This window comes from Pleurodeles waltl, chromosome 2_2 (assembly GCF_031143425.1).
Source record: "Pleurodeles waltl isolate 20211129_DDA chromosome 2_2, aPleWal1.hap1.20221129, whole genome shotgun sequence".
NCBI classification, from domain to species: Eukaryota; Metazoa; Chordata; class Amphibia; order Caudata; family Salamandridae; genus Pleurodeles; species Pleurodeles waltl.
The window spans coordinates 807,642,753-807,786,931 of record NC_090439.1 but is presented as its reverse complement, the minus strand read 5'-3'; the positions used below and the strand labels follow the sequence as shown (position 1 = coordinate 807,786,931).

At 46.6% G+C, this 144,179-nt stretch overlaps 1 protein-coding gene across 1 annotated transcript; it reads left to right on the top strand.

Moving 5' to 3' along the window:
* The first annotated feature begins 46,351 nt into the window (after positions 1 to 46,351).
* Positions 46,352 to 118,555, top strand: PSKH2 (protein serine kinase H2). The gene is made up of 3 exons (XM_069218931.1): positions 46,352 to 46,744; positions 63,147 to 63,813; positions 117,407 to 118,555. Exons 1-3 carry the CDS (start codon positions 46,446 to 46,448, stop codon positions 117,716 to 117,718), a joined length of 1,278 nt encoding a protein of 425 aa, XP_069075032.1. The 5' UTR covers positions 46,352 to 46,445; the 3' UTR covers positions 117,719 to 118,555.
* The last annotated feature ends 25,624 nt before the right edge of the window (positions 118,556 to 144,179 follow it).

Sequence of the window (144,179 nt, the reverse complement as noted above, 5' to 3'; positions counted from 1 at the left end):
TTTATGGTCAGGTGTCTGATGAATTGTCCCTGGTTGATGGCATTCTAACCAGACATGATCTGTTATTTCCACCTGCAAACCTTTGAAAGTATTTATTTGACATATCACATGAAGGAGATTTAGTGTTTTAGCCACCTCACGTAATTTGAAACCGTTTTATTGGTGACCAGGTTTAGATGCTCAAGGTAATAAATGCTTGGTCTTGAATAAACATTGGAAGACTGTAGAATCTAAGATGCATTCCGTACCCTTACCTGATGGTCCTTCAGAGAAGATTTCCTTGGACTTTGCAGGGCCTTTTGAGTAACTACCTAGTAACATGAAATATATGATTATGCTTGTTGACTTCAAAATGCAATATTGTATTATTATGACTTTGTATCTTCACCTGATACCAAAGCTGTTATCTCTTTTCTTACGGAAATATTTGAAATTGAGGGACTCCCCAGAGAAATTGTTACTGACAATGGAACTCAATTCAAATCAATACAAATGAAATCATTCACTGCGAGTTTCCAAATCAAACATTTGCAGGTAGCATTATATTTCCCAATATCTAATGGCCTGGTTAAATGTGTTAACAAGTTCTTAAAAGAGGAGGTACAAACTGCAATTTCAGTTAATACAAAAAAAGTTTGAAGATCAAGACTTAGAACTATTTGGTAATGCCACATACTGTTAAGGGAATGTCCCTTTTTAATCTGTTACATAATCGCCTACCAAGATACGATCTATTTCTAGATTTAGATGAAAGATGTTTTTACGCCTAATAATACACATAATGAAAGTGTCCCGTAGGCTCTCATTATTCTAATGAGACTACTGGATTTGGGCAGCAGAATCACTTGCACTGTGGGGGACTGAGTCTGAACCCACTACAAGTGACACCTGTCGGCCGAATCCGGGTTTTGCTCCGGCTAACTAGCAGTGCCTCATCTCTACCCAAGAGCAGGGCAGCTGAGTGCATGACACAATTGATTCCTCAGGGAAATCGTGGTCACTCAGATTGCATCCGTTTCTCTCAGTTACATTAGTCTCACATATACAAGGACAATCAGAGGCAGTATATATTTCAATAAGGTTTTATTGAAGCAACTGCATCTTAGATAATAAAGCATGTACTGCAATAACTAGGACGATGAAGCATGACAGGATTAAAATAGTGACGAGGAGAGTAAAGCATAAAAATAACACTACCATATTGTCACTAAAATCATTAAAATAATTCCTACCTAGGCTAGCAAGAGGCCTGTAGTCTACATAAGCAGCTGTAGCGAAGCACCCAGCAATCAGCATACAGTCGTGTTCATCTGGCTGGAATCTCCCTCTAACGTACATGGGTCAAAGTAGTGCTTTTTTAATAAAACAGCTGATGTTCTGAGAAAATGTCCCTACGTAAGGATGTCTATGTTTCTATGAACACTAGAGACAAAGCGTTACCGCATTTTCCAGGCAACCTATCTTACTGCAGCCTTGAGAAAAGCACAGAGTGAAAGTAATGTCTTGCTTAAGAACGCAGTGCTGATCTAGGCAAAGAACAGCTAGATACAGAGAAATAAAACAAGACTGCAAATGTGGCTATTGTTAAAATAATAAACAAAGCTGAATAAAATATGTCTAGGTTAAAGTGCACACCTGTAGGCCTAGTTCGCTAAACTAACATTTATGAAGCTATAACAAAAAATGGCTACACAACAAAAGCATCAAGGAAATTGTTCAAAAGAAACAAAATAATATGGGCTGTTACTTCAATAGTAAGCATAATGTAAAACATGTTGATTTCAAAATTGGAGACTGGGTGTTAGTTAAAAAAAACTTTAGAGTTAGAAAAGGAGAATCCAGGTTTAGAAATCCAACTAGGATTGTAACAGAGTCCAAAGGGGCAATTTTATTAGCTAACAAAGATCTGTGCAGTAGAAGGAGTCTTGTTAAAGCGTCATCTTAACAAGCAAAGAAAATTGTTGAAACTGAACACAAAGGATTGGAAAAAACTAATGTTCAGAATGACAATTCAATTTAGTTTGATACTGTTACAGAAAGGTCACCTATAAATACTAGAAATGTTAATAATGGACCACTAAGTAAAGCAGTTGATTGTAATGAGAGTAACATTGTTGTGAGAAGTGGTAATGACAATTGTAGTCAACATGTTGTTACATGGATACCAACACTCCCAGCACTGATGAATGTTCTATGTCAAATACCAATAATCTGGCCATGCCAGTTGATAACAGTACTATAGTAACATGTGGAAGAAGGTTATGCCGCAATGTTTCTGCACCAGTTAGGTTTAAGGATTATTATACGCACTACCCGAATATTATTGATAGCTGTGTCAGTCACTAGTCAACTTGCTAGTTCATTTTTGTATAAGGGAAAGGGTGATGTAGTATGTATTGTACGGTGTGTCTGTGCTGCATCACGAGACACACACAACCCCTTTCAGCATGTTTAGATTAAATGCTGAGCTGGCGTTCCAGGTTCAGGTACGTGGCTGTTAGTCAGGAGTGGCTGGAGTGGCTGGAGGCTGGAGGACTGGTGCTGTGGACGGGTGCGAACCTGGTTGTGGGCTCTTATTCTTCTAAGAACATAAGTAAAGCCCTGGAAACAACTACCCGTTTGTGTCTTCAGTAGACCCGCACTGCCCTGCGAGTTCATTTCCAACAGCATGGGTGTGTTGGAGGCAGAGGGTGTGACATTAGCTGCCATTTTCCTTAAGTGAAATGTCCATTCTTGCAGCTACACACAAGAGAGCCGAGGCCAGTGCTAGGTCTCAAACATGTTGAAAATACTGCACTAAAAGAAAGAATGCATGTATGTGTTGCGTCATTAACAACAACATGTACGGTGCATACTGTCTGTTGCCTTTTTTTTTACTTGCCTCTCCTGGGAAAGAAACCGGGATTAAACTCCTACAGATGTGTGTGTGTTTTGGAACAATCACCAGTATACAGGGTAGCAGGATTAATACTTATCTTTTACTTAAGGCACACACCAAACTGACTAGTCTCTTATTACCTAATAATGGGAAAGTTTAGATCTGTTCTTAAAAAGCCTTCGGCGTGAAGAGCAGATAAAATGCATGATATCATGTCAATTATATGTAATTTTCCTAAGACAGTATCTACCAAAAGTATTTTACTTTATTACAGTTGCTTGATTCAAGACTTTTGCAGATGATCAGGTCTGTTAGTATTTATCACTCAAACCAATGGTACTCATTATATCAACATCTGACGTATGAAAGAGAGGGACTGGAACTGGACCTGAAACCCATGGCTGGACTCAGATTTTTCATTACATTGGCGTGTGATACTACTCCAAAATAATGGCTTCTGCAGGGACGTTCATGCAGAACAACCAAGCCAGAGCTTGACTACTGCTGGACGATGCCAAAAGGTAACATCTTTCATTACAATAGTTGCGTGGCTATTGTTTGCTTTTCAAAAGTGGAAAAATATCCATATAAAATATTGTAATATTCTTTAGCTTTAGGAGTCCAATCCACGGAAGACGAATGATAGTAACAGAAAAATCTTTTTTTTCTAAATATCTACTTAAACCTTCTGAAGCAGCCCATCTTTTTCCACATACACAAGCCACAGTCTCACCCTGTACATGTGTCACTAAGATCCTGCTCTCAACTCTCCAGGGCAGTAGGTTACACAAAGACATGGCTATCTACCATCTATCCTACTCACCAAGGCTACTTTATTAAATGGATCAAAAAAGACGGAGTGCTTAGAGGCGTTTAGATTCAGTCTGTGCTCCTGAACCCTATAATAAAACATACAATTCTGCATAATGGAGACCACGCTGTTTACGTTTCCACTGATTTAGAAGCATGCTCTCCATTTTAGCTTCAGGTTTCTACTCGTAAAATCTCTCTGTAAGAGACTATTGTATGCAGAATTATTTTCGAAATTAAATGGCTGTCGCAATCAAGAAGGAACTTGTCCTTACTCTGTAATGTAGTGAGGTTTTTAAATTGCTTTTTCCAAGAGCTCAATATTAGAAAATGTTATAAATACCTCATGCAGTCGCGAGATAGGGGCGGACATGTTGCACATGGTGTGATCCTGTCCTAGCCTAAGCACTTATTGGAGGGTGGTAATCGACAATCTATCTAACTGCATAACACAACAAATACCCTTCACATGGGAGGCATGCATCATGGGACTGTTCCCTAGAAATAAACAACATTGAGCAGAGGCGCGCTTCACAGACCTAGGACTTATTGTCGCGAAATGACTAGTGACCCGAAGGTGGAAATCACCCGACCCCCCGCCGATACAGGCCTGGAGGCGCTCGCTTCAGGTGTGGGCGGGAGCGAAGGGCTTAGCACTAAGACGAGAAGAAACCATGGGGCTGCGACAATTTCCGATCTCCACCTGCTGGGAGGGGTTCTTACTACAACTGCATAGCATGGAGGCACGCCCGACAGGGGACGGATCGGACTAAAGCGAACTAGTATCTATGGGGGAGGAGGTCACACCATACAAGGGGATAGAATGCAGAAACTGTCTGGACACACTATGACATTGAGAGGTGGGAAAACTGCATGCACCAGACCTGCTAAACGACCCAACCCCTTCGCCTGCAAATTGATCTGTTACAATTGATCCCCAACCCGGTATGAAAATAATCATGTCAAAAATAATCAAATAGGTATCTGACCCCGGCAAATGTTACTGATGTTCTTTTTTCCCTTTCTTTTCACTTAAAGGTTAACCTATATAAAATTCATATTATCTGCATTCTAGTCAAAAGCGCAATAACTGGATACTTGTGACTGAAACAATGTTATACCAATAAGCGCTGCAACTGTGATGAACACTTGAAAAATTGCAAAACACGATGTAGCATATGCCGTATAACTGTGTTGCCAATGCACTAAACGCTACTTAACACTGTGAGCATTGCGCACCAGAATATGTTAAACTGAAACCAATGCCAGACTATGACAGAATGTAAAGTTTAATAAAGTTAATAAACAGATTTATGAGAAAAATAAATACCCCATGCAGTCACATCTATCTCTGTCTATCAGACTGTCTGTGTGGCTACCTGCCTAACTGTATAGGTCACCGACTGTCTATTAATCCTTCACTTCGAATAGCATTTCTATCTTCCAGTCAGTCTTTGTATCTGTCACAATCTATCCTTCTGCTTGCCTCTACATATATCGATCTATTCATCTATTTGCCTGTTCAGCCAGCCTTTTTCGCTTCTGTTTGTTCACATGTTTTTCTTCTGCCAGTCTATCAATAAGTATGTTTATTTGTCTCCCTATTTCTAGATACCTGTTTTCCTATATGATGCTTTATCTCTCCTTCTGTCTGTCTCCAGTCTTTTTGTAGTTTTTGTGTCTGTCTATTCTTCATCCATCCACCCAGTCACACATCTACCAAACTCCATCCACCCATCCATTTATGGATTCATCCATCTACCCATCAACCGATTTACCCGTTTCTTTCTCTCTGTCACCCTCGAAATCTTTTTATGCCTCTAAATCTCACTTTAAGCCTGATTCATAGAGCAGTTGTGTCTTACGCCAGACTTAGCGGTGTTTTAGTCTTGAAATCACAGTTGTAAGGCATGCTTTATTGTGGAAAAAACGCTGTGCATCTGGTCTACGTCTCTCTATGGCTATCAGTCCGTCTCCCTTTCTCACGCCTGCATGTCATTTTGTGCCAATCTTTCTCTGTCACTCTGCTTATCTTTTTCTCTCTAAGTCTTGTTCCCTTTCTAACCCCCTCTTTTCACTCTTTGTTTCTCATTCACTGTCTCTTTGTCTGTTTCTCTATTACTTTCTGTCTCCCCCTTTGATGACCCAGTGTATTTCTGTATTTCATAGTTTCTCCATTTCTCTTGTGTCTTTTCCGCACTGTCATTAGTTGAGTAGGTAATCTCTCCTGTAATGCCATATATTTTGGTGGGTATCATCAGTGGCATCATTAGCAACTGGAGAGATAAATGGTTTTTTCTACGGATTCACTGTTCAGACAACCTCCAATTCCAATTGTATTTTAAACACATTATTGTTACGTTGTATGATGTTGGATTATAATGTTGAGTGACTTTTAGTAAAAGTTAATGACTACTAAGTTCCTATTCTGAAACATTTACAAAGGAAGGATGACTTGATCACGGTAAATTAGAAAAAGCAATAACAAACATTGCTAAAGACAATTGGTCTGGATTATAAATGAAAGTGCCATCTCAAGGGAGTGTTTGTGTAGTATTGCGGATAGGCAAGTTGGTGATTGCACAAATAAATCTGTGGGTTAACCAATGTGAATTGCAATCCATGTAATCCTTCATTATCCACATACTTGGTTACTAATACTTGAATTAATTCAACCATCTATTGACTAATTATTGCGTTCTTCTGCTCACCCCTCTTCAATATCACAGACACAAATTCGTCAGTCAATGAAGAGGGCCTTTCAATTGAAGGTCAGACATATTGGCTTTGCCAAAGCCTGTTAGGAAAGGGATCATAAAAGCCAAATGTGTGGAGTAGGTGTGATGTACCCCCATGATGGATATTTTAAAATGGAAGCAATGCATGTTGTTGGACTTAGCCCTCACTGCAGGGTCAACCCCCAACCCTAAAAAATTGTTTTCCTTCTCCCCTCCTATTTTTGCTGAATTAGTGTTTGTTGGCAGTAGGACTATGCACAATATACCACTGCTACCCAGTGCTAAAGTGCTCGTGCTCACTCCCTATAACATGGTAACATTGGCTTACTCCTGATTGACATATTTAATATACACCGAGGGGCATATTTATACTCCGTTTGCCGAATTTGCGTAGTTTTTTTCTACGCAAATTTGACGCAAATCTAACTCCATATTTATACTTTGGCGTTAGACGCGTCTAGCGTCAAAGTTCATGGAGTTTGCGTCATTTTTTAGCGTGGACACCTTCCTTGCGTTAATGATATGCAAGGTAGGCGTTCCCGTCTAAAAAAATGACTCCGAGGCATGTGCGTCGTATTTATACTCCCGGGCAAAAATGACGCCCGGGAGTGGGCGGGTAAAAAAAAACTACGTCTACCCGCGTTAGGTTCATTTTTTAACGCATGCTCAGGGCAGGCGTTAAGGGACCTGTGGGCTCGGAATGAGCCCAGAGGTGCCCTCCCATGCCCCCAGGGACACCCCCTGCCACCCTTGCCCACCCCAGGAGGACGCCCAAGGATGGAGGGACCCACCCCAGGGACATTAAGGTAAGTTCAGGTAAGTATATATATATTTTTTTTTTGTGGCATAGGGGGGCCTGATTTGTGCCCCCCTACATGCCACTATGCCCAATGACCATGCCCAGGGGACATAAGTCCCCTGGGCATGGCCATTGGGCAAGGGGGCATGACTCCTGTCTTTGCTAAGACAGGAGTCATTTCAATGGGGGTTGGGAGTCGAAAAAAATGACGCAAATCGGGTTGAGGCGAAAAATTTGCCTCAGCCTGACTTGCCTCATTTTTTGACGCCCAATCTCCATATTCCCCTACGCCGGCGCTGCCTGGTGTACGTCATTTTTGTTAACGCCGGCTAACGTCATTGAATAAATACGACGCCCACATGGCGCTTCAGAATGGCGTTAGCCGGCGCTAATTTTTTTGACGCAAAACTGCGTTAGCGCAGTTTTGCGTCAAAAAGTATAAATATGGCCCCAAGTCCTTTATAGAGTAGTATTCTGTTAGAAATGGGGTCTTTGGTTGACAGTCAGGTTACCCCCTGTTCAAGCAAGGACCCTCACTCTAGTCAGGGTAAAAGAGAATCACCCTCAGCTAACCCCTGCTTACCCCCTTGGTAGCTTGGCAGAGCAGTAGGCTTAACTTCAGAGCGGTAGGTGTAAAGTATTTGTACCAACACACACAGTAACTTAATGAAAACACTACAAAATGACACAACACCGGTTTAGAACAATAGGGAATATTTATCTAAACAAAACAAGACCAAAACGACAAAAATCCGACATACACAAGTCAAGTTATGAATTTTTAGAGATTAAGCTCAAAAATAGCGCTTAGAAACAAAAATGCTTTGATGAGATGTTAACACGGCATTGTGACGGAGTCGTTCCCAACAAGCCGACACCAGCGGCGCCGGACACGGAGTCGTGTAGACCCCCAAGTACAGTACCTTTGGTGAAGAGTGAAAACAAGCCGATGCACGAAGTCGGGGATCGCGGCGTCTGTGCGAAACGTTGAATCCGTGCACTTCGAGCGTAGTCGGTCACAACGTGGTGCGGGGACTTCCACGGAGTCCCGGACTTCAGCGGGGCTGCAGCTGCATCAGGCCTGAGAAGAGCGTCGCGTTCCAGCGAAGTTCACGGCGTCAGGTGCAGGCGGCGTTACTGGATTCAGCAGCGGCGTTGGTCCGGAGTCGTCCGAAGTCGATTTCCTTGGATTCCACCAGCTTTCCTTTTAAGGGCCCAGGGACTGGATAGGGCACCACTTGTTGGGGCAGGAGTCTCTCCAGAGACTCCAGGTGCTGGCAGAGAGAAGTCTTTGCTGTCCCTGAGACTTCAAACAACAGGAGGCAAGCTCTAAATCAAGCCCTTGGAGATTTCTTCACAAGATGGAAGACACACAAAGTCCAGTCTTTGCCCTCTTACTCTGGCAGAAGCAGCACTGCAGGAAAGCTCCACAAAGCACAGTCACAGGCAGGGCAGCACTTCTTCCTCAGCTATCAGCTCTTCTCCAGGCAGAGGTCCCTCTTGGTTCCAGAAGTGTTTCTAAAGTCTGTAGATTTGGGTGCCCTTCTTATACCCATTTTAGTCTTTGAAGTCACCTTTCTTCAAAGGGGACTCACACCTACTTGTGAAATCCTGCCTTGCCCAGGCAAGGCATCAGACACACAGCAGGGGGTTGGAGCCGGCATTGTCAGAGGCAGGCACAGTCCTTTCAGATGAGAGTGACCACTCCACCCCTCCCTCCTAGCAGAGATGGCTAATCAGGAAATGCAGGTTACACCCCAGCCCCCTTTGTGTCACTGTCTAGTGTGAGGTGAAAAACAACCCAACTGTCAAATTGACCCAGACAGGGAATCCACAAACACGGCAGAGTCACAGAATGGTTTAAGCAAGAAAATGCTCACTTTCTAAAAGTGGCATTTTCAAACGCACAATCTTAAAATCAACTTTACGAAAAGATGTATTTTTAAATTGTGAGTTCAGGGACCCGAAACTCCACATGTCCATCTACTCTCTAGGGGAATCTACACTTTAATCATATTTAAAGGTAGCCCCCATATTATCCTATGAGAGAGACAGGCCTTGCAACAGTGAAAAACGAAGTTGGCAGTATTTCACTGTCAGGACATATAAATCACATTACTATGTGTCCTACCTTATCCATACACTGCACCCTGCCCTTGGGCTACCTAGGGCCTACCTTAGGGGTGCCTTACATGCAAGAAAAGGGAAAGTTTAGGCCTGGCAAGTGGGTACTCTTGCCAAGTCGAATTTACAGTGTAAAAATACACACACAGACACTGCAGTGGCAGGTCTGAGACATGATTGCAGAGCTACTTATGTGGGTGGCACAACCAGTGCTGCAGGCCCACTAGTAGCATTTGATTTACAGGCCCTGTCACCTCTAGTGCACCTTACTAGGGACTTACTAGTAAATCAAATAGGCCAATCATGGATAAACCAATTACATACAATTTACACGGAGAGCATATGCACTTTAGCACTGGTTAGCAGTGGGAAAGTGCTCAGAGTTCAAAAGCCAACAGCGACAGGTCAGAAAAAAATAGGAGGCAGGAGGCAAAAAGACTGGGGATGACCCTGCATAAGCAAAAGTCCAACATATTCCATATACCCAGGGGCTCTAAATTAAATACTGCTAGTGGACCTGCAACACATTTTGTGCCAGCCCTTAAAACATGTCCCAGCCCTGTCATTATAACGTGAAGACAGTTTTAAATTGCTAGGTTGACCTGGCAATATAACACCATTGCCAAGCCTTAAACGTCCCTTTTTGCATACATGTCAGCCCAAAAGTAGGCCCTAGGGGTGTCCACAGGGCAGGGTGCATTGTAATGAAAAGTCTGGACATTTCCTTTTAAGTTTTATATGTGCTGGTAGTGAAACACTTCTAAATTTGTTTTTAACTACTGTGAGGCCTACCTGTCCTATAGGATAACATTGGGTTGCTTTATTACATTTAATAAGTGATATCTTTTTATTGGGAACATTCATGTTTGGTGTCTCGGAAATTGTAATTAAATATCCTATTTAATGGTAAAGTTGGATTTTAAGTAAAAATTTTGAAAATGCTACTTTTAGAAAGTTACTGTTTTTTTGCCCTTGCTATTTGGTGCCTGCAGCCTGTCCTATGTCAAATTACTGGGTGTAGTTAGCAGCTGGACTTTGTGAATTCCTCCCAGTCAAATATATTTTATTATCATGTTTTGGAACTCCTAAGAGATCCACATGAGTAGAAATACAAAATCATGTTAGTTCAACATAAAATAATACACATTTCTAAGAAGGGGCAAAACATATAAATACATAATAAAATAGTACACATTTTAAAACATGAAGTTTCAAAATATCTGCAAAAATGATTGACAAAATTTAAAAATCCTATAACAAAATCTTTCATGGGGGGTATAACATAAATCTAGCGCGTCTCTATGAGATCTAATATTAATCCGCAAAAAAAGGGGTTTCAACCATAATTTCCTTGGTGCGGCTAAAGCAGGACAGACAAACAACACATGTGTAAGAGTCTGTACTCCACCTTGACACAAATCACAAGTGTTAGTAGAGTCATCCCATATAGAAGTAAGATCTCTCAGGGGTATCCTATTAAGTCTAAGCAGGATACTCAATCGCCTTATCCCATGGTGTAGATTTCAGGTCAAATAGGGTTGTATCACTTTCATAGTTACAGAGTTAGTTAACTTCTCTAGACCTTTTCTTTGGCAACACGCATCCAGGTCCAACAAAAAGCCTTTGGGCCATGTTGCTCCCTTCAAAGTTTTTTTTAAGAATACATAGGGAATTGAAGGACAGAGGTCCAAGTCTAGCTCTAAAAGCCAAGTAGCTTTGATGTAGATTGTAAAAAAACTGGATTTTTCTCTCAGATTGTTAAAGATCTCCCTATAGGCCAGGTTTCTCAGTGTAGATTTCTCGCTATGCCTGAGGTTATGCGCCTGTCTTATCACTGCTGCAAGGCCTTGCGCAAAGATGTTCTTAATGCCAAATTCAGGTCGTAATACTGCCCCTAAGACTGCATGATTGCAGGAGACCATGCGTCACAGAATTTCGGCCTTCTGTCTTGTCAAGAAAATCCCATTTGGTTATATCAATATATTCTATTGCGAATAAGAAAGTCGCTGGAATCTTGTCCTAATAGGCAGATAATAAGTGTAGGAAGTGGCGTTTACCATTTGCCTTATAAAAAGCCGACAGACCTTGGGCAAGTGAAAAAGCCTTATTAGTATTATGAAAAATGTGGTCTTGTTCTTTTGTTGAAGCCAAAAAGATCTTGCCCAAAAACTGGTATGAATCTTGCTGTTCCAGCTTGTATTGACCCCGAACCCAAGGGGAAAACCAATCAATCAATCAATCACGTAATTTATATAAAGTGCGCTACTCACCTGTTAGGGTCTCAAGGCGCGGGGGGACTACTGGTCAAATAGCCATGTTTTGAGTCGTTTCCTGAAAGTCAGGAGGTCCTGGGTCTGGCGTAGGTGGAGCGGTAGGGAGTTCCAAGTCTTGGCGGTGAGGTTAGAGAAGGATTTTCCTCTGGTGGTGGTGCGGTGAATGCGGGGGATGGAGGGGGACGGAGGCGAGGGCGAGGCTGGCGGAGCGGAGCTGGCGGACGGGAGTGTGGAAGGTGAGTCTGTTGGTGAGGTAGTCGGGGCCTGTGTTGTGGAGGGCTTTGTGTTCATGGGTGAGTAGTTTGAAGGTAATCCTCTTCGATACGGGTAGCCAGTGTAGGTCTCTTAGGTAGGCAGAGATGTGGTTGCGGCGTGGGACGTTGAGGATAAGTCGGTGGAGGCGTTTTGGATACGTTGCATTTTCGTTTGTAGTTTGCCCGTGGTTCCTGCATAGAGTGCGTTGCCGTTGTCCAGTCAGCTGCGGACCAGGGCGGGGGTGACAGTCTTTCTGGTTTCGATAGGAATCCACTTGAAAATCTTGCAGAGCATGCGAAGGGTGTTGTAGCAGGAAGAGGAGACTGCGTTGACCTGCTGAGTCATGCTGAGGTCTGAGCCCAAGATGATTCCCAGGTTTCGCCCTTGGGTGGTGGGTGTCGGTGCGGCTCCTAGGGAGGTAGGCCACCAGGAATCGTTCCAAGCGGAGGGGTTGCTGCCGAAGATGAGGATCTCTGTTTTGTCTGTGTTTAACTTGAGGCGGCTTGATTCCATCCAGATGGCGATGACGTGTAGTCCATTGTGGAGGTTGTTGCTTGCTGTTGTAGGGTCTTTCGTGAGGAAGATGATCAGCTGGGTGTCGTCTGCATAGGATACTATGTTGATGTGGTGGGATCTTGCGATGTTGGCGAGAGAAGCCATGTAAACGTTGAAAAGTGTTGGACTGAGGGAGGATCCCTGGGAGACGCCACAGATGGTTTTGGAGGATTCGGACAGGTAAGGCAGAAGGCAGACTCTCTGGGTTCTGCCGGAGAGGAATGAGGAGATCCATTCGAGGACCTTGTCGCGGATCCGGGCGTTGCAGAGGCGTGTTCGAAAGGTGTGGTGACAAACGGTGTCGAAGGCTGCGGAGAGGTCCAGGAGGATGAGCGCTGCGGTTTCGCCTTTGTCGAGCACGGTCCTGATGTCATCTGTAGCAGCAATAAGTGCGGTCTCAGTCCTGTGGTTCTTGCAAAATCCGGATTGGGAGGTATTGAGCGCTTTGCTGTCTTCCAGGAAGCGGGATAGTGGGCTGTTCACGATTTTCTCAATGACCTTCGCTGGGAGGGGAAGGAGTTAGATGGGCCGGTAGTTTTTGGGGTCATCTGGGTCCGCCTTGGGTTTCTTCAACAGCGTGTTGACGTTGACGTGTTTCCAGCTCTCCGGGAAGGTGGCTGTCTCGAAGGAGCTGTTGATGATGTTGTGGAGATGGGGGACGATGATGTTGCTGGCTTTGTTGAAGATCTGGTGTGGGCAGTGGTCCGAGGGGGAGCCGGAGTGGATGGAGGCCATGGTGTTGATGGTGTCTTTATTGTTGATGTGGGTCCAGGCGCATAGAGGGTTAAAGTTGCTTGGTGCGTTGGGTTTGTGGCTGTCTGTGGTTGGCTGATGGGTCTGGGGTTGGAAGCTGTTGTGGATGTCTTCGATCTTCTGATGGAAGTAAGTGGCGAGGGAGTTGCAGAGCTCCTGTGACGGCGTGGGTTTGTAGGAGCAGGGCCTGGGGTTGGAGAGTTCTTTGATGATGCCAAAGAGCTCTCTGCTGTTGTGAGTGTTGGTATCTATGAGGCTTTTGTATTAGGTTCTTTTGGTGGTGCGGATCAGCTGTTGATGCGTGCGGATGGCAGTCTTGAGGGCAATGTGGTTGGATTTGGTAGGTACAAGGCGCCAGGTCTTCTCCATTTTTCGGCATTACCGTTTTGGGGCCTGTAGGTCAGGGATGAACCAGCTGCCCATGGATCTTTGGTGGATGTCCAAGGGTTGTTTGAGTGGCGCGAGGGTGTTGGCGCAGTCGTCTATCCATTGATGCATGTTGTTGGCGGCTGAGTTGGAGAGATCTTACTTCTAGATGGGATTACTCTACTAACACCAAAGGTGCCTGGGCGAGGGTGGAGATCAGCTGTTCTGTCGAGATTCTGTTCCAATAGCGGCAGGGGGTTGAGTGGTGAGGTGGTGAGTGACCGGCTTCTGAAAGGAGAAATAGATGAAACGATGGTCGGTCCAGTGGAGTTTGGTGGTGTGGCTGAAGGAGACGTGGTTGCTGGCTGAGAAGATGGGGTTGAGTGTGTGTCCTGCGGTGGGGGTGGGCGACGTGGCGATTTGCTTGAGGCCAAGGTTGGCGAGGTTGTCAAGTAGGTTGGTGGTGTTGATATCATCGTTGTTTTCTAGGTGGAAGTTCAGGTCGCCGAGGAGGATGTAGTCAGTTGAGGTGAGGGCTTGGGTGCTGATGATGTCGGCGATGTCGTCGCAGAAGTGAGGTCGGGGGCCCGGCAGTCTGTAGACCAGTGTTCCTCTGAGGGTGGTGTTGGCGTTGACATGGATTTTGAAATGGAGGTGCTCGGCTGAGTTGATGGTGTCGTGGGAGCTGGTGGAGACTCTGATGGTGCTTTTGTGGACTATGGCGATTCCTCCTCCTGGTTTGTTGGTGCGGTCTCTTCTAGTGATCTTGTAGCCTTCAGGTATGGCTATGGCTATGTCTGGTTCCGAGGCCGGATTCATCCAGGTTTCAGTGAGAAATGCGACGTCGGGTGATGATGAGGTCAGTAGGTCCCATAGTTCGATTGCATGCTTGTGGACGGAGCGGGCATTGAGAAGAATGCAGCTGAGGTGGTTGTCTGCAGCTCTGTGTCAGAGCTTGGTGGTTAGGGTGCTAGTGAAGTTGCAGGCTCTGCAGGAGAAGGGTCCTTTGGTGTGCTTTGGAGTGGACTGGAAGCAGATGGAGGAGCGTCCTGGATTGAGGGCATGGAGGTTATTGGCTGTGTAACGGTGATTGGTGATGCGGGGCGCGTGGACCAGGGGGACTGGCGCTGGGCGTGGTCTGGGCGCTGTCTAGGCGTGGACGAGTGCAGACGGGCTTGCCTTAGGCGCGCCTTTGCCGCGCCAGTGGTGTGCCCGCTACGCGCGTCAGCGCCGCGGTTGCCATATGATGGGAGGTGGGAGGGAGTGGCAGCAGGGAGGAGGGAGAGGAGACAGCGAATGGGAGAGCAGGGGGTGGGGCCGCAGGGACGCAGCTGCGGGAAAAGGAAAAACTGAAGTGGAGGGAGGGAGGCGGGGCCGCAGGGATGCAGCAGCAAGGGCTGGGTGAGCGGGAACAAAAAAGAAAGTAATTAAAACCAAAACCTGGGCTCCTGGAGCAGAGGCAGCGGTGAAAGAGGAGCGACCTGCCTGAAGCAGGGTCAAGGGTCCCTCTCCTTACCGTGCCGCGGCTGCCATATGAGGGAAACTGGGAGGGAGTGGCAGCAGGGAGGAGGGAGGAGAGACAGCAAATGGGAGATCGGGGGGCGGGGCCACAGGGAAGCAGCGGCGGGCAAAGGAAAAACTGAAGTGGAGGGAGGGGGGCAGGGCCACGGGGACGAAGCGGCAAGGGCCGGGGGAGCGGAAATGTAAGGAAATGGCTCCCTGTTGCAGATACCCCCCACTTTTTGCCTGATACTGATTCTGACTTAACTGAGAAGTGTGCTGGGACCCTTCTAACCAGGCCCCAGCACCAGTGTTCTTTCACCTAAAATGTACCATTGTTTCCAAAATTGGCACACTTCTGGCACACAGATAAGTCCCTTGTATAAGGTACCAGTGGTACCAATGGCCCTGTGACCAGGGAAGGTCCTCAAGGGCTGCAGCATATGTTGTGCCACCCTAAGGGACCCCTCACCTAACACATGCACACTGCCATTGCAGATTGTGTGTGTTGGTGGGGAGAAAAAGGCAAAGTCGACATGGCATCCCCCTCAGGGTGCCATGCACACAAAATACTGCCTGTGGCATAGGTAAGTCACCCCTCTAGCAGGCCTTACATCCCTAAGGCAGGGTACACTATGCCACAGGTGAGGGCATAGCTGCATGAGCACTATGCCCCTACAGTGTCTAAGTCAATTCTTAGACATTGTAAGTACAGTGTGGCCATATTAAGTATATGGTCTGGGAGTTTGTCAAAAAAATGAACTCCACAGCTGGATTTATTAAAAAATGCACACAGAGGGCATCTTAGAGATGCCCCCTGTATTTTACCCAATTGTTCAGTGCAGGACTGACTGGTCTGTGCCAGCCTGCTGCTGAGAGACGAGTTTCTGACCCCATGTGGTGAGGGCCTTTGTCCTCTCTGAGGACAGAAACAAAAGCCTGCTCTGGTTGGAGGTGCTTCACACCTCCCGCCCTGCAGGAACTGTAACACCTAGCAGTGAGCCTCAAAGGCTCAGGCTTCGTGTTACAATGCCCCAGGGCACTCCAGCTAGTGGAGATGCCCGCCCTCTGGACACAGCCCCCACTTTTGGCGGCAAGTCCAGGGGAGATAATGAGAAAAACAAGGAGGAGTCGCCAACCAGTCAGGACAGCCCCTAAGGTGTCCTGAGCTGAGGTGACCCCTGCCTTTAGAAATCCTCCCTTGATTTTGGAGGATTCCCCCAGTAGGAATAGGGATGTGCCCCCCTCCCCTCAGGTAGGAGGCACAAAGAGGGTGTAGCCACCCTCAAGGACAGTAGCCATTGGCTACTGCCCTCCCAGACCTAAACACACCCCTAAATTCAGTATTTAGGGGCTCCCCAGAACCTAGGAAACTAGACTCCTGCAATCTGAAGTCGAAGAAGGACTGCTGACCTGAAGCCCTGCAGAGAAGACGGAGACACCAACTGCTTTGGCCCCAGCCCTACCGGCCTGTCTCCCCACTTCAAGAAAAACTGCAACAGCGACGCGCCCCCTAGGGTCCAGCGACCTCTGAAGCCTCAGAGGATTACCCTGCAACTAAAAGGACCAAGAACTCCCGAGGACAGCGGCCCTGTTCCAAAGAAATTGCAACTTTGCAACAAAAAAGCAACTTTTAAAGACCACACGTTTCTCGCCGGAAGCGTGAGACTTTCCACTCTGTATCCGACGCCCCCGGCTCGACCTGCAGAAAACTAACTCTACAGGGAGGACTCCCCGGCGACTGCGAGCCCGTGAGTAGCCAGAGTTGACCCCCCTGAACCCCCACAGCGACGCCTGCAGAGGGAATCCAGAGGCTCCCCCTGACCGTGACTGCCTGCTTTAAAGAACCTGACGCCTGGTAAAGACACTGCACCCGCAGCCCCCAGGACCTGAAAGATCCGACCTCCAGTGCAGAAGTGACCCCAGGTGGCCCTCTCCCTTGCCCAGGTGGTGGCTACCCCGAGGAGCCCCCCCCCCTTGCCTGCCTGCTTCACTGAAGAGACCCCTGGGTCTCCCATTGAAACCAATTGCAAACCCGACGCCTCTTTGCACTCTGCACCCGGCCGCCCCTGTGCCGCTGAGGGTGTACTTTATGTGCTGAATTGTCTCCCCCCGGTGCCCTACAAAACCCCCTTGGTCTGCCCTCCGAAGTCACGGGTACTTACCTGCTGGCAGACTGGAACCAGGGCACCCCCTTCTCCATTGAAGCCTGTGCGTTTTGGGCACCACTTTGACCTCTGCACCTGACCGGCCCTGAGCTGCTGGTGTGGTAACTTTGGGGTTGCCCTGAACCCCTAACGGTGGGCTACCTTGGACCCAACTATGAACACTGTAGGTGTTTTACTTACCTACAAAACTAACCAATACTTACCTCTCCCAGGAACTGTTGAAATTTGCACTGTCTAGTTTTAAAATAGCTTATTGCCATTTTTGCCAAAGCTGTACATGCTATTTTGCTAATTCAAAGTTCCTATGATACCTGAGTGAAGTACCTTTCATTTGAAGTATTGATTGTAAATCTTGAACCTGTGGCTCTTAAAATAAACTAAGAAAATATATTTTTCTATGTAAACACCTATTGGCCTGGAATTGTCTTTGAGTGTGTGTTCCTCATTTATTGCTTGTGTGTGTACAACAAATGCTTAACACTACCCTCTGGTAAGCCTACTGCTCGACCACACTACCACAAAATAGAGCATTAGAATTATCTCTTTTTGCCACTATCTTACCTCTAAGGGGAACCCTTGGACTCTGTGCAAGCTATTTCTTACTTTGAAATAGTACATGCAGAGCCAACTTCCTACAGGGAACAAAAAAGAAAGTAATTAAAACCAAAACCTGGGCACCTGGAGCAGAGGCAGCGGTGAAAGGGGAGCGACCTGCCTGAAGCAGGGTCAAGGGTCGCTCTCCTTACCGCGCCGCGGTTGCCATATGAGGGGAGGTGGGAGGGAGTGGCAGCAGGGAGGAGGGCGTGGAGACAGCGAATGGGAGAGCAGGGTGCGGGGCCGCAGGGACGCAGCAGCAGGAAAAGGAAAAACTGAAGTGGAGGGAGTGGGGCGGGGCTGCAGGGACACAGCGGCAAGGGCCTGGGGAGCGGGAACAAAAAAGAAAGTAATTAAAACCAAAACCTGGGCACCTGGAGCAGAGGCAGCGGTGAAAGGGGAGCGACCTGCCTGAAGCAGGGTCAAGGGTCGCTCTTTTTACCGCGCCGCGGCTGCCATATGAGGGGAGGTGGGAGGGAGAGGCAGCAGGGAGGAGAGAGGGGAGACAGCGAATGGGAGAGCAAGGGGGCGGGACCGCAGGGACGCAGCGGTGGGAAAAGGAAAAACTGAAGTGGAGGGAGGTGGGCGGGGACGCAGCGGCAAGGGCCGGGGGAGCGGGGAAAACAAAGAAAGCAATTAAAACCAAAACGTGGGCACCTGGAGCAGAGGCAGCGGTGAAAGGGGAGCGACCTGCCTGAAGCAGGGTCAAGGGTTGCTCTCCTTACCGCGCTGTGGCTGCCATATGAGGGGAGGTGGGAGGGAGTGGCAGCAGGGAGGAGGGAGGGGAGACAGCGAATGGGAGAGCAGGGGGGCAGGGACGCAGAGGCGGGAAAAGGAAAAACTGAAGTGGACGGGGGGAGGCAGGGACGTGGGGGCACGGGGACGCAGCAGCAAGGGCCGGGGGAGTGGGAACAAAAAAGAAAGTAATTAGAACCAAAACCTGGGCACCTGGAACCTGGAGAGGGTTTCCTTCTGTTTTTGTTCCCGGAGAAGCAAACCAAGTAAGACTTTGCTGTGTAGATTCTCAATTAGTGCTTCTCAGAATAGGTTTTTAAGGCGGCCAAGCGTCGATTTAGGCCTTTTGGGGTAAGATCGTACATTACTATGTCATCCATGTACATTAAGCACACAATTGGTCGGCCCCTCACCACAGGAGCATCGCCAAAAGAGTTTTTCGAGACTTATGGGTAGGTCATGGATATAAAGGGGGAAAAAAAGCAATGGGCCAATAAGCAACCCTGTTTCAGGCCGTTCTTTGTTAAAACCTTTGAAGACAATTCCAGTTCTCCACCCATTAAGATTTTGCACCAGGTCGATGAGTGTAGGGCAGTCACCAATCGCAGGAGACCAGGTGGGACCCCTAAATCTTTGAGTTTCTTCCACAGTATTCCCCTATCCTCTCTGTCAAATGCTGTAGAGTAATCGATAAATGCCGCATACAGTACACCTCCCCTAGTCTGGACATACTTATCAATTATAATTTGTATAATCAGGATATTATCTAAGGTATTATGGGCCTTTCTGAAGCCTGCCTGTTCTAGTGGTAGAATACCATTTTCCTCTACCCAATCAGTCAATTGCCATAAAATGCTTTTTGCAAATATCTTTCCAGTTGCATCTAATAATGCGATTTCTCTGTAATTTGATGGTATTGTTCTGTCTCCCTTTTTATGCAAAGGAAGAACTATACTACCAGTCCATGATTCCGGGATATTGCCTTGGGCATAACAGGAGCCAAATACTGGTTGGAGTAGTTTTGCCCAAAGCAAAGGCTCCCTTTTAATTAGGGTCATTGGAACCTCATCGGGGCCCATAGCACCTGAAGAGTGCATTGATGTTATGATCCCCTCTAATTCCGCCACTGTTGGAGCACCCGTATTATCCATTTCTCTCCCTCTGATTGATGCTAACACCTTTTTCCCTGGGTCAACGCCCTGGTTTTCAGCGTAAAGATCTTGAATATAAAATTTCAAATCTTCCTCTGCTATCGGGGGGCGGCTAAGATTTTACAGTTTCTGCACCCCTCTGAGACAATAGCCCAAACTTTTTTGGGTTTCTCTTTACGGACGCTTCCCTCCATGCAATCCATTTATGGTCCTCTTCTTTTTTCGGATTGCCAGTTTCAGCCGCAATCTTTTTCTCTTAAGTTTTGTTATTTCCCTATTCATTTCCTTCGAATTGAGTTCCAATTGTCACTGTACTAGCTTATTTCTTACTCTGTTCAGCTCCAGAATAGAAAGATGATTTTTTTTCACTCTAGTTATATTGCGTTCATGCTGCTTACGCTGTGTAATGTGTTTTATTATGTTGCAAAAATGTATTAGAACATCTTTCCCCCACACCTCCATATTTCACACAATGTTTTCCAGTAATGGCTTAATTGATATCATTTTAACTGTCGTCCAAGACATTCTCCTATTTTTTCCATTGATTCTATGGTTTGCGCCTTTTATAGACTATGAGTCCCTAACTTCAAATTCAAAGTAAGCCTTAAGATTTCATGATCACTGTATAAGGTGTCTAATACAGTTATGTCCTCAACTTTTTGAGATACATTGTACGAAGCACAGATGTAGTCTATAATGGAGTTATTCTTAACTGACTTATGGGTGGAGGCTGCAGGTGAATCCATACTGAAGCGCCCATTCAAAATAATACAACTGCAGGACCTCAAACCATTCAAAAAGATTAATCCTCTTTTATCTGTCCTAATTCTTGGAGGGAACATGATAAAAGGGATGTTCAACGCTTTTTCCTCTATCTAGGTCACTGAAGGAATAAAGTGTAGTGTTAGAAACTTTACAGTGTAGGTCCCCCATTAAAATTAAATTAACAGGATTTTTTATGGCACAAATTCTTGAAAAATGTTTTCGTAAAGTAATGCCCAATTTCTTTTTGGGGGGGATGTATGTGTTTACAATCATTAGGGGTAATTTCCCACCCTTCTCCCCCCAAACTTGTACTCGTACTATTTGACAAAAATGTGAAGAGTCGGGGAGGCAGTCATATTCTCAATTATATCTGTCACATAAAAGCAGCATGGCAATTCCCCCTTTAGCACACCCTTTTTTTGAAGGGAGTGTTTTTTTTGCTTAAAACCGTGTAACCTGGACATGATAACTCAATTGAACACCAGGTCTCTTGAATGCAAATCAAATTGATCATCAGTAAACAAAAAACATGTAATTTACATTGATCTTTCCCTAGACCTGTGACATTCCAGGAGACCAAGGAAAGGCCAGTGCTAGTAACATGGCTGAGTTAGCTTATCCCTAGGCTTAGGTCTGTTCAGAGCCCCCGCTAACCAATTCTAGTTTTCTTGATTGGGATCATAGACCTGAGATTTAGGTCCTTCCAAGACATTCACTACCCTTATACATTGATATAAAGAAACTTTCACACTTTCTCCTGAGGTGGGAGAAAATGTTTCCCCCTAATTTACGAGTGAGTTTTAAAAATCTAATCCATGAGTAGTAGACAGCCCACCAGAGTACATTGACTTCTCCCGGACTGGGATAACATCTATACCCCTGCGTTAGAATTGGGCACAATTAACCAAGATTAATTTCACAATAGTTTTGGAAGAGAACCAAAGCTTTGCCTTGCTCCTACCCATGCTGAGGTATACTAAGACCCTCACAATATCCAGACTTTCAATTAAATTGAGCTCATCTATTTCCCGAAAGCACGAGAGGAAGAACAAATGATTTAAGCATACATTTAAGTCAAATATAGTCAAGAACTCAAGATAGTCCGGTAACTCCGTCTGTTCATCAAGGGCATTAACCCATCTAAGTTTTTCTCCCACTTTCTGAGTGCTTAATCTGGAGTGAATCTCCTTGGCCACAGGATGGACGGGATCAGGCGGAAACACAATGGTGGAGTCCAATCTAGCACATGGAATCTCTAGTTGGTCCGTCTGATCATGGACTTGTGATGGTACAACTACAGATGCCCCCTACATCCTGTTCTGAGAGTTCTTAAATGAGAAGACCTGTTCCTAGATGTATAAATTCCACCTGCTCTCTCTCCTCAAACTTAACCTTCCTTTCTTTTTTTTTTTGTAAATCTCCGGTTCCTTTTCTTTCCAGTCTTTTTCCCACTTATTTGAGATATTTTAGATATTTTGCTAACCTGGCCCATGTCATTTACATTTTGTTCCACCTGCTTTATAGATGTATGATCTTTGGGAAGAAAGATTGGAAATGGTACTGCTCTAGGATTTAGGGCAACTTCCTTTGGCTGGCCAACATGAACCAGTGGGGTAGTATTGAGCAGTGAGTTCGTATTAGAGAACAGGTTGTCCAGAGAGTATATCTCATTCTATTCAAAGGCCCAAATTGCTGTTGTAGTGGCTACTTCATCCAACTGTGGTTTTCCTGCTTCAGTTCCTCTATCGAAGTGAGAGAGCTTATCACCTGTGATCGTCAAGTCCTCAATAATTGGGAACTGCAGGCTAATGCCCTTTGTATTTAGACCTAAACTCTTACACACTTCTTTTTTAGTTGTCGAAGTCAACTCTGCAGGGGAGTGGCTCATGCTTTGATTTGTTAGTAAGACTTTTAGAATGGAAACAAGGATGTCTTGAGTGTGGTCTGAGTTTTTTATAGATTTCTCCAAAAGTTCCAAAATGAATGATAAAATTCTTTCAAGGCACTTGAGAGATTCAGAAAGGATGGACTTATGTCAGAGAGAAAGTGATCCGAGGGGGTGCTGCTGAATAGCTTTAGCATGGGGGAATCGATAATAGATTGTGCTACTACGGGCGTTGTTGGTATAGATGAAGGAGCTATTCTGCTGCTAAGCACCTCATCTGGATCTATATCAGGGAGGGTAAATTCTCTAACTTTGACTTGATTCGACCCCCTCACGGGGGAGGCAACAAAACCAGTAGGCCCCACCGAAACAGTAGTGCCCTCGCCCACCAAAGCATTCAAGTCATTACCCTGAATGGGCCTTGAAGAGAATTATTATTGACACCAGATGTATTTCCTGCCTTAACCATTATTTTCTCACACGGATCCTTCTAAAGAAATGGGAGGATAGAGTTCAAACTTTTTATATTTAATTGCTGCACCCCCTTGTTTCTTAGGGGGTTTGCAGGCTCGGCTAAGGAAAGACCTACTCCTTCTCGTACGTTTAGAAGTCATTCTATTTGCTCCTATTCTTTTATTCACACCCTCCAAGACCCTGGACCCTCTTCCGTCAACCAATCAATTATCCTGCCGGAGGGTTAGTGATCTCCCAAGGCCTAATAGCTTATTATAAGTTTGATGTGTTTCTAATATATGGACTCCTCTTTATCCTTTACTTATAATGTCTTTGTCCTTATCAAGAAGATGTCCATATCGTGCTGGGTGAAGGGCAAGGGCAAGGGGCAACACTACCCCTGTAACTTTCCCCAAGCAGAACGCAGTCTCTTGTAGGGAAGGAATGGAAGGTCGTAAGTAAAATGCCACTGGAACACAGCAGGGTCACACCAGGGGCAGAAGCAAGAAACAGCAGGGATGAAAAGGAAGACGGGAGCGGGAGGGAAGTGGAAGGATTAACACAACTTCCAGCCCTCCTGACTCTCAAAACTACTGATCCACTCTCCTCTGCCGCGGACTTCAGGGTCAAAGCTACAAGGCTGCAGGGCCCTTGGCTAGAGGGAGCCGCCTGGCAATAGTCACGGCAGCAGTCACGGCAGCTGTGGCGCCAACAATCACATCAGCTCTTGCGTCTTCTGCATCTTCTGCGTAACAGTGGAAGAAGGTGGGAGACGGTGTAAGGCGGAGGCAAGCAGATGGGGCGAGTTGGAAAAGCCGGCAGCCGGTAACAGAGGCAGAAGCGAAAGGACGAAGCAGCAAAAGCAAAAAAAAAAAAAAAAAAAAGGGGGGTGAGGGTGAAGCTGCCCCTCTCCCCCTTACCTTAGTCCAAGGACCGGCTACCTGCTGCCTGCCGTCGTGCTCTGCTCCCCTCTCTCCTCTTCCGATCCTCTTCCTGCACTGGCGCGTCTGCTCTCGCGCTCTCCTTATGCGCCGGTGTCTCCCCTACGCCGGCGTCTCAACGGCCGGGCTCGCGGTCCATCTTGCCAGGGGGACTCCGGCTCTCTGATACCGTCCTCTGTCCACTGACCAATGCACCCTGGCACCCCCAGGGCCGGCGGGTGCCGTCCACTCACTGGGGGCTCGAGGGTAGGCTTGTGCCCCTTCCATAGGGTCCTCCAGTGCTCCTCCGCACGGCCCTCCAGCGGGTCTCGCTCACAGTGCTCACAGCGTCCGGGCAACAGCACATCACAGAAGCACGTACCCGAAGCGGAAACCAGGCTTACGTCTGTGGTCCTCCCAAACAATCACAGAATAGAGGGACTAAGGATGCGTAAATGAGCCATCCGCTGGGGGGATGAGGTGCGGAGTTGGACACAGTTGCACTTGCACCTGATGTATAAAGAAAATAGCGGAGCACCCATATTCTACATCTTCTATAGTTAACACATCATGGTCCAGGAAAAACCCTCCAGCACAATTCTTAAAATAAACCGTAGTAACTATTGTAAATCTTCAACTTTTTGAAGAACAGAAAAACCTCCAAATATTTCAGTAAAATGATTTACTGTGTCCTGGTTCTTTTTACATATAAATCATGACTATGTCAACATGAGACATGACTAGTATGATGATGTTCTTGTTCGATGGAGGATTTCAGCTGACATGTGCTTCGTCCCCTGCCTGGGGACTTCTTCAAGGCAGATGATAAATAAACAATTCACTTTACCATAACCAAAAAATGTTAGATCTCTCATTTTATTAATACTAAACTATTAAAAAAACAAGACACTCAAAACATGAGTGCAAATATAAACTAAAATCGAACCTTGAATTTATTACTGAACTCCAGATATTTACCACAGCCTGGTGATGGTATGATTGAAGATTAAAACCACTAAGTATACACAGGAAGGTACGCCCTGTGGAGCAGGAAAAGGTGAAGTGACCACCACCTGGACCTTAAACCGAGGTGAGTAGTATTTGTGAAGAGATTGAACTCCTGGTGATGCCAGAATATCCGATATAAAAAGATACGAAAAGAACATAGTGAAACATATTAAAGATGTGCTAAACCACATGCCCCATTTTGGAAGTATAGTTAATAATCAATCAATCCATAAGTACAGAACACGTAGATCTTGAAGCCAAGAAAAGGGAGAGATTCAGCATATTACCTATCAACAAGTCAAGTAGTCCTGAGAACCCATCCTTGTGCAGACCATATATCAAACATGATGCCAAATGCAATGTAATTCCAAATAAAACTGAACTAACTGAAAAAACATGTCATATACAGTCAAGATCCTCCAAGCACAGTCAAAGTCTCATAAACTTACTACTCCAAATTGGATATGTAATATCTTCACCACGACCCACTCAGCAAAAATTTCCAGAGTACAATACCTGTATGTCCTGTAAGGAACTCAAAAATAGTCACTTCCAAATTATTCAATGGTCCATGTAGGCTCTGAGTTCAGAATCACCATGACGTCTCAAAAGAACATTACGGTTGCCAAAAAAATTCACTTGTTGCCGCAGTAAGAAGTAATATGTGGACATCTATGAACCTTGATACATCCATGTAAATAATCTGTAAACAACAGTGTGTTATAGTAAAATTAAATAACCTAAATTCATCAAAATATGTAATAAACAAATCCTTTATACGGATTTACATGGCCAAGTCGACTGCAACTTTAATACAATCATAAAAACATGCTCAGATAGTCCTGCAACAAGAATTGTTGTTCCAGTAAAAAACGAATTCCTAAATATGATAACTCTGGGAAAACAGATGTAAATGTTCTTAAAGGAAATGCGGGTAGAAAACAAGTACCTGATACATAATCCAATCATAACTGCCCTTTATGTGATTTGGCTTGAAGGCATCCCCTTAGGGGTTTCCAAAAACATGGCTTCCCCTAATTTTAACGTCCTACTCAAGTGATCTTTACAACTATTGTCAAGGTCCAAATGCAATCGCCAAGGTATCAACAAGAAAGTGAAGCTAATGATCGTATCATACATCTTCACTCCCTCTGAAGGCAAGATCATGTATTATAGATAATCTCATGATATATAAAATCTTTCCAAACCTCCCATCAAATGAACAGCATACAGTGTTGCCAACACATAAGTGACGGAACAAACAGGCTGATGTGAAGCCACCCCCCCTTATATAGCGTCATGTTTGCCTGTCCATACGATACCAAACACGAAAGTGGGATGGACCAAACAGGAACAAAAATTAAAGAAATACTTCAATGTTCCTGTCCCCAGTTACCAAAAGAATGGCAACATAGCCACCCGCACCATTCTTGTCATGTCTTGAGCGGTCCAAAAACAAAGTTGACTGAAATACCCAGAGCTACCATGCCCTTAACTTTTCTCTCATCCCATAAGGTGCGTCATTTTAATACACAACTTGCAAAAGATCTTTAAGTTATAAGCATGATAAAAAGCCACAGTTGCAACTGAATAGGATGTGTCCTTCTTTTACACAAAGGACTTTTCACCACTGCATTGTGCATGCAGGCAGCTGGACGCCAGGACATGGGATTCAGGAAACTTCTAGGACTTCAAAGCAGACTACAAAGAGAATCTCTAGAACCTTCTCCTACTTCAAAGAAGGCACCATGAATAAAAAAAAAAAGGGGGCCCTCAAACCCACTCTTCATTTCACTTGCTGGACATGCAGATGGGCTCTAAGAGAACTGCTAGCTGCTGTGTCCGGCTGTGCACTTCAGAAGACTGCTTTGCTCCACCTGGAAGGACCTCTTTGTTGTCTGGAGCCTGCCGTCAACCCTCAAAAGCCTGCACTGCTGCTTGAGCTCAGCTTCATCACATAAACCCAGGAGGACCAGAGTGACTCCAAGGGCTACTTTGCTGGCTTCCTGTTCATAGCCCTGGGGACATAACAGGTTCCCACCATCTTGACTGCACTTTAATCCAGCCTGAGTGAGGCCTAACCTCCCAGATAGTGCTCCTCCAGTCCTGGACCCTTGGTATTAAAGATGCCAAGATAGCCAAAATCTAAACTTGGGACTTTGAAAATGTTCTGCTAAAAACTACTCTGAAACGTAAGAGAAGACCTGGGCCAACCTGCTCCTCTATTGGCTCAAGGTACATTGCCTGCTGGCCTGACTTTGTGTCAGCTTGTGCTACATTCTTCTGTGAAGCAGCAAATCCTGCTCCGGGATCCTTCAACAAAAGTGTCCTGCCTCCTGGAACTTTTGTCAGCTACAGCCTCCTGCCTTGCCTCACTGGAGATTTTCAACTTTCTAAACAGTGACCAAGTCCGAACATAGAAATCATCACCGTAACTTCCTCCAGGGGCTCCCTTACAACAATGCTCCCTCCTCAGACACTGCCTGCAGTCTTGCTTCGTTGGACGTTACGTTCTCAGAATATTTTTCTTCAAAATGTCTTCTAGCACTGAATGGGCCCAACCTACTTTTTGTATCCGACCCATGCTTCAACGCGGTAGGGCATGTTTTTCGACAACCGGGTCTCGCGCAACTAGATGTCCACTGGTCTCCCGCAACTAGATGTCCACGGTTGATGCTTTTATCTTTTAGGTACTAGCTTTTTACAGGAAAGCCTGTGACCCGAGAAGAGAGACAGGAAAGTCCAAACATGTCTATGGGGAGAGAACTCCAGAAGTTTCTCCCACTTTAAAACCAGCACCAGGTATAATTGTACAACCCTCAGACCCACTTTTGAATTGACTTCTGGACCTGTGGAACGACTTTCAGAGTTCTTCCCTGCTGCCTGTGGCCTGCTCTATACTTCAGAGGACTGCCCTGCTACACCAAGAGGACTGCCTTGCTCCCTGCTGGTGCCCTCAGAGAACTGCTTTGCTGCCTGAGACCTGCTTTCCTAATTGAACCTAAGAATTCCAGATTGACTCCAATGGCTACTTGGCTGGCCTCTTAATCAGAGGTTCAGAGACAGAAAAGGCTCCACCTAGCTTGAACTCATAATTGGACCCAGCCTGAGTACCCCAGACCCTGCGAGTGGTGCCCGTCAAGTACTGGACCCTTAGAAGTGGTGCTAAAGATGCCCAGATAGCCCAAAAACCAAAAGTGCTTGGAGAACTGAGAGGAGATCAGTACATACCTGCTCCCAGATCTGTCTAAGGTGCATCAATAGTCAACCTGACTTTGCGGTAGCTCCCTCTACGTTCTTCTCTGCAGCAGCAAAACTTGCTCACAGCTCCTCTAAGAAGAGGTATCTGGCCTTGTGGAGCCCTCATTGGCTACAGCCTGCAGCTTTGCTCTGCTGGAGATTTTTGACTTCCAAAAAAGGCCGAACTCAGAACTTTTCACAGTAACCTCATCCTGCAGCTCCTTGATGATGACGCCTCCTCCTTAGACACCGCTGGCTGCTCTCCCCCTCTGAGATTCAATTTCTCAGATTTTTCTTCAAAATTTCTTCAAAGTCCGAAGGTAAGCAGGGACCTGGTTCAATCTTCTTTAATCCGACCAGCTCTTAATCTTGGTTGGACATAACTTTTGAATTTGCCTCAGTCTGGTAGTCTGGTGTGTCTAGATAGCCCACATGACACTATTTTTCACTTAAAACTTTAAGAATTCATAACTTTAGTTCTACTAATTGGATTTTTGTTGTTTTGGTGTCAAATAAATTACATTTTGCTCTATTTGTTTTAAATTGGTGTGGGATTTTTCTTGTGTTGTGTTTATTGTTTGTGTGCTGCATAAATGCTTTACACATTGACTCTAAGTTAAGCCTGGCTGTTTTTTGTGCCAAGCTACCCAGGGTTAGCCACATGATAATTTAGTGAATGTTATGATTCACCCCTACATGAATTGTGGCTGTTGCTTGAAAAGGGGTCACCCCCATTCAATCAACAATCCAACTTCTCACATTGGTGTTCAGTGGCGTTGCTCAGGATTTGTGTTTGTGCGTTGACATGCAATGATTTGTATAATACAAAGCTCCCATATAAATAATTTAATATCAGAGCTGACATTTTTTTAACTCTTCTTTTAACTCTTCTTAGTTTTCCATTGGCTGTTTTCACTTTTTTCTAAATGTAAGTCCCCTGCCTCTTTGTCTTAAACCATGGAGACAGAGATGCTCATTGTGTGCAGCCTCAGAAGGGCTGAGCTGCACAAACTCTGCAAGGAGAGGGCCCTGCCTGCAGGAAAAAATGCCACAAAGCTGGACCTTCAGATACCCCTCTGTGCCTATGAGAAGGTCACAAGAATGCAATCCTTTCCTGAGGAGCTGAGGGGGGAACTTGATTTAGGAGTGGGGGAGGGCCAGGTTGGGGACCCTGAGCAGGAACCCCCATAGGATGGAGACCCGATGCAGACTGAAAGAGAGCCCAATGTGAGGGCAGGCAGCAGTGTGTCTTCAAGGAGTTTGTCTCCAGAGGAGCTGGTGGACAGTGTGAGAAAGTAGCCTTCTTCTAGCATGGTTACCCCCACTTTGGCTTGTCTGTGAGTGTGTGTCAGTGTGTTTTTACTGTGTCACTGGGATCCTGCTAGCCAGGACCCCAGTGCTCATAGATAAAGATAAAAACCTATATGTCAGTATGTTTTGCCTGTCTCACTGGGATCCTGCTAACCAGGAGCCCAGTGCTCATACTTTATGGCCTAATGGTGTATACCTGTGTAGTGCCTAACTGTGTCAATGAGGCTCTGCTAACCAGAACCTCAGTGCTTATGCTCTCTCTGCTTTTAAATTTGTCACTGTAGGTCAGCGACTTAATTTACCAATTTCAATTGTCATACTGGACCCCCCTTATAAGTCCCTAGTATATAGTACCTAGGTACCCAGGGCATTGGGTTCCCAGGAGATCCATATGGTATGCAGCATTTCTTTTGTGACCCGTAGGGAGCTCAGACAAACCCTTACACAGGACTTCCATTGCAGCCTGCGTGAAATAGTGCACACACTATTTCACAGCCATTTTCACTGCACTTAAGTAACTTATGAGTCACCTATGCAAAGTTACTAAGTGTGAGGGTACCCTTGCACTAGCAAAGGTGCCCCCACATAGTTCAGGGCCATTTCCCTGGACTTTGTGAGTGCGGGGACGCCATTACACATGTGCACTACATATAGGTCAATACCTATATGTGGCTGCACAATGGTAACTCCGAATATGGCCATGTAACTTGTCTAAGATCATGGATTTGTCCCCCCATTCCAAATCTGGTATTCGGGAGCCAATTCCATGCATCCTGGGGGCTCCACCATGGACCCCCAGTACTGTCAAACCAGCTCTCTGAGGCTTGCACTGCAGCTACAGCTGCTGCCACCTCGCAGACAGGGTTCTGCCCTCCTGGGGTCTGGGCAGCCCAGACCCAGGAAGGCAGAACAAAGCATTTACTCTGAGAGCAGGGTGATACACCCTCTCCCTTTGGAAATTGGTGTTACAGGCTGGGGAGGGGTAGCCTTTCCCAGCCTCTGGAAATGCTTTGAAGGGCACATATGGTGCCCTCCTTGCATAAACCAGTCTACACCGGTTCAGGGACCCCTTCTCCCCTGCTCTGGTGGGAAACTGGACAAAGGAAAGGGGAGTGACCATTCCCCTGTCCATCACCACCCCAGGAGTGGTGCCACGAGCTCCTCCAGTGTGTCCCAGACTTCAGCCATCTTGCTTTGCAACACAGCAACCCTGTTCTCTCTTACAGCCATATAGACAACGTTTTTGCCCAGCTATGGCTTTATTGAGACAACATCCCTGTCTAGCATTTCCTGCATTTGACCTAGGCCCAGGGGACCAATCCCACTGCCCAACCTTAAAACATACTAATAGGAACTCCAGAGAATCTACACTCACACTGTTGGTTAGGTAAAAATCTCCAAACAGGGTGGTTTACATCCCCACAGGGAAGTAACCATATAGTGGATGATAAAGGGAGTAACCACTCTATTGCAGATCTACTCTCCACTTATCACCACTTAGACAATAAAGTCTCAACTGGCCAAGGTTAGCCTTATTGTCCTTCATTTAGGGGGGGGGAGTTGTGTGAGAAAGTAGCCTCTTTCTAGCATGGTTACCCCCCCTTTTGGCCTGTTTGTGAATGTGTGTCAGTGTGTTTTTACTGTGTCACTAGGATCCTGCTAGCCAGGACCCCAGTGCTCATAGATAAAAACCTCTGTCAGTATGTTTTGCCTGTCTCACTGGGATCCTGCTAGCCAGGATCCCAGTGCTCATAATTTATGGCCTAATAAGTATGCCTGTGTAGTGCCTAACTGTGTCACTGAGGCTCTGCAAACCAGAACCTCAGTGCTTATTCTCTCTCTGCTTTTATGCTTTTAAATTTGTCACTGTAGGCCAGTAACTTCATTTACCAATTTCAATTGGCATACTGGACCCCCTTTATAAGTCCCTAGTTTATATTACCTAGGTACCCAGGGTATTGGGGTCCCAGGAGATCCATATGGGCTGCAGCATTTTTTTGCCACCCATAGGGAGCTCAGACAAACCCTTACACAGGACTTCCATTGCAGCCTGCGTGAAATAGTGCATACACTATTTCACAGCCATTTTCACTGCACTTAAGTAACTTATAAGTCACCTATATGCCTAACCTTCACTTGCTGAAGGTTATGTGCAAAATTACTAAGTGTAAGGGCACCCTTGCACTAGCAAAGGTGCCCCCACATAGTTCAGGGCCGGACTTTGTGAGTGCAGGGACACCATTACACGTGTGCACTACATATAGGTATAGCTATAAGTAGCTTCACAATGGTAACTCCAAATATGGCTGTGTAACATGTCTAAGATCATGGAATTGTCCCCCCATTCCAAATCTGGTATTGGGAAGCCAATTCCATGCATCCTGGGGGCTCCACCATGGACCCCCAGTACTGCCAAACTAGCTCTCTGAGGCTCGCACTGCAGCTACAGCTGCTGCCACCTCACAGACAGGGTTCTGCCCTCCTGGGATTGGGAAGCCCAGTCCTAGGAAGGCAGAAAAAAGCATTTCCTCTGAGAGCAGGGTGTTATACCCTCCCCCTTTGGAAATAGGTGTTACAGGCTGGGGAGGGGTAGCCTCCCCCAGCCTCTGTAAATGCTTTGAAGGGCACAGATGGTGCCCTCCTTGCATAAACCAGTCTATACGGGTTCAGGGACCCCGTCTCCCCTGCTCTGGTGGGAAATTGGACAAAGGAAACGGGAGTGACACCTACCCTGTCCATCACTACCCCACGGGTGGTGCCCAGAGCTCCTCCAGTGTGTCCCAGACTTCAGCCATCTTGCTTTGCAAGGTGTGGGGGCACTCTGGAGGGCTCTGAGTGGACAGTGCCAGCAGGTGACGTCAGAGACCCCTCCTGATAGGTCCATACCTGATAAGGTAGCCAATCCCCCTCTCAGGGCTATTTAGGGTCTCTCCTGTGGGTTCTCTCTCTGATTTTGCTTGCAAGTTTCCTTCAGGAATCCTCTGCAACAACTTTAGACTCTTCTGACCTCAGATCAACCGCAGCCTGCTCCAAGAAATGCTGTAACTGCAAAAAAGTGTCTACAAGAGACACTTTTCTTCAGCAACCTCAGCTCCAAGTCAGCAACTGCAACAGTTACCATGGTGTGTACGCTCTGGGGACTCCCTGTCTTCATTCTGCACCAGAAGGACCGACAAAATCTCCCGTGGAGTGACAGAGTCACTCCCCTGCTCCAAGCAGTCACCTTCCAAGACGATGACCGGTAAGCTGGGACTCCTCTCACAATGACAAGCATGCTCCTAAGGACACAGAGGGGGTCATTCTGACCCTGGCGGCCGGTGACCGCCAGGGTCACCGACCACGGGAGCACCGCCAACAGGCTGGCGGTGCTCCCGAGGGCATTCTGACCGCGGCGGTTCAGCCGCGGCCAGAAAGGGTAAACCGGCGGTCTCCCGCCGGTTTACCACTGCCCTTGTGAATCCTCCATGGCTGCGGAGCGCGCTCCGCAGCCATGGGGATTCTGACACCCCCTACCGCCATCCTGTTCCTGGCGGGTCTCCCGCCAGGAACAGGATGGCGGTAGGGGGTGCCGCGGGGCCCCCGTAAGAGGGCCCCGCAAAGTATTTCAGTGTCTGCTAAGCAGACACTGAAATACGCGACGGGTGCAACTGCACCCGTCGCACCCCTGCAACTACACCGGCTCAATTCTGAGCCGGCGTCCTCGTTGCAGGGGCATTTCCTCTGGGCCGGCGGGCGCTCTTTTGGAGAGCGCCCGCCGGTCCAGAGGAAATGTCTGAATGGCCGCCGCGGTCTTTTGACCGCGGTGCGGTCATTCAGCGGCGGTACCTTGGCGGACGGCCTCCGCCGTCCGCCAAGGTCAAAATGACCCCCAGAGTGTGGCATCATCGACATAGACTGTCCTGAGGTCCTGCTGATGCAATTTGGAGGAGGTAAGACCTTGTCTTCCCAGAGAACCATAGTACACCTGTGTACTGTGTCTTCTTCACCTCCCGAGTCCTCTGTGCACTCTTTGCAACATTCCTTTGTGTACAGACTGGCCCATGTCCCCAGCATTACACCCTGTGACACTCATCTCGCTGAGTTGTTCTCCGGTGACGTGGGACCTTCTTTTGTTGTGCTGCATCAACTGCGTTTTGCACCTCCTTTGAACCCGAATCCTGCAGTTTCTGGGGGTGCTGGCTGGCATCTTGAGGGCTTTCTAAAGTGCTGAGAACCCCCCTCTTCCTCCTCACACAGAGTTGAGGCCCCCTGGTCCCTCCTGGGTCCATCCAGTGCCATTTTGATGAAAAACGCACTTTTGTTGTAGCCAAGGCTTGTTGGTGCTTTCCAACACGAAATCTCATCTGCAACGATCTTCACGCCATGGGACATCTTTTGCGTCATGCAGAAACCCACTGGCATCTTCCTAGGGTGCATTTCTGCAGTCTTCGACTAACCAGGGACTCTTCTTTTGCACCCTCTTCTGGGATGGCAAGGGCTCCTGTCCTTCCTGGAACTTCTTTTGACTTCTGGAGTTGGTCCTCTTCCTTTGCAGGTCTTCAGGTCAGTTGTTCTTTGCAGACTTCGTTGGCGTTAGAAATGGGGTCTTTGGTTGACAGTCAGGTTACCCCTGTTCAAAAAAGGACCCTCACTAGGTCAGGGTAAAAGAGAATCACCCTCAGCTAACCCCTGCTTACCTCCTTGGTAGCTTGGCAGAGCAGTAGGCTTAACTTCAGAGTGCTAGGTGTAAAGAATTTGTACCAACACACACAGTAACTTAACGAAAACACTACAAAATGACACAACATAGGTTTAGAAAAATAGGAAATATTTTTCTAAACAAAACAAGACCAAAACGACAAAAATCCACAATACACAAGTCAAGTTATCAATTAAAAACTCAAAAAGAGTCTTTAAGAAATTTTAAACACACACTAACACTGTTAGCGTGAAAATGTACCTTGGGTGCGTCTAAAATAACCCTGCACGGGCGAGTGTGCATCAAAAAGGCTGGCAATGCGTCGATTGTACTCACGAGCGAAACCTTGCGTCGTTTCTCCTTTTGTTGGGTCACGGTGCGTCATTTCTTCTCTCCGCAGGAGAGCGATCCGTCGATCCGGTCAGCACTCTCGGATCCGGGCAAGCCTTGCGTTGTTTTTACACACCCAGCGGTACGTGCTTCAGAAATCCAGCCTCATGATGATTCAAAAACCACACAGTGCGGGTTTCGATATCCGAGTCTCCATCAGCGATGCTGCACGTCGTTTCTCCAGCACCATGCGTCGATTCTTCGGTCACGTTTCCAGCGAGCGGCGATTTCAGCCACGGAGCCGGCGGTGCGTTGTTTCTTCAGCCGCAGATCAGAGTTACATCAATCTTTTCCCCGCAGGGCGCTCTGTGCGTTGATTTCCTCCTCTTATGCTGCCAGCTTCTCCTTTCAGGGTCCCAGGAACTGGATGGCTGCCACGGGGCAGTGTAGGAGTCTCTCCAGAGACCCCAGGTGCTGGCAGAGAGAAGTCCTTGCTTTCCCTGAGACTTCAAACAACAGGAGGCAAGCTCTAAATCAAGCCCTTGGAGATTTCTTCTCAAGATGGAAGACACACAAAGTCCAGTCTTTGCCCTCTTACTCTGGCAGAAGCAGCAACTGCAGGATAGCTCCACAAAGCACAGTCACAGGCAGGGCAGCTCTTCTTCCTCAGCTCTTCACCTCTTCTCCAGGCAGAGGTTCCTCTTGTTTCCAGACAAGTTCTAAAGTCTGTGGTTTTGGGTGCCCTTCTTATACCCAATTTCTCCTTTGAAGTAGGCCTACTTCAAAGCAAAGTCTCTCTTGAATGTGAAATCCTGCATTGCCCAGGCCAGGCCCCAGGCACTCACCAGGGGGTTGGAGACTGCATTGTTTGAGGGCAGGCACAGCCCTTTCAGGTATGAGTGACCACTCCCCTCCCCCCCAGCACAGAAGGCTCATCAGAAAATGCAGACTACACCCCAGCTCCCTTTGTGTCACTGTCTAGTGTGAGGTGCAACCAGCCCAACTGTCAAACTGACCCAAACAGGGAATCCACAAACAGGCAGAGTCACAGAAATGGTAAAAGCAAGAAAATGCTCAAAATCAACTTTACTAAAAGATGCATTTTTAAATTGTGAGCTCAGAGACCCCAATCTCCACATGTCCATCCGCTCCCAAAGGGAATCTACACTTTAATCAGATTTAAAGGTAGCCCCCATGTTAACCTATGAGAGGGACAGGCCTTGCAACAGTGAAAACGAATTTAGCAATATTTCACTTTCAGGACATATAAAGCACATTAATATATGTCCTACCTTAGCTATACACTGCACCCTGCCCTTGGGGCTACCTAGGGCCTACCTTAGGGGTATCTGACATGTAAGAAAAGAGAAGGTTTAGGCCTGGCAAGTGGGTACACTTGGCAAGTTGAATTTACAGTTAAAACTGCACACACAGACACTGCAGTGGCAGGTCTGAGACATGATTACAGAGCTACGTATGTGGGTGGCACAACCAGTGCTGCAGGCCCACTAGTAGTATTTGACTTACAGGCCCTGGCACCTCTAGTGCACTGTACTAGGGACTTACTAATAAATCAAATATGCCAATCATGGATAAGCCAATTACATACACATTTTTGTAAAGGAGCACTTGCACTTTAGCGCTAGTTAGCAGTGGTAAAGTGCCCAGAGTAACAAAAACAGCAAAATCAGAGTCCAGCACACATAAACAACCTGGGGACCAGAGGCAAAAAGTTAAGGGGAACCAAGCCAAGGATGAAAAGTCTAACACATGTCCCCCCCAGCTGAAAGTGGGGAGCAACTACCCAAGCTCATGGGAGTTCTCATCACTAAGGTGGAAGAACCTGGACAGACGATCAGCATTGGCGTGCTCTGTACCAGGACGGTGCTCCACCGTAAAGTCCATCCCCTGTAGGGAAATGGACCACCTCAACAGTTTTGGATTTTTAACCCTCATCTGCATTAACCATCTGAGGGGCCTGTGGTCGGTCTGAACTCGGAAGTGAGTTCAAAACAAGTAGGGTCTTAGCTTTGTAAGTGCCCAGACCACAGCAAACGCTTCACGTTCTATGGTACTCCACCTACGTTCCCTGGGTAGTAACCTCCTGCTAATGAAGGCTACAGGTTGATCTAGGCCCTCTTCATTAAGCTGTGAGAGTAATGCTCCAATACCATGCCCTGATGCATCTGTTTGCACAACAAACTCCTTGGAGTAGTCAGGTGCCTTCAGCACAGGTGCTGTGCACATGGAAGCCTTCAGGGCATCAAAATCGTTCTGGCAAGCCTCTATCAAGATCACTTTCCTGGGTTGCTTCTTAGAAGTCAACTCAGTTAAGCAGGTAACAATGGTACCATATCCCTTAACAAACCGCCTGTAGTATCCTGTGAGACCTAAAAAGGCTCTCACTTCAATCTGGGTCTTGGGATGCTCCCAAGCCAGAATTGTGTCAATCATAGGCTGTAGGGGTGCCACCTGGCCACTCCCCACCTGGTATCCTAAGTACACCACAGAACCCTTCCCTATTTGGCACTTGATCTCCTTAATAGTGAGGCCTGCCTTCTGCAGGGCATCTAACACTGTCCAGAGGTGTTGCAGGTGTTCCTCCCATGTGGAACTAAACACAGCAATGTCATGTAGGTGGCACTGCACTCATCCAGCCCAGCCAAAACCTGGTTGACCAACCTCGGAAAGGTGGCAGGGGCATTCTTCATCCCAAATGGCATCACTTTAAATTGAAAGTGTCCATCTGGGGTAGAGAATGCTGACCTCTCTTTGACCCCCTCAGTTAAGGCAATCTGCCAGTACCCGGATGTTAAATCAAACATACTGAGGTACTTGGCAGCTCCCAACCGGTCAATGACCTCATCAGCTCGGGGGATAGGGTGTGTGTCAGTCTTGCTGACTGCATTGAGCCCCCAGTAGTCCACACAGAACCTGAGTTCTGGAGTGGCACCAGATGCAGCATCCTTTGGGACCAATACCACTGGGCTGGCCCAAGGACTGCTGGAGTGCTCGAACTCCCCTAGGGCAAGCATTTTGGATACCTCATCCTTAATGCATGCCCTGGTCCTCTCAGTCATTCTGTAAACCTTCAGTTTAATAGGTGTACTGTCCCCAGTGTCCACATCATGTGTGCACAAGTGTGTGACTCCTGGGATCAGGGAAAACAGTGAGGAAAACTGTCCCAACATGTGGCGACAGTCACCTTGCTGCTCCTCAGTCAGGGAGGGGGAGAGGATCACTCCCTCCACTGACCCATCTTTTTCTCCTGCAGACAGTAGGTCAGTAAGAGGCTCGATTTCTTCCTCTACCCCATCATCTGTTGCAAGGAGCATCAACAGCTCAGTCCGCTCAAAGTGTGGCTTGAGGCAGTTGACATGCAGGACCCTTAGAGGGTTCCTTGGAGACCGCAAGTCCTCCAGGTAGGTGACTTCACTCTTGCGCTCCACCACCTCAAATGGCCCAGTCCACTTATCCTGGAGCGCTCTAGGCTTCACTGGTGCCATCACCCACACTTTTTGCCAGGTTGAAACTCGACCAGCGTGGCATTCTGGTCATACCAGCATTTCATGTCCTCCTGGCTTACTTCCAGGTTCTCCTGAGCGAGACTCCTGAAGCGGGCAGTCTGGTTTCTCAAAGCCAGCCTGTAACTGAATACATCCTGGGGGAGTTTACTAGGAGCTTTCTTCAAAGCTTCCTTAACCAGACTCAACGGTCCCCTCACAGGGAGCCATAAATCAGCTCAAAGGGACTAAACCCAAGTCCCATTTGATGCACCTCCCTGTAGGCGAACAGAAGTCATGGCAAGAGGACATCCAACTTCTGCCTCAAGGGCTCTGACAGGCCCATGATCATGCCTTTTAAGGTGCGGTTGAATCTCTCAACCAGACCACTACTTGGAGGGTGGCAAGGGGTGGTGAACTTGTAAGTTATCCCACACTCCTTCCACAGAGACTTCATATACGTGGATATGAAGTTGGTACCCCTATCAGATACCACTTCCTTGGGGAACCCCGTGCGGGTAAAACCCCCCATCAAAGCACGACCCACCACAGGGGAAGTGATTGATCTCAAAGGAATGCCTTCTGGGTACGGTCTACCAAGACCAGGATAAACCTGTTGCCCATGGCTGTCTTGGGATCCAGAGGCCCCACAATGTTAATGCCTACCCACTCGAAGGGAGTACTGACAACAGGCAAAGGTTGGATGGGAGCCTTACATTTCCTCCCACTCTTACCACTTGCCTGGCAAGTCTGACAAGACCTGCAATGTACATCTGAGTGCCTGGGCATTAGGGGCCAGTAAAAGTGGGTGACAAGCCTATCAAAGGTCTTGTCCTGCCCCAAATGTCCAGCTAAAGGCACATCATGAGCCAACCCCAGTAGGAAGGCCCTGAAGCACTGGGGTACCACCAGCACCCAGGCTGACCCAGGCTCAGGAACCTGAGGCTCACTATACAGGAGGTCATCCTCCCAATAAATCAGGTGTTATCCTGGCTCCTTGCCAGCCACCTGGTCTGCAGCCTGCTCTCGCAAACCCTCCAAAGTAGGGCATGTCTTCTGTGCTGCAAAGAATGCTTCCCTGGTAGTCCCTCCTTCCTGCTGCCACTGCGACAGCTCAGGGACCTCCCCCAGTTCAGCCATCTGTTCCCCTGTAGGCTCCAAGGCGTCACCCTCAGCCTCCTCTCAGACCGTGGGAACTTCTGGGGCCGGTTTCCCACACCCCTTGCCCTTCCTCTTCTTGGCAGTCCAAGTTTCAGGCTCCATGGGCTCTTGATTACCCTGATGGGCTGCCATTGACCAGGTGGATCTGCATACCCACCCAGGCAGACCCAACATCTCCAAGTGAGACCTGTGTTCCTCCTCCTTCCAACAGGAATTGTCCAGGTCATTGCCTAGCAAACAATCAACAGGCATGGTTGGACTCACAGCAACCTTCAAGGAACCTGAGACCCCCCCCATTCAAAGGGAACCTGCGCCACTCTGCACAGGTGCTCTGAGTTGTCCACTGCAACTACTTGGTGAAGTACCCGGGGATCAATCTGCTCTTCAGACAGCAGCTGACTCCTCACTGTAGTCACACTGGCTCCTGTGGCTCTCAGAGCCTCCACCCTCTGTCCATTGATGGTCACCCACTGCCTGTACTTCTTAGTGTTTTCAGGCACTAGGGTTCTCTGGACGATCTCACTGTCCCCTAGTGAGACAAGGGTCATCTCAGCTGGTTCCCACCCACCAGAAACCAACTCCTTCCCAAGCGCTACACTGGCCAAACCCTGGGATGGCACACCAGTGGGTGCTGGTGTACTTTTGAGGCATTTGGGGTCCCCCCTCACATGACCCAGCACATACGTGGGGGGCCACCTGCCACTTGCTTCCCTTTGGAGAACCATGGCTTCTTATCACTGGGGGGTTGGGAACTCTCCCTGTTTACCCTTAACCCCACCTTGCTTTTGAGAGGGACCCTGCCCACCCTTGGTGTGGTCTCCCCATACCTCTTCTGGACCCTGGTGCTCTCCCAGCGGTCCGCTTCTGCGCAAGCTTCCTGGGGTCAGTCAGCATGCTGTCAATCAGGTGCTGGCGCAGCTCTGGAAAACATAAACTGTACAAGTGCTCCCAAGCAATCAGATTGTAAGGCCCCTCATACATATTTACCTTACTGCCCTTCACCCAACCATCCAGTGACATGCAATAAGAATCAACACATTCCAACCATGTTTGGGATTCCTTCTTCTTGTAGGAACTAAACTTATCCTTGCACTGCTCAGGGATGAGACCATACCTTGTGAGTAGGGCATCCTTCATTCTAGAGTAGGTGAGATTCTGAGCACCCTCTAGGGCTGTCAGTGTATCCCTCCCCTCTACCTCAAAGTGCTTCCACAGACACGCCCCCCAATGAGCTTCAGGGACCAGATTCATATGGAGAGCAGACTCATACTCCTTGAACCACAAGTATATGTCATCATCCCTCTTGTAATCCTTCACAAGATCTTTAGGAATGTGCACCCTCCTTTCAGGCTGCACTGTGATGTGGCTGCCACCATCCCTACTAGACTGGCTCCTCTGATCCAGCTCCCTCAAGCTGAGCTCCTGAGCCAACAACAACGTTTTCTCTTCAATGGCCATCCTCATTTTCTCCAACTCCCTCTGGTGCTCCCTTTCTGCCTGCCTGTCCTACATTTCCTCAGGGGTCAGACCCTTAGATGAGACACTGCTACTTGCCCTAGAGACCCTCTCCCTGGACATAACAGGCCCACCCACAATACCTTTGTGTATGGAACACTCTTCCTCCTCATCTCTCTCATCCTCTGTGTGCCCTTCAGTGCTCTTGGCTGTCACCCAAGCCCTCAGCGCCTTTTGCAGCTCATCCTTCTTGGATGAGCTCTTAATGGGACAGTCAAAACTTTTACAGAATTGCTTTAGCTGAGCCTTGGTACAGCTATCCAATTTCTTCTGGTCAAAAGCAGCTCCAACTGATGCATCTCCAGATTGGGACATGATGAAAAGTCAACAAAAGTGCAAAGTTCCAAAAAGCAGAAAAGTTCCCAAATGAAGTTCAGAAGTCAATCAAAGATTACAACAAAAAGGGATGTAGGGAAAAATCCAAGCAAAAGAGAAAAATCAAAGATCACCAAACAAGTAGTATGTGGTAACGTAGTGGTCTGCACTCAAAACAGTAGTGTACACTTAATTACTGTATGTCAAGTACCAATATAAGTCCAAATCCCACCGCTGCCACCAATAATAGAAACGGGGTCTTTGGTTGACAGTCAGGTTACCCCCTGTTCAAGCAAGGACCCTCACTCTAGTCAGGGTAAAAGAGAATCACCCTCAGTTAACCCCTGCTTACCCCCTTGGTAGCATGGCAGAGCAGTAAGCTTAACTTCAGAGTGCTAGGTGTAAAGTATTTGTACCAACACACATTGGCGGTCATTACGACCCTGGCGGTCTCCGACCGCCAGTGGTAATGTAGCGTCCCTACCGCCAACAGGCTGGCGGTAGGGAGGCCAGCATTACGACCGCGGCGGTAGCGCCATGGTCGCACCGTCGGGGCCGGCGGTTTCCCGCCGTTTTAGCCCCGGCGGTTATAATCCGCCAGGGCAGCGCTGCAAGCAGCGCTGCCCTGGGGATTATGACACCCCTACCGCCAGCCTGTTTCTGGCGGTTTGCACCGCCAGGAAAAGGCTGGTGGTAAGGAGTGTCCTGGGGCCCCTGGGGGCCCCTGCACTGCCCATGCCATTGGCATGGGCAGTGCAGGGGCCCCCTAACAGGGCCCCGGCCAGCTTTTCACTGTCTGCCTAGCAGACAGTGAAAAGCGCGACGGGTGCAACTGCACCCGTCGCACGGCCGGCTGCTATGTTGCGGCCTCATCCCCGCTGGGCCGGCGGCGCAAACTTGGTTTGCGCCCGCCGGCCCAGCGGGAATGTCATTATGGGGGCTGCGGGAGTCGTAATGACCCCCATAGTACCTTAATGAAAACACTACAAAATGACAAAACACAGGTTTAGAAAAATAGGAAATATTTATCTAAACAAAATAAGATCAAAACGACATAAAATCACAATACACAAGTCAAGTTATCAACTAAAAATCAAAAAGAGTCTTTAAGTAGTTTTAAACACACACTAACACTGTTAGCGTGAAAATGTACCTTGGGTGAGTCCAAAATAACCCCGCACAGGCGATTGTGTGTCAAAAAGGCTTGCGATGCGTCGATTTCACTCACGAGCGAGACCTTGCGTCATTTCTGCAGGAGAGCAATGCGTTGATCCGGTCAGCACCCTTGGTTCCGGGAAGGCCTTGCGTTGTTTTTACACACCCAGTGGTACTTGCATCGGAAATCCAGCCGCACGATGATTCAAAAACAACTCAGCGTGGGTTTCGATCTCCAAGTGCGGCGATTCTTCGTCGCGTTTACGGCGAGTGTCGATTTTCAGCCGCGGAGCCGGCGGCGCGTCGTTTCTTCAGCCGCAGAGCGGAGTCGCGTTGATCTTTTCCCTGCACGGCGCTCTGTGCGTGGATTTCCTCCTCTTAGGCTGCCAGCTTCTCCTTTCAGGGTCCCAGGAACTGGATGGGCGCCACAGGAGTAGGAGTCTCTCCAGAGACTCCAGGTGCTGGCAGAGAGAAGTCCTTGCTGTCCCTGAGAGTTCAAACAACAGGAGGCAAGCTCTAAATCAAGCCCTTGGTGATTTCTTCTCAAGATGGAAGGCACACAAAGCCCAGTCTTTGCCCTCTTACTCTGGCAGAAGCAGCAACTGCAGGATAGCTCCACAAAGCACAGACTCAGGCCTGGCAGCTCTTCTTCCTCAGCTCTTCAGCTCTTCTCCAGGCAGAGGTTCCTCTTGTTTCCAGAAATGTCCTAAAGTCTATGGTTTTGGGTGCCCTTCTTATACCCAATTTCTCCTTTGAAGTAGGCCTACTTCAAAGCACTGTCTCTCTTGAATGTGAAATCTTGCCTTGCCCAGGCCAGGCCCCAGACACTCACCAGGGGGTTGGAGACTACATTGTGTGAGGGCAGGCACAGCCCTTTCAGGTGTGAGTGACCACTCCTCCCCTCTCTCCTAACATAGAAGGCTCATCAGGAAATGCAGACTACACCCCAGCTCCCTTTGTGTCACTGTCTAGTGTGAGGTGCAACCAGCCCAACTGTCAAACTGATCCAGACAGGGAATTCACAAAGAGGCAGAGTCGCAGAAATGGTTTAAGCAAGAAAATGCTCACTTTCTAAAAGTGGTATTTTCAAACACACAAAATCAACTTTACTAAAAGATATATTTTTAAATTGTAAGCTCAGAGACCCCAAACACCACATGTCTATCCGCTCCCAAAAGGAATCTACACTTTAATCAGATTTAAAGGTAGCCCCCCATGTTAACCTATGAGAGGGACAGGCCTTGTAACAGTGAAAAACGAATTTAGCAACAGTTCGCTGTCAGGACATATAAAACACATTAATATATGTCCTACCTTAACCATACACTGCACCCTGCCCTTTGGGCTACCTAGGGCCTACCTTAGGGGTGTCTGACATGTATGAAAAGGGAAGGTTTAGGCCTGGCAAGTGGGTACACCTGCCAAGTCAAATTTACAGTTAAAACTGCACACACAGACACTGCAGTGGCAGGTCTGAGACATGATTACATAGCTAATTATGTGGGTGGCACAACCAGTGCTGCAGGCCCACTAGTAGCATTTGATTTACATGCCCTGGCACCTCTAGTGCACTGTACTAGGGACTTACTAATACATCAAATATGCCAATCATGGATAAGCCAATTACATACACATTTTTGTAAAGGAGCACTTGCACTTTAGCACTGGTAAGCAGTGGTAAAGTTCCCAGAGTAACAAACACAGCAAAATCAGAGTCCAACACACATCAACAACCTGGGGAACAGAGGCAAAAAGTTAAGGGAGACCACGCCAAGGATGAAAAGTCTAACAGTTGGCTGCTGCAAAATCCCCAAAATGAGGTGTAGTGTGCCCTAAGGAAACTTGCAGTACTTTACTCCTGCTTCTCTGGGCTCTGGGGTTGGGTAATTTACTTACCTTTACTGCATTCTTACTCTCCCAGCGATTCTGCACACACCACACTTGTCTAGGGGGGAATTTGTGATTCACATTCTACTTTCTTAGTATATGGTTTGTGTTGCCCCTAGACCTATTTTCTCCCATTGCATTCTATAGGATTTCCTACTGTTTGCATTGTTCTATGACTATTTACTTGTCTAATTTTGGTGTCTAGTGTATATATTGTGTATAATACTTACCTCCAGAAGGAGTATTGTCTGTAAAATATTTTTGTACTGTGTCACCCAAATAAATAACTTCATTTTTGGTAACACTGCTTGTGTATAGGTACTGTGTAACTATAGGTGGTATTGCATGAGCTTTGCATGTCTCCTAGTTCAGCCTAAGCTGCTCTGCTACAGCTACCTCTATCAGTCTAAGCTGCTAGAACGTTACTACTTCACTAATAAGGGATAACGGGACCTGATATAAGGTGTAAGTACCCAAGGTATCCACTACAAACCAGGCCAGCCTCCTACAGACAGGAAGGCAGAGAGGGACTTTAGGCTGCAAAAGTCCAAATTTAAATGAAGGCCTTAGGGCTGTGTAGGCCTGCCATAGTGGTGACTTACACATATTGCACAGAGAGGTTTGACTTAAATGGCAATTTTGGCTAGCAGTTTAAAATTGCTCTTCCAGTCTGCAGTAGTGGACCAGGAGACTCATTTTACCCGGGTGACAACCAGGGCGGCACAACCAGTGCTACAGTCCTTGGGGTGAATATCTTACATTCCCTGGGCACCACATACCAGGAATTTATAGGTAGGTTAGCATCTGACAATTGGGTAACACCAATGTAACACACATTTTGGGGTCAGGGCAGTGGCACTGAGGTGTGGTTAGCAGGCCTCAGTGTACCCTCAGAGTAAATAAAACAGCAGCACCAGTCCAAACACTTTGAGGTGACCATTTGAGTGGCATTTTCTTACAACTTTTGATTAAGAGCAGGTAGGAAAGTCAAGTTTAGTATTTGAGGAATTGCAATTGAAAATCCTCTTTAATGATCATGTTGGATTTGAAGTCACAATTCTGAAAATTACACTTTTAGAAAGTTGGTATTTGCTTGTCCTAACCATTTGGTGCCTGTGGCCTGTTCCTGGGCCACATGACTAGGTGTATTTGGCTTTTGTATACTCCTCCGAGACAGCACCACAATAGAGGATCTGGGTGTAGGCAGGATGGACCATCTCTGACTTGATGGGGACAGAGCTGTCACTTACCACAGCTATCTATCTTATATGTCACCTATCACTCTTGCACTTCAAAAGCACTGGCTCAGCTCACACACAAGGGACTTCACACTAGCCCAGTGGGCTCCAAGAAAGACTGTGCCCAGGGCAGGGAGGAAAGAAACTCCAGACACCTCTGTAGAAGGAAACTCCACAAGGTTATCCCACTTCAAAGTAGGTACCAGGTATAAATATAGACCTGCAACTTGGAACATGCAGGAAGAAGGACTGGACCTGCACCTTGAGCCCAGGACCACTGAGCCTCAGGGACAGAAAAGGCTCCAACAATCTTAAACCCACACCTGGACTCTGCCTGTTGGAAGTCCTAACCTCCCAAATGGTGCCTCCCTAGTCCTGGACCCTGGGAAGTTGGGTTAAATGTGCTCTGCCAGCTCTGAACTGATGAAATGTGGAGCAACTCAACGTGGACCTCGCATTGCGGCCCTCTCAGCTCTTCATCGGAACCGACGCAGTGAGTTGCAACTTGACATGAACCTCGCATTGCAGCCCTTACAGCTCCTGATTTGAATTGATGCAGCATGATGCAACTCGATACAGGGCAATGCATCGCTCTTCGGAACAGCAGTTGCTCAGAGTGGTGGCATATATGTCAGGACAGGCTGCATGCGGGCAGTTGTGTAGCAAGGGCAACACAGACCCTGATGTAAACAGGGATATTGCTCCTTTATCCCCCGGTTTTATGGTTTAAAAAGCAGACACTGATTTAGGTGACTTGGGACTTCATACCCCTGGGCCCTAGTGTCACTGCGCCTGCTGCACTATTGTTAGCTATGCCCCTGCAGGTAAGCATGTAGCTGAAGCTTAGTGGGATGAGTTAAATGGAGAGCACTATCCACGTAAGAGATCGTAGGTCACAAAGACAAGTACATCATAAATGAGACGAGAGATCTCCTGGCTCATGATTGGTAGGGTGCCTGCCTTGCGTCACTATTTATTGCTCACGGAGAAAGTGAAACAGCTATGTTTAGGAGCAAGGGACATATTGGCTAGTCAATGTAAGTTGACCTGATCGAACCAGAACACCAGTCCGGAAAATGCAACTCCACTCAAAATAATTTAGGTTTAAGAGGCTGGTTTGTGAAGCGCACGGTTCACAGGATGCGTTCCACATCGACAGAAGCCTCCTCTCTGATAAAAGAGTGAACTAAAAGAGCCTCTCCGGGGAGTGGAGGGGGTCGGTGAGAGTGGGAGAAGAACCTGTCGGAGCGGAAGCCCCCTAGGGGAAGGAGGGGCTGCGAGGCTGGTCTGGACACTGCTCGGTGGAGCGCGCCTCTTCTTGTCCTGTGCCCACCGGAGCAGGAGCTAGCACTGCGCACCCTGCGCCCTTCTGCTTCCCGGCCATGGGCTGCGGAGCGGGGAAGGTGCTGCCGGAGCCCCCACCCAAGGCGGCTAAGTCCTGCGCGGACCTGGTGAAGACCATGGTGTGGTGCAGCCGAGCTCCCCGCATCTGCGGCTGGGAGGATGAGCCGCCGCTGAAGAAGCAGCAGGGGCCACTGGGCTTCCTGCGCGGGGATTTCTGGGGCCTCGGAGGAGACTGCGAGCCACCGAAGCCGGCCGCGCCCATCCCGGGTCCAGAGCACGTGAACAGGCTCAAGGTGGCCCGGTACCGAGCCAAGTTCGACCCCCGGGTCATAGCCAGGTACAGAGCCTAGGGCAGGGATCTTCCTCTGGGGGCATCGGGACAGAGCAAAGAGCGCAAGTAGATGTACTGATGATGCCCGTAAAATATAAGGCGCTCATCGTAGACTTCAGTACTGTGTATAAAGTACAGGGAGTCAGTGTATGATGAGACAGCGGGGGTCCTAAACTGTAGCTCGAGGTCCATAACTCATTCAGGAGAAATGTGGCGCCTAAAGAGCAGGGGTCCAAGCTACACTAAAGCAGTTGGTTTTAAACTGTTTTATGAAGAATTTGAAAAACAAGCTTCTGCGAAACCATTAGGTCGCGCATTGGCTTTGCCAATGGCTTTTAGCAATGCTGTGCTGCATGGCTAAAAAGGAAACAAAAAAGGTACTATACTGCAGTGGCTAAGTCATTTTGCAAGTAAAACTTTGGTTGAGTATGCAAATACAGAAGTATTTTAGCGCTAAAGGCGTAACCCCAGAAACAACTACAAAAACAAAAAAAACATACAGCCTAGCTTACTTCACCTGCAGGACAAATCTCAAAGTTTTTAGCCATATTTTAGCAATTTCCTAAAGAGGGGCAGGCTTGATTGAAATCTTAATGACAATGGGGTAGGGTGACCACCTGGCTAACGAGGGCCATTTCCATGCACGGCGTTAGGAATAACAAAAAGAAAATCTGACCCTCTACACTACTGATAACCAATGAAGATCCTGTAATTCTTTGGTGATGGAACAAAATTGTGGCACTTTCAAGAGCAACAGGGCTGCAACGTTTTGCAGAGACTAGTTTGGCAAGGGAACCTTTAGTTATTCCTAGGTACATAGAGCTGCTATCACCTCAGTTTTCTCAGTGTTTAGTTGTAGAAAATTATTCTGCGTCCAGATGGACACTTGGGACAATCAGTGGTTGAAATTTAAGTCTATTGCACTGCCATCTACTGGGATCCAAACAATAATTTGAGTGTCATCGGCATACAAAATAGCTGATAAGCTGAAGGGCGTATGCACCATGCATGCAGGGGATTTTTTCCTTTCTATTTACTGAGCCAAGTGGGATTGGTAAATAAAAAAAGGTAGTGGTAGTTAGGGTGTTGGTGGTACTTAGGGTGGTTAGAGTGGCTTGGGTGGTTGTGGTTAGGGTGGTGGTACGCTGTGGTAATAGGGTGGTGGTGGTAGTGTGGTCTGTGGTGGTAGGGTTGTGAGTGGTGGTAGGGTGTGCGATGATGGTGGTATGGTGGTAATGGTAGAGTAGTAGAGTGGTGGTGCTAGGGTGCTGGTGGTCTGTGAATAACTCAAGTAAACTGCAACCGTGGTTCCTCTTAATGGGTTGAGTAGCGTTGCCCCGCCTGCAACGAGTGCCGCAGACAAACATACAGAATAATAAAATGGTGATTGCCATTTTTATTATTCTGTGTGCTGCAGCGCCGGCCAGTGCTGCTGTTACAGAGCATATGTGAGGGTGGGGGGCTGCGATAGCAGGATGATGACTGCTGCCACTGCCCATGTCGGATAGGCTGGCTGTCTACATTGGCCTAACAGACATGCGCACCGTAGGCCAAGCAATCCCAGGGCAGGCCCCAAGCCTCAAAATGAGTGCTGGGCTAGCCTGCTCCAACTAATCCTGGAGCTGCACTCATGCTGAACACAGCATGAGAGCAGATCCAGGATTATTTGTTTTTTGGCATGACAAGATGTTATGAACCACCTTCCTGCCCATCACCTGGGACTAGTCGTTGGAGGAGAGGCACTCAGCATGGGTGAATCTTTTCGGCATTGCGCTGCAATCTGCCCCACCATTTTAAAGGAATACCAGTCGCTACTGTTAAACCGGTATTTATTTGAGGTGGGAAGGGCTCGGGCACATATAACTCCATGTTATGGATGCCTTGATGCGTCACTTAAACAGCCCTGTAAAGTGGCACACATCCATCTCTTGTCAGCCTCATGTATATTAGTAACATCTCCAAACTCTTGCAAGGACTGGAAGTTATGACACCTAAGATAAAGCAAAGTTGAGCGTGCGCATCAGCTTTCCTGTTTGCACAAAACTGACTTGCGAGGACTTTTTAATCATAGTGCAGTGTCATGCAGGCCTGTCTCCCTCTGCCCTGATTGACCCACATTGTTCCTGGAGGCTGGGCCAGAGGCTCTCTCCTTTATTGTGTAATGGAGTGATTATTGTTAAAGGTGGGTCAGTAGAGAGTCGAGTGGAGACCCTTCGTCCTCCACAAACCTGTGGGTCAGTCACCCGGTGTCAGACAAAGGATATTCAAGTTCCCAGCTCGGGTAGCATTAAAAATAGTCAATTCAAAATATGGCGCTGTTTCAAAGCACAGCAGACTAATTCCTTTTCTAGCAGCATTAACTTCTCAGGGCTTCGTGCAAAACCAGCAGAGATCCGCAACAGGCATTAAGTGACTGACACCTGCCAACGGCACTCATAAGCCTCTGTACTGTAACTCTTAAATACAGAGTAAGGGGAGATGAGCAGGTGTTCTATTGAGAAAGGTAGTCATGGGGCACAGGGCGGCTTGAAGCTTTGTTTGATGAATGCTTGATATTGCTTGGAGGCTGGATTGATTAATGCTCAGTACTGCCTGGGACCACATAGATGATGTCAACAAGACCTTTCACATTTCCCAGGTCCATACATATGTTTGTCGGACAGGCTAGGTGTTTGCTTTGCATTCTGGGACCTGTATTCTTGTTTACCCCATTATGAAATTAGGACCACACATCCCAGAATGGAAACTAAGTCCTAGACTAACTGGCATGGATACGAGAAACTTGAGAGTGCTGCTGTGTGGACTGCCCTGGGCCACCAACCCAATCCATAGGTAGGGTCATAGATTTAAGAGCTTCTTGAAGTGCACAAGAGAGGATCAAAAGACTGTGCATATTTTATAGAGTACAGAGGCGTTTTATTTCATTTATTTCACTTTAATGTTTTTCAGTACTCTTAATAATTTACAAAAAATAGGACTCAAGGGTAAAAATGAATTACATGGCCTGGTGTGATTTTTAAATGGAGGGACAATGGAAATGTAAACGCTTGAAAACACCCCAAACACTCACGACCCAGGACTAGGAGCGGGCACATGATTTGTATCAAGTGCCCACAAAACCGCACAGTTCAGGGTTCATGGTAGGATAGGCAGCTACTGTTCACCTTGTTTGTTTCTGCGGTATGCATGAGAGTCGGAGTAACCTCACTGCATTATGTCGCAATCCGCATCCCTATATCGCGGAATGCAAACACTATCACCCAGCCTCATCAGGACACTCAGGCTTGTTCATCTCCTGGCATAAAGTCTTAGCTTTCTACTACCCGGCACAAACCAGGCATGCCGGAGCAAATCAGTGTGGTCAAAAGTTTCAGCCTGTGTGAAATTCATCCAAAAGGTGTTGTGTTTTCCGGTCTGTTTAATTCAAGTTAGCAGGACAGGCAGCATATTCTAAGTTCGTGACTGTTCCCCTATTGATCTGTCTAACAATGAATGAATTTACAAACATGTTCAGCACTGCCTGTGTTTTAAGGCTGGTTCTCAAACCATCACACTGCACAGAAAGAGCCATCTTAGAAATATAACGAATTACTTGCAACGAAGTGACACTCATTGAGTCATATGTAATGGGCTAGAATGTTACACGTAAGGACACTGAAAACACGGAAATGTCACCCATAAGCAAACTTTAAAACTTAGGGGCATATTTATACTCCGTTTGCGCCGAATTAGCGTCGTTTTTTTCGACGCAAATTCGGCGCAAAACTAACGCCATATTTATACTTTGGCGTTAGACGCGTCTAGCGCCAAAGTATGGGCAAATAGCGTCATTTTTTTGCGTGAACGCCTTCCTTGCGTTAATGAGATGCAAGGAAGGCGTTCCCGTCTAAAAAAATGACGGCGACGTATTTATACTCCCGGGCAAAAATCACACCCGGGAGTGGTCGGGTCAAAAAACCCCGCATTTGCGCCACTTTTTAACGCCTGGGTCAGGGCAGGCGTTAAGGGAACTGTGGGCTCAAAATGAGCCCACAGCTGCCCTCCCATGCCCCCAGGGACCCCCCCTGCCACCCTTGCCCACCCCAGGAGGACACCCAAGGATGGAGGGACCCACCCCAGGGACATTCAGGTAAGTATACATTTTTTTTTTTTTTTTTTTGGGGTGGCATAGGGGGGCCTTATTTGTGCCCCCCTACATGCCACAATGCCCAATGACCATGCCCAGGGGACAGAAGTCCCCTGGGCATGGCCATTGGGCAAGGGGGCATGACTCCTGTCTTTACTAAGACAGGAGTCATGTAAATGGCGTCTGGGCGTCATTTAAAATGGCGCAAATCGGGTTAAGACGATTTTTTTGCGTCAACCTGACTTGCGCCATTTTTAAGACGCCCTAACGCCATTTTTCCCTACGCCGGCGCTGCCTGGTGTACGTGGTTTTTTTCCACGCACACCAGGCAGCGCCGGTCTGCTTGCGCCGGCTAACGCCATTCAATAAATACGGCGCCCGCATGGCGCTTCAGAATGGCGTTAGCCGGCGCAAAATTTTTTGACGCTAAACTGCGTTAGCGCAGTTTAGCGTCAAAAAGTATAAATACGGGCCTTAATACCTAAGCTCAACACCCCCATTCTTTTACAATTAAGTTGGTGGATATGCAATGCCTGTTGGGATTCAGTTAGGCATGGCATGGGATCGCCTGTGCTGTCACGACAGCTTTGAGACAAGGGCTTGTCAGAAGTTTGGCATGTGTCCCCCTTGCCTCAGCCCACCTCCGCACTTGGGATTGTGTAGTATTTATGGTCTGGCACTGTGTAAGCACCAAAGTACGTGTTTAGCCCCCACATTCAGCTCTTCACCTGATGACTCCCATCACAGCATCCAGACGTTCTCCACCCCCTAGTACTTATTGAGCTTGGAATGGAACATAACAAATACAAATCTTAACTGTTGTGCTCAGAAAACACTGCTTCCCATTGACCTGCCATGGCACCGGAGGATGCTCTGATTTGCAGAGTACTTTATACTGCAACACGTGTGGGTGCATGTAGAACATAGGCAGGGTCGCTAGAAGTATGCGGCAACATATGGGCACATTATGCAGCGATTAAATTATGCTGCACCAGAAAGTAAATAATGAAACTAATAGGCGATATAAGATTCAGATATCAGACATTACAAAGAGAAATCAAAAGTTTGAGGTTTTCCTACACACTGAGGCCCTCATTCTGACCTTGGCGGGCGGCGGAGGCCGCCCGCCAAAGTCCCGCCGTCAGGTTACCGTTCCGCGGTCGAAAGACCGCGGCGGTAATTCTGACTTTCCCGCTGGGCTGGCGGGCGGTCTCCTTCAGACCGCCAGCCAGCCCAGCGGGAAAGAGGCTTCCACGATGAAGCCGGCTCGGAATCGAGCCGGCGGAGTGGAAGCTGTGCGACGGGTGCAGTTGCACCCGTCGCGTATTTCACTGTCTGCGCAGCAGACAGTGAAATACATTTAGGGGCCCTCTTACGGGGGCCCCTGCAATGCCCATGCCAGTGGCATGGGCACTGCAGGGGCCCCCAGGGGCCCCGCGACCCCCCCTACCGCCATCCGGATCTCGGCGGTCCGACCGCCGGGATCTGGATGGCGGTAGGGGGGGTCAGAATCCCCGCGGCGGTGCAGCAAGCTGCGCCGCCGCGGAGGATTCAATGGGGCCGCGGTACACTGGCGGGAGCCCGCCAGTGGTGCCGGTCCGACCGCGGCTTTACCGCCGCGGTCGGAATCCCCATTGAAGCACCGCCGGCTTGTCGGCGGTGCTCCCGCGGTCCTCCGCCCTGGCGGTCAAACACCGCCAGGGTCAGAATGAGGGCCTGAGTGTCCTGTATAAATAAATGCTGCTTGGGACAGTGCGGCGCAGCATGATTTTTCACGAGTGAAATAGAATATTTTCATGATAACGGAGGAATCGTTTTGTTTCACTCTCCTTGAATGACATTTAAATATGAAATTATTCGTTTTCTTTTGGGAGCACTGGCGCTATTTGGAGAGCATTTTCATCCCTTTTCTACTTTTTAAACTTCTGAAAACAGCAATCGACAGAAGAAACATTACTAGCTGAGTTTTGAAAAGTGTCTGCCACTGTTGCCCCACCTGTGCCACGTTTATTTCATACTTGATTAGTTTCAACGTTAAACTCAAATGTATTGTGTGGAGTTTGCAAATTATGCAGCAGGCGTGGCAAAGATAACCATGCGGAGAGCCCTGCGGTCAAGTGACAATGAGTTTAGGACAGGAATGTTTTCTGAATCACAGGGGCAGATAGTGTTCAGAAGAGTAGTCTCTACTTTACCATTTGTGCAAAAAGAGTTTAGAGTAAAGATCTGTATGGAGCTACAAGATAACATTGGCAACAACTGGAGTCTAGGTTTTAGGATGCAATCTGTCTGTACCTCTGTACTTTAACGGGTATATCACTTATTCATTGTTGTTCCTGAGAAGTTTTAGAACGTCTGGGAGCATCTATTAGGACCTGTTTGAGTCTGTGGAGTGAAACTGAGCACCATTTACCACTATATTGTATGGATATAAGTGAGCAGTCAAGAATGCAGAAAACGCAGGTCAATTTATTTACCGTGATATCCCTAGCTGTAGATTGTAGGGAATAAATCACTGTATCATTGATTATCACACGTAAGAACAGTTTGTATTCTATCAATATTATCCATAGTGTTTAGAGGAGAAGTCTACATTGCCTCACTAATGGGGGTGGGGCGTGGTTGATCTGTACAACACGACTATAGTTAGTAGAGAGTAAAGAGGCAGGACCATATTTATAAAACATTCATGCAGCGTAACGCAGGAAGCCGAATTGCTGCACTGCATGAAAGGGCAGAAATCCATCCTATTTGTCATTATATGGTGCATTCCTGTTCTTTTCTAGTATCGGTGCACTTTGGGTTGCCTAGTGCCGAAGTAGGCACCCTTGCGCCAAGTTACAAGGCTGCCTGTGTTGCAGGCAGGATTGATTTTGTGCAGGAAGGTATACCTTTCTACATAAAAACAACTCTCAGAGGCATTTCCCTCTTTCTAAGTATGCTGCAGAATGCAGCACACTTAGAGGAAAACAATGACGAGAAATAAAGATATTTCTCCTTGTCGCACCTCGGGTGGGAAGGCATGCAATGCTGATGCATTCCCAGGTCTACCAATGTTGGTAAATCTGGGAATGCATCGGGTTCGATTAAGTGAATGCGTGCGAACACCCACGCTCCACCCATGGAACGCCTCCCTGTTACACAGTAACGCAAGACAGTAATTTGGGTTGCCTTGCGTTACTTTACATTTATCAGGCCATGCTGAGCCATACAAGGTGGCCTTGCGTGGCTTGATAAATATCATTTAGGTTTTGTGTCACCCTTGCATCCCCTTGCATTGTGCAAGGGTAATGCAAAACCTTAACAAATATGGAGAGCAAGGTACAATGCACCATTAACATCTGAAGTGCATGGGGGTATAATCTACTCCATCACTAACATATGTAGCAAGTAGAGGATCAATGCAGAGTGCAGATGTAATAGTTATTGAAAGTAAAGAAGCATTGTGCACTATTCAGACTATCAACTGCAAGAGAACAATCTTTACTGTACAGCCACAATTTAGTAGGGGGCATGGACTCAAGCTGTACTTTATTAGTAATGACCATACCATTTAGGGTTCAATATATAATGCATCTTTTATTGCAAAAGAATGTTGGTAAACTGCATGTACAGTATCACTGGTGTGTTTAGCATGTAGGAGCACAAGAACAGGCTTCCTTCTTTCACTGAAACCAATTTCGTGTAGCTGGGTTTCTTCAAGCCCAAAAAGTGATTATACATTATGAGGAAACAGTCTGTTTTACTAGCGGTTGTTTAAAACATGTAAAGGAAGAACATATTCTACAGCACTGGCTCTTTATAATGTATTCTATATGTGCACTGGATTCCAAAGCATATGTTACAATCTGTATTGGATCAGTGAAGTCAAGATCAGTTCCATATGACCAGTGTTTATATCATGCGGAAACATTAGTTATAATGTATGATGTGGGTGCACCCTTATGGTGAGCACTATTTAATGTTTATTGGCTATTCATAGAATAAAGCAAAGCAATCACTTGATAGTATAGCATGCAGTTGAAGCATACCTCAGTGGATTTTAAAGAAAGTGTAGGGGAACAACTTGTATCTCTGTATGTCACGTGTATGCAGGAGAGAAATACATGGTCTTATCACCGTGTGCACAGCATATGGGATAACTATACTGCAGCATGTAAGCCTGTATGTATAATGCAGAGTACCAGTCTATACTGTACTCAGGGTCACTGAAATCATGCTACAGGAGAGAACAAAATTATGCAGTATGGTTGACTAAATTATGCACCAAGAAAAGCCAACATATGCGGCATAATGAAGCATATATTATGATAGTAATGCTTTATTATTTAGCCAGTCTTAGGTTTCACCTGAGACAGTGCATACCTTTTCTCTTGTGAAACATTTTCTTTACTTAAAGGTGGTTTTAGGCCCGACCATTTCTTATCATTGTCTGGCTTCATTGTCGCTCTCATTTTCATGCTTCTTTGTGGTTAGCACATGCCCCCTTCACTTACTCTTTGTGTATTTTTCCCTCTCCTGGAGAATGCTTCCTTGCCCAGTGTGTGTCCTTCCACTGGCTGCACCTTTAGAGGTACCTTTGTAGGTCGCAGCCTAACAGGCAGCACAGCTGTCTGGTTTGTTAAAGACATCTTGGGGACTTTTGGAAAGTTGACCTACGGATGAATTCCACCCATTGATTACCATTGGCTTTGTGGTATGCAACCCACATTTTCTGGCTTTTTATTTTCTGGCTTTATTTGCTTTAGGCTCTCCAGTTTCAGTTTGCCCCTCCCATAGCCTAAAATGTATTTACTGTATTCTTCCACAAAGTTGCTTTCTGTAACCAGGCCTTTAAATCTTGCTGTTATCTGGTCACATTTGCTGTGCATTCAAAGACTGAAGTCAAGTGTGAGGTGCTATCTTTCCAAGGGTGCTTGTTTAGTTTTCTTTCTCTGACTTCAAAGTGAGAGGATTTATGTGTCAATCTTGCCTGTTATTGGGGGTAGGAAATAGGTTTTCTCTAGTGCACAACAATATTTAAATGAATTGTGTGAGTATTTCAGAATATATCAGAATAAGGAGCACAAATGAAGCAAAGTTTTGTTATTTCTGAAGTGGGTTGGAAACAAATAGTTTAATATGATAAAAACAAATCAGTTCACCGGGTGATGCAGTTTCCACACATTTCTATCTGTGCACTGGATAGTTTTATTTGTAAAACTGTATGTCTGTGTGTTGGAGGGTGGGTCATTAGTTGTGTGGCCTGCACAAGTAATGGGTCTGCACTCAACCACCTCTGGGTACCAAATACTACATTGCTGCGCTTGACTCTCATAGGGTAGTGCTGCAGAACAGTCCAAGGCTTACTCGAGGTGGTGTGGGCTAGAAATCGCCATTCACAAGCACACAAGAATAATACTCAGTGAATGATTGTCCATTCTGTGCTTTTTTTTTTCGATAAAGTAAAAGCACATTTATTACACACACACACTACTCAATACTATGCAACAAGTTACAAATATACACAAGCTGATGGAATTAATTTTGGATGTCATTGTGTAACCATTCTTGTCTCTCCCAAAGGGAGATATAAACCAACAACCCACATGGCAAACCACTCACTTGTATTCCAATGCAAAATTTGACTGTAACTTGGAATGAGAGCACATAATGCTGGCAATAAAATACATCTACTTTGATCTCTAGTGGCTGTCATCCTCATTACTCAAGTAGGCATCAACAAGAAACGTGTATAGGCACGTTAGAATGATTTATGCTGTTACAGTTACTCTCTGCATGATCCACACAGCCTAACCACACCCCTAAAGGGTGTGGGCAAGGGTTCATCATATTCCACATTGAATCACGAATCATAAAAATGATGCACAGTTGACACAGTCCCTGAAGGACATCACTTGGTTGTTAAACATTGTGTAATACCATCTTTTGCCCCTATGCGGTGTCTTTTGTATATGACCACACATGACACATCATTGGCCACACTTTTGTGGCCTTCCATTTTGAATCACATTTAGCATAAAATGCCACCAATTTAACCATAGTCCCTAAAGGACTTGGGCAGATTTATGGAAAGTGGCGCTGCACCGAGTGCAGCTCCACTTTCCCTGTGCCCTTTAGCACCCCCCTACCACCACCATGTGTGCGCCATATTTAAAATACGGTGCACCGTGGTGCAGGGTAGGGGGTAATAGCATGAGTTTTCATGTCGCTATCAATGTATTCTGCAGGAGTAGCTCCAAAATGCTGGTGCTACTCCTGCAGAGAACATAGGGACCCATTCTAAATAATGTAAACACCCTTTTAACGCCCACTCTGAGCAGGTGTTAAAAGTGTTGTAGAAAATGGCGCAAGGAAATCTCATAGACTTCTTTGCACCATTTTTTCTATTCCCCACCGTAACCGGGGAACGTCCCTTTTGCATTCATTATGGCTCTGGTCCCATCCACAAGTTCACGAGGAGGGCGACAGCGCTCCCTGGCTTTTCTTCTGATGCAAGAGGACCCAGTATGGGGTCCGGAGCCGCTTCACCATTGTGGCAGGCATGTGCAATGGTGCCCCCCTCCGACAAGCTGACTGGTCTCCCCAGGACCCTGGGATGGGGTCTGGGTCCCCTTCTCCATAACACAGGGAGTGTGACAGCACTCCCCCACGCTCTTCTTTTTGGTGGGGGGAGTGGGATGGCATTCCCCCACATTCTTTGCAATCTGGGGGCAGCTTCCAGGCCCTGGCCCACCCCGGAGGCAAGTTGGAGGTCAGCCACTGAGCCCTACGCTCTTTGCAGCTGGCCAAAGAAAGGTCACCAAACTTTGAATTAAGATATCTCCGGCCTCCAGGTGCCAATTTCGATGATCCTAGGCTCATTTTGATCCTGGTAGTGACCCCTTGCGACCTGGAGCTCTTTCTGTAGACCTCTTGGCCTAGAAGGTTCCCAACTTGGTAGGGAGCTGGTCCCATTGACTCCCTGCACCAGCTTTTCATGTGAGTGCCTTCATTTCTTCTGGGCATCTCTTTCTCCATGCGCCAGAGCCCAATCTTTCCCCCATTTGGTCCTCAGGGGGAGTAAAGGGACCAGCTTACCTGGTCCTGGAGTGTGCCCCATTGGGTCTGGGGTCATTCAGGAGCAGAGTCTTTGCCTGAGTGAGTAGTCAAGGGGTTCTTCTTTCCAGTTGTCCATGACACTTGTCTTCAGTCCCAGTTGTCTGCAGAGAAGCATAGCCAAGAAAGAGCTCTCTCCTCTGTACAAGGCCTTTTAAGTGGGGACAGAATTGTCCAGCAGGGTTGCGCCTCTGGCCTATCCTGGTGTGCCACTTCACTTCTCCGCCCCTGTCCCAACCTTCCTGCACAGTCTTCTGGGATAGCTCAAAATGGTGTTGTCCAGGAGTCAGTTGCCACATATGGTCTGAGAGACTCAGCCCTCCCTCCATGACATTCCTGCCAGGGCCTCTCCCAGCAATTTCCCCAAAAAGCCCCTCCTCGCTGAGGGGCCTGGGGCAGACCCAGTTCCCGGCACAAAATTACAGCTGACTGATTGATGCAAGGCCCTGCTCCTGCAGCTGGACACAGCAATAATTGTCCCTAATCCTCAGCTGAGTCAGACAAAGATGACATTCTTGGCAACCCATAAACTTTACAAATATGCTTTTGTAACCTACTGCATTATTGTTCTCATACAGGTTACAGTGGACATTGGTGCGACTCTGGAGTCTGTGGCCCCTATGGAACTAGAGTTGCGCCTAGGCCAGCCTTTCTCATTGACATATAATGGAGTATCACTACAATCAAGACAGAAAGCACATTGACTATCCCTCACATGTGTACACCCATCGCATAAGGCCTCCTCCAGGTCACCACCCACTCCGCATTGTCCCTTCTGCGCCAGGCTATCTAAGCACAATACTTCGGCTGCATACACCAGGAATGCTCCCTGCGCAGCCCTCACACGGATGCACACGTGTGTGCACACATGATCGCATGTAACCATCCTTGGGCCTCCTACACTTGCTGCTTCACAGCAGCCTTTGCTTAACAAGGCGGCACCAGGAGTAAACACGCACAGCCCATTTTACCATGAGTTTACTGTGGGTGAGTCCCCAAACTTTGAGGCTCCCTCACAGTAATCCAAAGGCAAAAATTCAGGGCGGACCCGATAGTCAGAACCGTCCTCTCACACTGTGCAAATGTAATGGTCATTTCAATTGAAAACGTGTTCTCTGTAATGGCAGTGTGCTACCACACCTGAATACTTCACTCTGTACCACTCCACTCTACTCTGCATCATTCTCACTCCACACCACTGGACTTCCACTTTACACCACCCTACACCACTGCACTCTGCACCACTCCACTCTACGCAATTGCACTGTACGCCCCTTCACACTATGCCTCTCTACCCTGTACCACTCTACTCTACACCAATGCATTCTTCACCACTCTACACCACTGCACTCTTTGCCAATGCACTCCAGTCAAGAGCACACCAATCTACTCTGCACAACTCCCCTCTATACCACTGTACTCTGCGCTGCTCTGCAACACTGCACTCTATGCCACTGCATTCTGTGCCAATACACTTGACTGTATGCCCCTGCACTTTTACGGCAATCCACTGTACGCCACTCTTGTCTACTGTGCACCACTGCACTCTATGCCACTGAACTCTACACCACTTTACTCAATGCCATTACACTATGCCAGTCTACGCAACTGCTCTCTACCCTGCACCACTCCACTCTACACCACTTCACTCTTCTCTGAAACAGTCTACTCATCTACTCCATGCCACTACACTCTACGCCACTACACTCTGCACTACTCTACTCTTAACCACTGTACTCTATGCCAATGCACTCTACCCCAACTTCACTCTGTCACTGCACTCCATGCCACTGCACTCTACTCTGCATCACTGTACTCCATGCCACAGCTCTCTACGCCTCTCTACACCACTGCACTCTGACACTCTGCAACACTGCGCTCTCTGCCACTGAACTCTACATCACTCTACTCTGTACTATTCCACTTTATGCACATCCACTTTGCACCAGTGCACTGTATGCCACTGCACTCTACTGCACCATACTCTACTCTGGACCACCCTATGCTACTCTACGCTGCACCACTTTATGCCACACAACTCCACTCTGCACTCTATGCTACTCGACTCAGCTTTGCACCACCGCCCTCTGCATCAGTGAACTCTGTGCCATTCCACTTTGCACCACTCTATGCCACTATACTCTATGCTACTGCACTCTCACCATTCTACTCTGTGCCACTCTACTCTGCTCCACTCTGCTGTGTGCCACTGCACTCCACAACACTCCACTCTGCGCCACTCTACTTTGTGCCCGCTCTGTGCATCATTTCACTCTACTATGCACTACTCTAATCTACACCACTGCATTCTACAATGCTGCATTTTATGCCACTGCAATCAATGCCACTGCACTTTAAGCCACTATACTCTACAACACTCTACACCAATGCTATCTACACCAGTCCATTCTACTCTATGCCACTCCAGTGTATGCCACTCTACACGACTCCACACTATGCCACTCCAATACACAACACTCTCTGCCACTCCACTCAATAACACTCTACTCCACTATTCACCTTTCCACTTTACAACACTCCACACCACTCTCCTCTACACCACTAACCTTTAGCCATGCTGAGCAGCAATCACGCTGATGTACAACATGACTAAACACATTGGCAAAGCCAATTGCTCTTCAGTAGGTGAGACTTATTGGCTTTGCCACTGCTTGTTCTTTTTTAGGGTCGAGCCTGTGTTGCATGCGCTCGCGCATGCGTATCGCAGCGAGACGCTTTTGTATTTAGAAAAGGGCTCAGAGCCCTGTCAACTTCACGTCAGTGTTTTTTATTGGTTCGTGGGCTTGCCTAATAAAATCTGCTTGCTTTCATTAGTCGAAGGCAAGCATATGTCATGCCTTTTCTGGTGGCTAGCCCTCCTCGAGCGCAGCGACCAAGTACAGAAAACATGCGAGGCTCGCTGTTTTCCATCGGGCTCGTGGACTTCTTTTTCTCTAATTTACGGGCGCGATCTCGCTTGGCAGAAGTCAAGCGCTTTACATAATTAATTTCACTTCTTCGGGTTGTGTACACAAATGCAATTTTGCCCGATAGGTGAATAGTCGGGTTAGGAGTTTACAACGCGATCAACTCTAACATGAGCAAACGCGAGACCCGTTGCATTGTAAATGCTTGTTTTACTTGGAACCTCCCCTCCGACGTTGTTGCTTGCTCCATCCCTCCTGCCCCTTCCTTTGTCTTTTGCCTGTCTCTCTCACCCCCTCCCATGTTGGTCCTTCCCACCCTCTCCCACTCTACTCCCACCTTTTGCTTGCCCTCCCTCCTTGTTGCTTGCCCTGTCACTTGTCCTCTCCCATGTTGTTGCTTGGCCCATTCCCACCTCCCCTGTTGTTGCTTGCCACGTTCCCCTCCAGCGTTGTTGAGCACAGTGAATGTGTGTACAGCACAAAGTAAAGGTACAACACAGAATATACAACACACAGAAGTAAACATAGAGCACATGGCAAACGTAGATTTCTATGTTGTAAAGTATATGTACTACAGAGTTCACGTAGGGCCCAGATGTTGCAATGTGTATGTAGAACTTGTAGCATGCACTGCGCGGTGTAGACAGTGGTGCAACAAAGGCTCCCACAGCGTCTGTGGTGCGGGGGTCCAAGCTCCAGGGCACTCCCTCAGCACAGTGCCATGGCCTGAGAACTCCTGGGTGAGTCCAGAGGCGGCCCCTTTATGTATTTTGCAGGGGAGTGCCCTCAAGTTGGGTGTAGAATACAGAGTGCATGTAAAGGAGAGTAAATGTAAGCCCCAGACTGCATGTAGAGCACCAAGCCCACAGAGTACGGCAGACCACGGAATGGATGGAAAACGCAGGGCACAGAAAACATGGCAAACTCAAAGCATGCATATGGGACTGCCAGGACGTGCAGCACAGAGTTCACATACAGCAGAGTCAGCCTGAATGTCGTTCATGGTGCTTTAGCATGCTTTAACAAGCATTTGCGATGCAATAGGTCTTGCATATTTATAACAAGTTGTCATCTTTTGACAACAGTGCCCACGAGCAAAAACAAAAAAACGCTTGAGTGGAAACAGAGAAAAGACGACTTAACAAAATAAAAGAAAGTTTGTTTTAAAAAACAAAACTTTGCAATTTTGTCCTGCTGGGCATGTTTTTGCAAGTCATAAGTCTTCTGTTTGTGGGGCACTGGAAGTTAAAATGAACAAAATAGTACCTCGATCACTGCTGGAGCAGCGGACGGGCACTAATTAAGTTGAAATTAATTAGTGCTTGATCCCTGCTGTACACAGAGGAACGGGAATGATACTAGACGTGCCTTGGCGAATCATGAGCCTGCAAAGAAGAGTGATGTGCAAACCAACAAATGGTGAGCAACGGACGGGCTCAAAGCCCTGTACTGAATACAAGAGTGTCTCACAATCGAGAAACATTCTCTAGTGCATGCACTTCCAGACTCGACCCTAAAAATGGTTAAAGAACATACAAACAGCCGAGTATGTGTAAATCACACTACCGGTAGAAGAGAGTACAAGTAACAAACATTGGCAAAGCCACTTGGTCTCCCCTATGTGAGATCTACCAGCTTTGCCAAAGTCCTTTAGCTATGCTAAACAGCAGCGCCACCAATTTGAAACAGGGCCTACCACCCAACCCTAAGGTTTTTTCTGTGTATTTTCCTTTCAAATTCGGATCTAGTCACACAGAGTTGCTATCGCAGACTCTGTAATTTATATCTTTATGTAGCATATGGGATTCAACATGAATAAAAGCAATATGTTGACATTGTTCAGTGTCATATCTTGTGCAGCACATTACCAATGTCGTAACTGATGTTTCTTGAAAATATCAGAAGTGTTAGTCATAATAAATATGTTGCAAGCATACGGGATTAAAGGACAAATCCTACCTTGTCTAGCGATCCTCATTGTATGTGTCTTGTAATCCAAACTAGCTACGCTGGGGAGAGAAAGGGAGAAAAAGAGGAGAAGTTCTTTTGTGAGGAGTTACACATTTCACAGGAAAAGTAAAACAATGGCTATATGTCTGCAAAAAAAAGCATACATTATCCCACTGAACACACCCGTTTGTTCTCAGAAAGATACACCCATTAGGCTGGTGGCTTAAAATAATTGCTTTTGAGCACCATGTTCTATTGGATATGTACTGGCTAACTATTGTGTTAACTGATCCATTTATTTTTACAGGTATGACATTAAAGCGCTTATCGGAAGAGGCAGCTTCAGCAGGGTGGTGAGAGTGGAGCACAGAGCTACCAGACAGCCGTTTGCCATAAAAATGATCGAGACGAGAGCAAAGGAAGGCAAAGAAGTGTGTGAATCGGAGCTAAACATTCTCCGGAGAGTTAGCCATCACAATATCATCCAGCTCATTGAGGTCTTTGAGGCAGAGGACAGAGTGTACATGGTGATGGAACTAGCTACAGGAGGAGAGCTTTTTGACCGAATAATTGCTAAAGGATCATTCACAGAAAGGGATGCCACCAAAGTCCTCCACATGGTTTTAGACGGGGTAAGGTATTTGCACGGGCTTGGCATAACACACCGAGACCTGAAACCAGAAAATCTCCTGTATTACCACCCTGGTGCAGACTCAAAGATACTGGTCACTGATTTTGGACTAGCCAGTTCTGGAAAAAAGGGTGAAGACTGGTCGATGAGGACCATTTGTGGGACTCCAGAGTACATTGCTCCAGAGATACTTCTTAGAAGACCTTACAGCAATGCAGTGGACATGTGGGCTCTTGGAGTAATAACATATATTTTGCTGAGTGGATCCATGCCATTTGAAGATGAAAATCGCACACGACTATATAGAATGATCCTGAAAGGCAAATACAGCTACGTTGGTGATGTAAGTATTGTATATCAATTACAAAGCACATTTGACTAAAAGTGGATTAATGTTTGGGACGGCTGTGAAACATGTTATTATTCCCCAGCCCAGCCGCATAATGAAGTAATGAAAACCATTCATCACATACTGTAACTATTTTAAGTGAGAAATACAAATCCTATGCTGAAGAGCCGTCAGGCAGATCATTCTGACCCTACCTGACTCCTGTTCAGCTAAAGGCAAAGGGAGAAATGTCGCCTACTTCAATGCAGCATAGTGAAGGCAAAGGGAGAAATGTTGCCTACTTCAATGCAGCATAGTGATTGGATGTCAGCGTTCCTGTTTGTGGAATGTTCTGCTCTCAGTATGCCATCAGTGGGAATTATTGTCAGGCTAGTCTTATGTATTAATCTAATAATGCTCAGTATTTAGAAGTACCTATAAGAAGATGATTTTCGCCACGTTTATTTGTGTTAAGTGACTTTCCATGTGTATATCCAAATATCTCATTGGTGCTCCAACACAAACACCCTTCTGTGTCCGCTTTTTAAATGGGCATGTGAATACCTTTAGCAAATAATGAAATTGAGGCTCAGCGAGGTGAAGTGATCATTCAAGGTTCAATTGATTTAGACAAAAGGATGAATCAGTAAATATTGCAGGCACGCCAAAGAAGCAAGATGCATCACGTGATTAATTACTAGCTCTTCATTCACCTGCAATTATGCTCGGAAGTCTGAAACAGTGTGTGAATAGAGACGGTGGATTTGATAAGATATGTTCTGAAATGACTAGGAAACGTCCACAGTGTTACTCCTTCTGAGCCATAACAGACTGGCTCTCACTAGTTCATTTACACACCCAGTGAACCAGAACATCCTATAAATCTGAAGCCTAATCCCTCACGGGATGAATCGGCCATGCTCCTTGATCAGTTATCAGGTTAAAAAGATAACAACATTTAAAAGTTTGAAGAGTGCTTAGAAATTCAAATCACCCTGGCAAGAATTTTAGTTCCATCATTTCACAATGGTAAATAGCAAAATATTTCCCTTGTGAAGATACAATTGGCATCGGGGCTGCTAGCGATCTCAGCTCACATGTAAACAACTCAGAGCACTTGCTTGCCAAGCAAGTGCACCAGGATACTTGGAACAAGGCACCTTTATTAGAGCATTAAATCAGAAATGGGAATTCATTTCCACAGTGGAGTGTAATCTTTGCTCCAATTGATAAAAAGTTGACATAATTTTGTCAAACACGTTTCTCCCTATGCTGACATTTTAAGCGTTCAATCTGAAATTGTGTGCTCATTATAGTGAGAAATTTAGAGTAATGTTTCACTTTCAAGTTGTGTGGGAAAACTGGGCTGATTGCAGAAGCCCATCACTTTTTGCCCCCATTTGTCATTGATATTGGTGTTTTTCTGACCCTGATGGTGTCTTGGGCCCTGCTAAACAGTCCCAGGTCCTGTGCCCTGATTAGAATGGTATATGAAAATGTAGCTAATTATAACTGGCTGTACCAAACTACCTATAAATCCCTAGTATATGATAGGGCATGTAGGCTTAGGGACCCTAGCATAGGTAGTACACACGTTGGTGCACTGCTGTGGTGCCCAGTGTCATTTGGGAAGCAGGTCTGCCTTGCTGGCTGCTTTTAAATTCGAGGTAACCCTAAATTCGACTTTGAAATTAAAAGTATGTCCAAAGTCCTAAGCTACCTTATTTTTACAAAAACGTCACCACTAAGGTATGCCCTAAGTACTCCAATGGATGGGTGCAGTGTAACTATAAGTAGGGACTTTATAAAATATGTTTTATAAGCCCTGTAGTGAATGCGCTCCATTGGCTAACATGGAGAAACTTTATTTTAAAATAATATAGGCCCTCATTCCGACCCTGGCGGTCGGTGTTAATGAGGCGGCCAACCCGCCAACAGGCTGGCGGTCCAAAAAATGGAATTCCGACCCTGGCGTGAACCGCCAACAGAGCCCGCCACTTTAACACTCCGACCGCCACGGCAGGACAAACAAACAGGGCGGCGGTCACCACCAACAGCCAGGCGGCAGACAATGTACCGCCCACCCTATCACGACCCACCAATCCGCCACCTTTTCCGGGGCGGTTGCCCCGCCGATAAAAACACCTCTACACACTCCACGCGGAATCTGGACAGCATGGAACCGGAACTACACATCCTCCCAGCCATTGTCTTCCTGCTCCTCTACCAGGAACACGAACGCCGGCGCAGACGACAACGGTGAGTACTGCACCTATGACACAGGGGAGGGGGGAGGGAAAAAATTACGGGCACACACATACGCGACACACCCACCCCTACCCTCACCCACTACCACACACACATCAATGCAGAGCAACAACTCAGAGTGACACCCCCCAAACCCCCCGGAAGAATGCAAAGACAAAATAAAATGATCATTAAAATTGAAGTATATTATAGCATATGTGAAGTGAAGTGAAATATGAAGTATATTAAAAAATATATATTACATCATGAACAATATATACATATGTCCAAAGTCCGGGCCATATTGGCTATCAGCCATTGTTCGTGGGCCAATGGGCCTAAACACATGGACAAAGCCCACACAGGAGACCCAAATCCATTGGAGAGAACACTGCAGGGGCAACAGATATTAAAACTACAGGCACCTCAGGGGGAAGGGAAGGGGGGGCACCTCAGCCAGATGAGTCCACGACGCCAGATCCACAAGGGGCCTCCATGGCCACTGTTCAATCGTGGGGAGTGCAAAGCCACAGTCTCACAAGTCTCTACACTGGGTGGATTGCCCACTGTACCATCCTGGGGACTGCAAAGCCACAGTCTCACAAGTCTCTACAGTGGGTGGATTGCCCACTGTACCATCCTGGGGAGTGCAAAGCCACAGTCTCACAAGTCTCTACAGTGGGTGGATTGCCCACTGTACCATCCTGGGGAGTGCAAAGCCACAGTCTATCAAGTGGATTACAGGCTCCACTGGTTCAGGAGGAGGCATGGTGCCCAGAGTGCTTCGTGAAGCCCTGCCCGAGACAGATCCGGCCCTGACCCTTCTGCCAATGGGCCAGCGGTGCTTGAGATGAAGGGCCCAGCGGAGCGGTGCTTGAGATGAAGGGCCCAGCGGAGCGGTGCTTGAGAGGAAGGGCCCAGCGGAGCGGTGCTTGAGATGAAGGGCCCAGCGGAGCGGTGCTTGAGAGGAAGGGCCCAGCGGAGCGGTGCTTGAGAGGAAGGGCCCAGCGGAGCGGTGCTTGAGATGAAGGGCCCAGCGGAGCGGTGCTTGAGAGGAAGGGCCCAGCGGAGCGGTGCTTGAGATGAAGGGCCCAGCGGAGCAGTGCTTGAGAGGATGGGCCCAGCGTAGCGGTGCTTGAGAGGAAGGGCCCAGCGGAGCAGTTCAGAGACGGCGGTGCCCAACGGATCGGTGCTTGAGATCAAGGGCCCAGTGGAGCGGTGCTTGAGAGGAAGGGCCCAGCGGAGCGGTGCTTGAGAGGAAGGGCCCAGCGGAGCGGTGCTTGAGATGAAGGGCCCAGCGGAGCGGTGCTTGAGAGGAAGAGCCCAGCGTAGCGGTGCTTGAGAGGAAGGGCCCAGCGGAGCGGTGCTTGAGATGAAGGGCCCAGCGGAGCGGTGCTTGAGAGGAAGGGCCCAGCGGAGCGGTGCTTGAGATGAAGGGCCCAGCGTAGCGGTGTTTGAGAGGAAGGGCCCAGCGTAGCAGTGCTTGAGAGGAAGGGCCCAGCGGAGCGGTGCTTGAGAGGAAGGGCCCAGCAGAGCGGTTCAGAGACGGTGGTGCCCAGCGGAGCGGTGCTTGAGATGAAGGGCCCAGCGGAGCGGTGCTTGAGAGGAAGGGCCCAGCGGAGCGGTGCTTGAGATGAAGGGCCCAGTGGAGCGGTGCTTGAGAGGAAGGGCCCAGCGTAGCAGTGCTTGAGAGGAAGGGCCCAGCGGAGCGGTGCTTGAGATGAAGGGCCCAGCGGAGCGGTGCTTGAGAGGAAGGGCCCAGCGTAGCGGTGCTTGAGAGGAAGGGCCCAGCGGAGCGGTTCAGAGACGGCGGTGCCCAGCGGAGCGGTGCTTGAGATGAAGGGCCCAGCGGAGCGGTGCTTGAGATGAAGGGCCCAGCAGAGCGGTGCTTGAGAGGAAGGGCCCAGCGTAGCGGTGCTTGAGAGGAAGGGCCCAGCGTAGCGGTGCTTGAGAGGAAGGGCCCAGCGGAGCGGTGCTTGACACGGTGGTGCCCTGTTCAGCGGTGCTTGTCTTGAAGGGCCCTGTTCAGCGGTGCTTGACACGGCGGGGCCCTGTTCAGCGGTGCTTGACACGGCGGGGCCCTGTTCAGCGGTGCTTGACACGGCGGTGCCCTGTTCAGCGGTGCCTGACACGGCGGTGCCCTGTTCAGCGGTGCTTGACACGGCGGTGCCCTGTTCAGCGGTGCCTGACACGGCGGTGCCCTGTTCAGCGGTGCTTGACACGGCGGGCCCTGTTCAGCGGTGCTTGACACGGCGGTGCCCTGTTCAGCGGTGCTTGTCTTGAAGGGCCCTGTTCAGCGGTGCTTGACACGGTGGTGCCCTGTTCAGCGGTGCTTGACACGGCGGGGCCCTGTTCAGCGGTGCTTGACACGGCGGGGCCCTGTTCAGCGGTGCTTGACACGGTGGTGCCCTGTTCAGCGGTGCCTGACACGGTGGTGCCCTGTTCAGCGGTGCTTGACACGGCGGTGCCCTGTTCAGCGGTGCTTGTCTTGAAGGGCCCTGTTCAGCGGTGCTTGACACGGCGGGGCCCTGTTAAGCGGTGCTTGACACGGCGGGGCCCTGTTCAGCGGTGCTTGCCATGTGTCCCCAGGGCACCAGATCCGGCCAATATTTTCCGCTCACTCGCCATCCGACTTTTCGCTTGCGGGGCCCTCCTGTGCTGGAGTCCTGGGCCCGTGGGTGTCCTCCTTCACACCCGGAATGGGGCTGGTGGGGCCCTCCTGGGCAGCTCGCCTGCTGCCGGACTTGTCGGCCGTGCTGCCCTTGCCATCCTTCGGCGATTCTCTGGGGCCCTTGCCTCCCTTTGTGGATGTGCCAGGTGACACCACACTCCGTGACGGTGCCAGGGTAGTGCCTTTGGGGGCTGCCGTCTCTGGCCTCTCGCGCCGGCCCTTGCCTTTTTTTGTTTTTTTCCCAGGGGATGGGCTGGCTGTCCCTTTGCTGCTGGCCGATGTTGCTGCCCTTGAAGGTGGTGGACTCCAATAGCCCTGGACTATGGTCCTTGTAGGTCCAGGGGTTGTGGTGGCTGAGGTGCTGATTGGACTCTTACGAGATGGAGGGGGTGGGTCAGGTGATGGAAATAGGTTAATTTTGGAGAGTAAACATTTTTAGGAGCAGTGGGAAGGGTAGGTGCAGTGGGTATGGGAGTGGAGGAAGAGGATGTGGTTGTAGGAGAGTCAAGTGTGGTGTCTTTGGGTGCAGGTGCTTGTGACGGAGGCTGTCGTGAGGTGGATGGCTGTTGGGTGGGTGGCAGCCTGCGTTTGTGTGGTTTGGAAGAGGGGGGACAGACACACTGGGAGAGGACACAGGGGACGTGTAAATGGCAGTGGGGGTGGTGACTGCACGTATGCGGAGTGTTCTGGTGGGTGTGGTGGTGATGGACGTACTGGCTGATGATGGTGTGCATGCAAGTGTGAGTGGAGACGTCACAGGGAGGGAGGAGGGAGACGAGGAGGAGGGGGACACAGAGGAGGCAGTGGCTGTTGGCATGTCTGCATGTGGATGTTGCTTGTGTGAATGCTTGTGTGATCTGTGGTGCTTATGTCTGGATGAGCTGCCCTTGGGTGTTGAGGTGTGTGCAGGCTGGTCTGTAGGTGTGTCTGGGATAGGCAGAGGAACAGGGGAGTGGGACTGGGATGAGGAAATTGGAGGGGGGAGGCAGGAGACAGGGACAATGGCTGCCCTCAATGCTGAGGCCAGAGCGTTGAACGATCGCTGATGGGCAGCCTGACCCGAATGAATGCCCTCCAGGTATGCATTGCTCCGGTGCAGCTCCCTTTCTACACCCTGGATGGCATTCAAAAGGGTAGACTGCCCAACAATGAGCGTCTGGAGGAGGTCAATGACCTCCTCACTGAGGGCAGCAGGGGTAACTGGGGCAGGGCCTGAGGTGCCTGGGGCGAAGGAGATGCCCGCCTTCCTGGCCGAGCGGGCACGGGGCGAACGCTGAGGGGCTGCTTGGAGGGCAGAGCTGGTGCGCTGGGTGGCAGCTGTACCTGTTGTAGCGGTGGGCACGGATGTTGCCGCCACCACAAGGGAGCTCCCTTCCGAGGACGTGTCTGTGTCGCTGATGTCTCCACGGGTCCCCGTTGTGGAGCTCCCCTCGCCCTCCGTCTCACTGGTGAACTCGGAGTCGGTTGCATGGCCCTCGGGGGCCATGTGAGATGCAGCTCCCTGGTGCTCCGATGCCACTTCTCCTCCGCCTGATGATGCTAATGCACACATGTACAGGAAGAGCAGCAAAAAAGGGGGGGGAAATAAAGACATGTTGAGTGCATGCATTGGCGACACTGTTGGCGGAGAGGACAGACACAGAAGCCCCCTGCACTACGCCGCGCACTCGGTGTACACTACTCAATCATTGGGACTTGGCCTACAAGCCTATGGATGACAAATGCACACATAGGTGACCCAGGGCCATGGATAGCTGTACTTGGCACCCTACAGAGGTGGGGGGCGGGGGCACAGGGCCATGCCTTACGGAGGGGCCTAGCCTACAGAAATCTCCCTGGCCTAGAGATACCCACAGCCCTCCTCCCCCACCCAGACACCTCCACTGTGCGCTAATATAGCAGAATGTGCTGGTACTCACCCCCTTGTGTCTGCTGTGATGTCCTCACGCGCCTATCCATATCGGGGTAGGCCACCGCCAGGATCCGGGACATCAGGGGGGTCAATTGCCGTGTGGCACCCCTCCTACGTTGGGAGGCCATCCCCAGCAGAGCCTCCGCGGTCTTTCTGCTCCCGCAGCGGATGTCCTCCCACCTCTTGCGGCAGTGGGTGCCCCGTCTGTTGTGGACCCCCATGGTCCGGACGTCCTTGGCGATGGCACACCAAATGTCGATCTTCTGATGGGCGCTGACCTATGTGACATGTACAGGGGGGGGAAATAAATATCATCATTTTCTGCATGCTCGATGTGAGTGGCCCCCCTTCCCCAACCTTGCCATATGGCACATGCTCTCATCTGTTGTGTGATGCATGCCTCATTCGCTCCCCTCCCCACCATCGTTCATCCACCCCACTCAACACAGGCATTGCCCACAAAGCATGCTCCCAGTGTACTTACCTTTTGGTCTGGAGGACCGTAGAATAGCGTATACTGGGGGAGGACCCCATCCACGAGTTTCTCCAATTCTTCAGAAGTGAAGGCAGGGGCCCTTTCCCCAGTCGCTTGAGCCATTGTCTCTTCCAGACCGAGTTCACAGCAGCACTTGCAGTATAGGTCCTCTCCTGTGGATGATCAGGTATCAAGTGATTAAGCAGATAGGAAATGGCGGTCACGCCCGCGGCGGTGCGTACCGCGGCGGTGCGTACCGCGACCACCGGCGCACATCGTCATTGGCTCCTGAAAGCCATAGGGTTCAATGTTAACCAATGCGGCTTTGCGCCGCGGTCTTCGACCGCCTACCGCCACGGTGTGCCACGCCAGCGCATTGACCTCACATCCCACTGTCGCACTTCACAGGTCAGGCAGCCGCCATTTCAAGGGCCCACATGGCTTAATTTCTACTGCGTCACACATACCTAGGCCTTGCATCGACACTCATACAAGCCATTCAATGCATTGAGAATCGTGTACTGTGCAAGCTGTGGAAACGTACCTGTGGGTTGATTGACTCTGTGCTCGCTGTTGTCCTTCCTAGGCACCGTCCGCTGGGACTTGCGAGGAGACGGAGGAATGTTCCCGTGTACAGACCGCTGGTGGACCTGTCGACAATGGAAGAAAGACATGTCATACAGACATACAGCCTTGACCGAGCCACTATATGGGAATTGTGTGCCCAGCTGGAGCCAGACCTGATGTCACCCATCCGCCAACCCACAGGGATCCCCCCTCTAGTGCAGGTGCTGTCAGTACGCAATTTTTTGGCAAGTGGGTCATTTCAAACAACAGTGGCCATTTCTTCTGGGATGTCTCAGCCTATGTTTTCAAAGGTGTTGTCTGCCCTGATGAAATACATGCGGAGCTACATCATTTTCCCTGAGGTGGGGGATTTGCCTACAGTGAAGGGTGATTTCTATGCCCTTGGACATATTCCCAACATCATTGGTGCCATTGATGGGACCCATGTGGCTTTGGTACCCCCCAGAGAAAGTGAACAGGTGTACAGGAACAGAAAAAGTTATCATTCCATGAATGTCCAGGTGGTCTGTTTGGCTGACCAGTACATCTCCCAAGTAAATGCCACATTCCCAGGGTCAGTGCATGACGCGTACGTCATGCGAAATAGCAGCATCCCTTACGTGATGGAACAACTTCAGAGACTCCGTGTGTGGCTAATTGGTGACTCTGGTTACCCCAACCTGCCGTGGCTACTGACCCCAGTGAGGAATCCCAGGACAAGGGCAGAGGAACGGTACAATGATGCCCATGGGCGTACTAGGAGGGTGATCGAGCGGACCTTCGGCCTCCTGAAGGCCAGGTTTAGGTACCTGCATATGACAGGTGGATCCCTAATGTACTCACCAAAGAAGGTGTGCCATATCATCGTGGCCTGGTGTATGCTTCACAACCTGGCTTTGCGACGCCAGGTGCCTTTCCTGCAGGAGGATGGTCCAGATGTTGGTGTTGTGGCAGCTATGGAGCCTGCGGAGAGTGAAGAGGAGGAAGACGAAGAGGACGACACAGACAACAGGAACACAGTAATACTGCAGTATTTTCAGTAACACACAGGTAAGAATCAACACCGGCATTTTACATTTACTTAAAGACTACTGGCTCTCTACTGTCTGACCTTTCCCCCCAGTGTATGGTAACTGAGTTTGACTTTCCCTTCCAATTTCAGAGATGTGGGCCCCACGGCGTGACCTCTGCTTTGTTTCCCCATGGACTACAGCTGTGTGACAGTGGTATGTTGGCATCACAATGTAACTGGACAATTTTGAACGGTTATGTCTAATACATTTGTTTAAAAAAACAGGCAGACTCCAGATGAATTTTGTGCAATAAGTGTGTTTATTAAAGTGCTCAAATTGGGGAATTGGTAGAAAATCGGTGATGGGTGATGGTGGAGGAATGTCCATGGCAGAGTCCAGACTCTCAGTCTCACAGGTGCATTGTCCATATGCCTGTGGAAGGTGGAGCAGGGGCAGTTCAAGGTTGGACAGGGTGAACATGTGGGACAGTGGGATGACATCAGGGGGTATCCTTTCCTGGCGGGGGTCTTGCCATCCTACTCTGTCTGCTTACGAGATCTCAGGCCCCGCTTGCGGGGTGGTTCTCCTTCTGCGGGGGTGGGGTTCGGGTGGCCCGTTGTTGTTGTGTCGGGGCCTCCTGTCCACTAGCGCCGGCGGAGGTGGTCGGCTGTTCTTCGTCCATGCTAGTGACAGGGGCCCTTTGTGGTGCCACATGGTCCCGCAATGTGGTGACAATCTGGTTGAGTGCCACAACGATGGTACCCATTGCGGAACTAATGTTTCTCAGTTCTTCCCGGAACCCCATGTACTGTTCCTCCTGCAGGGCCTGGATCTCCTGGAACCTGGCCAGGACCGTCGCCATCGTCTCCTGGGAGCGGTGGTATGCTCCCATGATGGAGGTGAGGGCCTCGTGGAGAGGGGGTCCCCTGGGCCTGTCCCCCCCCCTGTCGCACAGCAGCCCTCCCAGTTTCCCTGTTTCCCTGGGCCTCTGTCCCCTGGACCGTCGTGTGCCCACTACCACTGCCCCCAGGTCCCTGTTGTTGTTGGGGTGGTGTGTTAACCTGGGTGCCCTGTAGTGGTGGACACACCGCTGATTGACCTGTCCTGGAAACAGAGGCATGGGCCCGCCGCCAGTCTTCTGTACCGCGATGTTGTGTCGAGATACCATGGAACGCACCTTCCCCCGTAGGTCGTTCCACCGCTTTCTGATGTCCTCCCTATTTCTCGGATGCTGTCCCACAGCGTTTACCCTGTCCACTATCCTTTGCCATAGCTCCATCTTCCTGGCAATGGTGGTGTGCTGCACCTGTGTCCCGAAGAGCTGGGGCTCTACCCGCAGTATTTCCTCCACCATGACCCTGAGTTCTGCGTCTGAGAACCTGGGGTGTCTTTGGGGTGCCATGGGGTGGTGTGGATGAGTTGTGGGGTGGTGTTTGCGGTGATGAGTGTGGTGAGTGTGGTGGTGTGTGGTGTTTTGTGCGTGGATGTAGTGTGAGTGATGATGTTGTGTTCCTCTGTGTGATGGGGTTATCAATAGCTGTGCTCTCTCTCTCGCCTTCTGTCAGAATTTCTGGTAGTAGGGGTTTGTGGGTGATGTGGGTGTGTGTTTTATAGTTGATTGGATGTGTGGGTGTGGTGTGTGTATGTGTTTCAGGTGTGTGTATTTCAAATTGTCCAATGTGGCTGTGTTTTGGAGCTGGGTGTGTATTTTGACTGCGGCTGTGTGTAACGCCAATGGAATACCGCGGTTGAATGACCGCCGCGTGGATTCGTGGGTCGGAATGGCATGGGCGTATTTCTGTTGGCGTGACGGTGGAGGTTTGGTCATCGCCAGTTTTTCGCTGGCCGTTGGAGTGGCAGCCTTCTGTGGATGTCGGGTTTTTGGCGGTTTGCCTGTTGCGGGTCAGAATGACCGTGGCGGTTTACCGCGACCGCGGCGGTGTTATGGCGGTCTTCTGACCGGCGGTAAGCGCCTTTTACCGCCGAGGTCAGAATGACCACCATAGTCTTATTTTCCATAGGAAGGAGCTGAATATAGCAAGTTTAGTATCAAATTAAATTTTATAATAAATCCAACAACTCACCGCTGTTGAATTTAATATAATGTGAACAGGGAAAGAGTTTTAGAACTCTTGCTAAAAGTTACCAACTTTAGCCCTGTAGTGCCCTTCTCTGATTGGGCAGCCTCTGGCAGCCTGAGCCAGGCTGCCTTGATGAGGTGTGAAGTGGTGTGGGCTGAAACAAAGGAAGCATCTGGTGGGAGGAGATCTGCCTCAGCAGATGATAGAACAGGATGGGGGGAGAGCAGCCAACCTGGACTTCAAAGGAGGGAATGACATTTGGGACAGCAACTGGACCTCCCCATTTCCTGCAGCCCCACACAACCAGGTGCCTCCCGATTAGATCAAGAGAGGGTTGGTAAGTGGTGTGTTAAGGGAAACTTAGCCACACTAGTTTGTGAACTCAGTCAGATCAAAACTCTAAGATTGAATCTTTACCATGTTGGATTTTGGAGGAACGTTGCTCCCTGGGATTGATTTTTGCCACACTTCCCAGAAAGTGGTCACTCAAGATGTTGTGGCTTGCATGTGATTGGACAGGAGTATCCCCACTGCTTGCCACCCCAGGAGAAAGAATAAATATGGCAGAGCTGCTCCACACTTTAGGTCCCTACTGGAACAAGACAAGAAGAAGAAGGACTGTCCTGCTGGGCCCCTGGCCTACACCTGGACACTGCACACAGAAGGACTGCACCAGCTGCACACTTTAGGTTTCACCAAGAAAAGGACTTTGCCTGGATTCTAATACTCCAAGAAAGGATTCCCTGTAAGCTACAGGTAGAAAAGATCTGACCAGAGTCCTCTGCATCAAGTCCTGCAAAAATAGACCAGCTGACGAGTGGTCATTTAAGGATTTGAACCAGTTATATTCTGGGAGTTGGAGTCCTAACCCCCAAGGAGCAACTCAGAGCTTCTGGAACCTTGGGGTGAGTTGTGCACTCCTAAAGGACATTGAAAGCACTCCTGGAAGAAGATCCAGTAGTCTGGAGAAGTTTAGAGCAACTTTGAAAAAAGCTCTATATGTGTACTGACCCAAAGTCGTGGGTCAAGTTGGCCAACGTCGACTGTGATCCAGTCTGACGTGCAGGTTTGTCATGCTGAAAAGCTCCAGAACCCCAGACTTGCAGGATTTGACCAGGGGCTCGTGGAAAGGCAATCCAACGATGTTGCATCGAAATCAGCTTGCTGAGGAGGGTTGTCTGACATCGGGGAAGGAAAGCTCCAGAAAAGCTTCTAAGTCTGAAGGTAAAAGTATGACCGAGGCTTCCCATGCAGTGTATCTGAGGAGGGCTCCATTGAGGTCGGCTTCAACTTTCGACTTGGCCCAAGATGAAGATTTTCATTCCGAAAAAGTTTTTAAGTCCGAACATAGGAGCGTGGACTGAGGCCTCCCACAACGTGTGTCCAAGGAGGGCTGCAGCGAGGTCGGCCTCAACATATGACTTCATCCCGGTTGAGGAAAAATCTCAAAGAAAATGACTAAGTGTGAAGGTAAAACTTTAACCAAGGCCTCCCCTCAGTGTAGCTGAGCAGGGCTCCATCGTGGTTGGCTTCAACTTTTGACTTTGCCCCAGTCGCGTGCAACCAGATGTCCAGATTGGCGCTTTTATTTTCTAAGCGCTAGAAAGCATTTAATCTTTGGTTTCTTTTATCGGATTTTTGTCATTTTGATGTCATTTTAAAAATAAAAATATATTTTTGTATAAATTGGTTTGGGGTTTTTATTGTGTGTTGTGTTTTACTTATTTACTGTGTTGGTAATATTAAATGTTTTTCACCCCTGTCTCCTAAGTAAAAGGTTGCTGCTCATGGGCCAGGCTACCAAGGGTTGAGCAAGGATGAACTTACTGAGATCTTGACTGGACCTAGTGTGGTTTGTGGACTATTGCTAAGTGTATGTACCTACCTGCCTTTACCAATAATCCACTTTCCAACAAATTTATTTGACGATCGCCGAAAGTGCTGATGCATTTTAAGATTAGTCACACACAGGGTCAGACTGGGATGGAAAATAGGCCCGGGCACTGAGATACAAGGGTGGGGCGGCATTAGTGAATTAAAAAGCTAAAAAAGTGGCTCATGATTTCATATTAGGGCAGTTTTGAACTTGCAAAGGCATGCTATATGGGCTTTTTGCAAGGTTAGGAAGACTGCATGGATTTGAGCTTGCTGCAGGCAGTTTCGTTTTAATATTTGAGAAATTTACAGTGAAAATCATCGCAGCAGACCATAAAACAGGCCCACAAGCAGGGAAAACACCGTCTCACACACTGACCTGTCAGCCCAGCCATCGGTCACTGCCTTTTTGCCAGGGGCGGCTCTTCTGTTAGGGCGAAGGAGCGTCGCCACCCCAACAGCAGCAGAAGCTTCAAACTTTTCAGAACGAAAAGATAATAAACCACGTTTATTATCCTTTTGTTGTGAAAGGGGCAGGGTCATAGGGGTGACCAGCAGTGAGGGGGAGGGCAGAGCGCATGTGTGTTTGGCAATTGCGACTCTCTAAACAGGGTCGCAATTTTAAGGAATCACTATTTTAGTGATTCCTTAAAATTGCATTCAGAATGCCTTTGATACATTCTGAAAGGGCTTTTTGCATTCGCAAACAGGCATTCGCACCGTTTGCAAATGCAAAAAGCTTTGATACAGCTGGCCCCTGGTGCTGTTTTCCTCTCTCCCTGTGCTGGTTCACTTTAGACTGCCATGCCTCAACACACACACCATTGAACCATAATGCAAGTGTGTGTAACCCGACCAATACCAAAACTATCCTTTAGCATTTTCCCTTTGTACATGTGCTGTACAATGCAGCATGCATGCAAAGTAGGAAAAACAAGGTGAAATTAAAACACTCATCCTTGTTATGCCTTCCTAAAGGAGCTGTAAGATTTTGACTTTAATCCCTGTCTATAAATAGTTGTAGATAGGGATTTGTGTAAAACCCCAAGGGTGGTTGCATGGGAATGCCCATGTACCATCCATGGAGCGTCCCCTTAACTCTGAAACAGAAGAAAGCAGCACATAGCACAACTTTGTTTTACTATGGGAAACTACCCTGATTTGTTTTGGATAGTAAATCCCAACATAACAACTTGTATGGGGTTTGCATTACAAAAATAATGCAAACCCTGTACAACCCCTTATAGTACATCTGGACCTAAGTATGGCCAAGACACAGGTTGGTGCATGTAACATCCTCTTTGTTAAAACAGACTGCAGACTATTTGGGGATTAGGATTACAGTAGAGCCCCACCACTTTAATGGAGATACATTTTCAACCCATGTTATAATGTAAAGGGAACATCTTGAAATGTCTTTTTGATATACTAGTATCTCTCACCAAATCTGTGAATCTCAGCGAAATGTGTCTCATTACAAAACTTTATTTTTTCACGTATTACCTGTTCATACCCCAAACCATTATTTCAGATCAAAGAATCTCAAATCCTTACCATCTGGCTGCCTACCAAGCATGCAAAACCGGTATCCTGACTAGTAAGATTATCTCTGAAATTGGGGGAAGAGGCTAGGCTCTGCTAACCTTTCGCGATTGTTATTAGGCAGCAACAGGACATGTGTTAGGGAAGGGGATAAATCTAGCTTTGCGATGAAATGAGCATATGAAGTTTCTAGTAACTGACAATTATATCTTTAGAAGTTCTGTTCAGAAAAAATCTTGGCGGTAGTTAGATTAAAGACCTTGCAAGTATTTATAGAGTTGGTCGGACATTCTTTAATATTTATAAACTCCAGTCTTTACCTAATATATCGCATTGTGGGGCAATCTATTTATTTTGGTGATTTTGCTGGGTAAGGATATGATTGATAACCTAATATGGATGATAATTTATTTTATTGGTGCCACTGTGGGGTCTGTTTCAGATCTAAAGGCTTGACATAATATTCTGAGTAAGCTCTGTTTCAGTTTTCCCAATTCTAAAATGTACACTATGGGTCAGATTTAAAAAGTTAAGTTATACTTTTAAATACATTGACAATGTTTTTGATATTCACTGATTCACTGGAACACACTCTGATTTTTATCTCTAAATTTAGTAAGTGCTTGTATAATGCTGAGGTATGAGTGGAGGGCACGGTTATGAGATTAGAGGGGAGTGGTTAAGGGTAGGTCTGAAGGCAAAGGTTAAGCAAGGTGGGTGAGAGAGAGTGGAAACATGGAACAGGGTCAAGGGAGATTAAAAAGAGGTTAATTTATAATATACCAAGTGATAGAAACCTTCAAGTTTCCCTAAACCAAGAAATACTAAAGAAACTGGATCTTCACATTCTTCAGTGTAGTACCATGCGGCCCCAATCGAACCACTACCAAGAAGGAAATTTTCATGGACCGTGGCCCGCACATACCTCTTTGCAGTGGTCCAGCACGGAAGTGGAGTACTTTGAACTTCCTAACTTTACTTGCTTTCAGATGAAGAGGATAGGTGTGTGTACACCCTGGATAAAGACTTTACATCTCTGATGGCTGCTGCTGTACTTAGTCCTTTTTGCAGGGTAATCTCCAAACATTTTGCCTTCACCCTCCTGTTTTCTGAGCCCATTTTTGTTAGCTTTTACGACTCTGCACACTTTACCAATGGTAGTTAATCCTAAAGTTCTGTGCTATCTCCTTAAAACATGGTAGGATTGGCTTATCCCCGATTGGCATAGTTAATTAACATGTAGGTCCATAATAAAGTGGCATTACCTGTGCCCAGGGTCCGTAAATGAAATGCTACTAGTGAGCTTGCAGCAATGATTGTGCCACCCACTTAAGAAGCCCTTTTAAACATTTTTCAGGCCTGCCATTGCAGCCTGCGTGTGAAGTTTTAAACTGCCACATCAACTTGGCAAAATAAACCTTTTGCCAGGGTCAACACTTCTTTTTTTAAAGACACATGTTATTGCGATTTTACATCTGACAAGCACAACATTTGCTCTGTTCAATTATATTTCACTTACAAAATGATCCACTACAATGATACATTCCCAGATCCAATCTATTGCATTATCCCCCAACAATACTGGCCCCTGAGTAACCTCCCCTTTAAGGGGCTATATTCAGAAATGCCTTCTATGTCCATGCAATAAGTGGAGAAGGCAAGGCAAAGTTGTATATAGCTAAGGAATTGGTAGGTATATTGTCACAACTCTTGAATCCTTCGAAGGGCTAATACCTGGGTCAGCCATCTGGCCTCCCACAGTGGAGCCTCTGATGTAAGTTTTTGGTTCCCCCTGTCCAGTGCAGTGCAGCTCTCAATGCTCTAAACACCACTTGCGTCACTTCCGGAATGATTTGCTCCAATTGACCTGTAGCCCTGAGGCCACTTCTAAGCCCCCAAGGTGTGAAGTAGTCGAGATTACATCTTAACCGTGCAGGACTTAAAACGTACGACATCGTCCAGATATAGTGCTTCATGGTCCTCCAGTGCTAGGCCCCAGTCAAAACCCCACACCTGAGCATCACATCTTACCCACGCCGCCAAGGGTTCTATAGCCAGTGTAAATAAAAGCTGGGATAGGGGACATCCCTGTCTGGTACCCCTCCATATGGGGAATCCACGGGACATCAGACCATTGACACATACCCAGGCCTGTGGACCAGCATAGAGGACTTTGACATTGGCGCGAAATTGGGGCTCAAATCCCATCTTAATAAGGATTTAAGGGAAGACAATCAACAGAATGAAACTCCTTCTCAAAATCAATTAAAAGAAGGGCTGCCAGGCCACCCTGGGCCCTTCTTGGGCTATGGCCAAGTGCAATCTGCGAATACAGTGTACAGTACTGAGACGGGGATGAACCCACACTGAACCAGGTTAACGAGTAAGGGGACAGTTGGCCAGAAGCTTTTCCTATATTTTCACTTCTTGTGTTGATAAGGGAGATAAGTCTGAAGGATACACATGCACTTTGTCGGCGGTCAGGATTAGGCAAAACCACAATTGTGGCCTGGTAAATGTTTGGGGGAAGCAGCCTTTGTCAATGGCTTTGTTATATCATTTAAGTACGGGTGGGATGATATCAGGGCAGAGCTTGCGATACAACTCCACCTGGTGCCCATCTGGTCCCAGGTTTAGGTCTGCCAGGGAATCCCCTCCCTCTTCTATCGTAATGTCCTTATCTAGTGTGGTTCTGTCTGAGGCAGAGATACAGGGCAGAGGGAGCTTTGCTGCTAAAGAGGATGTTGACTCACCTTCAGGCCATGCCCTTGTTGTGTATAAATTCTTGTAATATTGGGCAAATATTACTGCAATACACTGAGAGTCCTTAATCCACCCCCCGGATTCCTCCATTATGCGGGGTATTACCCTGGTCTCTGAGTTACTTGTAGCAAACCAGTGCAGCAGCTTGCTTGATTTGGTCCTCCTACTCATAAGCCAAATACATGGCCATCCAGCACTTACGGGCTGCATCCATACAGAGTTGGCATAGGGATGTTCTCTCAAGTTCTAGTTTGTGTGTCTCTGATCCACTCAGAGTGTCCGGGTCTCTTCGTTCTTTAGTCATTAGTGATACGTCAAGTTCTGAACTATGGCTGCTTTGTCATTGTCAGCCCCTCGAAGGTATGAGCGGGCAATGCCTTTCCGTAAAAGCCTTAAATGCCTCTGCTAAGGTCCCCCTGAATCCACAAAGCATCATTCAGCTCAAGGAAAGTTTTTAATTCATCATGCAGGTGGTCTATGACTTTGTTGGCTAGGAGGAACCAGGCGTTGGGGCACCACATAGGGTGGTCATCTCTTTGCGGCATATCAAAGTGGAGCAGGACTGGAGCATGGTCCGATATCCCACACAGTAGAGTTTGTGAGCCTGTACTCTGAAGGAGATCAACAGCCGTGAGAAAAAATAATGAATCCAGGACAGTGGCCCAGGGGCGGCCGAAGGGTGAGTGCATCCTAAGTCCTCCAGGTGCCATACCATCTGGGTGTCGCTAAGACCAAGCCCATGCACCCAGCACCCTAGACCTTGGCTGTGCCTCAGGGCACCCCTCCTTGATCCACACCAATACTTTCATCCCATGATGTCACTAAAGTCACCCCTGACTATGGTCATCCCTAGAGGGAGTGCCGCCACTCAATCTCTAAGCCGTGGTCTGGGGCATCGCTGGTGGGATGTAAATACTCAGAACATTATATGTGGTGCCTTCCATTGTGCCCTCTAGTATTCTGTATAGGCCCTGGGTGTCACGTGTGATCTTAGTCACAGCCATTGGCAACAACATATGTAAAAGGATTGCTACCCCTTTGATGCCCCTAGTGTACCCTGCATGGAATATACTTTTGTTACCCCTGTGGGCGAGAAACTGACAATTTGAACCCTGTAGATCAGTTTCTTGTAACAGCACTATCCCCAGGGTGTGTTGTTGTAGGAATTAAATTATTGCCCCCTCTTAATACAATCTAGTAGATGGTTGACATTCCATGTCATAACTGATAGGGAAACAGGCAGAGCAGATGGGAAAAAGTCATTATGGGGCCTTTGTAGTTTTTCCCCATCGCCCAGGGAGTGTAGCCAACTGGAATGCGGCCTGTGGGGACAACCCTCCAAGATCTTACCGGGGGGAACAGTGAGCAGCATATTCCTCCGTAGTGGATGTAAAGCAAAGCAGAGTATTACAAACTGAAGAAAACAAACAACACAATATCCCATCCTCCCAACTCTCCCCTCCATAAACTTCCTGCATCACAGAGGCATCTATTGCTCACCCCCAACTGATACATAGAACTAACTATTCAACTGTGAGGTGTTGGTGTGCACTGGTGGGGCAAGAGATCGCCCTCCCACTTCCCCCTAGAACCGCATTTAACAATACCATCTCAGGATGAAATGGTGCTGGTGTGGTAGAGTATCTGATATGCAGTATAAGGAATCATCCCCAGTTCAAGTCTGCAGGTGGGTCAGGGTTTGGACAAACGACAGATTCAGTGTCCCCCAACTGGAGCCCTTTTCTCCCTCGGAATCTATGATGACATCTGCCTTCAGAATCTATGGTGACATCCGCCTTCCGGAGTCTGGTGTGCCGTCGCCACAACCTCTTCCTCTGATGCTTGGCCCTAGTCTTCTCAGGACCCTGATCGGGTGTCCGGGCTAAGTTGGAAGAGTCGAACGGGAGTGGTGAGTTGAGGACAAATGGACGCTGTACAGTAAGCCATGTCCAGGCTCCTTTGGAGAGTCAAAAAAGACTATCTTGGAGTGATAGATCACCCCCAGTTTGGTGGGGTAGAGGAGCATATAAGGGATTTGCAAGGCCTATAGTTTAGCTTGTCATAGGACTGATGTTGGGGCTGAACCATGCCATTGTAGTCCTGGAAAATCAGTATCAATCCCAATTGAAACAACAGATGTTTTTTAAGCCGGGTGCCCTTCAGAATTGCATTACGGTCCTTATAGTTTGAGAAACGTGCAATCGGAGGCATAGATGGAGCCCTGGGAGGGGGTTTCTGGGCAAAGGGAGCAGTGTGCCTGGTCAATGACAAAACAGGGAGAAAGGCTTGTTGATTCTGGCCAAAACCGGATCCATTGCTTACGGAACGTTTCTGGAGATTGGCCCTCAGACCCCTCAGGAAAGCCCATGAAGTAGAGGTCGAAGTGTGGCACAATGGTTAGCGCGGCAGACCTTGATGCAGAGATCTGGCCTGGGACCAGGGTTCAATTTCCAATTCCTCAGTGGGTCTTGGGCTCCATTCCCTTGAACCAGATAATTCTCGCCTTGGTGCCTAATCTAATTAATGGGTCCCACTCTGTAACTCTGGGCAATAGCTTGCTTAATCTCCACAACAGCCCTCACAGTGCTTGGATGCCTGGCTTCACCCTGGGGCTGTCCAGGAGTGGGTGCCTCACAGGGAAAAGCCAGGAGGGGTTCCAAAGCAGTATGCGTACAGCACCTTGAGACCCTAACGGGTGAGTAGTGTGCTATACAAGTTATTACGGCATGCCCTACTTTCAGCATCTTCTGCGCAATCTTGAAGGGCATTTGCCTCTCTCGATAGTTGAGTCACGTCTGAGGATAGTCAGTGTCCTCTAATGTTGAACTTCTCATTTCTGATTCTGGGACCCTTTCTACTGTTTGGTGAGGGTCTTGGTGGACCCACCACCTCCCCTATTTTCATCTCCAGTTGTGTTTTGGAGTCATGGATTGCTTGTAGGATGATAAATGTGTTGTCTACGCTCATCAGGGCCTCAGCCTCAGTTGCTCTTCTGGGGTCCCCTCCGGTTCTCCCAGTGTCCATTTTGGCCTGGCCTAGTGGTCCCTTGTTTCAGCTCATGGTGCCTCAGACAGCACAGGTTTATGAGTTTGTAGACTATAGAAATCCCAAACGGTGGAGCAGTGTCTTGTGAGGGTGATGACGGCTGTTGGGGGGCTACTTCAGGGTTCACAACTGGGTAGGGGAAGCTGACCCATTTGCATCAAACAGTGAATTTTGGGCAGCACAAGCAGTTCTCCCCAGCCCGTCTCCCAGGGTCGTAAGTCGCAAGCTGCTGCAGGGACTGCAGTCCCTGCATCGATATTCAGTCCATCAAAACTTTAACCCTCTTGGCGAGAGTTCATCCCCATCATTCACTCGTCCCTTATGTAACTGCTGAGAACAGGGACAAGGCCGGAAGTGTCACACTGGGTAATTTTTCCTGGACCAGAATTTGTCAACTGTGTCCTGGTCAGGTTCCCGGCAGCCTAGTATGTCTGGGTTTGTCCCGGTCCAATCATCCATGTCCTCTGCAGATCAATGCCGTTGCTAGTCTCTGGAGGAGGTGTCCCATCAACACCGGCCTGGGCTCTTGGAGTCTGATCTCCCCAAGATTAGGATCGTGCTTGCAGTCTGATGTTTTCAGGGGGAGGTTCTTTTGGGGGTTAACAGATTTTTATGTTGCCTCTCCCTTCCCAGTCATCTGAAATGGGAGATGCGGTATGCATGCACAGTGGCCCTATGGTAGGTTAATGTAGGAGCTCGCTCAGGTACAATGAGCCTTATGAGAGTTATGCCATTGAATCATTAAAGGTATTAGGGGCTGTAATTGGTGCCTTAGAATAATGTATCAGTGGTCCACAAAGGCAGGTTGACCAGATACCAGGTGAAGGGTTACTGTAGAGTAAATGTTGTGTTTAGTTTGGCTGTGCCCAGTGGTCCAACCTTACTTCAGTGTACCTCATGCTTTGTTTGGGCCCAGAAATGATCCTAGATCCAGACCGTATGGTGGTGTTGGAACTCTACCAGTCTGTGCATAAATCATCGCTGCGCCTGGCAGCCCAGCATACCTATGAGGAGTGCCAGTGGTGATGCTATCATCATGCCCCATCGTCAGCACCAGCTCCGCAGGCTGGGAGCTCACATCAGCCCCGATCTGCCATTTTAAGAGTGCTGTATCCTGGCTGCAGCTGCTGCTTCAACATGTCAGACCACTGAAGGTGTCATGTACTTTTAAGTTTTACATGTCCTGATAGTAAAAACTATTACCATTGTTTTCCACTACTTCAAAGCCTACCTCTCCAGTACAATAACATTGGAGTTACCTTATTACATTCGATACGCTGTAACTTTCAAATGGAAACAGATAACCAGAACATGTTTGTTTTTTTTGGAATTGTTATGAAAAATCCTCTCTTATGGTGAAGTTGGATTTTAAATTACGAATTTTGAGAATGCCACTTTTAGAAAGTTGTAATTTTCCTTCTCTAGCCATCTAATGCCTGCAGCCTGCCTCTGGGTCATATGACTGGGTGTCACTGAGAGGTGGGCTTTGTATATTCCTCCTAGACAACCACATGCAATAGAGAGCTTAGGTGTGCTTGGATGGGCCATCACTTGCAGAATGGAATAGTGGAACTCAGCACAGCTCTTCTTACACCTGGATAGACTGTGTCCTGCCTTCACCAAATGGGCTGCATACCCCCTGTAGTTAGCCTGGAGCCAGGGCAGGGAAGGCAGGAACCCTGTGCACTTCAAAGGAAAACCGCTAGAAGCTCTTCCATTTCAAAGGAAGGCCCATTAATAAATACCAACTCACTGGTACACTCTTGGGACAGTGGAGTCTGCCAGGAAAAAGGAATGCTGTGCTGCTGAAAGGACTGCTGCCTGCTGCTCTCTTTCCTGGGTGAGAAGGACTGGACCTGCATCTGTTGAACCGAGGACTCCAGAGTGACTCCAAGGGCTGGTTGGCTGGCCACCTGACTAGAACCTCCAGGCCAAAAGGTTCCAAAAACCTTGAACCCAGCACGTGGACTTTGCCATTTGTGAATCCTACCCTACCAAGTTGTGCCACCCCCGTCCTGGACATTTAGAAGTGGTCCAAAAGGTGCCCTTCTGTGGATCCAGCAGAACTGATGCATCTCCTCTGCTGTGTGATGCAACCCTGAGCAGAACCTTGCATCTCAAGTGTCTAGTAGAGGGCAGCCTCGATGATGATGCAGGTTGTCGCATCTCAGCCTAGTAGCTCTGTAGAACTGACGCATTGCCTTGGCTGTGCTATGCATCCTTGACGACAGACTTCACATTGCAAGCCCTCGTCGATGGGACCCTCGATGATGATGATGCAAGACCTTGCATCGCAGTTTCAAAGGTCCTCGGAAACACACATTCTTGACGTGGGACCTCACAACTCTCCGCAACCAGAATTTAAAGTACTCTTGTTGAGTGGGCCTAACTGGGTCCCTGTTGCTAGCCTGGACTCCATCGCGGTCGACCTGAACTGTGCTTTTTGGTGCTATTTTTACCTAAATCCTCAAATTTACATATTTTCAGTTCTACTGACTGTTTTATTGTTGTTGTGTTTTACATTTATTAAAATGTACTTTTCTAAATTAGTATTGGGATTTTTCTTTTGTTGCGTTTTCACTTAATTACTGTTTAAAGTGCTACATAAATACTTTACACATTGCCTCTAAGTTAAGCCTGACTGCTCTGCGCCAAGCTAAAAGAGAATTGTGCACAGGTTAATTTGGGGTTTGCTTGTGCCTCACCCTGACAAGGATTGTGGTTGCTGCTTCAGTAGAGTTTCACCCCCCCCAACCAGTAACCCAATTTTCTACAGGCATGCTACGTGAGACACACAAGTAAAACCAATGAGAAATATACTTCCCAAGAAGACAGGACACCCATGAGACGTGCAATGGTTGTTCCATTTTGAACTCCTAGGGCCACATTCACAAAGATATTTTACACATCTGAGTAATTTACACTTTTAAATAATGAGTTTACTACTATCTGCTTATTCAACATTTTTGAATGTAAGTTACTGCTACTAAAAATAACATAGGAGTTAGCCCAGCACTACACACGACTAACCATATTCCATGTTGTCTGTTTTCTAGGACAACACTTGTGTTTAATGATTGGAACGTTTATCTGAATATTGATTCCAATACTCATTCTCCTCTGAGCACAGGCATTGATAAACGTACTTAAGGAGATTATTAAGGTATTTTGGGATCAATTTAGGCGAAAAAGTGATTACTGCCATACACCGTGTTGACGTGCATTTGTAACGCTCACCAGTTTTTTTCATAGAGTGTTTCATGTGGTGCAGTGGAGTGTATTTGACTTTGTTTTAGAGTGTGGTATGACCCCTCACGATTTGCTAAATTATTCGTTTCTCAAGGAGTATTTATTTCCCGGTTATATGTTTATCTATTTAATTGGTTTAAATTGTCACTTGATTTTTTGTTTGTTAAATGTCAGTTTATGTCTATATGTCTCAACAATATCTCATCTGCTACACACTGAGTGAGCGCAGCTTCAATTAGCTGGAGAAAAAAGATTTATACCCATGGGCATGGTGTGCATGTGTACATCCATGAAATGTATTGTGTATGAGCTTAGAATCCAAGGTAATAGGGATCCCTGGTCCTGCAGAAAGCCACAGACCATCTGGGCCAATCAGCTGAAACTTGCCAACCTAATTGATGAAGGAGTAATGAAGACTCCCAGGCATTGCAGTGTATATCATTTTAATTATCCTGTCAATCTCATAACCAAATAAAGGTAGTCCTTTGTGAGGGCATCTGGGATTTAAAATTCCCACATTCTCGAGTGGCCGACCTGTCACTGGAGAATGTGGTGGCACGGTAGGATGGCCGATGGTGAAGCATGACACCTAGTAAGGTGTGTGAGGCCATATCTTTCAATTGTTTTACATTTTCTTAAATCTCTTCAAGTAAGTTTGAGCTTAGGCCCTAGGTTGACTAATGCAAGCTTTTGGTAAAGTCCACAGGAGCTCCCAGAACTGAGGAATATTCTTATGGTGATCTCAGTGTGCCCCATTTACCTTTTTTTGTGAATAGTCAGTCCAAAGTTAGAAGTCCTGACCGGGCAAAGGCGTCAAATGTATCCAGATGGCGAAAAGACTTCATGGGTTCAAAATGTGACTTTGCCTGCTCTGAGCTTTTCCTGCCAGAACCGGTAGCTTCAGACAGACAGACTTTGCTCAATGCCTCTCCTGCTTCAAAGGGATTTTGGTGGATGCAAATTGCTGCCTTACCCCACTGGAGATTTCTGACTTTCTTTCAGAGACTGACAGCCCGATTTAGAGTTTGGCAGATGGGGTTTAATTCCGTCAGGATAATGGAGTAATGCAGTCCCTTCCCTTAACAGAGTCCCTGCCTGCCAAATTCTAAGAAGTCCGTCGGCCAGCAGACATTTCTAACACTAGCAGGAACCACCATCACTGCACTGTAATGCATTGTAAGTTTGATGAACGGCTCTGTTAACATGAGTGATCCAATGGCAGACATATTTTTATTTATTTTTCTAAACGAAAAATCCCGAGTGGGATTTCGTTTTAGAAGAAAAAAAAAAATGCACCCCCTCATCATGGGAGTTTTATCCCATGACAAAGGGGTTGTTTTGCATTCTTTGCTGACGATGATGGAAAGTGAAAACGTGACATGTGTTCACCCACTCCTAATGTAGTGGGTGGACACATGACCAAACCTCCATCGGGCCATCAGAGGCTTATGTCAGTGGGAAAGATGGAGTAGTCTCTGCTGTCGATGCAATGAAGGTCCATCTATCTGTGAATGAGGCTGCCAGACCTACCCATTCTGTAAAACTCTAAATTGGCTATTATGTAACAACATAAAATCTTTGAGCGGGACAAACCTGCTTGGTATCTGACCCAAGCTCTATTGTAATGTGCCTGAAATCGCACCAAGGTCCCAGTCAACTAAGAACAAGGATTACTGATAGGCACTGTATGTTTTCTTTGCACTTTTTACATTAAATCTTTAAGAACTTATATCTCTAGTTCCCCTTTTTAGATTTTTGTTGTTTTCGTGCCATTTGGTTAGTTACATTTTCTATATTTCTGTAAATTGAAGTGGAATTTTATTTGAGTTGTGTTTTTGACTTTTAAACTATTTTGGTACTTCTAAATGCTTTACACATCTCTTAGTTAAGCCTGTCTGCTCTGTGCCATAGCTACCAGGAGTTGAGGTCAGGTTTAAATTATTGAAAACGTTGCCTCAACCTAGCAGAATGGAGACTTTGGGCCCGATTTAGATCTCAGCGCCAAAATCAAAATACCATTGTTTTCTATAGTATTTGGATTTTGGCAGATGGGATATCCGTCACCGTTGAGACGGAGTAATCCGTCCACTGAGATCGAAATCAGGCCCTTTATTACTTGTGGTGGATTGCTATGCACCCCGATTCACTTTCTTACAAATGTCATAAAACATTTTAGTGAGGAGTAAAGAAGTAAAAGCCATAGCCGTAAGTGCACCATTTCACCGGGAAATTAAAATAATTAGCAATTCTCGTCATTATAATAGTTTAACTGCTTGTGTTAAATAGCAGCATTTAATATATTTTGAAAATGCAATTGTGAGAAGACATTCTTACTCAGAAAACCCACAATAGTTCGATGACTTCCCTGTGAGTAAATCCTATTTACAAGTGCACAATAATGTTCTTCATTCTGTGAATCAAGGTGATTGTGCCCTTGCAGTTGCCTGTATTTCACACCTAGGTTTTAATGATATGTCATAGCACCTTTGAGTTTTGGGTAGACATTGGTTAATCTTAACTGTTTGGCATGGCATTGTTTTTCATTCTTAAAATCCTTAAAGAATCTGGCTTCAAACTGTTGACTTGCTGCTCCTGATCAGTAGCCTTTGCATGATCTACGTTTCTGGTGAATGTAGGCCACTGCACTGGAGTATGTTGGTGCAAAGGATTACGATCAATTAGATGATCATGGCAGTATTATACTTTCTGAAGCAGTTTAATCCATAGCATTACTATTAAATGATTTCCCACTGTTCGAAATCTATTGACAAAGGACGTGACATTGCATTCTAAATTTCTTAAGGAGATGTCACCCCTACATTTAGTCTCTTTGTGTTACCTAGGCCACACGCAAAGTAAATGGCCCAGCTTCCCCTCACCAAGATGGCTTTTAGCTCCATATTCATTGCTTCCCATATATTTTAAATGTGTCATACTTGGGCGTGGTAGCACGATTTCTGAAGTCACTGGCCTCCCTGTTCACCTGCATCCTACCTCAAGTTGCCAATCTGCTAGGCCTCCGGTGGTTGTGCTGTTGAATAAACCTCTCACCTTACTTCAGCATACGGGGGGTTAAGATGATATTAACCAATTACGTTCCTGTATTACATTAGGAATATAAAACATCTTTGATTTCTCAAAGTGTGTGGTGGGCTTGTATAGATGGAAGTTTGGGGTCGAGCCATACCAGCATGAGAGGAGTGAGATGAAGAATAGCAGACTTTTTTCCCGCACTCCAGTTTATTAGCCTAGTAGGAAACATACAGCAGCACAGTGCAGAGAGACATTGGGCATGCAGGGGTAGATTACTTCTATTTCATCTTAATTTTGTGTAATTTTATGGCTTTGTGTGCTATGAGGCAGTGGTAAGGGCAGGCAGGCAGACAGTGCCAAAACTGGCAGACGTTTTGCAGGATGAGGGCATAAAGGCATCTCACTCAGAGCACTAAAATCAGCTCAGTACAGCTCTGGTGTGCTCAGCTCCTCTTTTAATTGTCTGACACTCAAATCAGCAGCTAATGAAAGTAGACAGACTCTGCGGGAACAGACAACAATTGCCTATTTGATGCTCATGTCGATAGTCTTCCCATCTCCAAATAGCTCAACCTCTGCCGTGCAATCTCCATCTTCCAGCCACAGCCTGTCTCATGCTGGTCCGGCCTGCTCATTGTAGGTGTTAGACCTCCTTAAGGATAAGGTGCTGCTAGCTGTATTTCTCTGTGTTCTGAGCTCTGGGGAAGCTTACTGCCCTATGGCTGTCTTCTGGTGCATCAGGACTGAAAGATGTCATAAAGCCTACAGGGATGGTTATAGAGCTGACTGCCAGGATTACCACTGTCAGACAGAGAAAGCAAGAGAAAGAAAATTAGATATCCTGGCATGTTGTGGCCTCATCCAAAAATATGTCTGTTACCATACATCTGGAAAATTAGAGGCCTTGCTATATGGTGCATTCTTAACATTTTGGGTCTCTCTGGCCAACTTTCTAACCACAATTGACAGATGGTGGATATTTTTGGATATATTCTTGCTATCCCTGGTGCACCATCCCTGACACATGGTGGACATTCTTGGCAATATTATGACTGTCGCTGGTAAAACGGTGGTCCACCCTTGTCATATTTTAGGCACTAGTGGTGGCATTATGGCTGTTTCTGGCTATTACTGGCATAATAGTGGCCGACTCTTAATATTTTGCATTCTTGGCATAATAGTTGCCAATCCATGACATGTAGTTGAAATTCTTAGTGAACTGATGATTAGCACAGGCATAACCCATTGTTGATATATAGTGGGCACATTCTTGGGAATCATTCTGGCTATTGCTAGTATTTTAGGCCTATCCGTGATCTCTACCACATGTACTTTGCCATATTTTGATTACCTGTAACATATTAGTGTCTAAAATATGGCATATCGTGAGCATTTTGAAGCTCAACCACACCCAGAAAAAATATCTGTGGTTTGCCAAGAACAACATGCAAGAAATAGTGAAAACCTGGTTCAATGACATGGATCTCGAAAGTTTTTAACCCCAACTTTCTCCAAATGCCAAGACAGTTGGATCCACCCTGGACTGCAGCCTTACTCTCACGGTCCATATTGCCAAGAAAAAAAAAGATAGCCAGGTACCGGTCTCTCTTCTAAAAAAGTGAAACCATTCCGCCCAGAGAGCAACTTCAGAACTCATGTCCAGATTCCACACTGGCCACCATAAAGGGATCTTACCTTCCGCAGCATGTCTCTTCCAGGGCCAGAAGAAATGTGATCACACCACCTCCCTCCTCTCCTTGTCTTGATGGAACTCCCCTGGCTTCCCTTGCCAGCTTGCATCACCTTCTAACCAGCCTCACAATGCTTTTCTTACTGCAAGCTTTGGTGGCTCTCGGCACAGCTGCAGACTGGATAACCTCAGACTGGAGACCAAGAAGTGTAAATAAAAAGCAGCATGTTTTTTACACTGAATCATCCAGGATGCGGAAAGAACTAAACAAAAACAGTACATCATGGTGCTGTAACAGTATATAAACCAGCTGCCTGTTGACGCTATCCTTGCATTCTTCCATTTGTCCCTGTACACTGCTCCTCTGCCTTTGGATAGCTTTGAACTATACATATACTACATACACACATGGATAGATAGATAGATAGATAGATAGATAGATAGATAGATAGATAGATAGATAGATAGATAGATAGATAGATAGATAGATAGATAGATTGATTGATTCTTGGTAACTTTCTGGCTATCTCTTGGATACTACTGGCCTATCCGTGATATCAAGGGCATTCTTTGCACTATCCCTGCTGGTCCAGGCATAACAGGGATTCGTGACTTATTGTGGGCTTTCTTGACAACATATTAACTAGGTACTTGTATAGTAGTTGTCCATCTTTGGCATATTGTGGTTGTTTCTAATATATTTGTTGCTATCAGTTGCGTAAAATGTGCCACTCACACGATGGTGCTCATCCATGACTCACTATGGCATAATGATAGTGAATATACCTGCAAACTGATGGATATCTTTGGCATTTGATGATTATAAATATGCTTAAAAGGCCGAATGTATCCATGGGTGATAGTGGTACTTGTGAGTGTTTGCTGAAAATGAGAAGCTGATGTTTATGGACCATATGTATATTTACTAAAACATGTAGATTTTGCAATGTGGGCCAAAATACACATTTTGTTATTTTTGAAAATAGCAAGCTGCTGCGTTTTAGAGGAATAGAGCTTAGTCGACATTTGAAAGGTAAACTGTCTGTATTTTTCCACACTGGTAAACTTATTTTGGGAGAAAATTTCAATTCCAGAAATATGTTTAACGGTGAGCTTTAAAGGACAATTCAGGTGCAGTTCAGGAAGCTCATTGCTGATTTTGGTTCCTTGGTACCAGAGGGCGCTTATTGCTATAGTTGTTGTTTCATGACCTGTGTGAATTTCATAATGTATATTGCTAAATCTAACTGTGATATCACTACTACCTGCCTGCTTTCTGATCATGTAAGCTCTATTTAATATGTGAGACCATTGTTTTTTCCACCAGTGGTATCATTTAGCTCTCATGTCCGAGGCTTGCAATTGTGAGCTAGTAAGAGGTGGTTGTTAGTCATAGCATGTAACTGAGAATTGAGTTAGATTAGGAAAATGAAAGATGCTATGCATATTTAAAAAAAAAATAATGATAGGCCATGTTAAATTACGTAATCAGCTTTTTAAACAGTGTGTAATACATATAGCTTGTCAGACGAATTTTAGGGGAAAAAGCCACTTTTATGCCACCATACAGCCAAAGATTTCTTGGGAAATGTGAACCCAAAAATTGTAACGAGAAAGGAGATTAAGAATTAGAATATTTCATACTTTTCCGTGAGAACCTCTGGATTTCTAGTCATTTTAGGTAAAAGATGTGCTGTAAAACGCATCATTTGTCCCTATTGATTTTTTTTACCATTATCATTCTCAGGGGCAAACTTCATCATACCACCTTAACTGAAGGCTGGCTCACTTAGTGCAATTAGAAGTAAGAATTTTCACCACCCCACATTCAAAGTTCGCAACTGTTACTAGTTACACAAATATATGAACAACATTTGCTTTAACGTTGATGCTATTTTTATATCAACCCAAGATGTTTACCCAAGTGTAAATAATAGTATATCTTGACGTATGCTCGGATCCCCTACTTTTAATAAAAGGGTATAGTAATTATGGACATAATCATCCTCATTATTTGCATATTAAAAGGCGAATAATTGTGTTGCCTTTTCAATTGTGCCTGCCTTAATCCATTCTTCTTTTCAGATCTTGCACATCAGCGGTTTGTGTCGGAAACAATGTTAAGAAGTGGACGTCGTAGCTTCCAAAGCCAGGATGATATTCCCACTGGCACACCATAGTCTTAGCAAGTTAGCCTTGGCACAACCTATGGGTGCATGTCTGTGGGGAGGTAAATAAGAATTCCTCAGTTCCACCGTGCCGCCGGGCACTGGAAGATGCTTTTTGTGCATTAAAACTGCATGGAAAGCTACGTCTGCTCGCCTGAATACAGCCAACAATCCGCTTCTGCTTGAGTTGGCATTCGGAATTTTAATGATAAGTCAGTAAATTACTCTGTGAAGCTACTATCCCATCGTGCAGCGTGACCAGAGTACATGCTAGAATGATGGATTGCCGAGATCTGTCATTGTACGGAGTTTAAATGTTAACTTTGTTCCCTAACCTCGGGGACCTTTCCTAGAAGTGTTGTAATATGTTCTGAGCTCCACAGCCAGCGGCTGATCTTCTTCGAATGATGTGTGCAGTCACTATGAGAAAAAAGTCTGTTCCCTCAAGTCTTCCCTCGAATGCTCTTTGAACCTTCACGGGGCCGCTCTGTAAGGTCTATGGAGATTGGTGTTTGCCTTGCTGCATGATCAAACACGTATGATAAAAGATAGTGGGATAGAATCTAAATATAATCTCACACAATCGTGTTGCTCATTTATTGCAATGTTCATTCCCCCGAGGGTGTAAATTACATAGTATAGTGACAAGACTTCTAAAGGATGCTCCGGCAGGCATCACGAGGGCAGGAGCAGCCAGCCATAGCACACCGCCGGCCTGTGAGAGGCAGGTGAAGGAGCTGCTTGGGTAAAAGGTAGAGCTATATTTATTTAAAGCCTGGGAAAGGGGAGGGAACGAAAACGTTGCTTTATTTTTAAAGGGGCAATTATGGTTGGCCGCCTCAAAGGCATTTAGTCTACTCATTTAGAGAAGGACTTGTGAATAGGGCATGGGAACATATTTGGGCGAGAGAATGGGCTTTAAAAGGCGAAAAGGTGAAAACAAAAGCAATTGAACTTTAAATACATATGTAAGTTCGAAAGTCTCTTGGCGCTATGTCCATGTGACAGTCTGCTCCTAATTTTCTCGTTCTGGCAGACCTGGTTTGTTTCTAGTGCAGTAGATGTATGCCACACTTCCCCTGATCAGTCTAGCCAGTATGGAAAGATTTTGGCCCTCATTATGAGATTGGTGGCAAATGCCGCCTACCGCCACGGCGACGGCCGGCAACATACCATCGCCGTGGCTACAGATCATCCATGGCATTATGACCGTAGATGGAATACCGTCAGAAGGATGGCGGAATTCCGTCTACGGTCATGGCGGCAGACAGCGGTAAGGTGGCGCTGCTGCCAGCAGCAGCGCCACGCCAGCAAAACACCGCCTACTGTATCATGTTCCATGATACGGCCTGGTGGTGTTTTGCTAGCGGATGCTGCTGCTGGCAGCAGAGCAGCATCGCGTCTCCTGCAGGAGGACCCCCTGCAAGCAGGTAAGCCGGGTTCTCCGACAGGAGAGGGTGTTGTGTGCATGAGTAGGGGTGTGTGTGACTGTGTGTGAATGCGTGCATGCATGTGTAATGCGTGTGTGCATGAGTGGGTGTGAGTGTACGTGCATGTTGTGTCATGAGATTGCGTGTGTGCCTGGATGTATGTTTGTGAGTGTTGCTGTGAGTGTGTATGAATGTATGAATGCGTGGGTGAATGTGTATGCGTGTGTGTATGGGTGTGTATGTATGTGCGTATATGTGTGTAAATGTGCGGGGGGTTGAGAGAAGGAGGGGTAGGGCCGGGGCGGATTCTCGGGAGGGGGAGGTGAGTGGGGGGCGTGGGAGACCCCTATCAGTGCCAAGGAAGGAGGTACCGAAACCACTAAAAACATGGCGGTGGACGGGGTGATAATGCCATGGGCGGCCTAGTGATGGCCGCTGGGCTGGAGACTGAAGTCTCCAGCCCAGCGGTCGTTACCACCGTGGCGGTGGGTGTGGTACATTGGCGGTTTGGCTTTGGCCAAACAGCCAATGTCATAATAGTGGAGGTAGGTACCGCCAGCCTGTTGGCGGTAATACCTCCACCATACCATCAACCGCCAGGGTTGTAATGAGGGCCTTTGTGTGTGAGGTCTAAGGATAGTGTACTCCTTTTACCTCATGAGCTGGAGATGACACTGCTAGCGATTTGCGGCAGCTGATTGTCGTAGTGGGCTAAAGGCCTTTGGTATCAGACGAGAAGACTTCCTACTAACTCTCCCTGGTAGGGCTGTATAGTCATCCCCATCATCAGAGGGGCAGAGGCTTAATTCTTCCGCAGGCCCAATGCTTTTTAGGCACCCTGCACTTGTGCTGTTACATATTTATCTATAGACTGTTAAAAGAATGCTGTCGTCATGACAACGATCAACGATCATGGCTATGGCAAATGCTGATCTGCCATGTTTTCTCTCTGCCTAGAGGACATATTTGTAAACTTTGCAGCAGATTCTCCTCCCATGAAAGGCCCCAATTAAGTGTGATGGCCTGGGCCCGCAAGAACTTCTGACATGCCTATGTATAGAATGTAATGAGTGGGCTCACTTAGTAACACTAATTGTATGTGGAGCATACCTGCATGTGCTGGCATCATCCTAAATGGTATACCCATTGTAGGAAGCTGGGCTGGTTTGTAGTAGGTACTTTGGGTACTTACACCTTACACCAGGTCCAGTTGTCCCTTATTAGTGAAATGTAGTAGAGTTCTAGCAGCTTAGGATGATAGAGATAGCTATAGCAGAGCAGCTTAGGCTGAACTGGGAGACATGCAAAGCTCCTGCAATACCACTTATAGTTACACAGTACTTATACACAAGTAAAGACAATACTCAGTGTTACCAAAAATAAAGGTAGTTTATTGGGGTGACACAGTACCAAAAATATCTTAGAGGCAATACTCATTTTGGAGGTAAGTATTATACACAATATATACGCTAGACACCAAAATAAGGTGAGTAATTAGACATAGGTTTGTGCAAACAATAGGAAATGCTATAGAATGCAATGGGAGAAAATAGGTCTAGAGGCAACACAAACAATATATACTAAGAAAGTGGAATGCGAATCACAAATTCCCCCCTAGACAAGTGAAGTGTATGCAAAATCGCTGGGAGTACAGTAAAGGTAAGTAAATTACCCCACCCCAGAGCCCAGAAAAGTAGGAGTAAAGTACTGCAAGTTTCCTGAGGACACACACTACAAGTCGTGATTAGAGTTATTGAAAGAACCAACCAAGTCTGCAAACAACAAATGGTGGATTCCTGGATCTGAAGACCTGCAAAGGAAGGAGACCAAGTCCAGAAGTCGAAAGAAGTTCCAGGAAGGACAGGAGCCCCTGCCAAACCAGAAGAGGGTGCAAAAGTAGAGTCCCCGGTTGGAGGAAGACTGTAGAAATTTACCCAAAGAAGATGTCAGCGGGTTCCTGCATGATGCACTGGATGTCCCACGTCGTGATGTTGGATGCAGGCAAGTTTTGGCGATGGATTCCTCCAACAAGCCTTGGTACCGGCAAAGTCACGTTTTGTGTCAAGTAGGTGCTATCTGGACCCAGTAAGGACCTGGGAGTCTCAATTCTGTGTGAGGAGGAAGAGGGGGCTCTCAGCACTTCAGAGAGCCCCCAAAGCACCAGATAGCACCCACGGGAGTCCCAGGACACGGGGTCAAAGGAGGTGCAAAATGCAGGTGGTGCACCACTACAAAGGAAGCTCCCATGCCGCCGGAGAACAACTCAGTGAGTTGAGCGTTGCAGGATAGAGTGCTGGGGACCTGGGCCAGGCTGTGCACAAAGGAATTTTGAATATAGTGCACAGGTGCCTCAGGAGGTGAAGAAGACGCGGTGCACAGGGGTACTGTCATTCTGGGGGAAGGCAAGGTCTTACCTCTTCCAAATTGGGACAGCAGGACCTCAGGACAGTTTGTGTCGATGGGGTCCACCCTCTGTGTTCCAAGGAGCACACTTGTCGCCAATAGAGGAGTTCAAGAGAATCGGTCGTAGACTTAGAAGGTGCCTGCTTCAGAAGGGGAGTGACTCCGTCACCCTACAGGAGATTTCTTTGGTCCTTCTGGTGCACGGTGAAGACAGAGAGTCTTCAGAGTGTGCACGCCATGGAAACTGTTGCAGTTGCTGGATGGAGCTGAAGTTGCAGAGGAAAAGTATCCCTACTGGATACTTTCTTGCTGTTATAGCAGCTCCTGGTGCAGGCTGCGGTTGATCCGAGGTCAGAGGATGAAGTAGTGGTTGCAGAGGATTCCTGCTGGAAACTTGCAAGTAGAATCTGAAGAGAACCCACAGGAGAGACCCTAAATATCCCTGAGAGGGGGATTGGCTACCTTATCAGGTATGGACCTATCAGGAGAGGTCTCTGATGTCAGCTGCTGTCACTGGCCACTCAGAGGCCTCCAGAGTGCCCCACACCTTGCAAAGCAAGATGGCTGAAGTCTGGGACACACTGGAGGAGCCTTGGGCACCACCCTTGGGGTGGTGATGGACAGGGGAGTGGTCGCTCCCCTTTCCTTTGTCCAGTTTCGTGCCAGAGCAGGGACAAGGAGTCCCTGAACTGCTTATGCAAGGAGGGCACCATCTGTGCCCTTCAAAGCATTTCCAGAGGCTGGGGGAGGCTACTCCGCCTCAGCCTCTAACACATATTTCCATAGGGAGAGGGTGTAACACCCTGTTCCCAAAGGAAATGCATTGTTCTGCCTTCCTGGGACTGAGCTGCTTAGACCCCAGGAGGGCAGAACCCTGTCTGTGAGGTAGCAGCAGCTGTAGCTGCAGTGCAAGCCTGAGAGAGTTGGTTTGGCAGTACGGGGGTCCATGGTGGAGCTCCCAGGATGCATGGAATTGGCTCCCCAGTACCAGATTTGGAATGGGGGGACAATTCCATGATCTTAGTCACCTTACATGGCTATATTCGGAGTTACCTTTGTGAAGTTACATATAGGTATTGACCTATATTTAGTGCACACGTGTAATGGTGTCCCTGCACTGACAAAGTTCAGTGAATTGGCCCTGAACTATGTGGGAGAACCTTTGCTAGTGCAAGGGTGCCCTCACACTTAGTAACTTTGCACCTAGCCTTCATTAAATGAAGGGTAGACATATAGGTGACTTATAAGTTACTTAAGTGCAGTGAAAATGGCTGTGAAATAGTGTGTGCACTATTTCACGCAGGCTGCAATGGCAGTCCTGTGAAAGGGTTTGTCTGAGCTCCTCATGCGTGGCAAAAGAAATGCTGCAGCCCATAAGGGTCTGTTGGAACCCCAATGCCCTGGGTACCAAGGCACCATATACTAGGGACTTATGAAGGGGGTCCAGTGTGCCAATTGAAATTGGTAAATTAAGTCACTAACCTATAGTGACAAATTTAAAAGCAGAGAGAGCATAAGCACTGAGGTTCTGATTAGCAGAACCTCAGTGACACAGTGAAGCACTCTACAGACACACACATTAGGCCATAAACTATGAGCACTGGGGTCCTGACCAGCAGGATCCCAGTGAGACAGGCAAAAACATACTGACATAGAGGTAAAATTGGGGCTAACATGCCAAGGAAGATGGTACTTTCCTACACCCATGATGGGGGACTACGTATGTCAATGTAGGTTCAAAGCTGTAGAGTGTTTTGTAGGTTTAGAGTTAGAGTTGTCTGCCTCCTCTCTCACTGCATGACCCTTTGAGCTACTTGTATGAATCCCCCTCTAGAGTTCTTTATGAAGCCTTGGCACTGTCCTGCTGGAATCATTCTGTGGAGGGACATTTTTTGCTTTGGGCTGAAACCATTTTAAGCAGGGGAAAGTGCAGCATTGACTGTGGTTACAAGCGGACTAAGGGTGCCTTCACATCCTGAGAAACTGACTTCCAGGAAATCGCAAGAGGTCACAGTTTCACTTACTAATGGTTGACTTGGTGCTATTGCCAATTAAATGGAAAAAGTCAATTCCTGAGATTGATCCCCTCAAAAAGCGGGAGACTACTTTTAAATCCGACAGGTAATTTAGTCAGACCATCTGCCCGCAGGAGAGGATACTAAGTCTGGCCCATCAAGTCTAGTCATCTTTTACTTTGATGAGCTCTTGACTCCAGTGTAGAGGATGGTGAGGACCAGAGGCAGAATCCTCTGTTTTGTCACAGAAGGACTTTACTTTTATGAGAAGAAATTCTGCTATTGCTGCTGCTGAAGGATCCAGGACGTATTTTGCAGTGTATGGAGAGAACCTGCTCTGTTCAACTACAGATTGACAGAGCTGAGCTCAATGATGTGAAAAAGTCAAAGATGCTGAGCCTTTTAAAACTTGTTGCTCTGAAGGACTGCTCAGCCAGACATATGTTCTCCATTGTGTGTGATTGCTAAGCTGACATGCTCCATTCTATAACTTGAGTGAGCACTGTATCTTTCTCTGCTGCTGACAGTGTCTGAGGCCCAAGTGCCTCAGCCTTCGTCCACCAGTTTTAGGTCTAGCCTTTGAGACAGGCTTAGCTGCCTTGTCTGACTATTGTTTTACAAAAATAATACATAATATATGGTTATACTTAAAGGGGCATTTGGTCAACAGGCTTCACATATTGATCTGTTGAACTGAAATTGACATTTTGATTCTACCCTCTATATCATACTAAATGGGACAATGGGTCAGTCCATTTGACCCATTAGCTCCTGTGACTTTAAATGACAATTGAATCCTGACCCCATGATATACCTCTGTAAAAACAATTGTTGTCCAGAGATTTTCATTTTTGATCTGTGTTTTTGGATCACTAGAGAAGCAATTTAGCTTGGGTAGACATTGCTAATCTGGGCCCAATTTTTCTGGATTACATTTTTAAAAATGGAAGGGGGATGTGTTGCTGTGATGATGTAGTATTTTAGGAACTATGAGACATATATACTTCAGTTTGGTGTCAAAACATAGGTTTTGGGGGTCAAGTAGTGTTATAAAGACAGAAAATAACTCCTCGGAGTTCATTTTAAATCAACATAAAACATCCATATCAGTGAATTTTAAAATGTTTTACTGTACTACTATGGTGACCACAAATAGGTGGTGGCCTGCTTCCTTTTCTTTCTTCTTATTGTTTGTGGGATCTGTTTGCAACAAAAAAACACAACTCAAAAACTACTGCACCAGCTTGCCAAGGCAAAACCTACCGGTTTTACCAAAAGTTATTTGTTCATGAAGTAGTCATCTATGTGAGGCCCAATTATCTCCTGTTGCATCAGCTGCTTTACCCTTTCTTGAAATAATGGACAGCCGGCTCAATGGATGAGCTTCCCTTTCAGATGGCCTGGACTTCATCTTTTGCAACCCTGTGGCCAACAGCTTAGCCATGAACTGTGCAGTCCTGTTTGTGGCTATTGCAGAGAAAAATTGCAAAGAATATTAGGTATTGAACAGTACATAAAGCAAGCACTTAAGAGCAGGCATATGCTTTCTAGTAGGCGGGGCTTATCCCTGATAATGAAACCTTTTCCCATCCAAAGAAGGCTAGAATGCAGTTTATCGACATTGTAACATAAAATATACAGAAAAAGGCAGTTTCGCTGGAACAATTTTCAGAGTGGGGGTGCTGTGATCAATGCTACATCACAGAAATCAGGGAGTGGATGTGGCATTACAGCCAGAACTACCTACTTTGGACCTGGGGAACCAGGTTCGCGTTTTGGTGTTGGCTCAACATCCTGTGATTCTGGGCAATCACTTAGGGCCTGAACTGTATGTTTGCAGTAACAGTCCCATAGTCAGTTTTCTAACTGAAAACCCACCTGCCAACTTGGTGATCTGCCCACCATATTTAGATGTTTGCGCTCCCATAGGCTGTAGCCCGCCTGAGTCCTTCCGACTCCGCCAAGAAATCTCATCGGCTGCCACGGTGCCATAGGAAATAGTAGCTGAGAGCAGGACTTCAGCCACACTTACTGCCGAGCAGATTTGGATGTGCCATACCGCCAAGCAAAAACTGGCGGTCCGACCTCCACTTCTGACTTGGTGGATTGGGGGCAGGGGGTGAAAACACCTTTTCTTCCGATTCAACTTCTGTTCCCGGCTGGACATGACTGGACAGGACCCTCCGTCGATGCTGCCATAGGACCTCAGGGAAAACATGATCCCCCCATCGGTGGACACAAATGTAGGCAACCCACGTTGGCTGTGTATGAGAGGGGCTCATTACACATGGGCACAGGAACACTGCAGACATATACGTTACAGTAATTTCTTTTTAAATTACTGTGACATGCATTTGTCGGGAACACTGGTGGGTCGGGCATGGGTTGGGACACACTGGTACACAACACATATCAAACACATACAAACTATCATTATGGTGCCAATAGTCATTGGCAAATGAATGCTGGCACCAGAATTACGGTACATTCAAACTTGTTTACGGTGCCGATGTGTGCAACTTGCAAGGGGGCATGTACCTCTCATGTTGTGTTGAGTGGTGCGAGTCAGAAAGTGTATTTGTGTGTGCGATGCGATTGGCTGGGTGAGGTGGAGGGAGGTGTACTGGGTGATGTGGTTGTGGAAGTATGTGTGCTCTTTGCAAATGGCATGGATGTTATGTATGTTGTGTGTGTGTTGCTGCATTCAGAACTGAGGTGCATGTTGTTGTGTGGCAGCCGCTGCTGTGATGTCTGTAGTTGTGCTTGTGTGTGCATGTATTTATGTAGATCAGTGTGTTGGTTGCTGTGGTTGTGTGTGTGTAATGCAGGGGATGTATATCTGAAGGGTAGAGTGTGTGTGACTTACCTCTGTTCCACAGCCACTGGCATTGTCCAATGACCATTGGGTCTAGCAATGTCGTCACTCCATCAGCAATCCGTAGCCAGTACAGGGCCTGTCTAACTGCAACATCTAAATACGTCCGGCAGGAACCTGCCTGCATAATGGCTAGAAAGTGCACTCCAATGTGGCGGTCTTCAGCTCAGCTTCAATACATCTAAATACGATGGGAGGAAGACCATTGACTTGGCAGTCTTCTCAGGTCTGCCACTGATGCGGCTTGGCGGTGCACCCGCCAAGATCTAAATCAGGCCCTTAATCTCCCAGTACCTAAAAATTAATAATAAAATGAATGTTAACCTAGGTAATGTAACTGGTGCTCATATAAAGCACTTAGGGTCGAGTTTGCTCTATGTAAAACTGCAAAAAAGGAAAAGTCATAGGGGTTATGAAAAAAGTGTAACAAATGATCCATTCCCATTCTGCAGGAGGGGGTTATTGTGTAAAATGTGCCCAGCGATGCATTTTGGGACACACTATCACAAATAGATCACTAAAGCATGGAATGCTAATGCATTGCCATTTACACTTAGCAAATTTGCATTTGAAATGGCCACTAAATTTGCACAGACATACAGTTTTACTGATAAAACCAAATAGCACACAAATGATAATGTGCGGAAAACAACTTTCAGTGAATATTTATCATTTGCACATCATCAAGTAACTGTGTCTTGATTTGTTTTGATCCTATTAAAGCCTTTGTTTTCATTACACTCATGTCCCTCGTTTGTGTTTTTTGCTGTTGATACATTTTGAAGTATGTGCACAACTAATTAACTGGTATTTGTATTTTGTTGTGGTTTAGAAAAAATGTTCCTCCATGCCTTTCTTTTCACAATTCAAGTACTCCAGCAGGAACCTCCCATAGTTCACTTTACAAAGTCTCCTCATTTCGCAGTCAGAAAAAAGTAGACACTAATATACCTTTTAAAAAACATAAGCAGTTGCCTAACTACCTTTACAACACAAGATCAAGAGAGCTTGCTTAACCCCTTAGCTGCTGGGCCATTCCCCCACTCCCACCAGTGCTGAGCCCTTTTTTTGCTATTTGGGGTAGTTCGCACTTAGGGCTCCAACTGTTTTTCTACATAAGATATTCAGCCCAATTTTGCGTTCTTTTTTTCCAACATCCTGGGGATTTCAAAGGTACTCAAGGTTTCTGAATTCCCCTTGAGGGGACTGAGAAAATAAGCAAAATATAGTGATATTTTGAGTTTTTTTTAGAAAAATAGGAAAAAAGTCCTCCAGATAAAAGTGTCTGTTTTTCTTTCCTAAAAATGGCATCAACAAATGGTTTGCTGTACTAAAGTCTCCATCTTCCCATCTTTGAGGAACACACAGAGGTGAATTAAAAAAACTAATTTTGTACGACAGTTCTGGCATTTTTTAAAGAGGCAGCCCATTTTTCCTATTTGGTGTGCTTTCAACCTACTTCCTGTGTGTGATGGAAACCAGTGTGTGATGGAAACCAGTGTGAAACCCATGGTTGGTCCAGGAAAGTAATTAGAGTTCTTGCAATTCAGCAAGGGGTCTTGTGTGTAGATCCCTCAAGGTTTTCCCAAGGAAAATATCTGTTGAAATAAAGAAATATAAAAAATGAGTAGGAAAAAATATGAAGGAAAAAATGGCCATTTGTGACAACATTTTCATCTATAACTTTTGGTCACGATGACCGCTAGACCCTTCTGGTGGTGGGAATATATAGAGTTTGTATGTTCTCCAGTAACTCGAGGTACCCAGAGCCAACAACTCAGCTGCACCCTAGAATATTTTTTCAAAGTATAGACCAATTCATATAGTGAAATAAGTAGACTAAAAAATGGGTATCAAGGAAACCCATGTATTTCTGAAATGGGCACAAGATATGGAGTTTAGGAGCAGAGGTTATTTGTACATCTCTGAATTTGTGGGTGCACATACCAGTGTATGATTTAGAGGGTATTTTTCAAAATGTCTTCTTTTTTACACACTGGCTTTCATTTGAAAGGCATAAATGCAGCAAAATCCATTTGGTAATAACAAATGTTCTACTACTCTATGCTCCCACAAATCTTCTGATAAAAATGGTACCTTACTTGTGTGGGTAGGATTGTTGCCTGCGACGGGAAATGGGCCAAAAACACTACATGAATGCATCAGATTTTTCCTCTGAAAATTGACCTTTTTATTCCAATGTGGGTAGCTCTAGATTTTTGACCCTAGCTCAGCCAGCACCTAGGGAAACCCAGCCAACCTGTGCATTTTTTAAATCTAGACACCTAAAGGTATCCAGGGTAGGGTGACTCCTGTGGCTCTCACCATGTTTTTGCTTAACATAGAATCCCTTAGAACCTCAAACCTTGACAAAAAAAACATATTTTCTTCACATTTCTGTGATGAAAGTTGTGGAATCTGGGGGAAGGAGACACAAAATTCCTTCCACCCGGCATTCCCCCAAGTCTCCCAATAAAAAGTGTACTTCACTTGTTTGGGTAGGCCTAGTGCCCGTGACAGAAAGTGATCAGACTAATGTCAATGGTAGTCCTCTGGCAATGGCTCCCATTGTCCTTAGTTTGAGCTATTCATGTAGCAGCCACTATGTCCACTCACACAAGTGGGCCAGCTTTTTTATCGGCACAATTGGGATAATGCAGAGTGGTAGGAATTCTGTGGATTCCGGAGGCTTTCATCAAAGAAATGGAAAGAAAATGGGTGGTTTCAGTCAAAGTTTGACGTTTGCAGAGCATTGTGGTAGAAAACTTCATGGGATACACACAAAGCACACCACCTCGACTCCACTGGTTGTTTAGTTTTTAAAGATATCTGTGGTTTGTAGGTTTGCATGGGTGGCGCCAAAGCACAGCCCAAAATACAGCACCTACCCCTGTTGCTTATCTCTCAACATAACGACATAGTGAATGTAGGCCTTTTGTACTGTTTTCTCTTGGGCACCCAGAAGAGTGGGGTACCATTCTTATCAGGAGAAGTGTAGGAACTCAGGGTGGTAGGAAACCTGTGGTTCCCTGCAGATTCCATGTGTCCCATCACAGAAGTGTAATGAAAATGTATTTCTTACCAAAGTTTGATGTTTGCAGGGGCTTCTGGGTTAATTTACCTGGTGAGAGCCATGCAAGTCTTGCAACTCTGGACTCCACTGGTCATCTTGTTTTAAAAAATGTGCAGGATTGTCTAGGTGTCAGCTGAGCTAGGGCCCAAAATCCACAGCTACCCACACTGGAAAAAAATTAGGAGGTCTTAGAAAGGGCATTCTTTACATTTTGGCTGATAAAGAAGACTCCTCGGCCTAGGGAAATGACTTAACAACCGCCATGCTAAGACCACACCACCCTCCACATTTAGAAATGACCACCAAGCTGGTGTTCAGTTCAGTAATATTGACAGGAGCTGCCGAAATTGCTGTCAATGCCTTTTTACTTTTGACGCAATACTGCATTAAAATGACAGACAAGTCCTCCAATTAAATTCTTTTTCATTTTTAAAAACAAAATCCTGGAGTCAGATTTTCCTTTTGAAAAACAAAACAGTTTTGCCCCTCACACCATGGGGGTTATGTCCCATGGCAAGTGGGACATTAGACAGTTACCACTACTGCTTACGGCCATGGTATTCCAGGTGGTGACCAATGCTCCGTCCACATATATATCGGGTGGCCAGACCCTTATCTTTACAGTAAGCATACTCTCTTGCCATTGCAACAGAGTTTCCTTACTGCCACAGATATAAAGCTGGTACTAATTTTTAAACTTAATCCACCACTTACAATGTTTCATTTTGCACTTCCAGAAGTACTAACTTCAAAGCACAAATATTTATCAAAGTCCCTGAGTATTGAAACAAAGACTTTTGAAGGTGAGCCATAAAGGCATGTTATCATCTATTCACATGCCCTTCACACATCACACATAAGACTTTTATACCGACTACCAGGGACCCAATCCAATAGATCAGTGCACTCACCTCAACATACCGCTGCCATGCAATGGCCCATCATATTCTTACACCAGGGTATGGAATCACCATTTATGTCCAGACATGTTGACAGTGGATGGATCCACAAACTTCAAAAATGAAAAAGAGTTTGGCTATATTTTTCCCACCTGTCAAGTAACCTTCTCCATTCTGAACATTACCGAATGAATGCATAGCAAACCTTTAATAATGGCCCCCATGACATGAGGTTCAGGAAGACATGTCTTACATGCGTCTGTAGCCCACTCATTATGGTAAATCCAACTCCTTCCAGTTTATAATTTCAAGTTGGGGGTGTCCTAGAGTTCCTTCTGAGACCTAATTGCTCAAACTGCATCAGCATATCTACCTTTAAACTGAGGCAAACAATGTGGGGGATGCTGCCTAAGTACCCTAAAGAGAATGCCATAAACTACAAAGAATGGTAGTTTTGGACACACAGGAATGTTAATGAGAACAAAGCATATGTCACGTCCACTGTTGTGTGCAGTGCTGTTACTGTAATGCATGTGTCATACAATACACTGAATATATACTAAGTTCTGACTGAGGATGAACATGGCAAGCAGGACAAAACATTTACCTATACATGTAGCGGAGTTCTCTGTAATGGTGTAATTTTTTGTAAAAACACTCTCACCTGAGAGGGTATCCTGTCACCGACTCGAGAACAGTCAAGGCTCATTCATAGAGTAACCTAGTCTAAGAGCCAATGTTCAGCTTTGTGTGGAATCCATTAGTTATAGAGACAGCACATATGTGTATAGGTAGGTATTTCCGCCCTTTAGGAGCCAACTAGGATAAGTCTATTTCTTCATGTTCTGGTGCTACCTATGCTGAGCAAAGGTATCTGGTAGGTTTCTGAAATCTGAGCCTGTATTGATGTATGCTGGACCAGTGCTGCCTAAGGCTTTGAATGTGTGTTTCATGAGTTTCTAAAGAGCTGTCAATGGGGACTCAGCAAAGCTGTTTGAGGTGCAGGGTGCGTTCGTGTTGTGATGTTGACGGAGGAGGCTGCCTGCTGCGTTCTGCATGGCTTATATTTGTTAGACCTGACAGCCTTAGGTTGGTCACCCCTAACTTTTTGCCTGCCTCCCTCCACTTTTTGGACACTGTTTTTGCTGGTTTTAGGACTCCCAACACTTTACCACTGCTAACCAGTGCTAAAGTGCATATGCTCTCTCCCTTAAAACATGATGACATTGATTAATACCCAATTGGCTTATTTAATCTACTTGTAAGTCCCCAGTAAAGTGCACTACATATGCCCAGGGCCTGTAGGTTAAATGCTATTAGTGAGCCTGCAGCACTGATGGTGCCACCCACCTAAGTGGCCCCTTAACCATGCCTCAGGCCTGCCATTGCAAGACCTGTGTGTGCAGTTTCACTGCCACTTCAACTTGGCATTTAAAAGCACTTGCCAAGCCCCTTTTCCTACATATAAGTCACCCCTAAGGTAGGCCCTAGGTAACCCCTAGGGAAGGGTGCTATGTACTATGTAGATTAAAGGCAGGACAGGTACCTGTGCAGTTTATATGTCCTGGTAGTGTAAAACTCCTAAAAGTGTTTTTACACTGCTGTGAGGCCTGCTCCTTTCACAGGCTAACATTAGGGCTACCCTCATATACTGTGTGAGTGGTAACTCTGAAAGGAGTAACAAGGTCATATTTAGTATGGCCAGAGTGGTAATACAAAGTCCCGGTAACTGGTGAAGTTGTATTTAAAATTACTATTTTAGAAATATCACTTTTAGAAAGTGAGCATTTTTCTGCACTTTGGGCCATACGTATGAACACATTTTCCCATAGACATACAATGGGTAAAACCCTTTGATACATCTGGCCCTTAAATCATTCTGTGCCTTACAATCCACGTCTGGCTAGGTTACTTGACAGCTCCCTTTTGCATTTCACTCAGACAACCCCAAACACAGGATGCTCAGTCACACCTGCACACATCTGCATACTGAATGGGTCTTCCTGGGCTGGAAGGGTGGAGGGCCTGACACTTATATTTGAAAGGACAGTGGCCTGCCCTCACACAATGAACTGCCAACCCCCTACTGGGACCCTGGCAGATAGCATGGAACTGAAAGGGTACCTGGTGCACGTCTAAGCCACTCTTTGAAGTCTCCCCCACTTCAAAAGCATACTTGGGTATTTAAACAGGTCCTCTGACCCTACCAACTCACACACTTCTGAACAAGATACCACTGGTGAAGAAACTCTGAACCGGACCCTGCAACCTGCCAAGAGGAACTGCCTGGCTGTCCATAGGACTCACTTGACTGCTTTTCTGCAAAGGACTGCTTCCCTGCTGTTGCCCTGCTGCCTGGCTGCCCTCTGGCTCTGCTGAAAAGTGCTCGCCAAGGGCTTGGATAGAGCTTGCCTTGTGATCCTTAAAGTCTCAGGACCAAAAAGACTTCATCCTGCAAAGAACTCCTTGTGTGGCGAAAATTAGACGCACAGCCTGCCAGAAAAGACACACAGCCTGCATCGCAGTGAGAAAATCACTGCATGCCGAACCGGAATGACGGAGCCAGGCTCCCCGAGAGGAGATCGACGCAGCCCCATCGTTGCGACCGGAACTTCGACGCATCGCCCACTGGATCGACGCAAAGCTGACCCGGAACGACACAGCCCGACATCCTGCGAGAAGAATCGCCTGCTGTGAGACAGAAATTTCAACACATCGCCTGCCAGATTGACGCAGCTCCTGTGACTTTGTCCCGCACGCCCAGGATTTGTCCGCATCATCCCTGGGGTGTCTGAAAACCCCACAACCCAAAGAGGATTCAAGTCTGTGCGCCGGAAATCGACGCAAATCCTTCCCTGTGTGGAAAATAATCGATGCATTGTCTGTGTGCACCCAGAGAAACCGACGCACACCTCCCCGTTTTCCACGCATCTCCTCCTCTGCGGTCCCTTGCGGAGAATTTGAACGCAAACCAGGTACTTTGTGCTTACAAGAGACACTTGGTGCTTTTTAAAGACTAAAGACTCTTTTTATCATTTTCTAAGTGATATTTCAATGTGTACTTATTGAATCTTGATCGTTTTGACCTGCATTTAACCAGATAAATAATATATATTTTTCTAAACACTGTGTGGTGTATTTTTGTGGTGTTATACTGTGTTATTGCATGCGTTATCGCACAAATACTTTACACATTGCCTTCTAAGTTAAGCCTGACTGCTCAGTGCCAAGCTACCAGAGGGTGGACACAGGATAATTTGGATTGTGTGTGACTTACTCTGACTTGAGTAACCTGACTGCCAACCGAAGACCCCATTTCTAACAATAGTCATCTGCTTATTTGAGTGTTGGAGTAATTCAGTATTGGGTTGAGTGCAGTGCTATTGTTTTGAATCTGTAGGGGAAGATGAAGTGATGGCATGTGTATGTGAACTGCCTTGACTATCTGCCTTCTACCTATGCAATATCCCCGTGGAGCACACCTAGCCTAAGCTTTTCCTCCCCGTTCATGTGTCTGTCTTCATCAAAGACCTGACTTATCCTGAATCGTTGTCAAGTGAAACTATACTGACGCCTTCCGTCACTAGATACTTGAAGCTCAAGGAAACATATCTTTCATCTCACTGTATGAAATCCAACTCCTTCCAGCTTGTGGGAGAAGTAGGGGGTGCCTGAGAATGCCTTCCTTAAACTGAATAATCATATCTACCTTTGAAACTAAGGCAAACATGCTGGGGAATACTGCCCAGGTTCCCTACTGTAATAAGCCAAACAAACTTCCCATGGGACTCATTCACAACACTTCTACTTTTGCTTTGAAAATGTGCAAACTCAATTAGTAACTTGTATTTTATCAATGCTGTTGAAAATGGGTACAGGTACAATGGCCCTCATTACTACTGCAGCGGTCTTTTCCAAAGATTACCACAGCCGCGGCTGCTCGAAGACCGCCAGTGTAGATGGTCTATCGACCGCCATATTATGACTACCACCGGATATCCGCACCGGCCGTGGTCGGATATCCAGCGACATTCGCGACGGCAGTCCGCAGCGCTTTCACCACTGGCACCGACACGCCAGAAAAAGACCGCCCACAGAATTACGACCCGTTATTCTGTGTGGCGGTCTACTGGTGACAGGGCGCTGCCGGCTTGGGAGTGCCTGGTCCCGTCCCTTCACTGAGGAGCACCTCGTCAGATGAGGTAAATGTCATCCGCAAGGGGAGGGGGCTGGGAGGTGTGAATGGGTGTGTGTGAGTGTGTTTCTGCGTGTCATGAGTGTGGGGGGAGGGAAGGGCTGTATGTGCATGTGTGTAAATGTGGTGATGGTGATGCACGTGTGGGTGAATTTGTATGGTGGACCAGGGTGTGTGTGTGTATGTATGTTGACGGGGTGGGGGTGTGTGGCTGGGTGAATGAGTAAGGGGCATGGGGGAGTGAATGAGTGCGTGCAGGTGTGTGTATGTTTGTATTTGTGTTTGTGTGCCTGTGGTGAGGTACGATTGGGGGTGGGGGTGTGGTTGTGTGAAGATGAGTGAGAAAGGGGATTGGGATGGAGAGTGTATGCGTGCATGTGTGATGTGTATTGGTATGTATGCGTGTCTATGGAGGGAATGTTGTGAGTGGGGGTGTGTCTGATTGTGCGTGTGTGTGGGTGCATGCGTGTATGTGTGCGGAGGTGTTTGGGGGGTATCCCAGCAACAGGAACACAAATTCCTGTCGTCTGGATACCTTTCCGTCAGCATTTTCGTGGCTGTGAGACAGCTAGGAAAATGCTGACAGTGTCCAGAGTCTAAATAACCTCGCCGGTTATTTGACTCCCACCTAGAAACCTCCATACTCATACTCTTCCCTCTGAACTTACGGAGTGAGCCAGGCAGCTCTCAGGACTCTCTTAAACAGTGATGTCAAACAGTGGAGCCGGGAATTTGGCTGGGAGGACACACTCATAATGTCCTGAGACCTAAATCTGGCAAGCGACGAAGGTCTGCCCAGTGCTTAGGACATAGTTTGCCATAGGATACCATGTCCTACCAGATTTGGATCTGCAATTCATTGGCAGGATCTCTGGTTCCCCATAGAGCTGAGGGTACTTATTGAAGACCCTTTGGCTAATGATGTTTGATTCAGATTTTGAGAATGGGTTTGGGGGCTTCTCTTTAAGTCTCCACATGCCAGAAGGAGATCCCTGCATGTACTTAAAGTATTAAAAACGTGCAATAGCAAATACGTAAAACGTGTGCTACGAAAGGAGTATAGTATGTTTGTTCTAATACATGAGTGTAGTATGTGAGATTTTGTGATATTGTGTAACCGATAAGTATTAGAATGTTTGAGATAATAAACAGTGAACAGTCTTTAGCTAGAGCATATTAACTGACAACATTGTTCAAAGGAAACAGAGTTGTCTCAGGATAGTATGTATGAACAGTGTGTTAGTCGTCCACTATTCATAATTGACTAGAGACAGTCAAAATAATTGAATTAACTAGCCGATACCGCACTTTCATACCCTGATGTCTATTCTGTACTCCATTCTTGGTACACGATGTGCGCATAGATCACGGTCAAGATCTAAGTGTATACCCTGTGGCATGGTGATGTTGCACGACACAACAGGCTACAACAAGATTGCACACAACTTCTAGGGAGTACACCAGCACCCTCCTTGTGCGGTCAAGACATCTGAATTGCAACTTCCCAAAAGTGCTTTTAATAATGGCTCATCTCCGTATGTGTTCCCTATTTTGCGTCTGTTGAGATGCTCCGGTTGGACTACTGTAGGGTGTGGGGAGATGGCGAAATAAAGCATACCAAGCATCACATGTATTAAAGAAATATGAAGTGCTTACAAAATGGCCTCTATTCTATTTGTAATACTTCATGGCCACATGTGCATGTATGATTTTTTAGTGACTATTAGTGTTGTTTGAGATGTTACCCACAGATGCACATTTAGCTTGAATTGTGAGGTGTTGCTACATACTCATGTGACAATCAAGAGGTGACTAGCAAAAAATTTTACTGTCACGTGTGTCCAGGAAAATTTGCATACACATTAGTGAAGCAGCCCCTGGTATCATAGAAAGCCTACACATTGATGGAGTGCCAGTGATGTCTCATTGGTGATGTGTAGTGAGGTGGCTAAAGTTCCACATTGGTACAGTAAGTGGCACCTAGCCCATGAAAAAAGTGGCCACCATTTGCCTTTCCACCAATGACTGTGGCATGGCAATATATTGGTGCACTTGTCCATTGAATCATCTTAATACCTCACACCAGCATCAAGACTGACTTGCCCGTGAAATGCCAACATGGTCAGAGTTGACCTTCTGGAAATATCTGTTAAAGCAGAAATCTCTGCTATATTTTAGTCACAACAGACTAGATAGCAGATTTCCTACTATATAGGTTGATGAACCAAACCGAAGCCGCTTTAAAGTAAACTCAGACGCATCAAATTAAATATCAAACAATACACTATACATCATTTTAAAACCAATGTAGACACACCATGAACAATGCGACCATTAATAACCATACCAGTTTATTAAGCAGTTAAAATATTTATTTCCGTTTATTAACAATGCTAAAGCCACAAATATTATTCTCAAGTTCAGTTGATACATGTAGAGAAACAATAAAGGCTGAATTGAGTCGATGAATGAACCTAATCTTAATCAAAGAAGTAAAAATTATTATTTCAATAGAGAATACACAAAACCATAGCAATAGAATTTGAGCAAGAGAAATTGAATACTTTAAATCACCAAATGAAAAGAATCAATAACCATTAATGAGTACGGGAGTAACACCTCACTAACCACTAATTAGCATTAGCATGCTGGGCTTCATGTAAAAGATTTAGTAACACAAAATGTGAAAATATCTAGCTATGGTGTTATCAAAATAAGCAGCAGTATTAAAACAATAGCAGTTGGTACCTGAAAAAGAAAAGACAAACACAGTATACAGAACTACCTAATTACTTATTCTTAAGGTAGTCAGCAATCAGATTATAACTTCATCAGTGGGACAGCAGCATCAGAAAAGGAACAAGGTAGGGGAATGGTTTAGAACTTGGACTATAAGATTACTAAACCATTAAAGCACTAGTTCAGTATCGAACAGACTTATTAAACTCAGAAAATAATAAACACCAGAATGTCAGTAGACGAACTGGAAAAGCATGAAGTGTCAAAGTGACAGATCACACCAAATGCATGAAGTAAAGTCTCTGGAACCCAGAAAAGTAAGAAGAACATGAACCAATGGCGACTGGACATTAAATTAAACTTGCTATATTCCTGTGATTGGTCAAAACATAAGGTGAGAAGAATATATCCAATGAGACAGTTATTAGATATCACAGTTATTTAAAATTTTAGCTCCAAGAATGTTCATTCGCTGTTGTTCTATCGATAAAACTTGAACTAATACAAAGTGCATCTTGCACACTTCCTTCTACGGCTGCATCTGTAGATCTATTGTCTGGCACCTTCCGTATACACTGTTACTGGACAGTGATTACAAAACCATGGAAACATTTCTTCTGCACTATTCCCTCGAGAGAAATACATATGTTAGAAACATAACTACAGACAAATATGCAAGTTCAATGAATGAAGTCTGTTAGGCAACGGACATGAAGTCATAAGAACAGAGTACACTAGAAACATTTAATACAGATAAAATTGCACAGTGGCCTTGCTCTACTCCAGACTCAGCAGGGACCAAAAGGTACTTATATTCAGCATTTATTTTAGCAGAGAACATGCTCTTAAAGTGACAGAATATTTTCTCATCGCAATATTAATATGACATTAGAAAACATATGCAGGCCTCTCGTTCGATGGCGGCCACTAAGTAGAGCATAATTTCCGTGTTGACATGAGTTTATAGTCAAATTATTTCATACATTAGTACATAAGTATGATTACATAAAGACAAATTATTCTCATCAAAAAGGCTGCGCTCACGGATCCAGTTGCCAAAAAAGTGAGTGCAGCCAGTATTTAAAGATAGCCTTGGAATGTGCTGTAGGTGAATCAAGCCCCTGCTCCCAGTCAGAATTACATCAGGTGAGAAGTGGTAGCTGACAATGGCAACTTCCTAGGACATGGCAAAGATGTTGATTGTTTGCCTGTAAACCCTCTCCTTCTTCCTCACAAATAATTATTTCTGAAAATGAGGGGATAACCTATAAATATTTTCACAGTCATATTGAATGCAGCAAAATGTGTTTGGTGTGAAAGTTAATTTCCTATTGGGTCAGCCTGGCTGTGATTTGGTGTTGTTGAAATGTGATTTAGCTGGAGATGGGGGGTGGAGTTGAGAACAATCACTCCTTTTATTACCAGGTGTTGGAAATGCTTTAATCCCTGTTAGGTAAATCTCCAACAATTGCTTCTAAGGGGACATTAAAAGTATTAAAAACAAAATATATTTATCCTTGTTCAATCATTAAACAGCATTTTATGTATTTTTTAAAATCAATTCCAGATACAATTAAGAGGGGTTTTACAATATTGGATAAAATATATTTATTAATTTACACTGGATTTAAAAAAATAGTTTTACTATTTCGGATGTAATCAAATAAGTAAATGTGACTTTATTTGTATATATATTTCTATAGATGTATATTGACTCTACTGATAGTAGGGTGTTGCAGTATCAGGGTTTGACCATGTGTGGTGCTGGCCTTACTCCAGTTTGTGAAAACAATGACATACCTTTTTTATTTGTGGATGCCTGTTCCTCCCTTAAGCCCCTCCATCCCCTCTTTTAACACCTCCCACATTGTAGTAAGCATTCCTCATTTTCCAGCCACTTCTCTCTTTCCCTCCCACATTTACTACTAAAGCATATATGTACATGTGCTGAGATTCCACTGTCGGGGTGAGATCTCCACACAGAAAAAGATAGGAAAGGCAGAGGTGGAACCACCATACGAAGGTTTGTGAAGAGAATTTTGTAGTATGTTACTAGTGCTATTGTAGTACTTCTAAACTTACTACAATATGCAGTTTGTAAATAAGATTCTCTGTGTTTATAACATTTAAACATAACTTTTTCTCAGTTACATTAATGCAAGACCAAACAGGATACGGGGAAGTCTGTGTTATTATACAGGTGATTATTCTGTAATGCTGGTGTAAGTTACCCCATGAAAATACCATACAACAGCCTTGATCCTATACCAGCTCCTCTAGCAGCCTTTATTTTTCTAAATATCTACCATACCCCTTTAAAGGTTCCCTTGCTTCCTCATACCATGCCAAAATTGGGCCTGTGCCAGGCCCTTGCTCCATTGTGATCAGCTCGAAATTGTGACTTTGGGCCTCATTCTGACCCTGGCGGTCTATGACCGCCAGGGTGGAGGCCGCAGATGCACCGCCAACAGGCTGGCGGTGCATGCATGGGCATTCTGACCGCGGCGGTACAGCCGCGGTCAGAAACGGGAAACCGGCGGTATCCCGCCGGTTTCCCGCTGCCCTGGGGAATCCTCCACGGCGGCGCTGCTTGCAGCGCCGCCATGGGGATTCCGACCCCCTTACCGCCATCCTGTTCCTGGCGGTTTTCGCCGCCAGGAACAGGATGGCGGTAACGGGTGTCGTGGGGCCCCTGGGGGCCCCTGCAGTGCCCATGCCAATGGCATGGGCACTGCAGGGGCCCCCTAACAGGGCCCCACTAAGATTTTCAGTGTCTGCCATGCAGACACTGAAAATCGCGACGGGTGCCACTGCACCCGTCGCACGCCTTCAACTCCGCCGGCTCCATTCGGAGCCGGCTTCATCATTGAAGGCGCTTTCCCGCTGGGCTGGCGGGCGGCCTTCTGGCGGTCGCCCGCCCGCCAAGCGGGGAAGCCAGAATGGCCGCCGCGGTCATTTGACCGCAGTGCGGTCATTCGGCGGCTCCCTCCGGCCCTGCGGTTACCGCGGCCGGCGGGAGTCAGAATGACCCCCTTTGTTTCCATGCAGTGTGACTAGATAACTCCTGTTGACGTTTTGAGCTTTTTGGCGCTGTTTTCACTTTAGACTTTGAAATTGCATATCTCCAGTTCTACTAATTGTATTTTTATTCTTCTGGTATAATTTATATTATTAAAATGTACTCTGTTTTTCTGGATAGGTGTGGGATTTTTCTTATGCTGTGTTTTCACTTTATTACTGTTACATGCTGCATAAATACTGTGTATGTGAAAGTAAAAACTAGCCTTTCGACCACCCACTCTAAATGGGGCGGGCAATCAAACATCTGGTGGTCCTTACTCCATTGAACTGTCGGAGGAGTATGTCAAGGATGGAGGCTGAATTGTCTTTGTCACTGATATAATGAAGGTTCATTCAATTCTAAATGAGGTGGGTGGATCTTCTGTTTGGCAGAGAGGTACTATGTCACCATTGTAATAGAGAATGCTCTCCTTGAAACTCCAAGTCACACTGTAAATGATAAGAACACAATGCAAATGTTTTCTTTACCCAGCAAAACTGAATATGATTTCTATTCAGAGCAGTGCATTTCTTTTTGATTTCATCATTGCATTTGTTAAAATCCACTTTTGTTTTAATTGTTTTTAGCCATGGCCAAGTGTTTCCAATCTTGCTAAGGACTTTATAGATCGGCTACTGAATGTTGATTCCAGCGATCGCTTGTCAGCTAGAGAGGCTCTACAGCATCCCTGGATCAAGACTATGGCTGCTTCTTCTTCTATGAAGAACCTACATCGTTCAATTTCACAGAACCTGATGCGCAGGGTCTCCTCCCGTTGTCAGAGTTCAAAATCAGGAGAATCATCCAAATCTGGTTACTCAGGCAAATCCCGACGCTTATGGGAGAGAGGAATCTTGGAACGTGACATGCTTTACAAACCTCATTTTTATGAGCAGTGACTTTTTTAACCATTACATTGAAAATCTACGTATGTAAACCTTACACATTTGTGTTAAATGTGAAGCTAATTACTTTCATGCTTTGATCTATGAAATTTCCAATGCCTAAATAATTCTTAAATCTTTGTCAAAGATTGAAAACTCAGGCTCTTAAGGTAAAGACTCAATTCACAATGCATTTGGTGAGACTTTCTCTTGGAGTACTTTTTGCTTGGTGTTGAATTTCCTGGCTGATTCTAGAAATCCAATAGAAAGCCAGGAGTGCTACACAAAGAGTCACACCTACCAACAGTCAAATATTGGCAGTGAGTAAGCTTTTTGGAGTACAGCGGATGATATTAGTCACTCCTACATGAATACTTTTCTTCATATATGAAACCAAATAGATTCTAATACTAGAGGGCTGCCTTTGTTCTTAATTGGCACAAGTCTACGACAAGGTTCAGAGGGTTTTACTGTTAAACATGTGTGGTTATTGGCTTTGTGCAACCTATTTAATCACTTCCCACACTTAGAATGTTTTAAAGGTTTGAGAAAGAGTCTGAGGGACGTACAGGACTATCATCAGAAAAGCAACAGGAAAATAATGTTGACAAATAGAGATGTCTTAGCAAACACTGAGTGTTACAAGTCATAGGGCCAGATGTATCAAAGCTTTTTGCATTCGCAAATGGTGCGAATGCCCGTTTGCGAATGCAAAAAGCCATTTCAGAATGTATCAAAGGCATTCTGAATGCAATTTTAAGGAATCGCTAAAATAGCGATTCCTTAAAATTGCGACATTGTTTAGAGAGTCGCAAATTGCGACTCTCTAAATAAGAAATCGCAAATAAGGATTCCTTATTTGCGATTTCTAAAGCACATGTAAGAAGAAATTCCTTAATGCGAATTGGGCATTAAGGAATCGCTATTACCACCAAGTTGAACTTGGTGGTAACCATGTACAAATTTAAAAAATGCATTTAAAATGCATTTTTAAAATTCATATGTAAAGCACACATGCCCTTTTGGCATGTGTGCACCTTACATGTTGTAAAAAAGTGGTTTGGGGTGCAGCTGAGGGGGCCTTAGGCCCCTAGCACCCTGGACTTTGCATTTCCCTAAATTGCGAATTCCAATTAGGAATTCGCAATTTGGGACATGCAAAATATTCGCAAATATGCGCCGACAGTCCCATAGATGTGAATGAGGGCTGTATCGCAATTTGCGATTCGGTAATAGCATTTGTGATTTTTAAGAAATCGCTATTACCAAATCGCAAATGTGATACATTGCATTTTGCGAAACAGAAATATCGATTTCTTAAAAATCGCTATTTCCGATTCGCAAAATGCATTCTTGATACATCTGGCCCATAATTCCTTACCTTTCACTTGGTACAAAAATGTTAGCTATAAAATTGCATTGTATTTCATACTTTTTCTGCAGAACTTAGACACACATTTGTTCCTTCTCATTTTGAAGGGAATTGTAACCCCTACTTTTTGCTTGGACTTATTCACTGGAAATCCTTATAAACATTTAGTCGCCCTCTGCAGGGGCTTGCACATCTGGGATTTTAAATTGAAACAACACAGCTTGATGCTCATGAATTTCTGAGTCCATCCAGCTAATCATAGATTTATAATGAATTCATTCTCCTTTTTTCTTTGCCAAGAAGCTAAGCTGTATTCTCCAAGCAATGCAGAATATTCAGTATTTGTTGCCTTAGTGTCATAAAAATACAGTGTTGGAGGTTTGTGTTTGGGCTGGCATATTTATCCCTAAGAAAGCTATGTGGTGATCCCGTTCAAATTAGAAGTTCTCTCAAAGAGACAAATTATAGCTGTCCGAGGGTCATGCCTACTCATGTCCATCAGGCAGTACTACAGATAGGGTGGGAGAACAATTGGTATATGAATCTGCTGATATGACCTTAAGACATTTATGAGGAACAGTAGGATATTAGAACCAATAAAGGACAGACACCTCTCCCTCTCTCAGCTCAATTTACTTTGCTTCCTTTTATCTACTTGTCACTCTCTGACATGTTGTGAGAGGCTTTCATCAGGATGCTCAGTAGGGTGCTGAATTCTGTACTGATTCACTGGGCCGGTTCAAACGTGTTCTGATGCAATTTCGTTGCTTGGCTTTTGATATGTGCACTGATTATATTTGTATTTTAGGATTTACCTGTACATTGTGTTCTGATTTCTGGCTTTTTTTAATATTGATGCATATTTTGGTACCCCTGGTGCTACTTAAATCCATTAATTAATTAAACCATTTATGATCATTTAATGAAAGAATCGATTTGCTTAACATACACAATGAGATGGAACATTCAATGTCAACTGTGTAAGGTGACCCACTCTTACAGTAGATGCTGGATAACAACTTTTATACTGTTACTGTTTATTTTGTGATATGTTGTAATATAGATTCAGATATACTTAGTGAACTTGGGACTTGATATATATGTTGGCATAGAGGGAACTTCATTGCACCTTTGGCGGAGTTCCCTTCCTGACAACATAGTGGTCCACCTGCTGATTTAGATGCAGCGGGCAGACTACGTTGGTGACTACTCCGTGACCACTGTAGCCACATTTCTCTGACTGCCCGATGGAATAAGGACAGTTGGAGAACTGGCTTTCTGTCTGCGTGCCCAATTAGGATGTTCATAATGTCGAATTCAATCTTTTTCACCCTTTTTTCTTTGTAGTACTTGTAAGTTGAGCTTTAGATTGTATGTTTGTTTTCTTGTTTCATCTATGATGATTGTGTTGGAGTAAGAATTTTTGTAAAAAAATGAGGCTTTGCAGTTCTCAAAGGGTTTTCGAAATGTTTAATAGTATACGTAATAATAATTCTTTGCATTGTGAATAATTACCGATTTTCTTGGCTACGCTCCAGGGCTACTTTTGATGTTGCCTAAATAGTTGATTGAGCCTGCAGCATGAGGTAACAAAGCAGCAGCCCAAATAGAGCAGGGTAAAGGCACTGAAAATGAATGAACACTAAAGCCTCTTCTGTTAATACTTAACAAATGTTTAACACTGAAAACTCTACCCCAAGAGGATAGTTTGTCAAAGAAACACTCAGATTCATAACAATGGGGTTATGCTTCGTGCCTAGAGGACAGAAATGAGGTAGAGATTACCTTGGTATTGTTAGACCTGGCCGTCTTTTCAGGGTCATCCCCAACCTTTTTCTTTCTGGTTCTGAACCCTTCTTTGTTGGTGGTAGGACTCTGTACAAACTAGTGGTAAAGTGCATATGGTCTCTACCTAAACGTGGTACAATTGGCATATACCTGATTTGTTTATTTAGTGTACTTGTAAGTTCCCAGTAAATGGTACTGCATGTACCCAAGGCCTGTAAATTAAATTCTACTAACAGGTAGCAGCACTCCTTGTACCACTTACTAAAATACCTTTTTAAAGCATGTCAGGCCTGCCAATGCAGCCGGCACTGCAGTTTTAAACTGCTATTTCAACCTGGCAAAATAAACCTTTTTTCAGGTCTAAACCTTCCTTTTTAATGCAAAAAGGTCACCCCTAAGTTAGACCCTAAAGCTCATAGGGCAGAGTTCATTGTATTTAAAAAGTAGGACATGTGTACTTCTCCTGGCAGTGAAAAACTCCTATAGTCTTTTTGCACTGTTGTAAGGTCTATCTCTTCTATTGACTAACAATGGGTTACCTTATTACATTGGAAAAGTGATAACTTTAGATTGGGAGCATATAGAGATATGCTGTTTACACAAAAATGACTTGGATCTGAAATTCCCTTATAACCTGTTAAATGCAGGTGTCAGCCAATGGCCAACACCCGCTCTCCCTCCCCAGTGTGTCTGTGGGCCATTCGCCGACTCGGCCCAGGGCTTCAAAGAATTCTTTGGTGCTTGGACCAGAGGTTTCCTTTCTGTTGATTCAGGGAGGGCCAAAGAGGGATCCCTTCTGCCCCCATCCATTTGCCCACCCATCGGTGACGCTGTGCACTGAAGTCACAAACACCGATCAGAGTGGAGGAGTAGCAGAGTGAGTGTACTGCTCCTGCATCTGCTAGAGTTTTTGCTGGGTATGATGCCTCCTCAGGTTTGTAGGATGCATCCGTGGTAAATGGACTACGTCCCTTTTCCATTGATGCCTCCAATAAGCTGTGTTTTGCTCATGGATCTGGTGTATGGGCTGGCCCACTGGGGCCAAACATATTTTGTTCATAATGTGTGTATTTCCCTGGGGTGGCGATTGCACCCCAAGGGGGGCACAGTCTCATCCCCAGGGGAAAACAAACAGTGGACATTTTGTTTGGGGGTCTGTCCTTTAGATATACGAGCCGGCGCCCAGGGGAGTATACATTAATAGATTTCTATGTGTGTTTTTCTCTGGGGGGACTGATCGAACCCCTATGGAGGGTGGGATCATGCCACCATGGGAAAACAAATGGTGGTCATTTTGTTATGAGGGTTGGTCCCGATGATATATAGGCCAACCCCACCAGGGGTCAAAATAAATTTATAAAGACGTATGTTTTCCCCAGGGGGAATAAATAAATATATGTCCCTGCGTGTTTTCCCCCGGGGGTGCCTTTGTGCCCCCAGGGAGGGTGTGAGCCCCCTGGTGGGAAAACAAATGGCTGACATTTCCTTTGGGGGTAGGCCCTTTAGATGTACGGGCAGGCCCAAAGGAGGCATAAGTGAATACATTTCCATGTGTGTTTTCCCCCAGTGGTGTGATTCCCCCCCTTGGATGGTGTGATCTTGGCCCCAGGGTGAAAACACAATGCAGACATTTTGTAATAAGGGTCGGCCCCTCTAGTGTACGGACTGACCCCACCAGGCATAAATACATTTTATAAAGATGTATTTGCATAAATAAATATATGTACATGCCTGTTTTCTTCTGGGAGTGCAAGTGTGCCTCCAGGTAGAGTATGATTGTGTCCCCATGAGAAAACAAATGGCTGAAATTTTCTTTGGCGGTCGGCCCTTTAGATATACTGGCCAGCCCCCAGGGGGCAGGGGGAGCTTAAACGAGTATATTGCCATGTGTAATTTTCCCTGGGGGTCTGATCGCGACCCCAGGGAGGGTGTGATCATGCCCTAGGGCAAAAGCAAATGCCAGACATTCTGTGATGATGGTCAGCCCATCTACTATACAGGTGACCCCACAAGGGGGAAATAGATTTTATTAAGATGTGTGTTTTCCCTGGTGGGGGGGGGTGAATAAATATATGTATATCTGAGTTGTCCCCTGGGGCTGCGATTGTACCCTCAGGGAGGGCGCAACAGCACCCCTACCTATAGGAAAAGAAATGACCGCATTTTGTTTTGGGGACCTGCCCTTCAGATATACTGACTGACAGACAGGGTGGCAAAATAGATATATTTACATTGTGTTTTTTTGGGGGGCGGCACCATTGCGTCCATAGGGAGAGTGCGATTGTGCCCCCTTGAGGAAAACAAATGGTGGCCATTTTGTTTGGTGTCAGTCCTTGATGCATTTAGGCTGACCCCCAATGGGAGCAAAAATATATTCAAGTGTCGCTCACATCAGGGATAAAAAAAAATTGATTAATGTCTCGGGGTTGGCCATCCAGGGGAACAAATGGCCCAAAGAATTTGCAACATGTTTCTGTGACTTTTTTCCCACGGACTTAATGCAAAATATGTGTTGGAATTTACAGAACAACACAAATGGCTGTTTGCATTGCTGTGTAGAACAAAATAATGCATACCATTGCGCTTTCTTGAGTAATTTTGCCTCAGGGTTGCTTTTCATGAGTGGTGCCTGCCTGAGTCTGGCATAACATGAAGAAATATTGTACTTTTCATTATTTTTGATTCGCATGTGTGCTGCCTTTTGCAGCACACATACATATAAGAAGGAGGGGACTCTTCCTGCACAAAACTACCCTTACCAATAACACAGACATCCAATGTGTGTCAGCACATGGAGACAGCACAACTGTGCCGTGTCTTGGAAGATGTGGCACAGTTTTGCTGTCCCTGGGTGGCGCAGGGCAGCAACTTTGCTTGCTGTATTTGAATACTTCTGCCATAAAGTATTTTGTAATAGTGCTTATGTGGCATGTTGAAGCAATGCTTTGTTTTTTGTCTTTTTTTAGTGTCTTTGGAGAAATTGTTTAGAAGAGTTCAGTCTATCATAGCATCAACAGGCTAAGTTCTTTTGTGCATGTATGCTTTTCCACATATCTTACTGGCACACACTGGTCTACTTGCACAGTTTGGGTAGCATCCATCTTCACACCATACATGAGAAGAGTTTTTTTGCTATTGCAGAGTATACTGCATTTTAATGACAATTCTTCTGCATTGCCCTAGGGCCACCCAGACCATGACAGGTTATTTAAACATCAGTGTATCATGGAACATTTGTTTGCCAGGTTACCAGAGATTTATTGTCCTGGATAGAATATAGCCATTGATGAGTCCTTGATACTTTACAAAGGGTGGTTGCTGTTCAGGCAGGACTTTGCGAGCAAAAGAGCTCACTATGGCATCAAGCTGTACATGCCTTGTGAAAGCTCTACTGGCTATGTACACAGCTTCAATGTCTATACAGGGAAAGACTCCACTGTAATCTCTGCAGGCTGCACTCCCACGCAAGGAGTCATGGGAAAGATTGTATAGGGGTTGGTCCAGGTACTCCTTCACAAAGGTAATAACCCTGATGTGGACAACTTCTAAACAGTAATAAAGTGGTTTAGCGAGTTGCACTAACCAGACACAGTGACATGCAGTACACTTTATTGTCACTGCAAGATTCCAGCAAGAGCTTATTTGTAAGAAGCTCTAAAATCCCAGAGCACTGTGTTGCGTTCCAATGAACTGCTTGTAGTATGGTTCTCGGATAAGTGTGATGTGTACATGCTCATTATAATTCACAATAAGAACACTTCCTCTTCACAAGCCCACTTATATACTTGATTACAACAAGTACTTGAGTGGAGTTGATAAGAATGACCAGGTTCTTCAGCCATACAATGGAGTTGTAAAATTTGCATTTTATATAAGAAGCTGTTTAACCAACGGATGCAGATGGCAACAAGGAATGCATATGTTATTTATTGTCAGACCACCATGGAAAGACTCTTATTTCCTTGACTTTTAATTAACTGTCATTGATAATCTTACTGCTACAGACTCATCAGCTTCCACTTCATATGCTTTGGAGGATGTGGCAAGGCTGCAGGATTAACACTTTGTTCACCGCATTCCTGTAACGCGCTAAAATGACTCGACCATGACATTGCAGAGTCTGCTCTAAGCATGGAAAGAGGCTAGAGATTCTGTACCCAGTGTCCATCCCAGCCAGCCTTGTGTTCTCCTACTTACTTTATATTGTACCATGCAATAATGAAGTATGGTAAATTGACTGAGGTAGAGCTGCCATAACATTTACCTTTCAATGGATATGCATACATGTGCTGCTACTTCACTAGGCAAGCAGCAGTAGAAAATGTTTTCCTCTACTTGAGGAAATGATGGACTTGCTTATGGTGTGCTTTACACCTTTACTTGCTGTCAAAACATGTTAGGTATTCTGTTTGCTGAAGGACAAGTGCATTATAACCATTGACTAGTTTTTGAAGTGCTCTTGGGGGCCCTTTAGGAACCTTAGGCATTCTTCCCCAGTATATTTGCCATAGTTTCAAAAGTAGATATACTCATTTAGTTCGAAGACTATGGCCCTCATTACAACCCTGGCAGTCGGTGTTAATGCGGCAGTAATACCGCCAACAGGCCGGTGGTAAAAAAAATTGAATCACGACCACAGCGGAAACCGCCAACAGAGATAGCCACTTTAACACTCCAACCGCCACGGCGGTAGCAACAAACACCGCAGCGGTAACCACCAACAGCCAGGCGGAAGACAATGTACCGCTCACCCCATTACAACCCACCCATCTGCCAGCTTTTCCGGGACGGTACCAACGCCATCAAAAGCACGGCGGAAACAGTACACAGAAGGGAAACCACTCACCTCTCGACACCCAAGGAAGAACCAGGACGCCACGGAGCCCTAAGTACAGGTGTCACCCATGTTGGTGTATCTTCTCATCTACCAGGAGTACGAATGGCAGCGGCGACGACCACGGTGAGTACTGCACCTAGCACACAGGGGAGTGGGGGAGGAAAAAGAGAGTGACACACACACGCAACACGCAACACCCCCACCCTCACCCCCAACACCACACACACAAACACATGCATCAACATTACATATACACCCCATAACCCTCTGGAATAACGCAAGGACAAAAGAAATGGAGTCAAATGAGTGTCATATTAGAAATAGTCAGATATACTTTATAAATTCAAAAACAGTATTTACAATATATACAATATGTACATAAGGCGGTACACTAAAAATGTCCGCATAGGCCAAGCCCACACTTGACTCCTACCTCAATACGGAGAGAACACTGCAGGGGCATCAGGTCGAAAACACACATGCACCTCAGGGGGATGGGGAGGGGGGGCACCTCAGCCGAAAGATGGGACAACGCCACTGCTCCTGGAGGGGGCTCCATGCCCACAGCGATGTCCTGGGGTGTGCAAGGCCACAGTCTCTCAAGTCTCTCAAGTGGGTGGTGTGCCCACTGCTTGGTCCTGGGGAGTGCAAAGCCACAGTCTCTCAAGTCTCTCAAGTGTGTGGTTTGCCCACTTCTTGCTCCTTGGGAGTGCAAGGCCACAGTCTCTCAAGTCTCTCAAGTCTCTCAAGTGGGTGGTTTGCCCACTTCTTGCTCCTTGGGAGTGCAAAGCCACAGTCTCTCAAGTCTCTCAAGTCTCTCAAGTGGGTGGTTTGCCCACTGCTTGGTCCCGGGGAGTGCAAATCCACAGTCTCTCAAGTCTCTCAAGTGGGTGGTTTGCCCACTGCTTGGTCCTGGGGAGTGCAAGGCCACAGTCTCTCAAGTCTATCAAGTGGGTGGTTTGCCCACTGCTTGGTCCTGGGGAGTGCAAAGCCACAGTCTCTTAAGTGGATGCCTTTCTCCACTGGTTCCGGAGGGGGCTCTGTGCCCAGTGATGCAACACTTGGGGTGCGGCAGTTCACAGTCCCTCACCGTGGTGTCTGAGCCACGAGATTTGCTGTGACCAGGATGCATGATAGCCCATGGAGGCAGGGCTAGAGTCCATCCGGCGGCGGCTATGGCTGCACAGTGGTGGTAGTGCTGGTGGGGGTGCTGCCAGTGGTGGAGGGAGGCTCCAGCCCCTCTCCTGCAGCCTCGGACAGCTGCCCACTGGGGCTGCTGCTGCTGGCAGTGGTGCTACTGTCAGCGGTGCACGTGGCGGTGCTTGCGGTGGTGCAGGTGGCGATGCTGGCCGCGGTCCAGTTGCCGGTGTTGCCAGTGGTGGAGGGAGGCTCCAGCCCTTCTCCTACAGCCTCGCACGGCTGCCCACTGGGGCTGCTGCTGCTGACAGTAGTGGTGCTTGCGGCGGTGCAGGTGGCGGTACAGGTGGCAGTGCTTGCGGCGGTGCTTGCGGCGGTGCTAGCGGCGGGGCTGCTGGTGGTGCTGGCTGCTTTGCAGGTGGCGGTGCTGGCAGTTGTGCTGGTAGCCACCAGGCCTTCACCTGCAGCCTCGGACGGCTGAAGTGCCTTGCCTTGTGTTTTGTGCCCCTTCCTGACCTTGGCAGATTGTGGTGTCACCTTGGTTCTGGCAGCTGGAGTCTTTGAGGTGGCCTTGTTGGGTGGTTGTGGCTCCTTCCCCTTGCTGGATGCTGTCCCCTTCTTCACCTTGCCAGGTGGCGGAATGGTTTTTGCCTTCGCAGGGGTTGGTGTCACACTGGCTGGGCTGACGGGTGCCCCCTTTGAGCCTCGGACAGCTGCAGGAACCACAGCAGATGTGGATTTGTGGGCTGAGGTGCTGGGCTGGGTATTGGCCTCCCTGGCCCGAGGGGAAGGACGGGGGGTGGGGTAGGGAAGAGGTCAATGTTTGCCAGGAAAAGCTCCTTAGGGACACTGGGGCGGGAAGAGAGAGAAGGTTTGGGAGTGGAGGAAGAGGGAGTGGTTGTAGGAGGTGTCTGTCTGCTGAGTTTGGGTGCAGGTGCATGGCCTGGATGCTGTTGTGAGGTGGATGGCTGTTTGGGTGCTTGCATTTGTGTACTTTGGGAAGAGGGGTCACAGACACAGTGGGAGAGGACACAGGGGATGTGTGCATGGATGTGGGGGTGGTAACTGCCAGTGAGGGGTGTGTAGTCATGGGCGCGCTGGTGATGGAGGTAGTGGATGAGGATGTAGTGCATGCAGGTGTGAGTGGAGACGCTACTGGGAGGGAGGTGGACGAAGAGGAGGAGGGGGACACAGTGGAGGCATTGGATGTAGGTGTGTCTGCATGGGGATGGTGCTTGTGTGAGTGCCTGTGAGATGAAGTGTGGTGCTTGTGTTTGCCTGAGCCACTTCTGTGTGTTGATTTGGGTGAATGCTAGTCTGAAGGTGTGCTTGGGATAGGCTGAGGTTGAGGGGATTGGGACTGGGTAGAGAAAGTTGGAGGGGGAAGGGTAGAGACAGGGACAATGGCTGCCATCAGAGCGGAGGCTAGAGCCTGAAATGCTCTCTGTTGGGCCGCCACGCCAGAGTGAATGCCCTCCAGGTATGCATTTGTTTGTTGCAAATGCCTCTCGACACCCTGGATGGCATTCAGAATGGTTGACTGCCCAACAGTGAGGGATCTCAGGAGGTCAATAGCCTCCTCACTGAGGGCAGCAGGGCTGACCGGGGCAGGGCCTCAGGTGCCTGGGGCGAAGGAGATGCCCACCCTCCTGGGTGAGCGGGCACGGGAAACACACTGAGAGGCTGCTCGGAGGGCAGTGCTTTTAGGGGGGGTGGTGGCTGTACCTCTTATTGCGGTGGGCACAGAGGTGTCCGCCACTGCCAGGGAGCTTCCCTCGCAGGAGGAGTCGCTGTCTGTGGTGTCCCCTCCTGTCCCTGTCATTGTGCTCCCGTCGCCCTCCGTCCCACTGGTGCCCTCAACATCGGTGGATTCGGCCTCCAGGCTCATGTGAGATGCAGCTCCCTCCGTCGTCGGTGCCTCTGCTTCTCCGCCAAATGATGCTAATGCACACAAGGACAGGGTGACAAAACAAAAAGGGGGGAGAGATAGATGATACACTTGGACAATGCCATCAACAAAACTACCGTTGGCGTACACAACTCACAGGGAACAGCCCTATGCACTATTCCATGCACTACCAGTTACAATGTTAGTCACCAGCCCATGGGGTACAATGCTTAACGCCATCAGCTGCACACCTGAAACAAACAGGGCCCTGACCAGTAGTAGATGCCCACTACCACTATAAGGGTTGGAGTGCTTCAGACCCTGCCCAACAAGGGACCTACCCTTCCATGTTCGCACTGGCCTAGGGGCACCCACTTTCAACATCCCCACCCAGGTAAAACTTTAACGCGCGCAAAGTAATGAATCTAAATTTGTACTCACCCCCTTGTGGCTGCTGTGATGCCCACAAGCGCCCATCCAACTCCGGATAGGCCCCCGCCAAGATGCGGAACATCAAGGGGGTCAGGGTACGATGGGCACCCCTTCCCCATTGGGAGGCCAGCCCCAGCTGGGCCTCCAGTGTCTTTCTTGCCCAGCGGCGCAGGTCCTCCCACCGTTTGCGGCAGTGGGTGCTCCGCCTGTCAAAGACCCCCAGGCTCCGCACCTCCTTGGCGATGGCATGCCAAATACCCTTTTTTTGATGGGGGCTTACCTGCAGGAAAAAGACAGCAGAAAAGGGAATTAGCTAACCGTCCGGACCGTCACACTCATGGTCCACCATTTCCCTCCCATCCTTGATCCTTGGACGTACGTACATACATTGACCACCATACATGCAGCACTCTGGCCAGGACACCTCAGCACCCCCCCTACATGTGGCTTACATACACAGCACTCCATACATTCATGGCCCATGCATCATCCTCACAGTGTACTCACCTGTTTGTCTGGAGGACCGTAGAGTAAAGTGTACTGGGGTAGGACCCCATCCACCCGTCTCTCCAACTCCTCCGCAGTGAAGGCAGGGGCCCTTTCCCCAGACACATGAGCCATTGTCGCTTCCAGTCACAGGTCACAGCAGCACTTGCAGTGTAGGTCCTCTCCTGTTGAAGGTCAGGTAGCAAGTGAGTGAATAGATAGAAAATGGTGGTCACGTCCGCGGCGGTGCGTACCCCCACCGCCGGCGTACATCGCCATTGGCTCCTGGAACCCATAGGGCCCAATGATAACCAATGTGAAGTTGCGCTGCGGTCATCGACTGCCTACTGCAACTGCGCACAACAACAGCAGAATTACCTCATTTCCACTTGTCCCTCCTCACAGGTCAGGCAGCCGCCATTTCAGGGGGGCACAGGCCATGGCACCTAACTGCGTCACAGACATTGGCACAGCAACTGACTCTCGCATTCACATACTGGTTCTGGAAATGTAGAAATGCATCATTATTGCAATAGATGTATGATTATGACCCTCTACTCAGTGCTTTCCTCCATAGGCTTTAACTGCTGAGGATGAATATGAGATGGAGACATCCTCCAGTGTACAGACCCCTGGTAGACCTTGCGGCAATGGAGGACAGACACATTATACTAACATACAGACTTGATTGGGCTACAAACTGTGTACCCAATGGGAGCCAGACCCGTTGTCAGCTATCCGCCAGCCCACAAGTATCCATCCTTTAGTGCTGGTCCTATCAGTACTCCATTTCCTGGCAAGTGGTTCCTTCCAAACAACAGTGGCCATGGCATCAGGGATGTCTCAGCCAATGTCCTCCAACCTGTTGACCAGAGTGTTGTCTGCCCTGCTGAAACACATGCGCAGCTACATTGTATTCCCCCGGGTGGAGGATTTGGCCACAGTGAAAGCTGACTTTTATGCCCTGGGACATACCCCAACATCATTGGTGCCATTGATGGTACACATGTAGCATTTGTCCTCCCCCCGGAGAAATTAACAAGTGTTCAGGAATAGAAAAAGCTAACACTCTATGAATGTGCATATGGTGTGTTTGGCGGACCAGTACATCTCCCATGTCAATGCCAAGTATCCTGGCTCTGTGCATGATGCCTTTATCTTGAGGAATAGCAGCATCCCATATGTGATGGGCCAACTACAGAGGCACTGGGTGTGGCTAATAGGTGAGCCCAGGTCCCCACCCAGTATATGTTGGTGTCTAGGTATGGGGTTGTCCCTAAGGGTTAGTGTGTGTCTAACAGTTGTCCCTCGATGTTTTCAGGTGACTCTCGTTACCCCAAACTCTCATGGCTACTGACCCCAGTGAGGAATGCCAGGACAACGGCAGAGGAACGTTACAATGAGGCACATGGGCGAACAAGGAGGATTATTGAGTGGACCCTCGGCCTCCTGAAGGCCAGGTTCCGGTGTCTCCATCTGACAGGTGGATCCCTGTACTACTCACCCAAGAAGGTGTGCCAGATCATCGTTGCATATTGCATGTTGCATGGTGCACAACCTGGCCTTGAGATGCCAGGTGCCTTTTCTGCAGGAGGATGAGCCTGGAGATGGTCTTGTGGCAGCGGTGGAGCCTATGGACAGTGAGGAAGAGAAGGCAGAGGAAGAAGATATCGACAACAGAAGTAATATCATACAGCAGTACTTTCAGTGACACAGGTAAGACACTGTAACTTCACTTTACTTTTCAGTTTCCTGTTGGACATTGTACATGGTTGCCTGATTTCCCTATGTCTATGGCCACTTACTGTACCCTTTGGCATCATGTGGCAGTTCAGCTGAAGCCACAGAGTCGGGCAGAGCACCTTAAGCCCACTTCCAAGGGCCCAGGACTGGGGTGGCACCACTTGGGAGGGTAGACTCAAAGATGGAAAAGCCTAGGTGCTGGGTTCAAGGTTGTTGAGCTTTCTGTTCCCTGAGGCCCTACTTAGGAGGCCAGCCAACTAATCCTTGAGTCACTTTGGGGCCCTGTGTTCAACAGACGCTGGTGCAGTCCCCATCTGGGCAGGAGGATAGAAAGCCAGAAGAGCAGGTCAGCAGCAGTCCAGCAGAGTGGTAGTAGTTTCAGCAGCACAGCAGTCCTTCTTCCTGGTAGAGTATCCAAAGGTCCAGAAGTGTACTGAAGTTGGTGTCTGAGGTCCAGTGTTTGTACCTAGTTGTGCTTTGAAGTCAGGAGAAGTTCTGAAGGCATGCCTTTGAAGTGCACAGGTGCCCTGCCTTCCTTTCCCTGGCTTCAGCCTAACTACAGGGGATATGCAGCATGTTGTGTGTGGGCAGAGTGCAGCTTATTACTGCCCTCCCACCTTGATAAGTGGTGGCTCATCCAGGCACATCTAAGCTCCCTATTGTGCATGGCTGTCTATGAGGAATACATAAAGCCAAATAATCAACTACACCCAGTCATGTGGCCATAGAGGCGGGCTGCATGCACCAAAATGCTAAAAGTGGCATTTTCAAAATTGTAATTTAAAATCTGACATCACCATACATTAGGAATGTTCATTATTATTCCAAACGTAACAAACATGAATGAGTTACCCGTTTGGAAGTTACAGCTTATTAAATGTAGTAAGGTAACTCCAATGTTACCCTATTGGAGAGGTAGGTCTTGCAACAGTGAAAAACAAATGTAAGAGTTTTTCACCACCAGGAGATGTAAAACTTAAAAGAACATGTCCTACCTTTTAAATACATGACACCCTGCCCTAGGGGTTACCTAGGGCACACCTTAGGGTGACTTATGTGTAGAGAAAGGGTAGTTTTAGGCTTGGCAAGTACTTTTAAATGCCAGGTTGAATTGGCAGTGAAACTGCACACACAGGCCTTGCAATGGCAGGCCTGAGACAAGGTTAAGGGGCCACTTGAGTTGGTGGCACAATCAGTGCCGCAGGCCCACTAGTAGTTTTTAATCTACAGGCCCTGGGCACATATAGTGCACTCTACTAGGGACTTATAAGTAGTATGACTCATCTTCCAGGGATTCTGAGGGACATGATCATTGTAGTCATGATGATCCTTTGCAACTTACAGCGGCAAGCACAGATGGAGTGCTCTCCTGGCAGCCTCCCAATTTAGTGCAGCCCCAAATTATTTTATTCACTGAAGACCCTGGATGTAAATTCAATACAGCAAATTTCACTGGATTGAAAGTTAGCACAGCAAATTAGTTGCTGATTGGCTATGTCCATCTCTTTTTGGATGTTGACTTCCTTCAGGAAATTGTGCAACAAACAAATCTGCATTCAGAACAATTTCTGAGGGAGCTTGAAGGTACTCTTGGGCACACTGGTGGACTCCCACTTCAGATGAGTTGACATTTTTGTGCCTGATGCTCAAAATAGGGTTAGTGTACAAATCATGCTTGCAGTCCTACTGGTCTGCCTGCATGGGTTGGGTAACACCCATCTTTGCACCACACATGAGCAGAGATCAGTTTTTGCTATTGCAGTGTATGCTGCTTTTCAGGACCTGCCTGTTGTGGAAATTTATTCTACCAGGTTTTCAGAGATTAATACAACTAAAAAGAGGATAGCAATTAATAAGCACTTGCAAAAGGGTGCCTGCTGTTCAGACAGTACACTACACACAAAAGACCTCGCTATGGCATCAAGTTGTACATAATGTGGGAGAGCTCTACTGGCTGGATACAGCTTGAAAGTGTAAACTGGGAAATACTCTGCTCTGAACCATGTAGATTGCCCTTCCACTCTAGAAGTCATGGCAAAGATTGTAGGGGAGCTTGTCCACCCACTCCTTCAAAAAGGTTACAAGTTTAATGTGTTGAGCAAGCTTTAAAAAGCTGGCACTGTGCAATGCGGTAAGGTTTGATGTCACCACAAAGGTTTCCTGCAGGAGCTTGTTAGCAAGAAGCTCCAACAAACATCTTGCAGTCAAATTCTCTGATAAAGCCCGTAATGTACGTGCTTACTACAATCCAGGATGAGAACACTTCTCCTGTCACAGTTTGAGGTCAGTTGGCTGAATTTCACAAGCTCACCTGTAAACCTAATTACAACAAGTATATAGGTAGAGCATATCATAATAACCAGGTTCTTCAGCCATACAAGAGTTGTAAAACTTCCACCTGATCCAGATGGCAAAATATGTTTTTTACTTTCAGATCACTACAGTAAGAAGAATGCCTTTCCTTGACTTTCAGTTAACCATCATCAAAAGTCTATAGTACTGCTATAGAAGCAACAGCCTCCACTTCATCCACTGTGGAGAACGTGGCAATGCTGGAGGATTGGCACTTTGCTTACCGTGTTCCTGCAACAGCTAGAAGGACTCAACCATGTCATCACTGCAGAGTCTGCACTAATCAAGAAAAGAAGCAGGAGCTGGCGTTGTTACCATCCTCGTGCCCCTCTCAGCCATCCTTTTTCCAATGTTTGCAATATAAAAGTGAGGTATTAGGAAATTGAACTGGGGGAACCTGCTGTGACATATACATTTCGATAGCTGTGCATGGATACAAACCTTCCATGGGCCATTACTTTACTAAAGGAAATCATGGCCTTGCTTATGGCCTGTTCTGTCATCAGAACGTGGTAGGTGTTCTGTTCGCTGGGTGACATGCACATTACAGTCACCACACTTCACGTGATGGTGGGGAGAAAATAAGCCACATTGTCATGGAGTACCTTGTGTGGCAAAAACATTATGGGCCTGATTAGGAGTTTGGTGGACGGGAAGAGCCATCTGCTAACTTACGACGGGGATGTTGCCCCATACTGCCTACTCACCACCAGACCCATTACAACTTTCCCGCTGGGCTGATGGGTGGAAACCAAGGTTTCTGCCTGTCAGCCAAGTGAGAAAATGGTGGCAGCATTGTTGTCGGCTCTTAATCGAGCCTGCGGCAATGCTGCCGCCACAGGAGGCAACAGCACTCTCGCAATGGTCACTGTCTGCACAGCAGACAGTGACCATTGTGAGGGTGCTGGGCTGGGGGACCCCTGCCCATGCCTAGTGCTTGGGCAGTGCAGGGGCCGCCCTGTGGGCCCCTGCACCTGTTTTTCACCTGCCTTTTCATGGCGGTGAGGCCCAAAGTCTTTATTAGTTTTTGAAGTGCTCTTTCAGGGAACTTAGGCAGCCTTGCCCAGCATGTTTGCCTCAGTTTCAAAGGTAGATATGCTCACTCAGTTCAAAGAATGTGGGCCTTGAAAGGTTGGTCTCTGAAACCCCCAACTTCCATCCACAAACTGGGAGGAGTTGGATTTATTAGCACACTAAGGGCCAGATGTAGGTAAGTAAAAAATTGCGACTTGCAATTTGCGAGTCATAGCGACTCGCAAATTGCAACTCGCAAAAGTGCATGCAGAAAGGTGTCTCAGACACTTTCTGCGACTCGCTATGTCCATGCACTCACAGTCCATGCACTCACAGGGATAGTGGCCTGCTGGAGACAGCAGACCACCATGTCCGTGACTGCTTTTTTAATGAAGCAGTTTTTTTTTCTTTTTGCAGCCCGTTTTCCTTAAAGGAAAACGAGCTGCAAAAAGAAAAAATTCCGAAACCATTTGGTTTCGGTTTTTTCAGAGTAGGCAGTGGTCCGTAGGACCACTGCCTGCTCTGAAAAAATATTTCTATTGGCATTCACAAAGGGGAAGAGGTCCCATGGGGACCCCTTCTCTTTTGCGAATGAGTTACCATCCACTTCAAGTGGATGGTAACTGCGAGTTGGTTTGCGACCGCATTCGCGGTCACAAAGCAACTCAGCATGGCGATGCGGTCGCAAATAGGAAGGGAACACCCCCTCCTATTTGCGAGTCGCAGCCTCAAATTGCGAGTCGGTACCGATTCGCAATTTGCAGTTGTGCATCGCGTTCGGCCTTTTGCGCCTCGCAAACTGCGTTTTTCGCAGTTTGCGAGGCGCAAAAAGCTTCCTACATCTCGCCCTTAGTGAACTAAAGGCATATGAAAGAGACGGCTCCCTGAGCGTTAGGTAGTGAGCAACAGAAGGCATTAGTAAAGTTTCACTTGGCACGTATATGGGATTAGCAAGGACTTTCACGGGGACAACGACATGAACAGGTAGGAAAAGCTTAGGCTAGATGTCCTTTCTCAGAGACATTGCATAGGTAGAATGCAGATTGCCAAGGTAGTAGAGATACACATGCTGTTGCTTCATCTTCACCAAAGGACTCAATGTCATTGGTGCTGCACTCACTCCAATACTCAATTAGTCCCTCAGTCAACTAAACATATGACTTCCAACCATATGGAACCCTGCAGCCAGCCTTCTCCTCAAACTCATACCATGCATACACCCTGCATCTCAAACAACTTTACTTTCTTCCCATCAACAGAACCCTGGCCCAGCATACCTCAAAACCACTTTAGATTTCAGAAATTTTCCAGACACTTTTGCTCAGTCAGACTCTTACACTCATTTCATGCATATGCAGCACAAGTACAGGTAGTAAAAAAAAAATGCTACCTCATGTGTGTGTAGGCCTAGTGCACATGACAAGAAAGGACCCTAAACACAATAAAGACACACCACATTTTTGCCCTGAAACTAACCTTTTTTGCAACATGGGCAGTTGTGTATTTTGGGCTATGGCAACAAGGGAAACCTAGCAAACCTGTACATTTTTAAAAATAGGAAATGTGTCCCAACAGATTCCAGATCTATTTGTCACAGAAATGTGAGGAAAATGTGTGGTGTTTTTTGGCAGGAGTTTGAGATTTGCAAGGGCTGCTGAGTAGAATTACCTAGTGAGAGCTGCACAAGTCATGCACCCCTGGTGGGCTACATTCCAAAAATGTGTGAGTTTGGTAGGCTTATCTGGGTGACGGGTCAGGCAAGCCTCAAAATCCCAAGCTACACACATTGCAAAAACAGGGTGTTTCCAGTGGGAAAATGTAATGTATTCATGTTGTGTTTTTAGCACTTTCCATTTGAGGGTGATAAATCAGCTCCCTAAAATTAGGTTTCATTGTGAAGTAGAGACATGTGGAAATGCTAGGTGGTTATGCAATTTGTGGATCGCAACAGTTTTCAGAAATGTCCATCACATAATGTAAATAATGGAGATAAAGGAGTGATCTTAGCCATTTAAGCAAACTTTCAAGTTTTGTAGGGTATTGTGGGAAGTGAGTGGGATCAGTGCAAGTTATATCACCCTAAACTCCAGGAAGTGTTCGGTTGTTCAAAAAATGAGGGAATGTTACTGAACTTTCAAAGCAAATCCACCACTCATACAGGTTAGTTTTGGCACCTCCAGAAGTGCTGTGTTCCACAAACAAAGACTAATCACAGTATCAGAATAAAGAAACCAGGCTAACTGAGTGTGAGCTACAAAGCAACAAGAGGGCACCAACCACTCTGTAGGCCACTTACATGTCATTTACTAACCATACACAAGACTTTCATACCGCCAGCAATGGGATCAATCCAACATATCAGTGTACTCATCAACATACTGCTACCATTCTAGGGCTCATTACATTCATATGCCACAAGACAGAATCCCTAATCAAACCAGCTCTCACTCAGTAAGCAACCAACTTGCATAGAAACACACCTCTACACACATACGGCCAGACATTTTAAGAGTTGGGGCATCAAACTTCACAAATGAAAACATTTGACTGCATTTTTACTACCTGTCAAGTATCTACCTCTGCAACATTCTGAGCATTATCGAATGCATGCCTAGTGTACCTTAAATAACAGCTCCCATGACAGCCACATGAGGCTCAGGAAGACATATCTTTCATGAGCGTTTAGCACACTCACTGAGCTAAATTGAACTATTTCCAGTTTGTGGATGCAAATTGGGGGCCTCCATGAATGCCTTCTAAGGCCCCCATTCCTTGAAGTGAGAGAGCATATCTACTTTTGAAACTAAAGCAAACATACTGGGGAAGACTGCATAAGTTCCCTAAAGTGCACGTCCTAAACTATGAAAAACGCAAATTTTCGACACACAGGGCAGTCAGACATAATGTGGCATATGTCCTGTCCATTGTTATATGCAGCGCTGTGACTGTAATTCACTTGTCATTCAGCAAACTGAACATTTACTAAGTTCTGACAGAGGATGAACATGGCTCTCTCTCCTTAAACCATGGCTTATACCCATTTGACATATTTAACTTCCCTAGTAAGGTGCCACTATGTGTGCCCAGGGCCTGGGCTGTGTAGGTAAAAGGCAGGACATGTGCCTGTGTAGTTTACGTATCCTGGTAGTGTAAAACTCCTAAATTAGTTTTTTCACTACTGTGAGGCCTGCTCCCTTCATAGGCTAACATTGGGGCTACCCTCATATATTGTTTGAGTGGTAGCTGCTGATCTGAAAGGGGTAGGAAGGTCATATTTAGTACTTAAATCTTTCTGTGTCTTACGATCAACATCTGACTAAGTTTAGTTGACAGCTCCTTGTGCATTCACTCAGACACACCCCAGACACAGGATCCTCAGCCTCACTTGCAAACGTCTGAATTTTAAATGGGTCTTCCTGGGCTGGGAGGGTAGAGGGCCTGCTCTCACACAAAGGACTGCCACACCCCCTACTGGGACCCTGGCAGACAAGATTGAACTTAAAGGGCACCTGGTGCACTTCTAAGCCACTCTTTGAAGACTCCCCCACTTCAAAGGCACATTTGGGTATAAAAACAGGGCCTTTGCCCTACCACCTCAGACACTTCCTGGAGAAGAAACCTGAACCAGAACCTGCACCCTGACAAGAAGAACTGCCTGGCTGCCTAAAGGACTCACCTGACTGCTTTCTGAAGAGGACTGCTGCCTTGCTGTTGCCCTGCTGTCTTGCTGCTCTCTTGCTGTATAAGTGCTCTCCAAGGGCTTGGATAGAGCTTTCCTCCTTTTCCCTGAAGTCTCAGGATCAAAAAGACTTCTCTCCTGCAGCTGAAATCCCCGTGCTGTGAACATTTTATGCATCGCCTGCCAAGAAAAACACACAGCCTGCTTGCGGTGAAAACTTCACTGCACGGCGAGTCCGGAACGACGCAGCCCGACTTTGTGACAGAAGATCGACACAGCTCCAGCGGCACGACCGGAACTTTGACGCACGGACCTACTGAATTGATGCAAGCCGACTCAGAAGGACGCCGCCCGACTTCCTGAGAGGAATGGACGCAGTGCTTGCCGTGCAGTAGAAAATTTACGCATCGCCTACCAGAATCGACGCAGTCCCTGTGACTTCTCCCCACAAGCCCAGGATTCCATGCATCATCCCCGGGGCGTCTGAAAACCCCGCAACCCGAAGAGGATCCAAGTCAGCACAGCGGAAATCGATGCAACACCTTCCCTATGTGGAAAATAAACGACACAAGTCCGTGTGCGAAGGGGTGAAACCGACGCACACTCACTGTTTTCCACGCATCTCCTCCTCTGCGGTACATTGCGAGGATTTTCAACTCAAACCAGGTACTTTGCCATGTCAGAGGTACTTTTTGTTTCTAGGAGAACTTAAGACACTTTTTTATTGTTTTTAAAGTCATATTTCAACTCAAAGACACTTGATATCACTTCCAGTGATATCCCTACAATTGCTTATTTCATCTTTAATCGTTTTGACCTGCATTTATCTAGATAAATATATATTTTTCTAAACACTGTGTGGTGTATTTTTGTGGTGTTATATTGTGGTATTGTATGATTTATTCCACAAATACTTTATACATTGCCTTCTAAGTTAAGCCTGACTGCTCAGTGCCAAGCTACCAGAGGGTGGGCACAGGGTAATTTGGATTGTGTGACTTACCCTGACTAGAGTGAGGGCCCTTGCTTGGACAGGGGGTAACTGTTAGGGTTTGTACACAGCAAAGGGCATGTCCCCTCTCACTGCACTAGTGGGTTCTGTAATAGCTCCCTTTTAAACTTACTATTGAAAGCCTTTCTTGTTATCTCACCTTCCCCCCCCCAGACTTCTGTGTATTTTCTTTAATGTACTGTTTTGTTTACACATTGGGCCTTGCTTTTACCAAGGCTTCTTTAAAACACTCCTCCCTAGGCCATGTGTTAATTCAACTCATTTGCATAATAACTGAAACTCTGCATACCTTTCAAGAACATGTGCAGCATGTGAGGACCACACCCAGCTCTTCAAACCACACCCAGCTCTACACACCTTTCAAGAACATGTGCAGCATGTGAGAACCACACCCAGCTCTTCGAACCACACCCAGCCCTGTCTATAAAAGGCAGCCCCCGAGCCTCACCCAGTGCTTGTGCTCGTCTACCTCCCGCTTACCTGAGAACAGATCCCTCGGCGGTGGCACTCCTGCTCTCTACAGACTTTCATTGGCTTCAATGGGCGCAGCTGCTGGCTCTTCCTTCTTCCGGTTTCCGGTTCCTCCTTGCCTCAGCCTCTCTCCTACAAGCAACCTGCAAAAGAGAAAGAAGACAAGGTTAGACTGATCAGTATCTCTTTCCAGCAACAAGTAAGTGCAAAACTTTTTATTACCTGAAAGAACTTTGACAACAATTTCTGGATTCGTGTATAGACAATTTGAAACAAGAAACCTTCCACGAACATTGTAATTCAAACTCTTTGTTACAAGAATACTTTGCGGAACTTTGTGAAGCAAACATTGTTTTTTTTCATGGAACTTTTAAGAATCGAACAGTGGAAACCATTAACAGCAAGGCAAACAGTAAATCAAGGACTTGCACAAATTACATGCTGTATTTAGATGTAAAAGTACAGTATTTGTTTTATAAAAGATTCTGGAAATATGGGAAAAGTGAGTCTGCTATTGGGAATTTAGGCTTTAGTTATATTAAGATGAATGTTTGATATTGGTAATTCTGATAACGGTATTTGTTTAATGTTTTAGAAGCTTTACAGTAATAGAAAGCACATCCCAGAGCAGTAACACATTCCAAACCTGGAAACTAGAGACCAGGATCCAAGAGGTACTTTTAGAAGAGAATTTTTAATAAATAAAGGGATAGTCAGGAACCCATTTAGGAATAGGTTGCACTTATCTGTTCTTTGTTTATGTTTCATTAGGCACCAGTTTCTACAGAAGTCAGAAAGGGCCGCAGATTTGTGCAGCACTTCAACAGTGGAAACGCAAGAACGGTGTTGTCTCTTTATTTATTTTATCCACTTCCCCCCTTCCCTTGAGCTTCTGTTCTTAGTGCACTGTTTTAAAAACTAGTGTGCTGGAACAAGCAGTTTCAGGGTGGGGTCGGATTGTCTTCAACCTCCATCAGAACTGAACAAGAACTCAGGTGAGCTGGGCTTTGACAGAAGCACAAGCCTTAAAAAAATTTCAGTTCTGGTGGACGATGAATACCGGGGAAGAAATAGAGGGCATTGACGTCACGGATATGGCGCAGGCCCTAAATGAGGACTTGGCTCATAATGAATCAGTGTCTGACATCTTGCAACATATGCAAGAGGAAATAGAGAGATTAAAGATGGAGAATACCTCTTTAAAACAGGATTTAAGCAGGTATACATTTAGGGGATCTCAGTGGAACACAGTTTTTACGCCTTTGTTTAAAACTTCCTCAACTGAATCGGGAAACGATTAAGCTCGACAAGGGGAGAGGTTACTTGTTCGAGAAAACATCTTAATCAAACCTCTAATGCTGCAGCCTTCATGGTACCGCACATACCTAGACATTTCATAATTCAGGTCGTTTTAATTGTTACTACCCAAGTGAGGCATTCTCTCCCTGTCCTACTGGACTCAGACGCGACATGAAATCTTGTGGATAATAAGTTAGCTGAAATCTTAGGGCTTCCTATGTGCCTAAAGCCTTGTCCAGAAGCAGTATGTGCAGTGGATGGGTCAGAATTGACCTCTGGATTAATCACAAAACAAACAAGTCCACTTGTTATGGTCTGTCAGAACGGGCACACAGAGGTGATTAGCTTTGATCTGATAGATACTCCTAATTTTGGTTTGATTCTCGGGGTACCCTGGTTAACAACTCATAACCCAAAAATTGATTGGGTGAATAGAACTGTTATTTTTGATTCCTCTTTCTGTAGAACCAATTGCTATCAAGAAGCAGGTACAGAACAGAGCACAGTATTACACTGTGCTAGTGTTACACAAGATGAACCAAGTCTCCCTCCTGAATATTCTGACTTTAAATACGTCTTTGATCCAGTAAAGGCTAGTGTGCTGCCCCCACATCGGTCTTATGACTGCCGTATAGATCTTATCCCAGGGGCCCCTTTACCTAATAACAGAGTATATGCTTTGACTGACGAAGAAACCAAATACTTAAGAACCTACCTAGATGACCTACTACAGTCTGGGTTCATCCGTCATTCCACATCTCCGGTGTCATCTCCACTCTTTTTTATCCCGAAGCCGGATAAATCCCTGCACGCGTGTATCGATTATAGAGGACTAAATAAGGCTACAATAAAGAATAAATATCCTCTTCCTCTAATACCTGTGTTGTTGGATCAATTAAGACATTCTACTGTATACACTAAACTAGATCTGCGGGGAGCTTACCACCTGGTCCGAGTAAAAGAGGGGGATGAGTGGAAGACAGCTTTCAAGACAAAGTTTGGTTTATTTGAGTACACAGTAATGCCCTTTGGGTTATGTAATGCCCCTGCGGCCTTTCAGTTCTTTATAAATGAGGTCCTACACGAATTCCTGGACGTTTTATGTCATAGTATACATAGACGACATCCTCATTTACTCTAAGAACTCAGAAGAACATATCCAACATGTTCGTGCAGTATTATCAAAGTTAAAAGAAAATCATCTTTTTGCTAAGTTAGAAAAGTGTACTTTTAATGTCAGCAAGGTGGACTTTTTAGGATACTGCCTGTCACCTCAAGGAATAACTATGGATGTAAAGAAAATCAGTGCTATTGCTGATTGGCCAGAACCATCCTCTGTAAAAGATATTCAGAAATTTCTGGGTTTCGCCAATTTTTATAGGAGGTTTATTGCACATTTTGCAGACATTGCGGCCCCAATAACTACCTTGTTGCGGAAAGGGCAACAATTTCTTTGGACTGATGAGGCGGCACACGCCTTTCAACTCCTAAAACAAAAGTTCACTTCAGCCCCAATTCTGAAACATCCTGATCCTGACTTGCCTTTTTTTGTTGAAGCGGATGCTTCACAAGTAGCTTTAGGAGGAGTTCTCTCTCAACGAGATGCAGTAGATGGCCAGTTACATCCTATAGCCTTCTATTCCAAAAAGTTATTACCAGCTGAACAAAATTACACTGTGGCTGAAAGGGAACTACTAGCTATCAAAGTAGCCTTTTCAGAATGGAGGCACCATTTAATGGGAGCCAAGTACCCAGTTACAATCTTTTCTGACCATAAGAACCTACAGTTTTTTGGATCACTTAAAGCACTAACACCACGTCAGATGCGCTGGTTATTTTTTTTTAGCACATTTGACTTTGTTATAACCTATAGACCAGGTGCACAACAAATTCAATCTGATGTGTTATCTAGATACGGACATACCTCAGACATGAAACAAGATAAAATAGGAGAACCCATTATTCCTCCCCAAAAGTTTTTGGCACCAGTACAACAGAAGGATTTCATCACAGATCTATATAATGCACACATGCAAATAGCACCTCAGGATTGGTTAAAGGATTCCCATAACACAATACAACGAGGTTTATTGTATCACGACAACATGCTGTTAGTGCCCACCTCTGAATTACAAACACAGGTGATAATTTGGAATCACGCCTCACCGTTGGCAGGTCATCCTGGTTGGGTAAAAACCCTGGAAAATGTGCAAAAACACTTTTGGTGGGACACTATAAGAAAGGACATTAAGCAATTTGTCACTACCTGTCCAATTTGTGCAAGACATAAATCTTCTCATAAAGCCCCTGACGGCTTGTTAATACCAATGCCAACACCCAAACAACCCTGGCACACTGTGAGCGTAGACTTTATTGTAGGTTTACCACCTGTAAAATCCTTCACAACAGTGTTGGTTATAGTGAATTTTTTATCTAAAATGGCACATTTTGTACCATTACGGAAATTACCCACGGCGGCAGAATTTGCCGATATTTTTATAAGGGAAATTGTGCGTTTACATGGTTTGCCAAGCAAAGTGGTGTCAGACCGAGGGAGCCAGTTCAACTCTAGATTTTGGAAAAAATTATGTGAAAAACTGAAAATAGATGTGGCATTATCCACTGCTTTCCACCCAGAGACAGATGGACAGACTGAACGACTGAACCAAACCTTACTTCAAACGCTACATTGTTTATTGGCTGATTATTCTAGTGAATGGTTGGAAGCTCTCCCTGTAGCGGAGTTTGTTTATAATAATACTGAGCATTCAGCTCTACTTTGCTCACCATTCTATTTCTTGCAGGGGTATCATCCAAGAGCTATACCCATTTTGTTAGAAGATTCCCTGTTGACTACAGTAACGGATAGACTAACGAGGTTAGGTGACATACAAGACAAAGCCAGGAAACATTTATTAAAGTACAAGGAAAACATGAAAAGACAAGCAGACAAACACAGATCTGAG

Bases quoted from the DNA above. Each gene is read 5' to 3' on its own strand.
- PSKH2 (XM_069218931.1), top strand. From the start codon at position 46,446: ATGGGCTGCGGAGCGGGGAAGGTGCTGCCGGAGCCCCCACCCAAGGCG. The intron at 46,745-63,146 runs GTACAGAGCCTA...TTATTTTTACAG, and splicing joins GACCCCCGGGTCATAGCCAG to GTATGACATTAAAGCGCTTA. The intron at 63,814-117,406 runs GTAAGTATTGTA...AATTGTTTTTAG, and splicing joins AATACAGCTACGTTGGTGAT to CCATGGCCAAGTGTTTCCAA.